The sequence below is a fragment of the Phocoena sinus genome, chromosome 11 (assembly GCF_008692025.1).
Source record: "Phocoena sinus isolate mPhoSin1 chromosome 11, mPhoSin1.pri, whole genome shotgun sequence".
In the NCBI taxonomy this organism is placed as follows: Eukaryota; Metazoa; Chordata; class Mammalia; order Artiodactyla; family Phocoenidae; genus Phocoena; species Phocoena sinus.
Window position 1 is genome coordinate 79365819 of NC_045773.1, and position 144179 is coordinate 79509997.

The window sequence follows — 144179 nt, forward strand, 5'->3', positions numbered from 1 at the left end:
TATGTTTTAAGATATATTTAACTTTGTAGAAAAGTGAAAAGTTTAATAAAAGTTATTAGGCAAATATCCATGGAAAACAGTATGGAGTTTCCTTAAAAAACTAAAAATAGAGTTGCCACATGATCCAGCAATCCCACTCCTGGGCATATATCCGGACAAAACTATAATTCAAAAAGATACACTCACCCCTATGTTCATAGCAGCGCTATTCACATAGCCAAGACATGGAAACAACCTAAATGTCTATTAACAGATGAATGGATAAAGAAGATGAGGTAAATATACAATGGAACATTACTCAGCCATAAAAAAGAATGAAATAATGCCATCTGCAGCAACATGGGTGGACTTAGAGATTATCATACTGAATGAAGTAAGTCAGACAAAGGCAAATATATGATATCACATATGTGGAATCTAAAATATGACACAAATGAACTTATTTACAAAACAGAAACAGACACAGAAAACAAACTTTACGGTTACCAAAGGGGATAGGGGGTGCAGGAGGGATAAAGTAGGAGTTTGGGATTAACAGATACAAACCACTATATATAAAATATATAAACGAGAAGGTCCTACTGTATAGCACAGGGAACTATATTCAATATGTTGTAATAACACCTATAATGGAAAAGAATGTGAAAAAGAATACATATATACATATATAATCATTTTGCTGTACACCAGAAACTAACACAACATTGTAAATCAACTATACGTCAATGAAAAACAAAAAAATAAATAAAAATAATTGCAAATAATAACACAGATGGTGCTCAGTAATGGAAAAAATTGGGAAGATCAGGTGTAAAAGACAGAGTAGAATTATGTCACTGCTGACCTAGTAAAAACTTGACTTAATTTTTTAAAATTTAACTTATTTATTTATTTATTTATAGAATTTTATATATATATATATATATATATATATATATATATAATTATTTATTTATTTATCTATTTATGGCTGTGTTGGGTCTTCGTTTCTGTGCGAGGGCTTTCTCCAGCTGTGGCAAGCGGGGGCCACTCTTCATCGCTGTGTGTGGGCCTCTCACTGTTGCGGCCTCTTGCTGTGGAGCACAGGCTCCAGACGCACAGGCTCAGTAACTGTGGCTCACGGGCCCAGCCGCTCCGCGCATGTGGCATCCTACAGGACCAGGGCTCGAACCCGTGTCCCCTGCATCGGCAGGCGGACTCTCAACCACTGCTCCACCAGGGAAGCCCTTACTTATTTTTTAATTTAATTAATTAATTAATTTATGGCTGTGTTGGGTCTTTGTTGCTGTGCGCGGGCTTTCTCTAGTTGTGCTGAGCGGGGGCTACTCTTCATTGCGGTGCACCGGCTTCTCAGCGTGGTGGCTTCTCTTGTTGTGAAGCAAGGGCTCTAGGGCGTATGGGCTTCAGTAGCTGTGGTGCGTGTGCTCAGTAGTTGTGGCTCGCGGGCTCTAGAGCGCAGGCTCAGTAGTTGTGGTGCATGGGCTTAGTTGTTCCATGGCCTGTGGGATCTTCCTGGACCAGGGTGCAAACCTGTGTCCCCTGCATTGGCAGGTGCATTTTTCACCACTGTGCCACCAGGGAAGTCCCTAAAATCAATTTTACATTATAAAATGTGTAACCAATTCAAAGAAAGCTTGGGAAATAAAGAAAGGAAAAAAAAAACCCAGCTATAAACCTTTCACTCACAAATATCATCTGTGATCCTATTCACACTTGGGTATTTACTGGGAAGGGTCTCTGGGATACAAGAGACATGGCAGGCGAGTCTGGCAGGATGAGAAGGGGATTACTAAACTCCAAGGTGACTGGCCAGGAGAGAGACTCCTGGAAAAGGTCAGTATTAAAAGATGGGAGGAGGGGCAGGGCATGGGGTAGGGAGGTTGTAACAAGAAGAAAAAAGATTGAAAAGGCAGACGGGAGGATGTCAGGGGCACCATTCCCTGGGTATGCTCAGCACAGCTTTGTCTGGGTGGCCAAGTAGAAATTATTTGAAGGAAAATCTATCACCTAATTGCCTAATCGCCAGATGTGACCTTCCATTTTCAAGGACTAGCGACACCTTCCGGAGAAGATGAGGAATAACTAAAATGCATAGGATCTATTGATATACTCAATATCTTGTAATAACCTATAGTGGAAAAGAATCTGAAAAAGAATACATATATGTAACTGAATCAGTTTGCTGTACACCAGAAACTAACAAAATATTGTAAAGCGACTCTAAAAAAAAATAATAAGGCTACACAGTGTGCATGGGTAGGTAAGCTTAGTGTTTCAAGGCACTGCCGTTCTCTTACACCTTCTCAGAATAGATATAATTAATTTCACAATTACAAGAAAAAACCTGGTTTAAAAATATAGGTGATTCTGAATATTATTCAGCCTTCAAAAAGGAGGAAGTTCTAACATGTGCTGCAAAATGGATGAAACTTGAGGACATTATGCTCAGTGAAATAAGCCAGACACAAAAAGACAAATACTGTATGAGTTCACTTACATGAAGTATCTATAGAGTATAGGTATAGGGACAGAAAATAAAGTGGGGGTTGGGGAGGTGGGGAAACGGGGAGTTGTTTAATAGGTAGAGTTTCAGTTTTGCAAGATTAAAAGCGTTCTGGAGATGGATGGTGGTGATGGTTACACAGCAATGTGAAGATATTTAACACCACTGAAATATACACTGAGAAATGGTTAAGATGGTAAACTTTCTGTGTGTATTTTCCACAGTTAAAAAAATTTTTTTAAATATATAGATACTCTGGAAAATTCATATACAGATGTGCTTAAATGGAACATGTTAGATTTTTCCTCCGTGGTGGAAAAGATAGGAAGTATGAGATTTCTAGGTGGTTAATGAGAAGTTTGTTACCCAAAAAGATGGATTTCAAAGACTCGGAGCATTATTTTATCTTTTTTCCTCCAATAGAACTATATCACATGAACTACATTATGTTGTTCTGACTTTCCCTAAGTGTGTTTTTCTATTTTCCTGGTAACAGTTTATCCTATTCTCTAAACAAACATTTTCCAAAAGCCGACGATGCATCGGCACTGCCCCAGGCAGCGGGTATGCAATGGTGAGTCTAACAGAGTCACCTCATTCCCTGCCCTCATTGGCCATAAGGTTCCTGATGAGGAAGACAGCTCATCACATAACTAACTTATGATAAATGTTATGAAACAGAAATTCAAGAGGCAAGGAGAGACCATAATAGAGTCTGAGGCTTCAACTGGAGTTCTGGAAAGGCTGCCCTCACTGTGGTAGATTAAAGGTCGCTGCAAATTCTTTTGCCCTTCCCCCACAGAGAGGCAGGTTTACCTACCCTCCCTCTGAATCTAGGCTGGTCTTGCGACGTGCAGCAGACGTGAGCCCATGTAACTTCTGAGTCAGGACACTAACTTCTGAGGCAGGGGATCTGCAGTTCCTGCCTTTGTTGCTTGGAATGTTTTCCCCTGGAAGCCAGCCATCATGGACTTAGGACTGACTACCCAAAGACCACTGTGTTGTAAGGAAGCTCATTAGGCATGTGGATAGAGAGAGGCCACTTGGAGGAGCACCCGGGCACCAGCCATGAGAGTGAAGACTTCTTGGACCTTCCAGCCCAGCAACCTGATGACCCCAGCTGACCCCACATAGAGGAGAAGTATTCCACTGAGCTGTCCTGAATTCCTGCCTCATGGAACCATACACATTGACATTGCTAATAAGTGACAGTGCTGGGAGCAAATAAAATCCATGTTGCTTTGAACCACTATGTTTTGGGTAGTTTGTTACACAGCTATAGCTAACCAAAACATTGAGGAGGTGGTCTTTGAAATGGAAGTGATGTTTGAGTTTTAACACATGAACAAATTTCCCAGTAATGTACCATGGCAGTGGTTTTCAAACTGTGCTTTATAGAACCATTTTTGGATCTGTAAGGAAGAGAAAGCGGTAGGGACCTGACAGTTTGCAGCAGGGCAGGGTTGAAAGACAGTAAATGAAGTAGTCATTCCTCAAGCAATGGAGACTTGTTTTCTCTGAGACTCACAGGTCCAATGTTGGTGGGATGAATTTGTAACATCTGAAATCAGAAAGATTTGAGAGTTGTTCATAAGGAACTAAATAAAGATCCCTAATGTTTTCTCTGATTTTGTGTCACCAGGCTATCTGTAAACTTGTAAGCTTCTCGGTGTTTCTGGTACCTCTCCTGGTCTCTGGCATCCGTCCCCTAATTGAATTTCCTGATGCTGCTATGTGCCCAGCCGCTAAAAGCCCAGCTGCATTAGGACACTCTGTTGTATACAAAGGGAAGAATTTCCTGGAAGGCCTGACATTTGCTTCTACTGAGCCACCAACCACAACACCTGCAAGGCCCTGGCCCCTCCAGAAGGTGGCACTGGCTGGCCAGGCCTTGCCTCTCCATCTGCCTCAGGAGCTCATGAGTGACAGTGTGGGGTGTGAACCCTATGCCGAAGGAAGGGCCTTACCCACATGTGCTGCACACCTGTCGGTAAGAAAAGCCTGTGTCCTTTGGGCAGCCTCTTTAGCCGTGTGGGAACATATTCTTTCAGATAAAGTCTTCCTTTAGCAAGTGGGAGGAAGATAAGGTAGTAGTTGAAATGCTGCTATCTTGGCACCAATGGCCTTTTCTGAAATGATAAATCTGTTAATGGAACTCACCCATGTATAAATAGCTTGTTTCGTATGTGGCGCTGTGATGGAGGTTTTGCTATGAGTCAGAAGACGTCAGTTCTACTTTCCATATGAGCTGGAACTCTGCGACATGCTGCTTTATTAGTCAGAGTTTTCAGACCTCAGTTTATGTCTCCTTCACTGGACTGAGAAGGATTTGAGGGCAGGGAATGTTCTGGTCTTCCTTGTATCTCTAGCATCACATACAGGGCTGAAATTGTTTGAGGGCAGGAAGGCATAGGAAGGAGGAGAAGAAAGAAGGAAGGGATCCACCTCATAGCACTAGCCACGGGGTCGGTCGGCCATAGGGAGTAAAACAATTCGCAGGGTTTGTGGAAAGGCGCAGGGTGGATCTGGGTGGCAAGCTTCTTAAGAGGAAGTGGGGCTGCAGCCGGGCCTCTTTTGCATAAAGGGCACTGAAAATAGAATGGAAGTGGACATACAATCGAATGCCTTGGCAACCCTCCCTTGCTCCTCCCAAAGCTACTGATGCTGCAGGATGACAGAGCAGTGGCCCATGAGGACGGCAGCTCTGTCAGTGGCAGCTCTGTCTGTCTGACTTCTTTTCAGTGACCTCTGTGGAGGGCAACGAGGATGGGGGAGGTCGAGGAGCCCCCGACACAAACGTGGAATTTTGACTTAGTTTTGTGCCAGACTCACCTGATGGCTGTTCTTCGATGCCCTCGATTCTTCTGATTTTGCAGAGTGAACTCTCATTTTACGAAGTGCCAGGATTTCACCTGGGAGCACCTGCTGCAGAGGGCAAAGGAGTCAAGCTAATAAGCTCTTCCATTCTGCTTCTTGCAAATGGCTTCAGTTTTGAAAGGGAGGGCACAATTTTTAGAATTCCTTCTTGCTTTCATCTGTACCCTGAATGATTAACTCCTAGTGTCTCCCTAACAGTAACCCATGTTTCCTCTCCAATTGTTTCTGGGGAGGCAAGAAGCGAGTGCACTTTCAACCCAGACAGACACCACATGTCCTTTTTTTTTTTTTTTTTTTATCCTTTTCAATCCGCCTCCTTCCCCGAACCCCAACTCTCCATCTTCTGCCCCCACCTCCACCCTTCCTATTAAAATCAGCTCCATTAGGTCTCCAGAACCATTAGGTTGGGAGAACCTTGTGAGATAAACCTCTAGTAATGTTTAAAATCCAGTCTAACTCGTCCTTTGTTTAGAAAAAGTGACATCATTGGATCTTCAAACAGATGATAGCATTACTTGACTTACGTCATTAAAATGCAGAGGCTGGGGTAAAGGGATAAAGGGATACACAGCTCAGCATTGGGGAGTTCATTTAAAACTTCCACGGTCTTTCATAGAGTAGGCAGGTGAAGTCACTGTTTACTTACAGATCTTAAAAATACTTTAAAAATCTAACTTCGTTCTGTGGTCCATTTTTGTTAAAACATTCTTTACTAATCTTAAAAAAAAAAATCTCAGAGGGAAAATTAGAATTTTCTTTCATGGAGTTCAAAATCTATGATCATCTTTCAGGTAAATTTTCTTAAGAGAAAACTACACACAAATAGTTACATTTGGGGAATGTTTGTGCCTACAACATAAAAACATGCTCTATGTGACTAGTGAATAGTTCCTAATATTGACTTATCTGATTAAATGTATTGTTTCTTTTTTCTTTTTTAAGATGTGACTGTGGTGACCAGTAAGAAAGCCAGAAATGGGGCTTCACTTGTGGCACAGTGGTTAAGAATCCACCTGCTAATGCAGGGGACATGGGTTCGAGCCCTGGTCTGGGAAGATCCCACATGTCACGGAGCAGCTAAGCCTGTGTGCCACAACTACTGAAGCCTGCGCACCTAAAGCCCATGCTCCGCAACAAGAGAAGCCACTGCAATGAGAAGCCCACGCACCGCAACGAAGAGTAGCCCCCGCTTGCTGCAACCAGAGAAAGCCCGCGTGCAACAATGAAGACCCAATGCAGCCAAAAATAAATAAATAAATGAAATAAATTTTTAAAAAAAGAAAGCCAAAAATGATGTTTGAGATTAAATGCAATGAAAAATGGATGCATTTGGTGACCCTGCCCAAATCAGCTGATGTGTTTTAAAGTTGTACTGAGTCTGGTTATGGTGGCTCTTGACATGTAATGATTAAAATTTTAAATAGACAGAATTTGTCTTTTAATGAACTAAAGCAGGGTTTAAATAAAGCCTGAAATCTGACATTCATTCTTTACAAAGCTCCAAGGAGTCAAGTCAAAAAAGCGATTTCTCAGTTCCTCTGGTATGGCTTCTGAAAATGAAAATTGGCACCTAAGATCTAAAGAACAGAGTGTTAGGCTCTGAAATACAAATGCTTTTAGGCAGAACCACAGATGGGTGGGGAGAAGGGGGACAAAGAGATTGTTTTCCCCATGAACATATTGTCCCCAAAAGGTGCCTTCTGTACAGTTTTTAAGGTCACTTCGACATGATGGTTGTTAAGACTTTGATAAAAAAAAGTTTGAGGAGGCCAGTGTGAAATGCTGGGATGAAACATCAGCGGTGAAACCACATTTGAGACAAATGAAGGTCACTGAACAGAGAAAGATAAATACTGTATGATTTCCCTTATATGTAGAATCTAACACATCAAAAGAACAAACATAACAAAACAGAAAGAGACTGAGATACAGAGAACAAACTAGTGGCTGCCGGAGGGGAGGTGGGGGGGGGAGGAGCAAACTAGGATAAAGAGGTACAAACCTCCATTTGGAAAATAAAGAAATAAGTCATGGGGATGTAATGTACAGCATGCGGAACATAGTAACGTTGCAATAACTTTGTGTGGTGACAGATGATTATTAAACTTATCCTGGTGACCAATTCCTAATGCATGTAGATGTCGAAAAACTATGTTGTACACCTGAAACTAATATAATATTGTATGTTGACTATACTTCAATTAAAAAAATAAAAAAGCAGGGCTTCCTTGGTGGCACAGTGGTTGAGAGTCCACCTGCCGATGCAGGAGACAAGGGTTCGTGTCCCGGTCCGGGAAGATCCCACATGCTGTGGAGTGGCTGGGTCCGTGAGCCATGGCCGCTGAGCCTGCGAGTCCGGAGCCTGTGCTCTGCAACGGAAGAGGCCCCAACAGTGAGAGGCCCGCGTACCACAAAAATAAATAAATAAATAATATAAAAGCAAAATGTGAAACCTCAAAATATAAAATAAAATGAAATTTAAAAAAAGAAGGTCATTGAAGCTTGGCATCACTTTTATTTTCTCTCTCTCCCAGCAAACAACGACTCTGCTCACATGTTAAAGAAGGAGATATTTGGTGAGAATACATTCATCCTCATGTGCTATGTGAATGAAGACAATGTTGGAATAGTGTATGACACGGTGTGTTGGTGCTTTCCATCTTAAGTACCTTGTATTGCATTTGTATTTACTAAACTTAAGAAGACTGTGCAAGGTTAATCTCTCTCTCACACACACACACACGCAAACATCAACCTCCCCACTCTGCCAGTAAACCCAAAATAAATCTTATCTGCTTGAAATGCTTTCTTCAATAGCTCCCACTTCTCTCAGGATTTAGTCTGGTCTGGCAAGGCAGGTGCAGCCCCGCAGGAGCCGGCCCTTGGACCCCTGCATCCATCCATCTCCTCCCTCCGTCCTGATGCCTCATACTGACTCTGAGGTCCTGGAACCTGCCCCACCCCTGTACCTCCAAACCTTTATTCTTCCTGCTCCCTTTACCTTCATGTCTGCCTAACACTGACCAGTCCCTCTACTTCTAGCTCAATGTCACCTCCCCCTGAGAACATTCCTGGACTATCTCCTTGCTCAAACCAGGATTGATACCTCACAGGTGTGTTCCCATGCACGCTCTACTACAGTGTGACACTGAATCAAGACTCTTCCTTTTCCTGTGTCTTTTATAGTAGCACAAGTTCCTGTCCCATAGCAAGTGTCCGCGTTTGATGAATGAATTGCTTAATCAGAGTTTGTTGTTCATCTTGTTTCTAGCCCACTTTAGCTTACCCGTGTGCCTAAATGGGTGAGGACAAATAAATCTTAAATAGTTTGCTTGACTAACATATATGTATATATGTGTGTGTGTATATATATATGTTTTTTGGTCCCACTGTGTGGCATGTGAGATCTTAGTTCCCTGACCAGGGATTGAACCCGTGCCCCCTGCAGTGGAAGTGCGGAGTCTTAACCTCTGGACTGCCAGGGAAGTCCTTAAAACTATTTTCCTGATAGTCATTTGGCAACCTGAAAATTAGTGGGGGAAGTAATGATAGCTACTGAACAGACTGCCTTTGTTTATCTTCTGTGGATCATTTATTTAACCTGTGAATTGAACGCTTTAAATTATTTTTCTTGGGATAATAATAACTTAAAATAATGAAGACCACATTTATTATGGGTATATGCTAAACATCCTTTTTCTTCCAAGGGCTACAATTGCAACTCCAAAATTTATCTTCTTCCCCCACCCTGTCCACCCCCAACACACCACACACACACACACACACACACACACACACACACACACAGAGTCCCCTAGAGCCACTTACCAGATTTCATCTTTATTAAATAGAGTCCCTTAAGACAGACGTTAGCACATTTCCAAAGTCGTAATGAATCTTGTAAAGGAAAGCGACAGAAAATGATGATAAAGATACCCATTCAGTTGGCATATGAAGCTCCACTTTGACCCCTTCAAACAAACCGAGAAACCAAGAATGAAAAATCCTCTAAGAAGCCAAAACTTGGAATATTCTTCCAGGACCACTAAGTCCATCGCACCCAGTCATGTGGATCTGAGTACAAAGTCAGTTCTGCAAGTCAGCTGTTAGAAGAGTTATTTTAGAAAGATAATCCCAGGAAGCTTATTTCTACTCTCTTTGAGGTAATGAGTCCAATGAACTCTTGAACTGGAGACTTGAAGTCCCTAATTGTTCCAGTCACTTGGAAAATTGAGAATTACTTTCAATAATTTTCTATGTAATTTATTGGAGAGCAACAAAAGCGGCTGACAATATTATTAGCTGGACTTTTGGTCTGTTTTGATAAATACCAGATAAAACGTTTTAAGGATGGAGCTTGAAAGCCTAATTAAACAACATTAAAAATAAATGTCTCAGGCTTCCCTGGTGGCACAGTGGTTGAGAGTCCACCTGCCAATGCAGGGGACACAGGTTCGTGCCCCGGTCTGGGAAGATCCCACATGCCATGGAGCGGCTGGGCCCGTGAGCCATGGCCACTGGGCCTGTACGTGTGGAGCCTGTGCTCCTCAATGGGAGAGGCCACAGCAGTGAGAGGCCCGCATACCGCAAAAAAACAAAAAAAAAAAACCCAAATAAAACAAACAAAAAAAACACCAAGCATGTATTATCTCTCAGTTTCTGTGGGCTGCAAATTGGTGATTGGCTTGGATGGGCAGCTCTGGCTTAGATTTCTTCCTCTCAGGAGACTGTAAACAGGTGTTGACCAGGGCTGCTGTTCATCTGAAGGTTCACCTGGGGCTGGAGGGAACCCTCAGCCCCTCTCACCTGGGCTACTTCCCGGGGCTGCCTGAGTGGCCTTGGTTTTAAATAAAGGTTTTATCATTACTTAGGTACGGCAAGGCCAACAGATCAGGAGATGACTGCCAATGAAAAGATAGCTTGTTATACTTACAGGTTCTGAGGAGGGGTACTTCCACTACATGGGAAAGCACTGGGTCAGTCAGGAGGCAGAGGTCATAAGGGAAACACGTGGGCAAGAGTCTTTATTGTGGTTTCCACAGGAAGGAACAGGCAGGCGGGGTGAGCAGGCTTACCTGTGTCATACTCTACACATCAGTCTTGATTCAGTGTGGGAGGAGACTACACAAAGGTGTGAACACCCAAGAGGAAAGGATCAGTGGGGACCGTCTTGGAGGCTGGTTACCACATGTTTCAGAAGTTGCTTAACCTCCAGGTCTTGGTTTCTTCATCTGAAAAAGATGGTAATGATATTGCGTTAGTCACACTTCTTGGTTGCAAGCAATAGAAAATGACTCTGGCTGACTTAGGCAAGAGGGGAACTTATTGGATGAATTTGGGGCAATTCACATAATAGAAAGGAGGGCCATATACTGAGGCTGATAAGGTGCGTAGGAATCAAGGGAGGCCTGGGAGCAAGAAAGGTCACGCAAGGTTGAAGCCTCAGGATGGGTTTGGTTGGGAAACTGGTATTGACATCACGTCCACTGGACACTGGATATTGTTGCCAGAGCTGAATTCTCAGCACCGCGCTGTCGCTCTGAGTAACTCTCAACTGCTTCTGTGCCCTGAAAGTTCCACAGCAGAGGGACCTCCTGTCCCCTCTGCTTCCAAGAATTCAACAAATGTCCACTACAAAGACCAGCCTCCTGGGACTCTCGTGGAACAAGAGTATAAGTCTTTGGAAAACTGAGAGTGATCAGTATTGCTGGTTGTTTAACTGAAGGAGGAAAGTAGGCACCTTGGGACAGCACAGAGTGGGTTTAGAGATCTCAAGTTGAAAGTGATCTCACTTAGACCCTGAAGCATCCTCATAACGTTTCCAGACACACTGATCATTTCCAATCACACACTCATCCCAACCCTGCTCTTAAATGCATATACACATTTTAGGGAATTCCCTGGCGGTCCAGTGGTTAAGACTCCATGCTTCCACTGCAGGGCGTGGGGGTTCCATCCTTGGTCGGGGAACTAGGATCCCGCATGCAGTGCAGTGTGGCCAAAAAAAAAAATTTTTTTTTTTTAAATTGCTGAGCTTTATGTAAATCCTATCTCTGCTCTGATCTGGTTGCAATCAGAGTTGGAGGCAAGAGAATAATCTGTAACCAAAGAAAAGTAGAGTGAATGGGGGAGGGATAAATTGGGAGATTGGGACTGACATATACACACTACTGTATATAAAATAGATAACTAATAAGAACCTACTGTATAGCACAGGGAACTCTACTCAGTGCTCTGTAATGACCTAAATGGGAAATGAATCTAAAAAAGAAAAAAAGAGTGGAGATATATATGTATAACTGCATCACTTTGCTGTACACCTGAAACTAACACAACATTGTAAATCAACTATACCCCAATAAAAATTTAAGAAAAATAAAAGTGAAGGTTTCCTGTCAAAATTGCAACCGTGGCCCCTTTGTACCCTGACATAAGCCACGATTAACGTTGCTGTCAAGTGGTGGTGCTTCTTTGTGTCGTTACCTTTACTTCTATCTCAGTTTGAGTTGTCAGGGCACGGCAGGACACCTCTTCCCAGAGAGCCTGTGATTTGTTAGCTGTTGGCATGGGTCTTACTGTTCAGACACAATTGTTTTGTTCAAAGTGTTTCCTGCCTTGGGTTTGAACTCACTGAAGGTAACATATTTAACTTGTCAGTGACTCTCAGACTTCAATGTACCTGAGAATCACCAAGATGGCTTGCTAAAACACAGATTGCTGGACTCCACCCCCAGAGTCTCAGATTCAGCAGATCTGGGGTGGGGCCTGAGAATGTGAATTTCTTTCTTTTCTTCTTTTTTAAAAAAATTATTTATTTATTTATTTGGCTGCACTGGGTCTTAGTTGTGGCACGCGGGATCTTCATTGCCGCGTGTGGGATATTTAGTTGCAATTTGCGGGCTCTAGTTGCGGTATGTGGGATCTAGTTCCCTGACCAAGGATTGAACCCGGGCCCCCTGCATTGGGAGCATGGAGTCCTAACCACTGGACCACCAGGGAAGTCCCAAGAATATGCATCTCTAGGAAGATGCCAAGTCGGGCTAATGCTGCTAGTCTGGGGCCAAACTTAGAGAACCACTGACTTGGGTGACTTGACGCTGGTGCTGGACTGCTCTGTAAGTGTCTTATACTCTCCCCAGTAATTGCCTTTCATAAAAAAAGCCAAGACTATACTCACAGAGCAAAATTCTATGAGACTCAGAAGTAAATATTGAACCATGATTCAGTTAGAAAGATGTTCGATGGCACGGAACAGAAACTTGACCACAGAAGCTTAACCCAATAGCAGTTTATTATTTTCTCACATTCTCCAGTAGACCAGAAGCTGCCCAAAGCTGTTGAGATGATTCCACACGACCAGGGGCTCAGGCTCTTGCTAGCTTTCTTCTCTGCCACCCTTGGTAAATGGCTATTGACCTCACAGTCACAGGATGGCTGCTGCACCTCCAGGTATTGCCTCTGTACTCTAGGCAGGAAGAAGATGAAAGATGAAGAGGATATGCATGTGGGAGCTTTTCTGGAAGTTCCTCTATAGACTTCTGTTCCCATCTCATTGGCCAGAACTATGTCTATGGCCACATATAACTTCGAAGGAGTCTGAGAGAAATCATAGTTTTAGCTCAACACTTGTTGACCCAAATAAAATGGGGTCCAGTTAATAAGGAAAAAAAGAAGAATGGGTGGTAACCAGCAGTCTGTCTCAGCATTCACCTCCTCAACTCCCAAAGATCCCACACTGTGTACTCAGGCCAAGTCCACATCCTGAACTAAACCAACTACACGATAGCTGAAGGGCCAAAGGAAGCACATGGAGAGACTTTCCACACCAGCATTTCTTGTTGAAGGTAAATGGGTATGATACGAAAAGGGTAAACTCTGGGTTAGAACTTGTTTATTTTATTTATTTATTTTTTTTGCAGTTCGCGGGTCTCTCACTGTTGTGGCCTCTCCCGTTGCGGAGCACAGGCTCCAGACGCGTAGGCCCAGCGGCCATGGCTCACGGGCCTAGCCACTCCGCGGCATGTGGGATCTTCCTGGGGCACGAACCTGCGTCCCCTGCATCGGCAGGCGGACTCTCAACCACTGCGCCACCAGGGAAGCCTCAGAACTTGTTTCTTTTTATGGGACTTCTGTGAAGTTTTATTATGCTTACGTATATAATGACTTTCCAAGACAAGCTTAAACATGCTGTGTTTCCCAAGTTATTTGACAGCAGAAGCTTTAAAACAATTTTCCTGGAGTATCTCCCTGAACTAATTTCCATGGGACTTTTGCCAGGAAACCCTGATCCATACATAGTCAGAAAAGGTAAGTATGCCCTTCTCGAATCAATGAGATAGTCCAATTTTTTTTCTATGGGGAAGGAAATGAAAATAGGAGGAGTTGGTGAGTCAGGACATGGGGTGTGGTTCTGGTCTGCTGTCTGATAACAGAGTGAACTTGACAAGGGCTTGCCCTCTCTGAAGTTCCTGCTCTCATTTGCAAAGTGAGATCTGTAGGCTATCACCAGGCTGCACCCCAACAAACTAAAAACCTGCAACTTCACAGCTCTTAGAAACATCAGGAAGGAATGTCTGGATAACTCTTTGCTAATGGGAGACAAGAAATAAAAAGGCTTAAGATAGAAAAGTCTTTTAGAAGTCAAGAATAGTTTTAAGAGGAAAGGAATACCTTAATGAATAAGAAGGATGGAAAATGTGGGATTGCCTTAGTTTCCTATGGCTGCCTAACAATTGCCACAAACTTGGTGGCTTAAAACAACAACAAATTGAGTCCTGGAGATCAGAGCTCCGACTTGGGTCTTACTGGGCTCAACCAAGTCAGCAAGGCTGTATCCTTTTCTGGAGGCCCTGGGAGAGAGTCCATTTCCATGCATCTTCCAATTTCTAAAGGGCTGCCCACACCCCTTGGCTCGTGGCTCCCCCCCACCCCCCCACCGGCCCATCTTCAAAACCAGCAACACTGCATCTCAGTGACCACCCTCCCCTGTCACATCTGCCTCTCTGATCACAGCTGGGAGAAGGGCTCCCTTTTTAAGGAAACATGTGATTGGGTTGGGCATTGGTTGGGCATAATCCAGGATTACCACCCCCCCAAGGTCCCTAACTTAACCACATCTGCTGCTTTGCCATGTAAGGTAACACATCACAAGTTCTGGGGATTAGGGTGTGGACATCTTTGGGAGTCGGGGTGGGCATTATTCTGCCTACCATATGGATGAAATCTGTTGTTTAAAGAAGTGCAGGGGTTGAGAAACTAAAGGATGTTACGAAAAATTGAAATCAGTCTTAATAATTTGCGGGGTACAAAGAGGTAGGGAGAGTTGATACAAAAAAAAAATCCAAGAAAGGAGATAAGTGACAACATGAACAAAAATAGGACAACACTAGTTAACTGTGTTAGAAGCACTGAGCAGAATGGAGGCTTAGCGTGGGATTGCTTTCTTCTGTTACGTATCATCCCTTCACAAAACAGAACTAAACATCTAAAACTCACATCATTTAAAAAGCAAGACTGTATTAGCATTAACTAAGTCAGTGCTGCAGGGCCTTGCTTGGCTTTCAGGGGTGGAAGGCTGTAGGGGGAGCCCCAAGCATGGTCTGAAATCATCACAGAGCCCCAGACAGCGTTTGGAAGAATTTACAGGAACCCGGTGAGGTGAGGGCAGCCTTGCCTTTGTTTAGTGGTTTCGGGCTGTGGAATGGAAAGGTACTTGGTATTTACATCCAAGGTGAGAGTGGGCTTGGGACCAAGGGTGGCCGAAGCATCAGTCCAAGGGTCAATAATGATGCCGAAAACGTGACCTCTATGCGCCAGTGCCGAATGGAACCTCAGAGACAGAGTTTTGGGTGAAGTAGAAAAGAATAGCTTTACTGCTTTTCCAGGCAAAGGGGGCCACAGCGGGCTCCTGTGGGAAGATTTGATGAGTTTTATAGCAATAGTTCAAGGGTGGGATTGCTGACAGGATTAGGGTGTGTGCAGGGCCTGCACTCCTCTAATCTGGTCACAGGTAATCTTCTTGGTGAGCTTCTCTGGTTCCTGGCCTCAGGTGGTTCCTGGCTGCTCTCCCCTTGATTAGCAACTGTTTGAATCGCCCTTTGGAGCTCAGGGAAGGTCGTGGAGGCTGGATTCTGTTCCCTACAAACAAGAAAATGGAGAACAGAAAGGCTTCCTCGCCCAGGAGGAACCTGCTCGGTTTCAGTAAGACAGGAAGAACCAAATTCCAGTAAACAGATCCAAGTGCAGGTATACACGGAGTCTCTCTCAGCCTCAGCACTGTTGGCGTTTGGGACCAGATAACTCTGTTATCCTGCGGCTGTCCTGTGTGTTGGAGGAAGATTAGCTGCAACCCTGCATTATACCCATCTGATGCTGGGAGCACCCTTCCTCAGGTTGTCACAACCAAAAATGTCCCCAGGCATTGCCAAATGTCCCTTGAGGGGAAACATCCCTAGTTGAGAACCACTGGTGTAGACTGGAAACCAGCGAGGAGAAGCAGCGAGCCAGAAGGTGAAGCCCGAGAACCTGCAGAGTTTCTCAGCCTGCCAGGACCCTCAGTGAGGGAGCCTTTGCCAGGTCCTTTGGCTGGAGCTTTCAGGCTATCAAGGAGCCAGGAGGAGAGTCCAGCTGGTTTGCATGTTGGTCTCTAACTTGGCCTCCAGGTCAGGAGAGCTCAGGATCATTTGTTCAGGGGTTACAAGCACAGGCTTTAAAAGGCAATTCGGGCTTCCCTGGTGGCGCAGTGGTTGAGAATCTGCCTGCCAGTGCAGGGGACACGGGTTCGAGCCCTGGTCTGGGAGGATCCCACGTGCCGCAGAGCGGCTGGGCCTGTGAGCCACAACTACTGAGCCTGCACGTCTGGAGCTTGTGCTCCGCAACAAGAGAGGCCACGACAGTGAGAGGCCCGCGCACCGCGATGAAGAGTGGCCCCCGCTCGCTGCAACTAGAGAAAGCCCTCGCACAGAAACGAAGACCCAACACAGCCAAAAATAAATTAATTAATTAATTTATTTAAAAAAAAAAAAAAAAAAAAAAAAAAAGGCAATTCACCTGGGCAGGTGACAGGCTTGTTTGCAGTATAAACAGCTTAGGATCTATTATCTTATTTCACTGCCAGCTCTTCTGACCCCTGGTTTGTAAAGGAGGGAGAAAAGGAGGACGGTGGAGATTCTGGGACCCAAGCAGGGCCACGTCAAGCCGACACAGTTTAGTTTGTTTAGATCGGAAAGAGTGCATCTTTGGTGGGTGAATTAGAATAGCAAGTCCCTCTGGGCGGGTCAGGAGCAGGGCTGGGAGAGCAGATGGCATGTGATCTGCAGCCCTGGGCCCACCCAGCAGGGAGCCCAGCAAGCAGCTGCCCAGCCCAGGGAGGCCAATCTCCACCTCCCACTCTGCATCCCACGTATTCCAGGAGACAGACGTTCACATGTGAAAACCTTGGGACTCAGATGCAGCACTGGGGAGTCCTTAACTATGAGAGATCCTAAACTTTCTTATTTTTAAAAAAATATTTATTTGACTGCACCAGGTCTTAGTTGAGGCACGCAGGACCTTCGTTGCTCTGTGAAAGATTTCGTTGCGGCATGTGGGATCCAGTTCCCTGACCAGGGATCAAACCCGGGCCCCCTGCATTGGAAGCGTGGAGTCTTAGCCACTGGACCACCAGGGGAGTCCCAAGAGAGCCTAAACTTTATACCAGCAGAATCAGCATTTCATACAACACATGGTCGAAAACAAAGGCAATGATTCTGTAGGAATGAGTGAAAGGTAGTTTAGAAATATTCTAAGTGAGGAAAGGAAAGAGTAAAATGGACAGTTAGAAGAGGTCGTCCCTAGCTGCCTCTGTGCATCTTGCTGGACGAGCCTGTTCATTTACAACTTTAGGACCTAGACGATGAGGGGGCCGCAGAGGTGAACAAAAGCTGTGCGCTTTTACAAGTGAGGGCGGACCTCTGAGGGCTCTCCTGAGTTTCAAGCACCAATGGCCCAAGGCTGCTAGTTTAGGAGATGCCGTTCCCCAAAGCTACCCATGGTCTGCTGCATGCATTTCTGTGAACTTCCTTCGAGGACCCTGGAAGACCAACAGTGCTAATCCTCTTCCTGGATGGGCAAGGTGTCATCCTGCCAAAGGGACAAAGAAAGACATTCTATAATTTTTTTTAAAAAAAATATTTGATTTATCTATTTGGTTGCGCTGGGTCTTAGCTGTGGCAGGCGGGCTCCTTAGTTGTGGCATGCAAACTCTTAGTTGTGGAATGCACGTGGGACCTAGTTTCCTGACCAGGGATTGAACCCAGGCTCCCTCCATTGTGAGCTCAGAGTCTTAACCACTGTGCCACCAGGGAGGTCCCAAGAAAGACATTCTAAATCAAGAAAACTCTCATTAAGCGCAGAGGTTTCCCTGTGTTATAGATGGAGACCCAGAAGCACAGTCAGGCAAGCTGCTGACACTTGCAGGGCCTGGGGTGAGAGAGGATAAGTGTCCTTATAAGACAAACAGAGGAGAGACAGAGGGAGGAGAAGGGGAGGCCATGTGACCAGGGGGCAGACGTTGGAGTGACGCAGCCCCAAGCCAAGGAATGCTGGCAGCCATCCGGAGCTGGAGGAGAAAGAAAGGAGTCTCCCCTGGAGCCTTCGGAGGCAGCACTGCCCTGCCAACATCTGATTTCAGACTTCTGGCCCCCAGAACTGTGAGAGAATAATTTCCATTGTCTTTAGTCACCACATTTGTGGTAATTTGTTATGGCAGCCCTAGGAAATTAGGACTCATTTCAATGATTACTAATATTTTGAGCATTTATTAGGCCTGATTATGTGCCAGGCACTCTGCTAAGCTCCCCCCACTTATTTTTTCCAGCATTATCTCATTTAAGCCTCACAACAGCCTCATAAGATATGTACTTTTATTATCCCCATATTACAGATGAGCAAAGTGAGGGTAAAACAGGCAAAGTAGCTTGCATGTCTTGTAAGCTGGGGTTGGACCCAGGTCTTCCTGACTACAAAGACCTCCTTTAAGCACTCATGGAAGCCTCCCTGCCTGATTCATCCAGGCGGGTGGCTTCTGGCTGAGTGTCACATGCTCTTTGTCCCCATACTTAAAAAGAGGCCCGGCGCAGAGGTTTCTGGGAGCCAAGAGTTATAACGGCGTCTGTATGATCTCCTGAGGCAACTGCATCGGAGCTCTGCCAAAGTGAGCGGCAGCAGGAAAGCAGACTCGTAGAAGATGACAACAGCAGCTAGGCCAACTTTTGAACCTGCAAGAGCGGGGAGAGGAAAAGGAGAAGGTGATTTGAGCCAACTCTCAAAGCAATATTCAAGCAGAGACCTACCCTCTCATGCAAAGATAAAATATAGACAGACCACTCAGGATGCCCCTGGAGAAGTTCGGAACCGTGATTTCAGGAGCGAGTTGGAAGAGAGAGAGAGCTGCTGCAAGAGAAAAAAACAGAGACCGGCCAACCCGAGAACATACAACCTCCTCTTCAGTGTCAAAGAAGCCTTGGTTGGTCCAGATTCCCGCTGCCAACCTCGATGCACACGACCCTCTAACAGGTGAGGAAGATGAAGATTTTGAAGAGGAGAGTGGCGATGATGATGATACCGCAGCTCTTCTTGCGGAGCTGGAAAAAATTAAAGAAGGCGGAGCTGAAGAGCAGGCCAGGAAGGAAGGAGAACAAAAGGCTGAAGAAGGAAGGATTCGTATGCAAAACATTCTGAGGGGAAACCCTCTCCTTGATCTCACTGGCCCATCCCAGCCTCAGGCCAACTTCAATGTTGTTTTCAAGAACTGTGCAAAAGGTGTAGATGATCAGAAGAAAGACGAAAGATTTGTAAATGATATGCTGTGATCTGAATTTCACAAAATGTTCATGGAGAAATATATTAAATAGTACAGTTTTATGTGCTTAATGAAAGGCTGTAAAATGTAAAAAAAAAAAAAGAGGCCCAATTCTTTTAGCACCCTCTCCCCCAACCTGCAGCTCCTTATCACCACCTCAGAACTGCCTATTCTTCTAACTCAGTGGATCATGGGAACACCCTTTCCTGCTATAAAGAAACATTTTAGGCACACACAGTCACACATAGTTCTTTGTACCTCTTTAGCCTCTAGGTCATTGGGGTTTATTTGCAGATGTTGCCAAGATGAATCAGAGATCTGGGGAAACTATCTGTCCTTGGAGAAAGAGAGCCGTCAGGATGTTTTTATGTTAGTTTCTTTTTGCTGATTTTGAATTTGTGTGAAGACTATCTCCCTGTCCCAGGAGAAATAGTTAGAAAAGTTTATTTTCTTAAGACTTAAACTATATTCTCCAAGCTCACTAAACTATCGGAACATCAACACTGGACTCTGCTGATGGCCTGATCTAGGAAGTAAGCATTTCTTTCCTTCTCTGCTTTTGTCCTATCTTTTGGGGACTAGATGGGATGTTTTTCTCTATCTGCTGATGACTCTAATAACCATGTGTGTATATGTGTATGTGTGTGTGAGTGTATATGTGAGTGTGAGTTTGTGTGTGTATATGTGTGAGTTTGTGTGTGAGTCTGTGAGTGTATCTGTGAGTGTGAGTTTGTGAGTGTGTGTATATGTGTATGTATATGTGAGTGTGAATTTCTGTGTGAGTGTGTATGTGTGAGTTTGTGTGTGTATATGTGTGTTTGTATATGTGTATTGTGTGAGTTTGTGTGTGTATATGTGTGAGTGTACATGTAAGTGTGAGTTTGTGTATATGTGTATGTGAGTGTGTTTTTGTGTGTGTGTGTATATGTGAGTTTGTGAGTGTGTATATGTGTGTGTATGTGTGAATTTCTGTGTGAGTGTGTGTGTGTGTGTGTGTGTGTTTGTGTGTGTGTATATGTGTATGTGTGTGTGTATGTGAGTGTGTGTATATGTGAGTGTATATGTGAGTGTGAGTTTGTGTGTGTGTGTATATGTGTGAGTTTGTGTGTGAGTGTGTGTATATGTGTGAGTGTACATGTGAGTGAGTTTGTGTATATGTGTATGTGAGTGTGAGTTTGCGTGTGTGTGAGTGTATATGTGAGTTTGTGAGTGTGTATATGTGTGTATGTGTGAATTTCTGTGTGAGTGTGTATGTGTGTGAGTGTGAGTTTGTGTGTGTATGTGTGTTTGTGTGAGTGTGTGTGTATATGTGAGTGTATATGTGAGTGTGTATGTGTGTGTGTGTGTCTATGTGTATGTGTATGTGTGTGAGTGTGTGTATATGTGTATGTATATGTGAGTGTGAATTTCTGTGTGAGTGTGTATGTGTGAGTTTGTGTGTGTATATGTGTGTGTATGTGTTTGCATATGTGTATTGTGTGTTTGTGTGTGTATATGTGTGAGTGTACATGTAAGTGTGAGTTTGTGTATATGTGTATGTGTGTGTTTGTGTGTGTGTGTGTTTGTGAGTGTGTATATATGTGTGAATTTCTGTGTGAGTGTGTATGTGTGTGAGTGTGTGTGTGTCTATGTGTATGTGTATGTGTGTGAGTGTGTGTATATGTGAGTGTGAGTTTGTGTGTGAGTGTGTGTGTATATGTGTGTGTGTTTGTGTGTGTGTGTGTGTGGTGGTGGTGGTTGGGGGAAGGGGGTCTGGATGAAGTGGTTACTCTTGTTGCCCTTTCTTTTCTTTCATACAAAGCTACCCCGTTTTACAGGTGGAAACGTTGAGTCCTGGTACACTGAAAGGGTTTTCTCCAAGATAACTCCACCAGACAGACTTAATTACAAATGCTGGCTTATCCTCCCAGGAAGCCTTCCGCTTAGTGACAATGGGAGCCGTTACACAATGAATTTTGAGGCTAATTTTAAAGTAAGTCACGTGCCCCTCCCGTCGCTCTGACCCAAATATGAAGCACGGATTCCAAGCTGCACACAAAGGAAACTACAATCAGTCTGGAGGCCCCACAGGAGCAGTTTGGTTGATTACAGGAATGCGAGCCTTGTGTCCCAGCCCCTGCAAGGCTCCATCCCTTGGGATTCACGTGGCGTCCAGTTAGGGCCCTGCCTTGGGGACAGGGCAGAGGGGACCCCAGTCCAGTGCCAGGCCCGGGAACTGACCCTGGGTCATTATCTCTGCCAGATACCCAGCCATAAAGAGATGCTCCTCTAACCTCTCCTGTGCCTACCAACAGCAGCTGATAGAGGTTTGAAACCAGTACCAAAATGTCCTCTTGACCCCTTTAGGGGGTTGATAGTGAAAGGGAAGGACAGAGCTGGGACTGCCCACAATCCTTAAGGCAGCCGGGAGCTGAGAAGCGTTAGTGCAGACAGAGGGCTCTGGTTTAATAAAATGAAAACTTACCCCTGATCTCACCTTTCTGAACCACTTTTTTCTGTTCGAGGCTCCTGTACACAATCGCCGGCTCCGGGAGCTTCCCTCCTCTTTCATTTCTCTAAACCAAAACCTGCTTCCAGGAAAGCATCTGATAAATTTATTTGCATCAAGAAGAATGGACAAATGTTATCTTCTGGGGTGCATTTGCATTGTGAAGACTTAAAGCAAAAGTGATTGGTCTCTGTGCAATGTCAGAGTCAAAGAAATTAGCTAAGAGGGGAGGGACCTGCTTAGGGGCAGGCAGTGCAGCAGGGGAAGGTGGGCAGGAAAATGAGTGGGAAAGCAGTACGTCATTTTCAGAAAGGAAGGCGAAGTCAGGAGAAGGGGTCTAGCAGCAGATAAAAGAGGTGATGGGAGCTGAGATGTGAGCATCAAACACCGTGAACTGAAAACTCATGTTGGAAGTTATCTGCTTTTCCCTTCAAATAAAACGTTCAAGACAAGCAAGTGTGTATGTAAAACTCAACTCATTTACTCTTTCATCCATTCACTCATCCAAATGCAATTGTATTTACTATGTTCCATGTATCTGAGGCAGCCAGAAACAAGATACTTGAGGTCTCTCTACACAAGGAACCATGGAACATTCTCTCTAACTAGTGGGTGAGGCTAACAATAAACATAATTTCATGTGGTTGTAAGTGCTTTGAAGAAAATAAAACAGGTAGGGAGATGCAAGGGTGTTGGAGCTGAAGGGCAGTTGCCTGGGGGAGGGGTATCTAGATGAGGGGTAAGGAGAGACTTCTATTTAGGGTGGCCGGATTTAGCAAATAAAAATACAAGACAGACAGCTAAGTCTGAGTTTCAGATAGATGATGAAAACTTTTCCAGGATAAGTATGCCCCATGCAATATTTGGAGGCATGCATGTACTACATGTACTAAAGTATTTGTCATTATTCTGAAATTCTGCTGTAACTGAGTATCCTGCATTTTATCCTGTAATACCTCTCCTCCTCTGGGATCCCCACGGAGGAGTGTTCCAGGATAGAAAACAAGGAGTGCAAAGATTCCCAAGCAGGAATGAGCTTGGCTTGCTCAGGAAGCCCTCCGTGGTCAGATTCAAGGGAGCAGGGAGGACGTGGTAGAGATGACCTCATGCAGGGGAGCAGGGGCCAGATCACGTGGGCCCCAGGCCAGTGTGAAATGTTTGCATTTTATTCTGATCTGTGGAAGTTTGAGGAGAGCTCTCAGCACTGCAATTATGCATTTTCACAAATACTCCAATTTAGTATTGTGTTTTCCAAAACAGGTGCCACTCACTTCACTCTAAGACCAGATTTTAGGACTGGAGAGTAGTTGAAACTGAGCAGGATTCTGCAGGGCCTTCTTGGGGACAGACCCCCATGTCCCCTGCCTCTTGTTTGTAGAAGAGCTTTAGCCTCCTTGTCCTTCCCTGAGTTCCAAAGAGCAAATTTAATCAGAGAAATGAGAAAACACAGAAACAAAAGAAAACGATGAAGCAGGACAAAATAAAAATAGTTGAGTCATAAAACAAAGTCAAGGACATTCAGCTCCTCCTCAAGGGTTATAGATAATATCTTGAGCCATATCCTTGAGTTGTTTTACAGATACTAAAACCCTCACCAGGTGGAAGAAATCAATTGCTGACCACCAGCATGTAGACCCCAGACCAGCTGGAACCAGAAGGTTGATAATGTTAACTCCTGAAATACCACCCTGTTACCTCACCACCAACCAGTCAGAAGGATGCCCACGAGCTGATCAGGGATCTGGCAACCTTCACCCCTAATATTACCTTTAAAAACTCTTCCCCAGGGAATTCCCTGGTAGTCCAGTGGTTAGGACTCCACACTTCTACTTCAGGGCACATGGGTTCAATCCCTGGTCAGGGAACTAAGATCCCACGTGCCTTGTGGTGTGGCCAAAAATAAAAAAAAAATTTTTAAAAACAACCAAAACAACCCTCCTCCAAAAGTCATGTGGGTGTTCAGGTCTTTCTAGCATGAGCTGCCAGTCCTCCTTTCTTGGTCCCACACTGGGTGCCTTGCAATAAACGCGGTACTTTCCTTCATCACAACCTGGTGTCAGTAGATTTGCTTTACTGCACATCAGGCAAGAGGACTTAAGTTGGGTTCAGTAACATAGGTGACCCTGGCCTGAGGGAAAGTGAGCAATATCTCTCCTAAATTCACTTGACCTCCCCCATCTCCTTCCACCCATTCACTACTGTCTTCAGTTTTCCTAGCACTGGATAGTCTTTTATTATACCATAAGAAATGAGCTTAACATGCTATTGGGAGAAGAGATTCGGGGATTCAAATTCTTACTAGTGTGTAAATGACTACTAGAAAGTGTTTTGAAAGTGAGGACAGAGAGCGCATGTAGGTCAAGGGAAGATGGGGAAAGAATAAAGAAGGGAAATTTGAGGGTGCTGATGTCAAGTGCCGGAGGCTTGACCAGTTCACCTAGCTGTGACCCTGAAGCTGAGTGTTGGCTGAGTAGAAATACAAAGCAATTCGCCCCCCATCTCTGTTGAGATGGCCAAGAATCTCTTGGAAGAACGAGGCTGGCTGTGAACTGCCAGATGGCAGAGCAGTCAAAATATTTACTGTGAAGCCCACACTGTTTGGGAAAAGGCTGAACTTGCATTCCTGCCGTAGACCTTGGTGGTCTCCTGCCTCCTCTGCCATTGGCCTCCGTGACTCACCGAGTGAATCATGTCTCATCTCCACAGGGATTTATCGATCTGAACCAGCCTCCCCTCTGGCCTTCCACTAAAAGTTGCCCGGTGTCGAAAGGAGTCCTGACAGCATTTCTGTGAGAATGGCCCTGCCTTACTTTCCATGTAATGTCGGGGTTTAGGACTCAAAAATATTCTTGTGAGGTGAACAGAAAAGCAAGCATACTCTACATTTATATGTGGGGAAACTGACTACAAACGGACCGTCTTGCCCCAGGTTTCAAGGGGATGAGCAGGAACTTGGACATTGGACTTGGGTCTTTTCTAACACAGTAGGAGCTGTCAATTCACCTGGAAATTATCTAACGACTCATGCAAGATCGCATAGCTTCTTGCTGCCTCTAAAACAAAATGTTTTTCTATTAAACCACGGTTTAGACATCAAGAGCAGTATCCTCAAGGGGAAAGAGGGTGTCTTCAATTTTTTGCAAAGCACTCATTTCAGATAGGTTGAATCTCTGGGTAATGGACTGACTGATTCTGTCAAAAAAATTTAATGACTCTCCCATTATACAAATAATAAGTATTTATTGCAGAAACTTTGGAAATTTTAGAAAAACACAAAGGAGAAAATAAAAATCACCTGTAATCTTCCCACTCAGATACAATCGCTGTTGACATTTTGATATGTATCCTTCTTGTCTTTTTACATACACATAGAACCATATTTTAACAAATTGGAAAAAATGTGGTATAAACTGATTAATAACTCACTTTTTCATTTACTATTTCCACGACCATTTTTCTCACATGATTCAAGTTTTTTAATAACTTTATTTATTTATTCATTTATTTAATTTTTGGCTGCTTTGGGTCTTCGCTGCTGCACGCAGGTTTTCTCTAGTTGCTGAGAGCGGGGCTACTCTTTGTTGTGGTGTGCGGGCTTCTCATTGCGGTGGCTTCTCTTGTCGCGGAGCACGGGCTCAAGAGCGCAGGCTCAGTAGTTGTGGCGCACAGGCTTTGTTGCTGTGCGGCATTGTGGGATCTTCCCGGACCAGAACTCGAACCCATGTCCCCTACATTGGCAGGCGGATTCTTAACCACTGTGCCACAAGGGAAGCCCTTCAAAGCATGTTTGATCCATTGCATACTATCCTATGAATGATGTACCTAATTTACTTAACCCATGCGGACTTTTAGGTTGTTACCTTTTTTTTTTTGGCCTCACTGCAAGGCATGTGGGATCTTAGTTTCCCAACCAAGGATTGAACCCTTGCCCCCTGCATTGGAAGGATGGATTCTTAACCACTGGACTGCCAGGGAAGCCCCACAATTTTTTTTTTTTTTTTTAAAACTATAAACACCACCACAATGGGCATCCTTGGTCTTATAAAAATTTACTGATGTAAAGTCACCCAGTGATCTTGTCTGGGCGTTGGCTTGCAAAAATTTAAAATGAGGGCAGACATAGAGATAGTTAATAGGGTATGATTTTTGTCAGTTGGAGAAGGGAGAAAAGTGAGGCCACAGGTTTCAGGTGTCTCCTCTATAAAGGTCCCCTCCTTCCCGTGCTCTCAGTTCTGCTCCTCTAACGTGGCTTTCACACTATGTATCATCTCGGCCTCCACTGCAGCTGCCACTGCTTTCAGCTGTCATCCTCTGCTCCCCTCCTGTCCCCACCTGTGGGTGTGCTCTCATCACAGACCCTCTGGTCGCCCTGGCTGTTGATAAATGTTTTCTGTGTCTCGACTCAGTGCCCAAAAAGTTATTTCTAAGGTCAGCGCGTCCTTGAGGGATCCTTGCCACAAGTCATGCCCACAAAGCTCTTTGGCAAATCACTGCACGGTTCTCCTGTGGTTGCAGCCCACAGCCAGCCAGAGCTGCCCTGGCAAGTGGCGGGAAGCTCAAGGGGTAACTAACAACGGGGCCACCTCTGGGTTTCTCTCGTTCCCTCACTGGGCCTAACATCCTTCCATTCTCTTCTCATCAGGCACCATGAGTTTGTTAGTTCTAATAACAAGTAGAACAATTGGGATGATCATTATTTCCAAGCTGTAATTCAAGAAAACAGATGAAGAGAGGTCATAAAATCAAACAAGGCCCAACTGAGGCGTCTTTAAATAAAATCTCGTTGGTTGCAGGCTTCTAAAAATAGTTCCCAGCCCCATCCCTCATCTTCACAATTATTTTCATCTTCACTTCTAAATCTGAAGGGCACAGAGCAGCAGAATTTATACATTAAGTTCATAAGAGAACAGACAGCACGTTAATTCTTCACATTGGTGGGATATGACTCTTCACCATCATATGCTCGATTCCGAAATATATCTGGGCCCGCTTTGCTGACATGACTAAGATATCTTATTGATAACCATGGTGCCCTTCTTTTTAAAAAAATTTTTATTGAAATATAGTTGATTTAAAATGTTGTGTTACTTTCAGGTATACAGTAAAGTGATTCAGTTATACATATACGTATCCATATAAATATATACATTCTTTTTTTACATTCTCTTCTACCAGGGTGCCCTTCTTACGAGAGACAAGGTCACAGCTCTCCACCCCCCCACCCCCCCTACCAGAGGGTGTGAGTGACCTCCACGATAATCATCTCCTGTCCATTCATTCACAAATTCATTTTTTCAAACATTTGAGGGCTTCCCTGGTGGCGCAGTGGTTGAGAGTCCGCCTGCCGATGCAGGGGACGCGGGTTCGTGCCCCGGTCCGGGAGGATCCCACGTGCCGCGGAGCGGCTGGGCCCGTGAGCCATGGCCGCTGAGCCTGCGCGTCCGGAGCCTGTGCTCCGCAACGGGAGAGGCCACAACAGTGAGAGCCCAGTGTACTGCAAAAAAAAACAAACAAAAATACCCAAACATTTGAGACTCTCCTATGTGCCAGGCAATAGAAAAAGCCCTTGAATTCTAGGCGGGGGACAAACAAATAAATACATAAGAGAATGAAACTCTTACACAGGAAAACAAAGCCAAGTAAGAGAGAAGAGTGTGTGAGGAGGGTGTAGGGAGGTATTTTAGACCTGCTACTTAGGGAGGCCTCTAAATTTAGGGAGGTGGCATTTAAGTGCAGAACAAGTCACGGAAATAACTTATCTGGGGAGGAGCCGCACGGACGAGGCCTCAAGATGGGCAGAGCTCGGCTACAGGGAACCAGCGAAGAGGATTGTGGCTGAAGCCAGGAGCCGGGGGTGGGCGGGAGGTCTGAGGGGCCGGGACAGCTCCGGAAGAGCCTGCAGGCCATGGAAAGATCTAGGATTTCATTTGCTGCTGAGCGACTGTCTGGAGGTGGCCCTGAGGTGAGGGAAGCTGGTGGCCCCGAGGGGACCTTGGGTCAGCTCTTCCATGCGCCATTCTAAATGCCAATTCACAGCTGACTCTCGAGTCCCTGAACGCAGGGGTTCCCACCTTGGGTCCCAACAAGCTGGGAACATTGAGGGAGTTTTTTGTTTTCAATTGAGGTAAAGTTGATTTACAATGTTGTGTTGGTTTCTGGTGTACAGCAAAGTGATCCAGTTATACATGTATGTCTCTATTCTTTTTCAGATTCTCTTCCATTATAGGTTATTACAAGGTATTGAATGTAGTTCCCTGTGCTGTACAGTAGGTCTTTGTGGGTTTTCTCCTTTATATATGGTAGTGTGTATCTGCTAATCCCAAACTCCTAATTTATCTTTCCCCTCCCCCCTTTCCCCCTGGTAACCATAAGTTCGTTTTCTAGGTCTATGAGTCTGTTTCTGTTTTGTAAAGAAGTTCATTTGTATCAGAGTCCCCCCTGCAGATCCTGTGATCTATGTGTGTCTTCTCTAATCCTGGACAGCCACACTGAGTTATAGGAGGTTGGGTAATTTGACAAGGTCACATTGTGTCTTAGTTCAGGCTGCCATAACAGTACCATAGACTAGGTGGCTTATAAACAAATGCATTTCTCACAGTTCTGGAAGCTGGAAGTCTGAGATTAGATGCCAGCATGGTCAGGTTCTGGTGAGACCCTCCTTCGGGCCGCTGACTGCCGACTTCTTCCATCCTCATATGATGGAGAGAGAGGAGCAAGCTCTCCTGCCACTCTTAGAAGGGTGCTAATCCCATTCACGAGGACTCCACCCTCATGACCTCATCTAATCCTAATCACCTCCCAAAGCCCACCTCCTAATACCATCACACTGAGGGGTAGGGTTTCGATATATGAATCTTGGGGGTGCACATTCAGTCCATGACACATGGTGAGATTTAAACTTGGATCTAATTGGCTGGAAAGCCTGTTTTTCTCACTGCACATGGTGTCGTCCAGCCCTTCCTGATTACTCCATTCATCCATCAAAACATTTACTGAACATCTGCTGGGTCCGGTTCTGTGCTGGGCACACACTAGGGATTAGACACAAATAAGAGACAGTTCCTGCCCTCAAGTGTCTTAGAATCGAATGGGCTGTTTATAATCCATACTGGCATCTTCCAGAATGGAGTGAGATTATAACACACAGCCTCCACCACCCACCCACCCACACAGCTTTAGTCTTTCTGAAATGGACATCTGTCTTATTCTTCTCATTAAAGGACCTTGGCAACTGCTAGGCAGGATGCGCCACTGCCAGGCATGAAAAGCAGTGGTTGACCCATTGTGTCCTCGGATGACATTGGTACTACCGTTCACAGTTGGATTTTGCTTATATTTGAATCCTTAATTGTTGCTTAAAAAAGTCTTCAAAGAGATCACCCTATGGTGCAGGGCTGAAATGACAAGATATCAGTGTACAAGCCTGCCCGTCACGTGGAGAGCAGCAGGAATCCCTGCTTGTGGGGAACTGTCACAGAACTGTCAGAGCCCAGCATGGGGCTCACTCGTGCTGGGTGAAGGGCCACCGTTCAGGTGGAGAACAGACAGGTCTATCAAGACCTTCCTGACAGCTTCCTAGAGAAGGCAGGAAACTTCCAGTGATATCTTATTCAGCTCAAGAAAATAAGTACCTATTTAAACACATACACAGACACTCCAATATCCTTCCATATGCCTCAAAACCATCTCAAGTATAACAGTGCCTGAGATTATTCTCAATGTCAGTGTTCTGCTTATGTCCTTCAGAACAGTTATCATAATTTGTAATTATTTGGTTTGCTTGTTCTTGTCTTTCTTCCAGGATGAGGTTATCTTTTCATTGCTGTTTCCCCAGCAACTGGCAAAATGCCCAGAACCTCAGCAGGAGTTGGGGGAAACAGCAAGTTTCCGAGACGCCAGATACTTACCAGTGACCAAAGCAATTTGGAACTGTCTTCAGTGTCTGAGAGAAACCGACTCAAATGTTTTACTGTAATGCAGATACAGTAAGTGCTATGTTGATATCTAAGTAAACACATGCTACTGTCAGTTCTTTAAAAACAGAATAATGAATGCAAAATGTGATTATTTTTCCGACCCTTTTTTTTTTTTTGGCTGCGTCACACGGCACATGGGATCTTAGTTCCCTGACGAGGGATCATACCTGCACCTCCTGCATTGGAAGGGCGGAGTCTTAACCACTGGACTACCAGGGAAGTCCCCTGACAAAGATTTTTATTAAATTTACAGATATGATTTGGCATTACCTTTTACGACTTGGCGGTTTCTTTTACTCAGTGGCATCACAGAAGGAAGAGATAGTACATAAGTGTAAAAGTCCTTTAAATATGACAAAGCATTAAATCAGATGGTTTAATATTTGGGGATCTCTGTACAATTCTCCCAGCATCTCTAATCCATTAACTGAAACCCCTCATTAGATAATGTGTACTTTCCAAATAATTTAAAATCACACTGATGTAAGCGTGGAGGTAAATTATCACCCTGGTTGGGAGGGAAGCAGCCAGCATGGGAATAATGGAGCTGTAATCCCGTGCTTTAGGAGCTGGCCTGAGGGGCTGCCTTCTGGGCGGCTCCCTGCAGGGTGAGCTCATCAGATTGGAACAGGTGGGCCCATTTGAACTCTGGTGTCACACTCACCTGGGCAGGTCTCGCATGCTCTCTGGGTCTCAGCTTCCTCATCTGTAAGGTGGAGACGATAGACGCTAATACCTGACGCGGAGAGGAAAGCGCTCAGTGGGCGCTCGGTACAAGGCACACGTCTCAGTCGGTTGGGGCTACTGTGATAGAACACGACAGACCAGGAGGCTTATAAACAACGAACATTTATTGCTCACAGTTCTGGAAGCTGGCAGGTCCAAAATCAAGGTGCAGATTTGGTGACTGGTGAGTCCCGGCTTCCTCACAGACGGTCATCTTCGCCCTATAAACTCACCTGGCAGAAGGGACTGGCTAGCTCTCTGGGGCCTCTTTCCTTTATTAAAGGCGCTAATCTCAATCACAAGGGCTTCGCCTTCATGACCTCATCACCTCCCAAAGGCCCCATCTCCAAATCCCATCGCCTTGGGCATTACGTATCAACAGATGAACTTAACAGGGACACAAACATGCAGACCACGGCACCGCTCCACACCTGACTCCCTTCTGGAACACCTGAACCAAGCTGAGTCCCTTTAGCGATTTGTAAGGCTGGTGAGGGCACCGCAGCTGTTCAGCTCAGATCGTAAGAGAAGCTGCTGCCAGATGTAAGCTATTATATGGAGAATGATAAACAACATCCTGCTGTATAGCACAGGGAACTATAATTCAATAGCCTATTCTAAACCATAATGGAAAAGAATACTTTAAAAATGTATAGAATTGTATAACTGAGTCACTTTGCTGTAGAGCAGAAACTAACACAACACTGTAGATCAACTAGACTCCAACAAAATAGAAAGGAGAAGAGAAGCCTCTAGAACAGCACTCCTTCTCTGGTGCTTTTATTCCATCAGTGTTCCTGTCTTCTTCCTTTTATCTGAACGTGGTACTTCCCTCTTTTCCTGCCTCTGCTTCTTCAGAAACTTCATCACAAATCCCACCTCAGGTCCTGGGACACAGGCCATGTGTGCTTGGATCTTGGGCCAGTGTGGACACTTGAGAGGTTCTTGAATCCCTTGACCTCCTTTCATAAAGGGCCTTATTTCAATCACCTCCCACCCATTCTTTTCTGTATTGAGATACATTTAAAACATACTGTAAAAAACATAAAGTTCTTTCTCAAATATACTCCCCAAACATTAGGGATGAATCTAAAACAGGCCAAATAAAATTATGCTATATTAAATCCAGACAAGAAGGTCTGAATTTCACACTGACTATTCCTCTTCAGGGCTGTATTTTCCAAGCAGCCCAGGGTCCCACAGAGCCGGAGAGGTTGACTGTGTGCAGGATTCTCTGCATTGTACACTGTGTGTTCAAAATCTCGCCTTAGAGATACATAGGAAGCATGTCAGTGCCCTGGAGAGGCAAGGGGCTCTGTCTGAGTTCTGTTGTGGAATCACAGAATGTTCCATGGAAAGGCCTAGAACACTCCTACAACCCTCTCATTTATAGATGAGACCCAGACACTTATGATGTGTCCTACCAGAATTAGATACAGTTAGTGCTATAAAGGATAATTTTTGTTTTTGAGTGACCACTTATTAGACAAATTCTCCTACTTAAAATCATCTGGTGAGACAACTAAATTTAAGACATCCAATTTACTTCTATTGAAATCTGATTTAAAAATACAGTAAATCAACTATACTTTGATTTAAAAAGTGGAAAAAAAGTGGAAAAAATACAACAAACTAGTGAATATAATGAAAAAAGAAGCAGATTCACAGATACAGAGAACTAGTGGTTCTCAGTCGGGGGGGGCAATATAGGAGTAGGGGGACTAAGAGGTACAAACTATTAGGTATATAAAACAAGCTACACCATGGGGAATATAGCCAGTATTCTGTAAAAACTGTAAATGGAAAGTTACTTTTAAAAATTGTATAAAAAAAAAAAAATCACAAAAAGAAATTTGAGTTCCCTTACCAAAAGCTAGTGTTAACTGAGCTTCAACCAAGGATAATCTAGTGGAAATAATTTGTGTTGAGCAACAGAATTTAAAATCTGACGAAAAACTGATGAACGCGCAACGTTTCCTCGTTTCCTTACCTATATGGTCTCTCATCCCTGATAGTAAGTAGGTGGTTATTACTGTAAAGCCCTGTGCCAAACGCTCCGGATCTCATCTCTGCCTTTAACCTCAGCCATCTGTCACACACCCACAGCGCTCTTCACAGTTGAGGAAACTGAGGTTCCGGAAAGTGAGGTGACTTGTTTGCGGTCCCACAGTCAACAGCAAAGCCTGTATTCTAACATGTACTCGGTGCTGGACCACTTCCAGCAGACAGGGGCACTGCTTGTGGCCTAAGACACTGTACCCGTACCCCATCACACCCAGTTCTAAAATAAGGATGGGATTCAGGACCTAGCTTGGGGTCATGACTTTCCTCTTCTGGAGTCCTGAGGAAAGCTAGACTTGGATCCCCTCTGCTCCCTTGTGTGGGCATGGCCCGACTTTGGGCCTTGGTCTTAAAATACATTTTACCAGGGGTGCTGGCTCTGCGTGAGCGGCACTGCAGGGTGAGCAGGCAGGCGGGATTTGGTCACCCCAAGTCACGTGGCCTTACAAAGGATGGACCACCTCGGCACTTCACGAGGGGACACAGGAGACACGAGGTTGCTGGAGCCTGGTGTTGATGGTTTGCTACAAATAGGCAGCTGTTTCACTGGGAAGATCGTCAAGGGGAAGGCACACAACTTGCTAAAAAGTGCTAGCTTGGTTGAAACATTGTGAAATTCAACCATCAAGGGAAATCCACATCTATACGCATTATCTGAATAAAGAATGCCAGTAGTAATATGTATTGATATAGTCACTTAAGAATTTTTTGTTTACACGCTAACATGGAATCCTACCCAGGATCCATACCCTTGGGTGCCCCAAGTTTGGTTCCGAGGAATTTTCAGAAGGGCTGAGGCCCCTTTGAGTCTGCCCCATCTGATAAATGACTCCCATCAGTTTATAACTAAGACACGAGTGCCAATTCTCGTTGCAGTCACCCTTGGAGAAGAGGAGGAGGTCATCTGGGCAGGAGGCATAGCTACAGATGATTCTTTCAAGGCTAATTACTAGGAAGGAAGGAAGGGAGGCAGGAGGGAGGGAGGGAGGGAGGGAGGGAGGGAGGCAGGGAGGAAGGACTTTCCACTTTACCTCTTAATTTAAAAATAAGCAGTTTCTCCCACACATCCAACAGTTCAGTGAAATGTGCTGTGTCGCACTGTCCCAGCCTTCTACTCGTTTGCTGCATTTGTTTTCTGAACTTGGAATGCTGTCTCCCCGGCAACCTTCAGCACCACCTATAGAAATCCAAGTCATCTTTGAAGGCTCAGATTGCAGGAACTCTCCTTCATCACCTTGCTAGAAGAATTCTCTCTCCCTGGACTCTTATGATTTGCGTCAATCTCATGCTCTCACCACAAACCACCCCGTGTGGGAGTCATCTGTGTGTATGTCTGATCCCAGTCTAACAAAGGCTCCTTTGGGGACTGAAGTCTTTTCTCATGGATCCCTGTTTGCCCAATACACCTAACTCAGTCCTCTGCACCAGGCGCTCAGTGAACCAGGTGGTCAACACAAAAAACACACACGGGCAACAGAGGGGATGGTGAGCACGCTTGAGGAGAGTCTGAATGATCTGAGAAAGGGGACAGCCGCTGACCACCATGATGGGCTCTCTGCCACCACTACATCACCAGTTACCGGGTCCTACTCTGCCTGTTCCTGCAACTTCTGCCCCGGAGCCCAAGCTGTCTTCCACAAGCTGGGTGCAAACTATAGCAAACGTCAGCCTGGGAACTTTCTCGCTTTGGGTGAGTGCCATAAATATGTTGGAAAGGAGAGAAAATGAAGCTTATAAAAATGTCAAGGGCGACAAAGATGAGTCTTAAATCTATGTCTGGAATGAGACTTAGTGGCTGGTGACGCAATGCTGTGGAAGCAGAACGCAAATAAGGCAACCACTCTTCTGCTGCCATCTTCCTTCTCCACCGAAGACAATATTCTCCAAGTTAATACTGAAGAGGAGAAGCTGCTTAGTATTGAAATCTCCGACTGACGTGGGGATAGTGGGAGACACCTGTTTAAAATCAGTTCACATGAAATACGCTGTGTCTGCGGATGCAATCGCAGAACTGCTGTCAGGGATCTGGAGGAATAATGCACCAGACCAGAGACTGATGAACCTGTCCTGTTTTCCCGAGAGGAAATAAAGCAGATTCCAGAAATTCTGAAACTCTGACAAAATCTGGAATAACATAGTCATACACGTTTTGACTCCCAACAATTGCTGGTTTCTTTTCAACTCATGCGTTCATTTATTTAGGCTGCGTTGGGTCTTCGTTGCTGCGTGAGGGCTTTCTCTAGTTGCAGCGAGCGGGGGCTTCTCATTGCGGTGGCTCCTCTTGTTGCGGAGCACAGGCTTCTAGGCACGTGGGCTTCAGTAGCTGTGGCATGTGGGCTCAGTAGTTGTGGCTCGCGGGCTTTACAGCGCAGGCTCTGTAGTTGTGGCGCACGGGCTCAGTTGCTCCGCGGCATGTGGGATCTTCCCAGACGAGGGCCTGAACCTGTGTCCCCTGCATTGGCAGGCGGATTCTTAACCACTGCGCCACCAGGGAAGCCCCTTCTTTTCAACTCTTGATTTAACCCAAGTAGCTTCCTCTCCTTTTTGATAGGATTGTTAGAGCAACTAATCAAGGAAGTAACAGTAAAACAACAGCTGCTCCTTTAAAGAGACCAGCTAGGCGGACTGAGGTAGCAGCTAACACTGAGTTCACTCTGTGCTGGATGCGGTTCCAAGAGCTTTGTATACATTAATCTATTCAACCCTCATAATGACCCTGTCATGTAGGTACTAACATTATTCCAAGTTGACAGATGGGAACGCTGAGGCGACGTTAAAGCAATGTGCCTAAAGACCATACAGATGGGATTCCAACCAGGCAATGTGGCCCCCGAGCTGCGCTTCCCACGTGAGGCTACACTGCCTCTCCTACGAATGGCAAGGCTGCTCAAGAGGGGAAGTGGGAATCCTCCCTTTTCCACACGGGTGTGTGAACTTGCCCTTCCACTTCCATACAGGAGAGAGCAAAGGGTGGGAACACGTCTGGCCTCGCTCAGCCCTCTTACCCACTCATTTCTCTGAGGGGAGGAGGGCGTCTTTTTGGTTGCCAGGATTGGGAGATACTACTGAGCAGGTAAGGTCGTCAGGGCAGAACCTGACACTGCAAGGGAGCTTGCAGTCGAAGGTGGATAAATTCCAGGACTGATCTTCAAAATATTTTAATAATCAGTTCATCACCAGACCAACAAACCGGGGGCAGCCACAAACCACTGGTGTGCCAGTGCCGACCGTGGTACGTCAACAGGGTCAGCAACCAGGGTATTCTCAGAGCCCTACCGTGGTCTTCGTATCACCAACCAGTCTTCTCAGTGACAGATGAGCTATTCTGATTTTTTGACGTCTGGTTTTTTGACGTCTTTTCAATTCGTTCTGGACCCAGAGGGGAAGGACAAGGATATAAATAATCTTCACCACCAAACCCCAAAGTCCTCTGCATTTTTCAGGTGATATCCCTAATACTAAATTCAGTTTCTGATGATATTTTTAAGGTGATATTGACAAACCAGAACACACTCAAAGCCAGGGTCATGCCTGCACTGGGGACTCTGTGGTATGAAGTGGAGGGAAGGAAGAGGGGCTGTCCGTGTCCTCATTTCCATCGTGGATGTGGACGGACCTGGTAAGTCAGAATGGGGGAGGCCTGGGGGGGCAGGGCCTGGGACGTGAAATGGTCTTTGGCAAAGAATGTGACACAGGCGGGCCCTCATTACTCTAGAGTAGGGGTCAGGGAACTATGGCCACAGGCCTTGAGTTTTGCAAATAAAGTTCTACTGGAACACAGCCACGCCCGCCCACTTACATATTACCTGTGACTGCTTTGGAGCTCTGTACGAAAAGCAGCTGAACAGTGCGGACAGAGACAGGGTGGGCTGCAAAGCCTAAAGCATGTACTATCTGGTTCTTTACAGAAAGAATGTGCAGACCTCTGGTCTAGATCTAGGAAAGTAACTCTAATAGCCTGGGGCAGGGAGGGAGGAAGGAAAAAGGAGTGGACTTCGAGCTGGGGCCTTTAGTGGGGAGACTGGGAAAGGCTTAGAGGAAGGAATTGGGGTGCAGCCACCACCATATGTCTTACGATGTGGGGATCGATCCCTCCTCCTGTGAGCTGAGCCACAATATAACCTTCCAAACTGAATTATTTACATCTATTGGGGTGAGTTCCTAGATGGTGAAGAAAGCGAATTTTTCTCCAGTCATTCAGAATTAGCAGCATATAAACGATGTAAAACTAAGCACAGGTAATCAAAAACATTTTAATGATTAATGTTTAGACATTATTTAACATTGTGGGTATATCCAGATGAGCTAAAGCACACACTCTGACAGCACACTATTGAATGTTATACTTTCTGTATTGAAATATGTAGACATTTGCAAACTAGTACCTAGGAAGACATACATTTACAAATATACACATTCTAGATTTGATAAGGTAAATGTAAACAGATGCTGTGACTCCTTCCAAACAGAAATCCCACAAGACTAATTAAGAGAACCATCTGGCTCCCTATAATACGAATGTGCAAAATTAAAGCATGATAAACTGATATCTACATAAATATCAAACCAACAATTCGTTCAGACATTGCCAATGACCTTCTCAGATGTGTCACGAGTGGTTCAGTGAATGTTTTTTTCCTCCAGACGGAGAAGGTTATTCCGAGGCTAAATTCCAACACTTTAAGATGACACACACAACAGTCCTTATCTGTTTGACCACTGCCTCTAGGGTATGAGACGTGATTTTATGATAAGCAGTCTTATTTTTAAACAAGTATTTCTAAACAAATCTTTAGATTTGAAGCACGATAAAAAAATTACAGGTGCTATTAGATTTACATTAAACAAACCATCTCTATCCGATCCCCCAGTTCTCTCATGCTGCAGCTTTCTGTTTAATTTTACCTTAAATTTTTCTAAGGTCCTTTCCCCACCTTTAATTCATTTTGGTAAGCTAGGCACATTTTCAAAGGAAGTTTGTGTCAAAACAAATAGTACAGAAATCAACCCAAATTTGGACCCTGGCAACCAGTTCCCCCACTGCTCATCTATGGGACTCTGTCAAATGGTAAACATTTAATCATCTCTCTTGAAAAGTATAAATCTTCTCTCACAAGTGGAAAGCAAAATGGGCTTTGTTTCCTGTATAAAAACACTTAAGCAATTCTGAAATTTAAAACGGCCTACTCATCCTACACACTTCCTAAAATCCTGAAGACAAAGAATATATATTTTAAGTTTCATCAAGACTGCTTTAGAACCCCCCCTCCCTTTTTACATTATTAATAGTGGCACTCAAAATAAAAAAATAAGATCTGTTAAAAAGTTAAACTGACTGTTCCACTAGATTTGAACCTGCCTGATTTAAAGCCGATATTACAAAACTGAAGGTGCCAAGTTCACACGTACAAGTCACTGGAAACTACGGTCACACGAGAGTTTCGTAAGTCATGGTCTTTGATTTTTCTGAACAGAGCTCTTAGAAATGAATAAAAACTTGAAACATACCCTAATTCAAACGAATACGCTTTGGGCCCTGTTTTTTAACTTTTAAGGCATGTGTGTTTCTCTACCGTAACACCATTATTATACAAATTTACAATCACATGCATGGTCTACAGTTAAAAAAAAAAAAGTGTGGATTACAGTGTTATTAAATTGTGAATCACAATTCAGCACCTATCATGTTATAACTAATAAGGCAACAGCAGTGTCGTGTACTACAACAACACGCCCTCCACAGTCTAGCGCGGGGGTCGGTGAGAGCCCAGAAATGTTAAAAATCTTATGCCTACTTGGGTAATCTGTCTACATTTCCTAGGGGTTTGGAACTGATGGAAGAGGTCCTACGTGAGTCACACTATGGTAGGCCGACTAGTTACAGCAGCTGTTAACGAGCATTGGGCACAATTCATTTGTGCTTACAATCAGACGACGGGGTTCAGAGGCTGTCAGCCCTTGGGCCTCAGTCCTTACGCTGCTTCCTCGGCTTCACACTGTTTTCCAGAGAAGAAAAGCTGCTGGTGTGGCCGTTCACGGCCGTCACGGAGCCGTTCTGGTGTTCTCTCCTCCGGGAGGCCCCCTTCTTGTTGTAGGTCTGCAAGGCATAAGGGCAGATGGCAACCACGGCGGGGGCCCAGCTGCATCCCCAACGTTAGAGCCTTTGGGGACCAGTGCTATCATATCAAGAAGCAACGTCTGTGGTCAAGCGACCAGGAAAATGGTTTTTTGCCACTGGTTTCAGTCACTCTTCCATTTTTTTGAGGCTCAGCCTGGGTAAGTTCAGGGATCCGCAGGCTCACTGTGTCAATGTTATCTGAGAGTTACACAGAAAACACAACCTACACTTCACTCAGCTCTGCCCTTCCACGCTCCCACTGCGGTGCCTTCTGCCACTCACGTCCTCTGCCTTCAAAACTGCCTCATGACTTCAGCAACTATTTCGGCCCTTTACGTACAAAGTGCTCTGCCACGAGGGCAGTCAAAACAGGTGTGGCTTCAGCTTCGTCGGGCCCTATCCTTTAACCTCCCTCATACCTGGTGACTGCCCCAAAGTGTAGCATGAACCACCAGCCCAGCAAGATGTGAATGCAACTCAAAGCCGCCACCCCAGGTGTGTCTGGGGAAAGGTGTCTGCCTGCATGGGGCGCAGGGAGGGGCAAACATGCTGCTCTGCCCCTCCGCGCCCCGGGCGGGGAGGGATGCTCAATGTGACCCGGCTTTACTCCCTCTTCCTTGCTCCTGACCACCCCCTACATGCCTGCCCAGAACCAGGCCCTGCCCATGGAGCACGAACACACGAGCCCCAGGGATGACGGGACACAGGGGAGTCAACTGTGGCTGCAAAAGGTCAGGCTCCCCTGTAGGTAACCTGCCCTAAACAGACCCGTCCACGAGCAAAAACCCACATCACATCATGCACATGGGAACGACCCACACCCCCAAACCTGAGCAGCGGGGAGAGAAAGTGTAAGAAAACCAGGACGAAAGGCTGATTTCTGTCTACGACTGGGGTCTGTGATGGAAATTTCTTCAGACATTTAATTAAACCCCAAAGTTCAGGGCAGTGGGGCTGAGGGACATGGCGTTGAGACTCACCTATGGCGGGTCTGCAGTGGCCACGAGGGAAGCGGTACGGGGCCCGCGGGACAGCTCTGCTTTCCCACAGGGACCCCGAGCCTCCCTCATCGAAGACCTGGAACTCCAGAGGCCTGGACAGACTTCAGTACCTCCTCCTACATTGGCAGTGACCCCCACCCCAGCCCCACCACGGCAGGGGCTCCCCATAAGGAACGAATGAGGGCCTTGGCTCCAAGGACCCCCAATCTCAACCGTCACAGAAGAGTGAGATTTACCTGAATATAGAAGTTTGTGAAGAGGGCAATCAGAGAAATCATGTATCCAATCTGGAAATACAACCAACCAAGAGGGAAGGCGCACGGCCAGATGACCCCGCAGCTGGTCTGGATGATGGTCAGCACAAACTGTACCTGTGGGGGAGGAGACACAGCTGAGCACACGGCCACGCCCAGGGTCAAGGCATCCGCCAGATGCGCGCTCTACCCCGCACCCCCAAGTTTGGGAAGGAACACTTATTAACCCTTCTGTAGGTACAGAGGTCATTTAAAAAACACGGTGCATGTGCTAAACGCACTCAAACTCGTTATACATCTGAATGGGTCCTATGTATACGCTCCTCCCCTTCCAACTACTGAAGCCATCTTCTCTAAACCTTGGGGAACAGCCGGCAACACTGCGTTGTACATTCGGCAGTTGCTGAGGGTAGATTTCACAACAGATACATGTATCAAGTCATTATGTTGTACATCCTAAACTTACACAATACTATATGTGAATTATATCTCAATGAAGCCGGAGGGAAAAATGGAAAACGTGTTTAAAAAACCTAATACACACACACACACACACTTCAGGAATACAGTATAGGAGATGCAAGAGTTTTGTTTTTTGTTTTCTTTGTAAAGGAAGGATGGCCGTGGGGTGTACGTTTAGAGGGACCAGGGACCTCACCGCAGGACGTGCAATCCCACGGGACACTTTCCCCATCCTTATCCGTGGACCTTCTGGTTTGGTGAAGGCTGAGGCTGGCAGACAGACTTATACTCTGACTGGCATATAATGCGAATTCCTTAGATTATTTCTGACAAGTCAATCTTGAGAAGCAAAGGAAGGGCCGAGGGAAATGGGGAGAAGGGGCTAAGATAAGGCGTGGCTGCTGCTTCCTTTAAGGAGTTAACAGCGGAGGGCAGGGCTCTGCCCACTGGATTTCGGGCCCACCTTTCAGTGCTTCCACGTAGGGAACTGTTTTTTGTTTTTGTTTGTTTCCTTTTTTAAGGTTAAGTATCCTAGACTGAGAAGAAACTGTAAGTGGTGTGTAGAATAAATCTAGGCGACCTGGGTGCCATCTTCCACCTCAAAGGGCAGAGCCTAATGGGAAACCAACTCTCCAGGCTGCTCTAAATTCTGCTTCTGCAGAGCCACGCTGCGTGGAGCAAATCGATCTCTGCATTGCTTCTCAAGCGTAACAGGGAGGCTGAAGAACAATTATCCTTCCTCACAGGTGGGTAAGGAGAAAATTAACAAGGACTGTCCAGCCGCTGGCAAAGAGATGATAACGAAACGCCAAACACATAAGCAGCTCAGAAGGTCTCCTCGGATTTTTTTTCCCAGAAGGTTATCTTTTAATATTGAAAAATTGCAGTTGGCTTGGAGGGATCTGAATCAGCTTGGTTTCCTTAGAAAAAAATGTACCAATAAGGCAAGGCCAGGGCCAAGAGTTTAATACCTAATATCGACAGGTTAGCTAGCTCTGGCCTATTGCTCCCATGTCCTCATCTATAAAACAGGGGTAATAACACGAAATCAGGCTACTGGGACAATCCGTGTAAAACTGCTTATTGACGTGAGAGCCTGGCACGTAGTAAACTCAACAAATGTCAGGATTTTAACGTGAGTAGTAATAGTGTTAATAATTAGTTTATGAAAGAAATCAGGAAGGGAGAGGAATAGGGTGTATAATATACTGACAGCTGAGGAAAGCTTTAAGAAGGACGGTGGGAAATAACCGCCAAGTGCGAACAGCTGCTGGGTGGCCCTGGCACGTGGGCCCAGGAAGGGGGCCGTCACCTGAGGCACAGCAGTGCCACCCTCGCCACCACACAGGCTGAGAGGTCGCCCGGCACCTGCATCCTTGCTGCCTGATAAGCTAGCGCCCTGGGCTCACGCTCCTCCCGGCAAATCCTGGAAACACACACACAGATTTCACCTTGGATTTGGGTTCTGATTAGAAAACATGTGCACAAACTCAGAACAAATGGCTGAACTTGAAGTCAGAGAGTTTGATTTAATCCTTGCTCCGCAATCCAACTAGCTGCACCCTCACAGGCACGGTCTCTCCATCGACTGAAATGAACACGATGCCCTGCTCTGCCCACTTCAAGGAGTTTAACTGGACCGAGAGAGAGAGGATGGGAAAGCCACATCTTAGGTGTTAGTAAACAACAATGAAGCCAGGAGGGCGGCAAGAGCGCCCCAGGAAGAGCTTGGCATTCCCCAGGTGGCAAGTCCTGGGGGAAAGAGGCCACGTCACTCACCAGCTGCCCCTGCGTGATGTACTTCTTCCACCAGAGGTACGGCCTCATGGAAGGGACGGACGACAGACCGTAGTACGAGTACATGAGGACGTGGATGAAGCTGTTAAGTGTGGCACCAAAATAAGCTGCAGGAACAGAGGGAATGGGGGAGGAGGATGCCTCAATGTTTTGTATGTAACAGGTCACAAATAAAATCCAAGATTCCTTTTAAATCAAAAAAAAACAACAAAGTGTTTTTGAACAGGGGCTAGCAGACACCGCGGCAGCAATCTGGCACTGCACGGGCATGCAATCAGAATTCAATTTCCACCCAGGGAAGGCAGTCGTCATGATGCTTTAAGCCCAGGGTCTGTTGCGCAGCTACCAGGTGGGCATCCAGCACAGGAGTCAGGAGACCACCTGCCCCACTCTGGCACCTAAAGGTTTTGCTGCCAGGCCCCCAGTGACTCCCAGAGGCAGCTGCCCAAGTGCCTCTGATTGCTGCGTTGAAGATGTGGGGAAGACAGCCGATGGGCGGTACGGTCAAAGCTGGCCGTCTCTACACATTTGCTGAGGTCTGGAGAGGTCTTTGAAATCACCTCCTAATTATTCCCCAGGACTGCAGTGCGGAGGCCATATATTCTTATCAATAATAGAGTCCAGAGCCTCGTTCCTTAGAGATGAGAGACCCATTATTTATGTCTTAATTTATAATTTCCAGTAGAACCAGCAGGTCTTTTTTCAGACTCTCGGCCCTCTGCCCCCACGGTAAGCTATCAAGCAAAGCTACCAGCTTTCCCCCTTGTGCGGTCAGACACACCAGGCTGGGCTACGACAGTAACTGGCCATGTGACCTTGGACAAGTCACGTCCATTCTCTGGTTGTTTCTCATCGGCCAGGTGGGGCTGGTGATGATCTGTCATCCTGTGGGATCTCTGACATTTAAAGTCCTCTTCTAATGTGGGGAGGTGCCGTTTCTATTAGAAAGTTAAGTCAGGTAACCCACGGCCATGAGGTGTGAGCTCTACCAACCCTTCTTTTGTCTCAGGGTTCTCCCAAACTAGAAGGAGCTGTACTTGGAAAGTCCTTTCTGGTTCTACACTCCTCTATGTGAATCCTGGTGGGCCAAGTTAATCAAGGGTGGTGCTACCCTGGGGAAAAACATATTGTGAATAGACTCAAGGGGTCCTGGTCAAAATCTGTTGGTGATGGATGACAGAAATTTTGACTGGGACATGTTAGAACTCCTGGGCTGAAACTGACGGGGACAACTTAAATCTCTAGAAATTATGGGACACTTCAGACCACAAGTGGTCCACATCCTTCTTAGAGAATTTACTTCAAATGTTGGTGCTTGTCACAGAAGCTGCTCAGCTAAACACGCTTCAGGAAGGCGAGGGTCACTATATCAGAGTACGTGCAGACTCCCTGAGGTACTACAGCTAAAGCTTGTTCTCCGGTGCCCACTCCATGGTGTGATTCCATCTTCCTGGTCTGTCCCTGTCAGTCAAACGTCTTCCAAATTATAGGGGAACAAGGATCAGGGACAATCTGGAATAGAGAATTCTGTCCTGATTTCTTCATGTGCCCCAGGCTGGGAATCTGGTCTTTCCCTCATCTTGCCAAATCAGCACAGGATGTGCACCAAACTAGAAAAAGGTTCTGTCAGCTTGCTGAGTGCACAGGCCACGCAGACTATCGTTAAAGGCAACCTGGACACTACGTTCAAAGGCTTGACCTAGATATCTACAGGAACAACACCTTTTCTCAAAGCCTTAGTTTCAACTCAGCCTTTCCGCTCACACCTGTCCCCAAAGATGCCCGACTCACAGTGGCCACAGGGGACCCAGTTCATCACGAACCACCAGATGTTGAGCATGGAGGCATGGTGGTACACATGCAGGACTGTGACCTGGTGGTTGTTCTTGCGCAGGATGAAGAAGAAGGTGTCCATGAACTCAATGAGCTTGGAGAAGTAGTACCACCAGAGCACGCGGATGATCTAGGAGGAAGGGGCCGTCAGCATCTTCCGGGTTCTGCGCTCAACCCCAGGATCCCACCGCCCCCGCTCCCCCCGACTGGCCCTGCCAAAGCGAGTCACTCTGCAGTGTCTTTAGCCAGAACACCGGGGGCTGGGTGGGGGGCTGGGGGGAGTGAAGGCAGGGAAAGCTCTCAAAGGTCCACCAACCCCTTTCAAGACTCTAACAGATCCCTGCCGGCCTCCTGTTCCCTCTGGAAGGAGCCTACAGAGCCATCGGAGGAAGAAAACCACACGAAAGGCACTTCTGCTTTCAGGGGCTGGCGTGGGGCAGGTGACAGACACGAGGCAGAGGAAGAAAGGAATCAGGGTATCCAGTGCCAGGTTCTGCCCAATTAAACGTGCCACACGGGGTCTCTAAGGAAATGACTGCCACGCTGAGGGTAGACTGCAGCGTTTTGTCAAAAACAAAACCCAAAAAACACGCCAGAGTGGAAGCTGGAACCGGCAGACCACACTCAGAGGCCACTTAGAGGAATGATTAAAACACTTAAGACATCCTTCCGATCCTGTTTATATAAACAGAGCACAAATACTGACAAACGCATGCACATTTTTTTCCCTAGAAGCTGTTAACAGGACTTACCTTTTGCAGAGAGAGAGAGATTTTAGTTTCCATTCTATACTTTTCATGCTGCTTAAGTTCTCATACCATGTGCACATACCGCTTTTAAAGTTCTTTAAAAAATGTCCACAGGGATTACCTGGATGGCCATCTTGTCTTTTGAACAATTTAGTTATTTAAAAAAAAAAAAAAAAAAGACAATACCTTCATGTCTGCTTCTCCTCCACTGCGTGTGCCCTGACAGAAGAAGTTGTACTGGCCTTCCCATACTCCCGTCACTAACTGGAAAAAAAAAAAAAGAAAAAGGGAAAAAGCTAATCACCAACAAAATAAGAACCAGGAGAAGCCCTATTCAATTAAAGTTCATTAATTTGAGAATCTGTGCAGACTGACCTCGGGCTGTGCTGAGGCAAGTCTGCTCCGGGCAAAAAACCATAATGACAAGGGAGTATGAACCAGGGGGGTTTAAATGACTAGGGACTCAATTTCACAAGGGGGCAGGCCCTGCTTTGCCAGGCTGCCTCTCTCCAGAACCCTCAGTTCCCCTGGGCCCGTCACAGGCACCTTGCCAATCCCGGGGCCCAAGTTTTCCAATCATGGGCTTGGGTCCTGCCCTGCCACGGCCTCAGGGGAAACCACAGGCTTTCTCAAACCTGTGTGTAGGACCAGAACCACCTCAAGGGCACAGTGAAAGGCAGATTGCTGGGGAGTGTTTCTGCTCTGGCAGGTCTGGGGTGGGGCCCAAGAATTCCTACTTCTAGCAGGTTCCCAGGTGATCCTGATGCCGGTCTGGAGCCCCCCTGCTGCAAGCCTGGGGCAACCGAGTCCAGCCTGAGCCTCTTCACTGTTTTCCGCTGCTGTGTCATCTCCGGATCCATGAATGAGACCTCTGCGAACTGAGGAACTGTGCCCACGCCTCGGAACTCGCCTGCGGCCGAGTAGGCACTGTGGTGGCACAGCGAGGACCCCGGACTTGGGGTGCAGAGCTGCAGGGTCGCCAGTTCTCCATGAGGGCCTCAGCTGCCTCACCCACACATGAGGGTGATGCCCGGCTAGGGGGAGACCTAAGGACCTGCTCCAACGGTCTAGAAGGTGGGTGTGATCTGACCACCCTGTGCGTGTCCACTATGTTCCAGCCAGCCAGACACCCACGAGATGCGCCTTTCTCCATGGAGACCGCAGCTCACCACCATCTCCTGAAGCCTTGGCATCCTCAACTGTTCCCGGTGGCTCTCCCTCTGGTGGTCAAGTGGGGCCACGGAAGGAGAAACCTCAGGTGGTCTGTCTTGTCATGCGTGAGCTCATCTGGGGAGCCAACAAGGGGAACCGGCCACTGGGCCCCCAAGTGTGGTTCTCAACGTGTTCCCTAGTCCAGCTGCACCAGCATCATGTGGGAACTCCAAAGACATGCAAATACCTGAGCCCTGCCTGGAGCTGCAGAGCCAAAACCCTAGAGAGTCCAATCCTGTGGTTTATAGAGTGTGGTCCCGATGCAGCAGCGCCATCACCCAGGAGTTAGCTAGAAACATAAAATCTGAGGCCTAACCCCAGACCCACTGAATCAGAAATTTCTGGGTGTGAAGCTCCGCGGTGTGAAAACAGGTTGTTTCACAGGTGACTTTTGATGCCACTGATGTTTGAGAACTGTTAAGCTGTGGTTCCCGTTCCAGCTTTAGGACAGGCTCACCGGGGGAGCTTTTAAAAATTGCTAATGGGGGCTTCCCTGGTGGCGCAGTGGTTGAGGGTCCGCCTGCCAATGCAGGGGACACGGGTTCGTGCCCCGGTCCGGGAGGATCCCACGTGCTGCAGAGCGGATGGGCCCGTGAGCCATGGCTGCTGAGCCTGTGCTCCGCAACGGGAGAGGCCACAACAGTGAGAGGCCCGCGTACCGCAAAAAAAAAAAAAAAAAAATGCTAATGCCTGGCTTCCCCCAGACCATTAAACCAGAAGCTTGCAAGGCAATTCCAGTGTGAAACTAGGAGTGGGAACCACTGGTTTCATGCAACCTGATTCACGTAAGAAATGGTTCACCTACCAGCGCTGCACGAAAGATGTCACCAAGACACAGGACTTTAGAACCTTGCACTGACCACCTGCCCCTACACTGTCCTCCAACAGAGTTTGGCTGGGGGGGAGGGCAGCGGCACACAGATACCCTCAGGGAACTTCAGCTGATCACAAAGGTCTGAAGACAAAGGGGTAAACTTCCACCCTCAGAGACAAAAGCCAGCACACGCAACACCCTGCTTCAATCTGGTTTTCCTTCTACTAACTCCTTTAAGAGCTAACACGGTTTTTGCGGCCAAAGACCAGCCCATCATTTTATGATGAAAAGAACCCAAGATTAGGGAGAAGTACCAGGGCTAGTGAGCAACCTGGGACACGCCAGCTAATTCCCTTGGACCTTGGTCATTCTTTACCGTAAGCAGATGAGGCTGTATTAAATTATTTCCAAAGGTTCTGTTTTAATTTTCTACAGTTACTAAGATTTTTTTGAAAACAGACCACACATAAACTACACTATACTATCTTTGAAAAACCAGACCCATAGGTAATTTACTGGAAGGTATATTATCTTTCTGGTCTTCCCCTTCCAGTCATGCCAGTTAAGCACACCGCATGCAGACCTACCAGAAGTCCCAACCATCAAGATACAAAGCCTGAGTCTAAAGTGGACTGCGTGTGTGTGTGTGCGCGCGCGCGTGTGTGTGCGTGTGTGCCCGCACTGGGGTGGAAACCTGAGGGAAGAGAGGTGTCATCTTGGCACAATGTTCTTTGCTGCCCTTCCTTCTACCCCATGAGGGCGCTGATAAATTTTCTTCTGTGGCTGGAGGGTACAGAGAAAGAACTGTTTGGAACTCCACTGGGTTAAAGGATGGAGATAAAGAAGCCTAGATCACAGGTGTGAGCCTCTCCCAGGTGAGATACATTCTCCAAGTGCAAAATCTGCTTCCCTTGTAGGAAGTCCCGCCCCTTGAGCCCAGCTGGCTGTCGCGTGCTTCCGTGTTTCTGGTCACAGGAGCAACTAGGAGAGACAGTGTGAAGACTTCAAAGCAAACGCGTCACCACTTCTGGGCATCCCCTCTGAGCACATCTGCTTTTGCCCCTTGGCAGTAAAAAAAAGGGGAAACAACTTTCAAAAGCACCAGAAGAGAATGTAAAATCTTTGTTCACAGAAGCCTTTCCTTAGAAACAGAAACTTGTAGTTCTTTTACATCACCAATGGGAGGGAGGGAGCACAAAAAATACTATGAAACAGCAAACTATGCCTGTTCCTTTATTTACAAAAACAGATGGCAGCTCTTTAGGCCTCATTTTCCTCACTCTTCAAACAGGATAAAAATAATACTCTGGCCTGTTCAGGCTGCCGTGAGACGTTAACAAGATGTGTGTAATGCTTATCTCACCCAACCTGGTATAGAGGATAAGCACAGCAACTGTTAGAAATGACCATTACTTTATCCTTTTCAACTGCAGTGCTCTCCGCACCCATGGACCCCCATCTCCAGCTCTCAAAATCTTATTCATCCTTCAAAGGTCAGCTAAAATTTTATTGTTTTTCATGATTGCTCCCTTGAGCACTCCAGCTGAAGCCAGTCTCCTGCCTCTGAGCCTAGGTGCCGTGACTTACACCTATGTGCTTACATGCTCCTTTAAGACCCGTCACTGGCTCTGTCTGAAGCTCCTCTGTAAGCTCTCAGAGGTTGTGTCTGCACATCTGCATCCACAGAATCCATCACGGGGGTGGGGGGAGATGGAACGGGGACTCGTACATAAGGGATGTTGAACAAATATTTGCTCGATAAAAACAAACAAAGTGTTCAAGGTGCTGCTTCTTGCCCCTTAAATCTAGGCCCAATGTTTTATTTGCAGGGGAAAATAAAAGTTTCCGTTCACAAGATGAAAACCAGTCCTCATTAAATGTCATACTGGTGACATGGAGTTTAATTCTTAAATATCCTTGGCTTCAAAAGGGATAGGATATTTTTTTTTTTTTTTTTTGGTGGTATGCGGGCCTCTCACTGTTGTGGCCTCTCCCGTTGCGGACCACAGGCTCTGGACGCGACGGCTCAGTGGCCATGGCTCACGGGCCCAGCCGCTCCACGGCATGTGGGATCTTCCTGGACCGGGGCACGAACCCGTGTCCCCTGCATCGGCAGGCGGACTCTCAACCACTGCGCCACCAGGGAAGCCCCGGGATAGGATATTTAACACATGAGGATCAAGCACCCGAGTTCAAGTTTATTCACCTAAGCTTCTCAGCCACCCTCCGTACAAGTGGCCAGTATCAGGGTCCTGCTCTCTCCATTCCCATCAGAAAAAAAAAAGGCATGTCTGAGTAACAGACCCTGGAGGCTCTCAGCCAAGGCCCGGCCTTCCCTCCAAGAGCTGCTCTGGGCAGCTCATCACACTGCAGCCCCAGGGAGGGCCCAGGAGGTGGGACCAAAGGGGAGGCACTGGAAGTGAGGGCAGGGCTCTACCTTGACTTCTGGAAGTCACCCCGACAGGGCAGGTCCGCGCTCCAGTGGAAAAGCAGGCCACAGCAAGCAGCTGGCCACCACCGCCCCAGCTCCGGATCTCACCGGCCACTCCAAGAACCACCGAGGGAGCACTAAGTACCCTACACCTGGCTTCTCCCCAGTAACCAAGACACACACAGCACCGCTGTGAACCACCACTCCTTCTCTGGAGTAAGGCAAACTTCAATTAGGCCATGGGCGTGTGCAGAGCTATAATTAAAGCCTAGCTAGAAGCTTTCTTCTCTCCTTAGGAGACAAATTCAATAACCAAAAGTGGTTTCATGCATCTTTTCACTTAAAGAAGAAGACTGAGGTGAATATCACAGCTGGGTCTGGATGGTACAGTTCACGGAGTGATTCATCTCTAGTTGATTGTCTAGGTGAGAGTTGACTTTTCTCAACTAACACCACAATTTAACCACAAATGTATACCCTATAGCATGATAACCACTTCCAAGGCACTTACTGTAATGCCACAAAAGCATCTCAAGAAACAAGATCATTTGAAACACTTTAAGCAGAAAAATGTCATCCTGTGTGGCCCTTATCAGTTCACTCACCCCAGCAACCCAAGACGTCAGAGCAGTAAGGTGACCCCTTTCCAAAAGGGGCTAATGGATTGAGTGATGAGGGTTTGATGAGCTGTGTGGTTATTTCCCCCTAAGCAGGAATGGAATGAAAGGTAACGGGAACAGACGCTATCCACGCTGAAATTCAACCATCCCAGGACCCGAGGGACTTTGCTAAAATAAGCACCACCACCAAAAGTGTGTGAGGTTGACATCTTCTCAGATTTGACTGTTCCTGTGGGCATCTACAAGTGTGTACTTTTTAGAACCGGTACAAGGTCATGTTTTTTATTAAGGAAACAGAGACGAGTAGTGATATGGCTGGTCCAAAGTCACACAGCTTCTCGGTGGCACTGCTGGGACCAGCACCTAGGAATCCTGACTCTTGGTCCAAATGCAATGTCTCTAACAGCACTTCCAAGCTCCTCTGACCTTCCTTGTCTGTTTTTGTGTCTTTAGTAAGAACACAATGGAGATACTCTATTCATGAAGAATTCTATGGAAAAGCAGACCTTTCGCTGCATCTTTATCGTCAGCAGATGTTTGGTTTCAAACATCAGCTACTCCCAAATTAAAAGCACCTCTTTCTCCAAGGTTTAGCTGGCCAATACTGGCAGTACCATTATGGAACGGGGTCAAGTCAAAGCATGTGGTTTTGAATTTCAAATCTTTCCTGTCCAGAGCAGAAGGATGCCCATTAAGATAATTTCATACCTGTGGCCTCCCACAGTGTTTTTTTCCACTGAGGCCCAGGAACCCCTTGGGTTACAGCTGACTGCAATACTCTTGGTTACATCATAAGGCCAGGCTCTGTACACTAGAGAAGGCTTCAGAACAAAGCACAAAGAAACAGCTTGTCCTCAGCCCAGCCTGACACAGGTATGTCTGGCATTCTTCCCTCAACCCTGGGCCCTGTCCACTTACGCTGGCAGTCCTTTTGTCTCACTATTCAGCCTCCTGAGAGGTGGTTTCTGGTACATTGCTTCCACATACCTCACAAGAAACACTCATTTTATATTTTATGGGACTGGCTGGGAGAGAAAACCCAAGCTGAGGCTCAGTGTTCTGAGGCAGTGACGCACAATGGCCTGAAGCACAGACTCGAATCCCAGGTCCACCCGGGGCTTTGCCTGTGCAGAAAGGGGACAGTGACAGTGTGATGAACAGTGAGTGAACCCAGTACCTGGCATAAGGCAGGCACTGTATATATAAGTCTTTGCTATGACTCTACACAAATGTCTGCTCTTTCTGCCCCAGTGCTTGAAGGCTCGTGACTAGGTCTGCACTGCTGCTGCTCCTACTGTATACAGAAGCCCCACCAGAGCATCCTCTGCGGAATTTAAAGAGAGACCTCCAGGGCTTCCCTGGTGGCGCAGTGGTTGAGAATCCGCCTGCCGATGCAGGGGACACGGGTTCGTGCCCCGGTCCGGGAAGATCCCACATGCCGCGGAGCGGCTGGGCCCGTGAGCCATGGCCGCTGAGCCTGCGCGTCCGGAGCCTGTGCTCCGCAACGGGAGAGGCCACAACAGTGAGAGGCCCGCGTACCGCAAAAACAAAAACAAAAACAAAGAGAGACCTCCAGCTTACCTACTGACTCCTGCTTTACAAACTGAGTCTGCTTTAGTTGAGGATTTGTAGACTGGTTCCTTTTTACACCAGCTGTAAGGCTCAGTTACCAAGGTCTGTAGGGTCAGTTTAGAGGAGTCAGGCCTGGCTCTGGACCAAAGCCAAAGCTTCCTCTCTACTGGAAGGCATCCCTTCCCTGTCCCCTGGGAGTGTGGCTGAGGGGAAGGCTGTCTGTCAGAAGGCTGAATCCTTCTCTCCATCTTCCCACTGCAGGCATTCCCTCAGGGCAGTGCCAGGTAACTGGACAGGCAGGTAACTGAGGTGCTGCTTCTCCCTGAGAGAAGCTTCTTTCTGAGCAAGGAGTTTCAGTGGTAAGGGAACTGTGAGTGAGAAGTGTTTTAGGCAATCGTTGGGCCTTTCCTATAAGTATTAATCTCACCAGAGTTTCAACCTCTGTTCAATGCGGAAAGGCAGAATAGTACTAAATGTCTTTTTCAGAGTATTTTGGGAAACAAAATCATTTCTAAATAAAATTCAGTAATTACTTGCCAGGTCCTTTAAGTGTTTTTCCACAATAACATATCTATTTTAAGAAAGCCTGAAGGGAAAGAAAAACAAGACAGTTTAGAATATAATGTCTCCAGAGCAACTGCTCTGCAGCTCTGTCGAGGACCTTCAAAGCCAGAGCCGGGGAGGCAGTGCTGTCAGGGGCCTGGGGAGACGTGCTGACAGCACCGACGCCACAATTACAGAGGGGGCGGAAAGCACAAGCAAAACACCCTTCCCGTCAAATGCTCAACTTCTGTCATCCTCCGTGTAAAGCAGCGTCGGAAATCTTCAAGAGAAGATTCAAAGAAGAAAACCACTGACGTCTGGTCCTGGCAACGCAGCAAACCGCGCGAAAGCTGAACCACCTCCCCACCGTTAACACAAGGCAGAAATGCTATATGAAACACCAGAGAAACGCCAACACCACCGATGCCTGACTGTAAGGTGAGGCTTCCCCTAAAAAGTAAGTCAGAAAAGAGGACGTGAGCTCACATTCAAGTTCTTTTAAAAATCCCTTTTGTTTGGGGCAGACACGTTTACCTGAGATGACCCCAGCAGTACTAGCTTGGGATGCTTACACGGGACACCCTACAAACTGTCCTGTTTTTGTTTTTGAAAAAGGTAAAGAAATTTAACATAGGGTCTTCCCTGGCGGTCCGGTGGTTAAGACTCTGCGCTTCCAACGCAGGGGGGGTGGGTTTGATCTCTGGTCGGGGAAACTAAGATCCCACATGCTGTGCAGTGTGGCCAAAAAAAAAAAAAAAAAAATTAACATTGATATAATAATTATTCCCAGAGGCATGACCTCACAGATATAGCTGGAAGAAAATTTTTTAAAGGATATTTTCAAATAGCAATACAGCAAATGGTTAAGTTTGAGATCACAGTTGTATCTAACTAGGAAAAAAAACCAATGTTTCTATGTTATGAGGTGAAAAAAAGAACAAGCAGTGAATTTTTATAAAGAAATAAAAATTGTACAGTGACTGAAACTAAAAATGGCTGAAAGAGCAGATTAGACACAACTGAAAATACGAGTGAATTAGAGGAATGCAGGAGAGACATAAAGATGCAAAAAACACGAGAGAGAATACGTAGGGGTGAGAATGTCCAACACACGTCTAATAGGAGCTCCAGCCAGAGCTGGTGAAGGAGGAGGAAGCATCGAGGATATGATGCCTGACGACTTTCCCAAATTCAGAAACACAGAAATTCTCAGCTTGGATGCACACAATCCTGAGTGAGATAAATAAAAGTGGATTACTATCTAGGCACACTCTGTTTCATTCTTAAACAATTTTAGAAATATCTGGAAAGAAAAAAGACTACCTACAAAATGAACAAAAATGGGAGTGCGGCAGACTTCTCTGATAAATCTGCAAAGTGCTGGGGGAAAATAACTGCTAATTTAGAATCCTACGCCCTAAAATACTATGCAAGCATAAAGTCACATAAATGATGCTCAAACAGAGACTGAGTTTACCCTTCCCAGAAAAGGAACTACTTCAGAAGAAAACTGAACCTCAAAGGAGAGAATGGATTTCACAAATGAACAGCGTGCAAAGAAAATCAGTAAGCACAGACTGTAATGATGACTGTTTAGGACCTCAGAAAGAGGTGGAATGAAACACCTGCCAACAATAACATGGAAGATGGGGGATCAGAGCCCAGATCTTCTACGGTCCTTGCATTGTTCAGGAGTAGAAACAGTAATTCATTTTAGACTTCATTAAGTTAAGGGTGCATGTTAAAAACTTATAGGTAATTACTAAATAATAGAATTAGAATAACTTTTAAATCAGTAAAATGAAAAAAAATGCAACAGAAAGCAGGAAAGGAATAAAAAAAGAGCAAAGAAAACATACAAACACATACACACAAAGGTGATAGAAATTATTCCAATATAATGATTATACTAAATGAAAATGGATTAAAATTTCCCCATTAAAAGACAAGAGAATGTCAAGATTCAGTCATTAACTCCTAACTGTATACCTGGCCTAAATAAATAAATAAATAAAATTTGCACACAGGGACATGTCCAATAACATTCAATGCAACATTGTTTCTGTTTGGGGAGGAAGGTTTCTGATCAAGAAAAAAACATACTTTTTAATTCCTTCTTAACTGCAAAAGCTTTTTACCTCAAGTGCCAGCATATACATTTATTTCTAGCTAGTAAAGCACATGAGAATTGCTGCTTTGGAGAATAATTATGAAAATAATACAATTTTGTTTCTGTAATACATTAAAAAATGCAAAATGCAAAACAAGAGTGAAGTTTCTGCAAAGGAGAAAGATAGTGTTGGGAGATAATTCTCCAAGGATCTCAATGCAAAATTGTTACATTGGAAATAACATACATGTCCATCCAAAGAAAAATGGATAAAATGGCATAATAAACTCTAACACTGAAATAATACAGAGAAGTTAAAACTAATGAAATGAAATCCGTAAGATTCAACATACATTCTCAAAATATAATGCTGACTGAAAAAAGCTATTTGATAAAGAGTATAAACTGTACACCATTTATGTAAGTTAAAAAAATTGTCTCAGAATATTCTGTAAGTTGTCACATACACATACACGTTTAGTAAAAGTATAAAAACATATCCAGGGGCTTCCCTGGTGGCGCAGTGGTTAAGAGTCCGCCTGCCGATGCAGGGGACGCGGGTTCATGCCCCGGTCCAGGAAGATCCCACATGCCGCGGAGCGGCTGGGCCCGTGAGCCATGGCCACTGGGCCTGGGCATCCGGAGCCTGTGCTCTGCATCGGGAGAGGACACAACAGTGAGAGGCCCGCGTACCACAAAAAAAAAAAAAACAAAAAACACCCCAAACATATCCAGAAAAGAAACGAACTTCAGAAGAAAGTCAAATCTGTGAAGGGGCTGTGCTTTAGATGCATTTTTGTCATTTCCTCTTTAAACAAAAAATTCAAACCAGTAATGTCAATATTTGTTAGGTACATAGATAAATATATTTCTATGATTTTATTATCCATATTCTGAAGTAGTTTTGGACTTACAATTTTAAGTAAAAATTGCAAAGGGAAAGAAAAAGTAAGTTTTGAATCTATGCCAACTCAGATCACCTATCGAGTTAGCTATCAATCATTCTCTAAAATTACATTTTAAATGTTCTGAATGTTTGAATCATTTCACTGAATTTTCTCACACTACTTCACAACACACAGTTCTAACTGCAAGGGAATAAACAATCAAAATAATCTTGTTTGTAATCTGTGATTTATCTTTATTAAATAAAGTAAAACGTCGTTCTGGCATTTGCTTTTTTATGTCTTAATGCCGAAGCCATGCTAACAAGGGGACGGAAAAGATGTGGAAGGAACATTGTAACTACAGCCAGTGAGGTGTGTGTGAGAGACGCAAGGCTGGAGGCACCGTGGGCACCCCTGGGGGCACCGTGATGGGACAGAAGGCGTCAGGCTCCTCGGGACCACGGGGAGGCAGGAGAGGCTGGGATCACTGCTCTAGAGCCAAGCCCTCTCAAGGTGTCACAGAGGAACTGACCTTGAGAAGGGTCCTCAGAAACGAGACGGGGACTGTCAAACCGAGGCAGGCTTAGGTCTGAAGGAAATGGAGTTTCTAGGTGGGACAGAGACCCAAAGAAAGGAAGAACCTGGTCTTGGGGGTTTGAGTGGATGGGGCACTGGGGCAGGCTGCTAAGGAGGGCAGCCAGCAGTTCTCTCCATTCAAGTTCAAGGTTGACGTGCTGTGCGTGCTGACCCTGCTTCCTGCTGCTACTGCTGAGCCCCGCGATCCCTGCACAGGGATGCTCCCCTCCGGACCGTGACAAACCAAGCAACTGGATCCTCCCTGCTTTGTTGACGAGAGGCCAGAGGCCAGGGGCAGGGCAGATATACCAAAAAAGTTCCAGGTCAGGACAGAGCAGCCCCCTGAGTGTCTGACATGTTAACTAAGGAGTTATACTACTGGGTGAGCCAGGGGAAACCTGAGTCCAGCCCAGGTACACCCTGCACAATGAGGGAAAAGTCACAATCTGGCATCTGGTGGGTGGGGATTCTCAATCTTGGGGACAAAGGGAAAGATGTGTGGATAGTCTGAAAACACAGTGGGGCTTCCATTCAGATGAAACATGCCCTGGAGCTGGGGGGGGGGGAAGGGGGGGGCTGGAGGAGTAGGGGTGTGGGTAGAACGGCACACAAGATGTTTATGTTTGCTATGAGGACACCGTTTTACAAAGCTGAGTGAGTAATGCAAACTAAGTTGTTTCTCTTCTATAGCTTAACATTTTATTTTCGAGGCTTTACCACTGACTGTGATCTTAGACAACACCTAATTTAATAAATGAAAAAATGCTTGCCGTGAAGTCCTCTACTCCTAATCTAAAACATACCACTTTCAAACATACTTCTATTCAGGGATTATGACCTCTTTCCCAGAAATAAACACCAAGTTCATGAGGCAATTAGAAGTAAAGCCCTGTCTCCCTTTTTAATTTTCTTTCTACCAAGTGCAGAAGCTATGACCAAGCTCTTTCTATACCTTAAACTCAGTTTCACAGTTACAAGACAGTCATTTGGTTACTTTTCTTCTTCCAGTCATTTTAAAACTTCCTGACTCCTCTCTCATTTCCTTTTTATCTCCCTCTTTCAAGATTTCTCTTCTCTCCTTGCAACAGTTAATTTTCTTTATATTAACCTAAAACTTTGCCAAGGCAGCTGAGAATTCATACCACAGGATTAAACAAACAGAAATATCAATGGCTACATATTTATTTTTAAGATTCTTTACAGACCCAAATATGTAGATAAGCAGGTGGGTAAATAAAGACTAATCGTTGTGACCATGCCAATGGTGTGAACACAGGCAATGGCTCCAACTCTTGGGATGTTTCCCTGAAATGAGGGGCCCAGCTGGGCTCCATGGTCCCCTCAGTTTGTTCTGCTGTAAAATGCCATGACTGCCCCGTGTTTCAGTACTCATTGGACTATAAATGCTAAGCAAAAAAAAGAGGAAAAACCAGTAGCTAAAATGAAATTTAAAACTTGACGAAAGATATGTTATAAGGTTATTCCTGAGGGGTTTATGTAAGTACAGGAAAAAAAATAAGTCAGACAAAATCAAAAAGAAATATCATCTAATGTGGGTACTAGGGTTTCTTTTTAACTCGGGAATATCTGATCTGAGCCTATTTTTATAAACTTGATTTAATTTAAAGATGATTGCCCCCTCATCCATTACTTCCCTATGTACTCTAAATTGTGGGTTAAACACGTTATTTTCCTCCTCTATTTCCTGAATCTCTCTATTCAGGGCTTAGATACTGCTCAACATCTTCCAATGTTTTCGCCAAGCTGTCTTGGAGGGAAATCTGTACTTCCTATTACAATGCTTTTAGAACCCCCCAAATTCAGCCACATGCACTTGGAGGCGATCTACCCAGCACTCTTCTTCCCCTCTTTACCAGGGAATTACCTGTTTGAGAGGTTAATTATGAAGTTGTAATTATATCTCTAGGGCTTGAGAAACGTATAAGACAGATAGATACTTAAGTTCTGTAAGATTTAATAGTCTTAAATACTTTTTCTCTAGAATATTGCTAGGCGTAATAATAAACTCTATAAGAGCCTTCTTAAGGAAATGGCTCTACCATCTATCAAGTAGGGGAAAGTAAACGGCTCGCTCTAAGACACCTGACAGCTTGCTGCGGCTTTGTCCCTGGAACACAGAGATGAGCACAGCGCTGGGCCCACTCCTGCGCACTGCCCTTGCCTCCAGGCCCGCAGTCTCCACCTCGGAGGCTAATTAAACTGCTTTCGCTCTAGAACAGGCCAGAAAGGAAGGAAAACAGGAGTTGTGAGCATTTCACAGACTGTCAGGCATAAAAGCAATGATAGTAGCATCTACCAGCCTAGTCATAAAACCTTTACCTTGGCTTATGAAACACACGTGGCGGGGGGGGGGACCAGACCCAAACCTCTCCCAGCGGCAGTGCCTCTGACGATCAGACACATGCTTCCCACCAGCTCCTGCATCACACGCACACCCCCGCACACACACGGGGAGACCCCCGTCACAGCCCGAGGCTGCTGGGGAATTCACTGCAAGATTCGTACTGATTTCTCCCCTTTTCTTCTCTTTTACTACTCCTTGGAGAACTGAAGCCAAAATGAAAGGTTAAAAATCCAAACAGGAGTACTTGCAAGTGTTTGTTTTACGTATGGCTTGAGTCTCAGCCCCAGAGATTTAGCAGTAGTTTTGTGCTATAAACCTGAACAGTGTAGTCCTGCCCCTAAAAATGCATACAAATCTTACTTATCACGGAGGGAGCTTTCCTCCCCTTCTAGCTTTAAAGGCTAAGGGACTATACTGTCAAAATAGGAGGCTTAAGTTTTGATTCCGATGTGTCTTTCACTCTTCCTTAAGCCTTCAAGATCATCAAATTTGGTTTTCAACATCACTGTTTTATAGAAAAAATAATCTGGCCTGAACTTAGACCGTTCCAACCCTAAACGCAGACCTCACTATCTACTCTTCTTAGCTTTGAAAAAAATAACCTCTCAAAGCTCCAAGCTGTCTACAGTGATCAGATCAGGATGGAGAGGGCTGACCGACCACAAACATACCAAACGCAGACTCCACCCACTTCCTTCCCCGGCTGCCTCCAAACAAGAACCAGGCATTTATTAAATGCTTCATAATAAAATGCTCACAGATCTGTTCTTTGCGTTCTGTTCATTTTCTCCTCTGTGTTCTGCTTGCGTAAGAGTATTTCTGAAAATATTAATTTTAATTCTGAGCATAATGCAGATTATAAATAACAAAAGAATCCATAGCAAAGCCGCCTATTTTAGATAGATGTGCCCAGAAGGCACATTTGTACAAATAACTCTGGCGTTTTGAAACATCGATTTTGTAACATCCTCGAAACACATTACTGTACCTGCCCTCCCTGTTCTCTCCCCCCACGCAGCTGCCTTTCTCCACTTAGGAGCACAATTCAGGACGGTGACACGAGTACATTTAAGTGAGAGGAAGCTGTGTTAACCTCTGACCTACCTCACAGAACATATAGAGAGACAGCAGCGTGAGTCCAAGGTTATACACCACTAAAATCCCCCGACAAGAGAACGGCGGCCTATTCTTCATGTATTTGGGTCCCAGCCACACAATTAGCAAGTATAGGATGGAGCAGAGCAAAGTAGGGATATAACTGTCCAGAAGAAACCATCCTTTTACTCTGGGATCTGGAAAATATTAAAAGAAACAACATTTAGTGATTAACAAAGTAGATACAAAACTAGTAACAATGTTTTTCAAACATTAAAACATTAATTAAAATTTCCCAAGCCAGCAAAGCAACTGGAAGAGGAACTGTGAGTCTTCAATATACAGCCTCAAGGTGAGGCTCACACTCATGTTCTGAATAACGACGTGCGTTATTATTCACAGGTTTTGCTAAATAATTAAAAAAAATCCTTTCCAAAGAATCTTAAAGAAACCAAGGAGAAAGCTCAATTTTCCATTAACTGGATTGATTAACCAGGCTTGCTGAATTATGCATGGGACAAGGAAACCCTAGACATGGCAGTCTTTGAGCTCCAAAGCCCTCCATCCCAGCCCAGTGTCAGCCAGTCTGCCCAGCATGCGCAGACTCAGAAGACGTGCCACTCAGCCAGCTCAGAGAGCGTCTGATTCAACAGGCAGCGTCTGCCACGAGTGCCATGGGCAACAGCAGCGGGAATGATACTTTAAAAAGTGAGGGTGAAGCAGCAATGACCAGGTAAGTGAAGAACAGAAGCTTGAGAGGGAAGACCTATACTGATTCAAGGAAATTACTGGCACAGGAGGGACCTCCCTGGCTCCCCTCCCCTCTCCTAGGCAGGAAGGAGGAGGAAAAGGAAAAATGCACTCCAAGTGGCTGCCCGCGGCAACCTGACAGCCCTCCCGTGGCTGGGAACAAACTCCCTGGCAGCCGGATCCCTTGGGTGTTATATGTCCCCTGCAAGACTCAACTCCATCCTCTGGCTGACTCCTAGGAAGCCACCTCTGCGGCACGTCCCCCTCTGCATCCTGCTGCAGTGAGCCCCCAAACCTGTAGCCTGCCCTTCGCTCTACATACCCTCCAAGGCCCCCCCACTGTGGAGCTCAGAGGCACATGCTGGTTTCACTTCCGTATCCTCTAAGCACAGCAGCTAAGTGGGGACGGTGTCTCAGCCCCTTCTTTGAGCTCGTGGCTGGACCATCTTGCTACTCTCTCCAATGCTCTCTCCCTTGACCTTGTAGGACAAGCACAGGTTAAGTGGAGCACACATCCGCTTGGGGAACCACTGTCGGTCTCCTTTCTTGCCGACACCCTAAATTCCCGCAGTGTTTCTTCTCTTGGCTTTAGAGGGAGATGCCCTCCACCCTCTCCCCACTAGTGATGCTAGGGTGGTGGCTGCCAGTTTCTGCCGAACTGTGCTTCTCAGAAGCCCTTCAGGGAAGCGGCCCCCCCAGCGAACTTAACAAGATGATTCTTAACCCCTTTTGTTCTCAGCTCTGGGCTGGAAGCGGTTGATTCTGAGAAAACAAGTTCCTCTGCAGCAACTAACATCAGACTGTTACAAATGTTGATGTGCATATAATCACAAACATAATAAATGCGCCCACAAAAACCTCCCATTTCCTTTTACTTAACGCTGTTTTGCACCATGCTTTTTAAATTTTATCACAGATCTTCATCCTTCTATGTGACCAAGTATCCAAGTACTTCCTGGGTGGCTGGCCCCAACCCCAGGCGGTAAATCCTTAGGGATCTGGTCAACTGTGGAGACCTAACCCACTCCCTGGGGGCTGGCTCAGACATAAGCATGTGGAGCAACTGTGGCCACTGAACTCTGAGGAGATGACAGTTTGTGAAGAGCTCTGGGGAAGAATTTACGTGTTCTTAAAACCGTGCAAATGATCGGACTTCTCCCTCCTCCTCTGGAGGTGTAGCCTAGAGCTGCAGCGGCCACCTTGCAACCACGGAAGCTGGGAGAACCTATCCTGAGGACAGAGCTGCTGACATACCGAGGATGCAAGGTAGGAAATGACAAGAACGGGGTTCTTGGGTATCATCATGGAGCCCCTGAAGTGACTCAGGTCACATCAAGTAAGCTAATAATTTTTATTATTGTTTCAGGCATTTAAAATTGGATTTTTGATCCAGCAACACTCAAAGAAGGCATCGTCCCAACACCAGCACACAGAGATACATCTGGCTTGTTCTTTTCCAAGGGCTGCACACTAACTTGACTTGTCCCCTATGGATGCGCTTCTAGATTATTTCCAGTTTTGACAAGCGATGCTGTTAAGGACCTTCCTTATACATACCTTTGCTGAGTCAAAGGACACGAGCATTTTAATTTCAACAGAAACCACAAGTGCCCTCCAGAGAGGTCACCCCAAGTTAGACTTTCTCTACACCCTCACTATTACCACAGATGGTATCAGCCTTAATTCATCTCTGCCTTACTAACAGATGAAGTTCCTTTTATTGTTTTCTTTTGTATTTTAAAAACCACAAGTGAAACAGAATCTTTTCATCTGTTTAAAAGCCTCTTGTAGTTTTCCTAAGAATCTTCCTGGGAACTCCCAAAGTTCCTTCTTTACAACTAAGACATTATAGATGACATTAGAAGAAGGTGTAATATGGAGCTGACCTACTTCCTAAAAGGTAATGAAAGATGAAGAGCAAAAGAGCTCAGGTGTATATATCTAGCCATTGACGTGACACAACACCAAAGGACATTAAAAAGCCCTTAGGGGCTTCCCTGGTGGCGCAGTGGTTGAGAGTCCGCCTGCCGATGCAGGGGACACGGGTTCGTGCCCCGGTCCGGGAAGATCCCACGTGCCGCGGAGCGGCTGGGCCCGTGAGCCATGGCCGCTGAGCCTGCGCGTCTGGAGCCTGTGCTCCTCAACGGGAGAGGCCACCAACAGTGAGAGGCCCGCGTACCGCAAAAAAAAAAAAAAAAAAAAGCCCTTAGAATTGTAAAAGGGGAAGAGTTTTAAACTCCTATCGCAGCAGTGCATTTTGGAAGTCAGTTTCAGCTGAAGACTCACAAGAACTGAGGAAACCATGTCACCAGTAGTGGTGAAATCTGTGGCATTCTCAGGCTGCAAGTTTGACGGCAAAGCTGAGCTCCAGCCAAAGTCAGCAGAGGGTCACAGCACCTGTGTCTCTGCCCCAGCAGCCAGGGGACCTCAGAGGACTCCAAGCCCCTGGTATCCAGGACAAAGCGTTACTCTAATCACTGGAAAATGCTCATGTTTTCTAGAATGTCTTCATGAAATATTTACATGTGCCTGTAACAAGGAGCTGGGGGGAAGGAGGGGGGAGCAAAACCCAAAACCACCTTACCTCGGGGGCCGAGCAATGCCTGGAAATAGGTACTAAGTGATGCATCAAAGTGTTCCATTTTAAAACCTATTAAGAAAAAGAGACACTGGTTAAATCTCTACTCAAAATGCTTTTTGTATTTTTTCATAAAACAACAAGAACAAATTCTTTTCAGGGAACATGCTCTGGACAAGGTTAAGTTCCTCATGTACAATTTCTTTTTAAACTCACAAAAGTAACTTATGGGCTAAGTTCTAATTTGAAAATCAAAAGAAAAGACACAATCCCGTGAATTCACTTTATAAATGAAGCGCCAGTTTTCTGTGCTTCTTTTCTCAGCTCTTTAAAAACTCTCTCCGTGAAGCTTAAATCTCAGTGAGGAGAAGGATGGAACTGGATAGAAAGGAGGCAGACAGGGAAGAGCCCATCGGGGCAAATAGGACCGCCACAGGGAGAAGACAGTTCCTCTGCTGGGTACTTTTATTAACTACTGTCTTAACGTACTCACGTCCATAGTAAAAAAAATTCAAACATTTAAAATGAAAAGAGGAGGTAAGAAAAATCTCATCACTTTGCTCCAACACAATCCCTCCACCCCACTGTTAGAAGGAGCCTACTGGTACCATTTCTTGGGTATACTTCCAGAGATTTCTCTCTTTTGAGCACAAAAGAAGTCACGCCAAATGGGAGTTTTTACAATTGTTCGTCACAACCCATTAATAGATGATCAAGTCAACTTCGCATTAGAAATAATAAACTGATCGTAATAATCACAGTGCTTTGCCCTTAGTGAGAATGAATACTGTCACGAATCTTCGGTGTTACTGTACCATACTTATGAGTATGATGTACTCAGCTGCGATGTGAAGTATATTCTTACTGCGGTAACTGCAAAAAAAAAAGGCTTGGAAAAATATTGCTGATTGTTTTCACTGACAACATCTTGGAGATGATCTCCTATCACTGGTTACAGACCTACCTCCAACTTTAAGACTTTAAAACTCCCTATTTTCCCCCCATTTAAGATTTACATTTATAGGGTAGCGAAGCATCTTTTCATCTGTGTATTGACTAGATTTTCTATATTAAAGTTCGGAGGCATACGTTTAACTGTCTTGGTCATTACTCTCATAGAAATAACCACAAATATTTTTGCTTCCAAGGGCAAAGGCAAAATTGGTTTCATCAACTAGGCAGTTAATCATTTGCCATCGATGACACCTTGAAAGCAGCAGCGACCAGGGTTCCGTTCCAGCATCTGTCCTGCCCTGGGGGGAGACTTGCAGGGTGCGGACTCCCTCAGCCAAGAAGCCACCAGCTCCCACACACCCAAGTGCCAACAATTAGATATGCCACCTTTGTCATTCAACAGCTACACAACTAGGTAGAAAAGCGTGACAGGCTGGCAGGTGATTAAGAGGCTCCACGTTGGGCTCCTTATCAGACAATTTGGGTTTGAAACCCATTTTTTCCACCTAATAGTAATATGGCCTTGGACAACTTATTTAGCCTCCTACCTGTAACATGTGGGAAATAATAATTGCCCCTCAGGCTGTTAAGAAGAGCAAATGATCTAATACACCAATACGCCTAAGGTCCTTAGAGCAGTGCCTGGCGCGCAGAAAGCCCTCCCATAAAGGTTTCCTGCTGTGTGTCTGCCGCAGGGTCCACTCCACAGTGGATACCGCCAGCGTCCGTGTGCCCTGCCCACTAAACTCCCACCAGTGAGCCCACAACATCCAATGCAAGTCCTAACACCCGCAGGGGGCAGCAATGGAAGGTGGGACAGTTGACAACATCTCCGGAGAGAGGCACCTGTCAGCGTGAAGCATTATCTGAGCTTGAAAGATGAGGCTGAAATGAACGTACTAAACCTACCTGTGTACAAAGGATTGTTGAATAGGGAAAAACACAAAGAGTTCGCCTGGAGGCCTGGAACAGACTAGATTTTCACGATGGGGGAGAAGGCACGCGCTGAACACCAAAACCAACCGAGTTTGCCAACACGCAGATGTTGGAAATGATGTACATACGCATTAACAGCAAGCTGTAAAAGTCCTAGCAAGTAACAGCATTCTGGGATCTAACGTCAGGAACACACCTGACGAAAACAGTAAGAACACGCTTCTCATTTTTAACTAAGAGCCCTTTCACGGGAGCCTGCAACCAGTTTTGGTTTCTATGTAGGGAGGATGTAGAAAAGCTGGAAACAGAAGTCAAGGAATGCTCAAAAATGACAGGAAACAGACCTGTGGGGTGGAGGTGGGGGGAGAACGTTCGTGGACTTAGGGAAAAAATGAGGCCCAGGAATGGGTATAAATGACCCATCGTTACAAAGATGACAATGCTGACATCACGGCAACAGAAAAGCAGCCTGGCTAAACACAAGGCAAAATTTCAGTCCAATCGCACTGAACCCAGCAGCAGGCCCCCAGACGAGACTACGGGATCTAGTATGTGGTGATACTGAAGGCTTCTGTTACGGGCCATCTGCCCTGAACGATCCGAATCTGAACCCGTCCTGAGCCCTGCAGGAGGTGGCAGCACAGGGGCTCATTCTAAGACGGAACATCTCCACACGCTTCTGCCAGTAAGAGCCCAGCTGTTCTTAGACCACATTTCCTCTCAGCTTGAGAATTCTCTCAGGCTTGCAGAACTTTTCACCATCCAACTTGGGAACACGTGAAAAAGCTAGCCAAACAATCACAACAGTAGTAATTTTCAGAGAGAGCTGCTCATAATTCCTGAAACGTCTATGTCGAGAAGGGGGAACATGAGGCCCTAACCAGCAGAGTCCCTGGCCGGGGAATCGGAGGCCTGGTTGTGGGCTGGATGCGGCCACGTTCATGGCTTCCCCCAGCCTCTCCCCGGGCCACGCCCACAACTGGACACGTCCCGTGACCTGCTCAGAAGGGGCTGTTTTTACACTGGTCACCAGGAGGCTTCTCCAGCAAAGGTTTGCTTTCATCATCTCAGCACAGTTCTGAGTTCCTGTCCAGCCGGCCACACGTCCAGGTCCCTTAATATCATGGATTCATTTCTCATTCATACCACATGCTTACCAAGCACCTGCCCCATGCCAGGAGCAGAGGCAGGACGGCCCTGACGGGTGCAGCAGGAAACAAAATTCCAGGCTGGGCAGGAACACACACGTAAAATATGGTACGTTAAGTGACCGTCAGCAAGAAAAAATAAAGCAGGGTAAAGGAGACGGGATCATGGAGCAAAAATTTACTTTGGAAAATGCAGTCGCCACTCGGAGATGGTGACCACAGAGAGGAGAAAAAGGGCACTCCAGTTTGAGGGCCAGCTGGGGGCAGGGGCCTGGGGCCATCTCCCCTCTGTCCTCCCCTCCCCGCCCACTGGGGTTCACAGAAATCAACCCCACGGCGCGGGGAGCTCGTGGCCACCGGCTGGCAGGGGAGGCGGCTCCTTAGCTGCACTCACACCGGTCCCCGCATCCCCTTCGCGGCTCCCTGGCTGGCCCGCCTGGCAGGAACAGGACAAAAGGTCCCAGCAAGTGAACTCCCGCCAGGCCGGCCCGCCCTGCTGGGCGAACTGTGCACTTGCTGAGCAGCCTGTGGGCTGAGCTGTACTCTTTTGTACTTTTCTAAAGGAACGGGAGAGGCACGGGGCCCTGCAAAGCCCTTGACACTCTGCCTGGCGATCTGGGATCACGGGAATGGCATGACCCACTTTGCACAAGGTGCCCAACTGCACGGCCAGGTCTGTGGCCTGCCTGACTGTGGCAGATCCCTATCTTCCAAGCTGCACGTGGGCTGGGAACGTCACTTCTTAACAACCAGGCAACCTACTGGCAGCCTGGGCGAGCTGGGCCACTCAGGCACACAGCTGCTCTGGACAATTGTACTAGCAGGGACCAAGCCCATGTGCTGGGCCCACGCAAGAGGAGCTCTGGTCCTGAGTGCAGCCAAAGAATAAGCCATTCTTTGATGTGACTGGTTCCCCACACTCAGACAGGAAAAAAGGGAGAGTCAGCACCTCCCAGGGGCCAGATCACGCTGACACCTAGCCAAGCATCGCCTCCTCACCCTCTTTAACCAGGAGTCTCTGGCACTCGCTCAACCTACGGGCCTCCCAGAATGACAGGTCACGACAGGGAGTAATCAGATACATTAAGGAAAATTCCAACCACAACAGCATCCAAAAGCTCTTCACGAGTTCAAGGGCCACACACAGAAAATGACAACAATGAAAACAGGATAAGGGTAGAGAACACGGGCAGGTAAATTAGAATAGATTTTAAAGAACTCCTCTGTACGCACATTTCCCAAAAGACACTCTTAGTTGAAAGCCACTTCCCACTATCAAATTCGGGACTGTTTCTGGTAACCATGCAGCTGTATTACAATTGCGCCTCCTTGTAAGTATCTCACTAAGAAATGATTAACTAGGGCCAGTAACTACCCTGTATTAAAAGAGGATGAGAGAGCATTCAGTACACCTTCATCTAAATCAAAGATTAGTTCTGTGACGCGGCAAGTTCCTGGCACGTGTACTACGTGAGCCTCAGGCCTAAATTCAAGAGAAACGTTCAAACGACCACAGCTCAGAATACACAAACCTGGAAATACTGATGAAAACAGGGCACAAAAGGGCAAAACCCGAATCCCCCAAAGAGAGCCGGGCTCCTGTGGAAGATCCATCTGTCCATGAGTTGGCTCTCCCCAGGAGCAGGCCCAGGTGAGTCATCTGCGTGAGGCCGAACAAGCATTCGTTTTCACTGTGATCTAGTATCACACAGAATTTGCTGGAGGCTTGAAACAAGACACAACAAGCTCTATGGCAAACCAGTGCCCCCCCCTTCCCACGCGGCCCCCAAGAGAGACAACAAACTGTGAGCCAATGGGGTGGTGGGGTGACCACAGGGAAGGTCGCTGGGGTTAAGGAAAGCTGCTCCCACCGCGATTCTCAAGATGAAGTTATTGGTCTTGGTAAGAACGCAAATGCTGAGCATCTTGGCCATTTATACCTGGAGCAGAAGAAAGTGAGAGAGGTGCTGAGCACGTGAAAAGTACTGAGATCTTAAGGCAAATTTGTTTTAAAGGATAGTAAGATTTAAAAAAAGTATAAAGGAAGTGAATTACCTAAAGGAAGTTAATTACCTAAACCCACAACCAGGCTGTTTGCTGACTCTCAAGCTTAGCAGTGACGATTGATTTTCAGGGTCAAGCCCTGGTTTTTTTTGCTGCCAAGGCCATGGTGGCAGGGAGAAGTCAGCTTGCTTTGAAAGCCCCCTTTCCTGTGAAATCAGTCAAGTCACATTGCTTTTGGTTTAAAGATGTGTTTACTGCAGACATTTAACTACTGTTAGCTTCCTCATCGTGTCCTGTTTTATTTATTTATTCACTTAGAATTGTCACAGTTCGTCTAAAAATGAGTCAGCTAAACTGAGCTTCCAGCTCCAAGGGGTCAGGAGGAAATCTCTCTCCACTTTGTATTCTCCAACCCATTCATCCCCTTAACAGTCAACTCCTGTTAAGCAGGCATGGGAACATTCCAAGTTGCTGCCAATAACACAAAACATTAAATGGTGCTTTAATTTGGTAGTCACAACACTGTTTCTTGAATTTAAAAAGGTTTTTCTTGGTTGGAGAAAATCAGCTTGGGAATAAGAGGAGGAAAATGACCACATCTGCTCAGAAATGTTAAAATATACAACTGTCATAGAGACCCTAAGGAGAAAAACATCTAAGCACTAACAAGCCTCCAGATATGAAAGCAAGTTGACAAGAGAATCCTTTTAGAGTGCTGGCACTTAAAAAGAAGATAACTCCGGGGTTTCCCTGGTGGCGCAGTGGTTGAGAGTCCGCCTGCCGATGCAGGGGACATGGGTTCGTGCCCCGGTCCAGGAAGATCCCACATGCCGTGGAGCGGCTGGGCCTGTGAGCTATGGCCGCTGGGCCTGCGCGTCCAGAGCCTGTCCTCCGCAACGGGAGAGGCCACAGCAGTGAGGGGCCCGCGTACCGCAAAAAAAAATAAAATAAAATAAAAAGATAACTCTGGATTAAATCTTGGCTCAGGAGAAATTATCTGCCACATCAATAGATAATTGGTGTGGTCCCCTCATTCCGACAATCCAGAAATCTGTGCTTACTCTCATTCCCCCAAAAGCTTCTCATACTTTCTTACCCTCATTCTAAGGGCACATCCAACTCTCGTTAATACTCTGATGGAGTCATTCTCTCCTACTGTACATACTGTACAGCAAGCACGTGAGAAAGGACACAGCTCTGGCTGGGCTTCAGGCCAGTCACTGCAAAGCTGGGGCACCGCCAGGCACCACCAAGTCCTGCTATAGGTCAGCGCTGCGGTTAAAGGCTGAGCCCCTCGTTCTGGTGTAATGGACAACTGGGGCGTGGGGGGGGGGGGCGGGGACTGTAAATGCTGCCACACTCAAGTTTTCCCTTATCCAAAAGTTAGATGAGACAGGTTGAAAGGGAAGCCCACGTCACCTCCAACTCCTTGGTTGCCACCAGTTAACTGAAAAGCACTATTCTAACCATTGCCGAAGGACATTCTATTCTTCTAAAGCGGTGGAGGGTCACACCCACTCTGTTCTTAAATGAATCATCTGTGGTCCTTCCTCCCTGTTCATTCTGTCTTCAACCTTTTCTCCAAGTCCCAGGTTAGGTGTCAAGTGACTCCCCCTTGGCCTCTAGTAGCTTCTAGGGGAATTCTTATTCAGAGCTAAGGAACAGAACATATCATCAAAGTTCTTCCCCAGTAAAGACCCCACACACCAACCCACTTACCCCACAAGCATCTGGAGAGGGGTTCACTGTAGAAAATTACTCTCGGGCGACTCAATTCTCATTGGAAATCAGAAGAATAAAACCAGTGACATTTGGCTTCGGTTGAAGCACACTGTCATTTGGAAGAAGACGAAGCGAATATAGACACAGAAAGCCCCTTGCCGCTGGATGAAGGCCAGACTGCTGTGGACGGATGGAGAGCTCTGCTCCCACGAAGAGCTTTGCTGACAGTAACTCATCAATCCACACGAGGCGGTGCGACAAGGTGAAAGACCCGAGTGCCGGGATCAGGTCTTCCCATGACTGGTTTTACTTCTGTGCTCCTGGTGATGCTGAGAGTGACTGCCCTTCATGCTACCAGTCGTCGGAAAGGCAGCTGAATATTTAACAAGCACCTACTATGTGCCAGGCAGTATACAGTACTGCTCGTTAGGAAAACGACTGACGGAGACAGACATCACTCTGCCCTCCTGAAACACAGTGGTTGGCAGTGTGCAAAGACCCTGTGGCGAGCACTGGGCAGGAGCCCGACAGCCAGGGTTCCAGCCCCTGCTCCACCATTTACTAGCTGTGTGACCTTGGGCCAGCTACTTAATTTCCTCACCTGTAAAAGAAGGGCCATTGAAAGTGCCTTCTCTATGGGATTAAATGAGTCAATAATATATGTAAAATATTTACAATCATGCATGCACACAATAGGTGCAAACATATCTGTGTTATCATCATCATTACAGAGACCTCTGGCATTGACCAATTTCACATTCAATGTTCATGAGAGTTTTTGCTAAGCCATAGACTGGGGTCCCCTGCAAGTCCATGGGCAATGAAACCTGCCCACATCCACACCTCACAGCTCTGGCATTCTCTACTTTGGATGGGATGACATAATATGTGCAAATCCAGGAGACTTTTAAGTCTCTAGATAAATTCTCTGGAATGTTAAGGGGACACTGGTCACTGACTTCCGAGTGGAAGAGAAGATCAGTGTTCATACCATCAGCACAGAGCAGAAGTCAGTCTGTACCTGACATGCCTTTTGTACTCCTAGCAACTAGCACATGGTAGATGCCCAATGAGTTCATTCATTTACTACAGGTGCAGAGGGGGCTGAGATGCCAAAGGTCACAGACTTTGGGTGGAGCCAAAGTTTGAAGCCAAGTCTCCCACCCCACAACCTACCTCTCTTAAAATACCCGGTATGGCCTTTCAAGGGGCACGTTCATAATATCATTGTAAAGAGGATGGTGACAATATGTATGAGTGGTTTTGAGTTCACACAGCTTTATCCATGAGAATAAATGCAGAATTAATTTAAAATAACACTATCAGGTTAAAAAACAAAAACAAAACCAGTTGTATTCACAGTGGGATATTACTCAGCCATAAAAAAAGAATGAAATATTGCATTTGCAGCAACATGGATGGATCCAGAGATTACCATACTAAGTGAAGTAAGTCCGACAGAGATAGACAAATATCAGATATCACTTATATGTGGAATCTAAAACATAACAGCAATTAATTTATATACAAAACAGAAACAGACTCACATAGAAAACAAACTTATGGTCACCAGAGGGGAAAGGGGGGGCTGAGGAGGGATAAATTAGGAGTACTACGGGATTAACGGATACAAATTACTATATGTAAAATAGATATGCAACAAGGATTTACTATATAGCACAGGAAACAATACTCAATATCTTATAATAACCTATAATGGCAAATAATCTGAAAATATATAACTGAATCACTTTGCTATACACCTGAAACTAATACAATATTGTAAATCAACTATACTTCAATTAAAATTTTAAAAGATCAGTTGTAGGGACTTCCCTGGTGGCGCAGTGGTTAAGAATCCGCCTGCCAATGCAGGGGACATGGGTTCGATCCCTGGCCTGGGAAGATCCCACATGCCGCAGAGCAACTGAGCCCGCGTGCCCTATAGCCCACGCGTTGCAACTACTGAAGCATGCTTACTTGAGGGCCTGAGTGCCACAACTACTGAGCCCGTGTGCTGCAACTAGTGAAGCCCACGTGCCTAGAGCCCACGCTCTGCAACAAGGGAAGCCACCGCGATGAGAAGCCCGCGCACCACAATGAAGAGTAGCCCCCACTTGCTGCAACTAGAGAAAGCCCTGCGCAGCAACGAAGACCCAATGCAGCCAAAAACAAACAAAATGAAAAAACACAAAAACCAAAAACAACCAGTTGTATTCACTCATGATGCTTGGTAAGAGAGACCTTAGGAATCTCCATATTAAGACCTATTTGGGAAGTCAGTGGGAAAAGGGTGGCAATCCTCCTTGGCCTCATTTTCATACGCCCATCATCACTTCCACCATCTCAATCAGTGATAAAATTATAGGCTTATGTTTAAAGTGCTGTGATTGTCAGTTATACTGTAATTATCTGCTCATTTGTTCATAAGCCCCATTAAGCTCCAAGCCTTCAAGGGCAGCACCTCTGATGTTCCCATCTGTGCCTTCAGAGCCTGGATCTGTGCCTGACAGACTGCCGATTACTGGCTGAAACTATGAATGAATGCGTTCACGTCTTTCAGTTTCACATCAATGGGTCTTCCAATCTGTCCGCATCTCACAATCACCTAGAAGCTTTAAAAAACAGATTTCTGGGACCTACTCCTAGAAATTGATTCAGTAGTCAAGAGGCTGAGAAATTTGTTTTTTTTTTTTTTTTTTTTGAAAAGTTCCTCAGGTAATTTTGATGGGCAGCCAGGCTTCTTTGGGAACTACTGCTGTGTACATAAGCTGGGCTTTGGGACTAATGAAATCTGTTGCAGACAGTATCCATGTATTGTATTACAATGACAAGAGTCTAGACTAGGACAGGGGTCAAGGACAAAATGTTTTTCATTCCTACAAATTAGGTTACAATTCCCTGTTTGCTCTAATTCCATCAGCCGGGGTGGGGGGGGGGGCGGGGAATCATCTCTTAAGCTGAAATAAACCTCATTAAGTCAGAGATCAGTTCTCCTACCTTTTAAACACAGTGTTACATAGCACATATAACATATAGCCAGCAGGCATTAAGTAGTGTAAGCCCTTCCTCCACTCTGGAATGTTGTTGTAAGGAATACAACATAATATAAGGAGGGACCCCTTACCCTCTGTCAGCACTTCCCAGGCTGACAGGTGTCAATGGAGGCCAGGCCTGTAAAGCGCAGCAAGGGAGGGTCTATCCTGCTCTGTGTCACCCCCAGCAGCTGTTCTCGGGACACAGGAGGGATTTAGTAACCGCAGGCTTGGTCATACCAAGCTGGGGACGTGTGAGGTGCCACCAAGTGGCTGCCAACGCCAGAACTCACAGCACATACCTGCCCACAGCCAACTGGACGTACTGCTTGGAAGGAGGCAAGGTGGACGACAGGAAGCATCCATCCGGGCACTGGCCAAGAGGTGGGCTCTGGCTCAGGCCCCGTTATTATCAGTCCTACACTGAGCCACTTCCTATCGGCTTCAGTCCCTGGATTAGAGGACAGAGGTGTCTTCATGTGAACTTAGCATCTGTGGAAGGCAGCCTCTAAGGTGGTCCCCAGGGATCCTCTCCTGCACTGGACCAGGGCTGTGTGTGGGGCCAGTAGAACACAGCAGAAGGGATGGTGTGTCACTTCTGGGATGAGGTTATAAAAGCCACTGTGACTTCTTCCATCATGGTCAGTATGCTTCTCACATGACTAGCTTCAGGGGACGCCAGCTGCCCTGTCGTGAGCCATCCTATGGGGGGGCCAAGGCAGAAAGAAACCAAGGCCTCTGCCAACACCCAAGTGAGTGAGGAAGTGGACTGCAGGCCCACCGGCACCTCAGCACAGACCCTGAGGCAGGACCACCCAGCTAAGCCTCTCTGGGTCTCCTGACCCTCAGGGACTGTGTGGGATAATACATGTCTGCTGTTTAAAGCTGCTGAATTTTGCAGTAATCTGTTACTTAGCAACAGACTAAATTAACAGGTTGGGGGCGGTTAGAGGGGGTTCTTCAAAGCCAACTCCCCTTTCCCCTGCTGGCTTTCCTGCTGGTTACTACACTCAACCAAGGCACCAATTAGAAGCACGGCCCTAAAAAATAAACACACACACACCGCCTTGATTTAATTGGAACGGGGAAGGAAATGAAAAGGCTTGTAATCGAAAATACAGAATTTGGTTATAAAAAGAATATAACTTTCATTGCTAGTCTGAAGCTTAAGACAAGGGAGCTAACATTTATTGAGCGTCTATTACATACCAGATTTTCAAAGACTCAGTAAGGAATTATCCCGATTTTCCGGATGAGGAAACTAAAGTTCAGAGACTTTAAGTAACCTGGCCAAACAACAAGCAGGTCCACTTCGTTATCTGCAGGTTTATATGTCTTAGGGTGGCCAAGTGTCCTGATTTATTGGAACTTGGTTTCCTGGGATTCAATATCAGGGAAAAAAAAAAAAGTCAGGAAAGTCCCAGGCACACTGGGAAGAGTTAGTTACCCTACTATGTACAAATCTTGTGCTCTCTGCAAACTACTACACAGAATTTTTTTTTAAGTACATTTTAAAGCTATCATTTTGGCAGCTTGTGATCTGCAATGACTTTTTTTTTTTTTTTTTTTGCTGTACGCGGGCCTCTCACTGTCGTGGCCTCTCCCGTTGCGGAGCACAGGCTCCGGACGCGCAGGCTCAGCGGCCATGGCTTCACGGGCCCAGCGGCTCCGTGACATGTGGGATCCTCCAGGACCGGGGCACGAACCCGCATCCCCTGCATCGGCAGGCGGACTCTCAACCACTGCACCACCAGGGAAGCCCTGCAATGACTTTTGAAATGTCACCTATGAAAATGGAAACCACAAGCCTTTCTAGCCTTTACCCACAGTATCCAAGAAAGGGTGTTTTTTTCCCCCCCTGAGAATGAGTAAAACAATTGCTGTTATGACAAAAGCTAGCAAGGAAATTTTTCAGCCTCAGAGTTTCTGCAATTGGGTCCCCAAAGGATGAGTAGGTAAACCCCCACTCCGCCCAGCTTCCTGGGCCCTCGCTGAACTGCATCCAAGTCAGGGGCTCTGGCATGAGGCACAGGCAGGGCTACAATCTCCTCTTCCTCTACAGAAGCCCAGAGACAGCCCACTGACACCACTGGGAAACTCCATATTAGCAGTGCCCGAGGGCTTTCCGTAGCTGGTAGGTCAGGTGGCCACCTATCAGCAAGGTAGTGCTACCCCAACAGCTCTGGCCCTTTCTCTTTTAGAAAGATCCATATGACACCCACTAGGAATGCTATCATCATAAAGAAAGACACAGTTGTTGGTGAGGATATGGAGAAATTGGAACACTCATACATCATTTGGGATTGTCAAATGGTACATCTGCTGTGGAAAATCGTTTGGTAGGTCCTAAAAAAGTGAAACGCAGAGCTATCATATGACCCAGCAATTCTACTCCTAGGTATATGCCCAGAAGAAATAAAAGCCTGTACCCAAGTATTCACAGCAGCATTATTTATATTAGCCAAAAAAAGGGGGGGGGGTAAAAACCCACATGTCCACCAACTGATGAATAAATAAAAGGTAGTACATCCACACAATGGAATGTTTTTCAGCCATAAAAAGGTATGAAGTACTGATACACGTTACAACATAGATGAACCTTGGAAACATTATGCTACGTTAAAGAAGTCAGACACAAAAGGTCACATATTACACGACTCTATTTTATAGGAAATGTCCAGAATAGGCAAATCCATACAGACACAAAGTACATTAGTGGTTTCCAGGGGCTGGGGGAGGGGAGGATGGGAAGTAATTGCTGAGGTGTATGGGGTTTTTGAGGTAATGAAAATGCTCTGGAATCAGATGCACTTAAATTAAAAATAAACATTAAAAAATGAGAGATACTTAAAAAAAAGCTTTTAAATTCTGCACACTCAAGCTCACTTGTAGAAATCCTTATACTAAGGAAATAAACGCAGATGTGCATTAAGATTTAATTATAAGATTGTCATCAGTGATATAAGCAGCAGAAAAATACCCATCTAAAAGTAACTTGCTAAACAAATTATGGTACAGGCATACAAACAGTATGCCATCATTAAAATAAAGTTACTGGGCATTTATTCCAGAGAAAAGAGTGACATGCACACAAAAACCTATACGTGAATATTCACAGCACCTTTATCTATTATAGCCCCAAACTGGAAACAACCAAGATACCCTTCAACAGGTGAATTATTAAACAAATAGTGGTACATCCACACCATGGAATACTTCTCCGCAACAAAAGGAACACATTTCTGATACATGTAACAACCTGGATGAGACTTAGTGGAAAAAAGCCAATCCCTTTATATAGCACTTTTGAAATGACAAAATTATAGAGATGGAGAAGAGATGAGCAGTTACCAGGGGTTAGAGATGTAGTGAAGGCAGGAGGGAAGCAGATGTGGCTATAAAAGGGCAACATGTGCTGATGGAAACGTCCTGTATCTTTTCTGTAACAATGTCAGCAACCTCATTGTGGTACCAAACTACAGCTCTGCACCATGTTACCAGGGAGGGGGAACTGGGTAAAGGGTACTTGGGATCTGGGACCTCTGTGTTATTTCTTAGTTATGAACCTGAAATTACCTCAAAATAACAAGTTACATTAAAAAAAAATCCACAGAAGTGGAAAACAAACCAATAAACAAGACTAAGCATTTGACTTTCTAAAAAATTCAATCTCCTCACGCCCCCCTTGCACCTCCCACTAACACACAGTTGTGACTTTTTGGCATCTGTTAATGAGTTCTGCTGGAAAGGAATAGTGTGAACTATAACCTCATTCATGAAAGCTTAACCCTTCACCTAAGTGCTAGAGTTTTCACTACTTTAATTTTCAGAGCTGTCTGATTTAGCCTCCCAGTAAACGCTTATTTACCCAGACTACTCAGGCGACAGGAATACTGTTTGACCAGCCTAATGTTCTGATTGACTTCAAGGGACCATACCTCTCACATAGGCCAGTTTTCAGAGAGTAAGAAAATCATTAAACGTATCAAATAAAATCTTCCCGAATAAAATCAAAGCTTTGATGATTCAGGGGCATTCTGTGATCTTGAAGTGTTCCAGAGTCTGAACCAACCCCATTTTACAGAACCATGGATGGAGCAGGCATAGATAATTGGGATAAATCTGTAAATCTATTCCGCCTCTCTGGTTTAAATAAGAAGTTCCTGCCATCCGTTATCTCCGTGCCGCTTTCTATTCTACACAGAACATAGAAAACTTTAGGCATCATCAATAGTTCTGAGTTGTCAGATTCTAGATTTTTTTTGATAAATGAAAAATATGAAGAAAAGCTTACTTCATTATGAAAAATAAAAACTGTTTTCTTCTACCTTTTGGGTCACTTTCTTGTCAACCCAATGAAAAACGGAAAGTGGCGAAGCAGCACTTTTATAAAGTGGAGGAGTCCTACCGTTCTGTGATTCCGGTTTCCTGGGTGTGTGCAGTGTGGGCACAAGTTGTGCCCTGCAGGGGGCCTTGCTGCCCTCAGGACGGGAAGGAGCCTTCCACGCCCACAGCTGCCCAGAGCACAGACACTGTCTAGCAAGGGCTGCGGGGACTTCTGTAACCCTCTCTCAAAATTCTCCAGTAAGATTAGCTCTCTTCCTAGCAAAGCTTTTCTCCTTTTCACCTAGTGCTACTTTCAACAACTGTGCCACTGTGTTTAAAACCCCCTTGACAACCATTAAAGGTGAAATAGCTGAGAATCAGGCCCTAAAGTGATTACATTTTAGTGGAACTCCAAGTAGTTTAGCAAGTCACATTAATGTAAATGAATATTCTGACTGGCTGATAACAAGAGTTTCCCTTCATTTCAATTCTCCCCAAGTACCAATATCCAACTCCAAGCTGTCATAAAAGCCATTTTGCCATAACAAAACGAAGAGAGGCAAGCCAGTGATCAAATTAGCATGAAAGTTAGGTGCCCACCTACAGCTGGATCACCGAGGGAGAGACACTAACAGATCTGAAAATGAAAATTAAGGACACAGTTAGGAGGAGCAAAAATATTTACGTACAGAACTTGTAAGGCACTGCAAAGTAAAGGAGCTGTTACCATGGAGGATTCCTGGACTGAATGTCAATATTATGACACAGTATGAGTGTGTTTCGTGTTTGGTAATTGCAATCGTTGCTTTTGTTGTGGACATCCATTTACAATGCTTGGTGTCAGTCTATTTATCTCTTGTAAAAATAAAATACAGTGTGCGTGTGTGAAAAAAAAAAGAACTTGTAAGGTATCTTTCCTGAAGAAGTCTATCAGGTGAAAATTTTAGGAAAAGAATTGAGGCATATAAACCGGCATATACTGTTTAACAACATGCCTTTAGTGAGCAGCAAATGTGTTTTAAGGCATCACGGTAGGTGGCAGAGATAGGGAATGTGGTCCTGCCCCCTAAACTCAGAAATCTATCACCCAGCTGGAACCCACGTTCTTAGCTCACTTAAAAACACAAATGTTCCGAAACTACGTATAAAATGGATAACCAATGAGAACCTACTGTATAGCACAGGGAACTCTACTTAATGCTCTGTGGTGACCTAAATGGGAAGGAAATCCTAAAAAGAGGGGAGATATGTATACAGATAGCTGATTCACTTTGCTATACAACAGAAACTAACAACACTGTAAAGCAATTATACTCCGATAAAAATAAATAACCCCCCCAAAGAAACCCCACAAATGTTCCAAGACAAGAACATTTAATTGGGGGGTGACAGATATAAAAGGATACATAATATCCTACTTTGATTTGGAAAAGCTATCACATATTCCTAGGCAGAACCAAATAAACACACTTAACTTGAAGAAAACTAACGGGACTACAGAAGCAGTGACATGTTTAAAATGTATTACGGTTTTCCCCAATACTTTTCTTCATATACATGAACAATTTCATATATGCCCTCAGGTTGGAGAAGGAAAGGAAGAGTGTCTTGGTCAGCTTGGGCTGCTGTAACAGAATACTATAGACAGGTGGTTTAAACAACAGACATTTATTTCTCACAGTTCTGGGGGCTGGCAAGACCAAGGTCAGGGTTCATCTAACCCTTCCCAAAGGCCTCACCTCCAAACATCATCACACAGAGAGTTAAGGCTTCAGCATATGAAATGGGGGGTGAGGGCACACAAATGTTCAGTGTATAACAGAAGGGTGGTTTTGAGAGGGAAAGGGAATGACCGTAATTGCTACTTTTAGAAAACCTAGTCTCTAAGGTGAATCATTTTCATTCATTTACTCCCTCAAGTTATCAAAACATATAATCTCTACTTTACAAAAGGGTTGTGTTCCAGATGTTACTTTGTAAACTAGTCATCTGGCCTTTGGAAAATTCTATTTTCCATAGAAATAATGTGAAATTAGCAGTTCTGGACCTTTTGGGGATCCCACTCCAATTGTAAAAATATGATTAAAGCAAAGGTTAAAAAGAAAAAAGTGAAGATGACCCTCTTTCTATCCCCAGATGACAGAGAATTTGGATAAAATTGACAAACTCCCCCAAATCCTAGGGACCCTCAATCCCCAAATTAAGAACCCTAGCTATAAGTAGTTGACAGATCTCCAGATGGGCCCTAAACTACTTAACTCATAATGAAGTGCTGCCTATGAGTATAGATTCTCACTATTTCTACACGAAAATAATTTCATGTAATATGTATAATGTGAGCTACTACCCTCTGGGCTCTGACACTTAACACTGTAATATGATCTTTGGTAAGCTGTACAGACCCTGGTTCCCTGGACTTTAAACACGTGTGTAATGATGCCTACACCCCACGGGGTTGTTGTGAGATGGTATGACACGCTTGGGGCAATGCAGGGGCACTTCAATTCGCGGCAGCTGCTTTTATGATCCTGGAGCACAGTCACCGCACCGTGGGAGGCACTGGGACACAGAGCCACAGGACACACACCTGCCTCCGGAGAAGTCAGTCTCACTAGGGAGAAATGATAACTAGCAAGCTGAGGGAGATGCCTCGACAAAGGACGTACCGATTCTGCGTAGGGACCGGTGGGTCACAGTCACGTGTAAGGCTTGCCAGTGGGGGACGGGACGAAGCGGGGGGGAGAGAAAAGTGAAAACCCATGTTGGAGAAGCAGCTAAGGGCTCTACTGATTGATTTTAGATTGGGGGTGGGGGGTGAGAGTGAGGGTGGGCGGGAGGCTGGAAAGAGAGTGATATCAAGGTCAAGTCAGAAGACTGCCACAATAGTCCACACAGGAGATGGAGGACACCGTGAGGCCACGGCAGGGGAGGGAACCAGGGGCCACAGGAGGGGTGGCAGGAAGGCAAGGGGAGCGAGAGGAGGAAGCCCCAATTCTGGTTCTGACTCTGCACCCTGCACGCAGTGCTATCCTATGAGTCACGGAGCACAGGGACAAGTAGGAGGGAAGAAGGGAATAGGGAAGGTTCTGACCATCTAGAAATGTGCCGCCTGGCCACCGATTCTGTCCATCATAGACGCATCGTGCCTGCTGAGTCAACAGGCAGGCCATGTGCTGTGAATTACTGGAGTGCAAATTAGTGAACATTCACTGTAGTGATGTGTTCCCTTCTAGGGAAAAATCTGCAAGATGAACTGTGCACTGAGTGAGTAATGTTAAGTATAAGAAGTTCAAGCTTAAGCTAGGACCTGAGCCACGCATTTGTTTAGGGATTTATGCTCTTCTTGTCCTAAGAAAACACTAAGCCAGCTACACTCCAACATGAATTACACACTTCAGGGGGTTGAATTATTCAGCAAATTGCTATTTCCCTTCACTAAATGGTCTGCTAATGACTGCCACGAAAAAGCTTTCCAAAGTCACTCTCCCATCACAACATCTCTCTGCGAGAATCTGAAAACCACTTAGGACAGCGCAGGCCACCGTTTCAAATGGTTTTTCTTATTTTCAAGTCCTTTTCTTTGAAGAGCATCACGATGATAGCAAGAGCAACTAACACTCAGTCCTCACTACGCGCCAGTCTTTCTGCTGTGAATATACGAGGATGATCTCACTTGACCCTCACACCAGCCCTTTCACACGTCCCCTTTTCACAGGTGAGCACACTGAGGCAGACAGCAGCTAAGTCCTTTATCCAAGGTCACGCCAATAGCAGGCAGAGCCACTCCACAGCCTGCTCTTTTAACCGCTGCATTCTAGTTCCTATGTTACACTGAAAATAAAAAGGGATGTTTATTGCAGGAACTTGAAAAAATAGAAGAGGTGTTTTTTTTTTTTGGTTTCATTTTAAGGTAAAAAACAAAAAGCCTCTGAGAGTGTGGCAGAATCCATGTCCCTCCTCCTGCCATTTACAAGCAGTGTGATCTTGGGCAAGTTAACCTCTGAAAGCCTCAGTTGCCTCACCTGAAATATTCCCTTCAAATGGGAGTAAAAATAATACCTATATACTCAGATGAAGTGGTTCGTGTACAGCATTTAGCACAGAGCTATGCTAGTATATAATAAATATATAAATAAAATATATTCCACTATTCTATATGCTTTTAAAAAGCATATACTTGTATAATCTTGCATTTCAACACTGCAGCAATTACTATCTTCATGAACCTAATCTGAGTTTTGGAGCATTTATATAAATGCTTTAATTATTCCCCCATTATTAGTCATTTAGTCTGTTTCCAAGTTTTTACTATTCTTTTTAATAAATTTATTTATTTATTTTTGGCCACGCTGGGGCTTCGTTGTTGCACACTGGCTTTCTCTAGCTGCGGCGAGAGGGGGCTACTCTTTGTTGCGGTGCGCGGGCTTCTCACTGTGGTGGCTTCTCTTGTTGCGGAGCGGGCTCTAGGTGTGCGGGCTTCAGTAGTTGCAGCACACAGGCTCAGTAGTTGTGGCTTGCGGGTTCTAGAGCGCAGGTTTAGTAGTTGTGGCACTCGGGCTTAGTTGCTCTGTGGCATGTGGGATCTTCCCAGACCAGGGCTTGAACCTGTGTCACCTGCACTGGCAGGTGGATTGTTAACCACTGCGCCACCAGGGACGTCCAAGTTTTTACTACTCTTAAATAATATTGTGATGGCCATCTCTGCACATAAAACTTTAGCTGTATATTAAATTACTTCCTTGAATGACATTCCCAGAAATTGGCCAATCATGTCTAAGGGTCTTCATATAATATATATGGCAAAATTTCTTTCCAAAACATTTTCACTGATTAACATTCCTACCAGCAGGGACTATGTGAACAGCCTATATAAACTGCACCCTGGCCAGGACTGGGTAACGTCATGAAGGAAAAAGAGATTTTATTTTTTAGTCTAATACAAAATGCTCTATGTATATATTAGAAATATAAATCATACAGAAAGCCCAACAGCTGAATAAACATTGAATAAATGTATAAAGAGTCATTTCTGGCTAATGGTCATAAAAGAAAAATGAATAATAAATTCTGTGTATCCTCTACTTAAGAATTGACTTGTGAATATAAGCCGCAATTTAATTGGTCACTTATGTTAAGAGTTTTTCCTCCTCTCAGGTTATTAGTAAATGGAATTGTCTGCATTCCACAAATATCCCCCCTCAAACCCAGGAACTCGGTCTAGTTACCAATTTTTGAACCTCTAAGAGAAGCATTCGTCTTACATACACAATAGTGATCCTTGAGGACAGCATGCATTTAAAAAGCACAGTCCAAGCATTTTTTTTTTTTTTTTTTTTTTGCGGTACGCGGGCCTCTCACCGTTGTGGCCTCTCCCGTTGTGCAGCACAGGCTCGGGACGCGCAGGCTCAGCGGCCATGGCTCACGGGCCCAGCCGCTCCGCGGCATGTGGGATCTTCCTGGACCGGGGCACGAACCCGTGTGCCCTGCATCGGCAGGCGGACTCTCAACCACTGCGCCACCAGGGAAGCCCATGGACTATTTTTAAAAAAGTGGACTCTACAAACCCAACCACAAAGGAAGGAGCCCTGCAAAGCAACAGTAAATCCGGTTCTAGTAACAGAGGCTCATAAAACTAGCTTTTAAAAGCCAAACGTTTTCTGTATTTAAGAACTTGAATTAAGATGATGCTTCCAGGTGGTTTTTAACTGTGTACGTAACATTCTGCAGAAGACAGGGCACTGCTTGCTCAGCAGCAGCCACGTCGGCCAAATCCAGTTTACGTCATTAGTATTACTATCAATAAAGCATCATAAAACAGCTTGGTTTTTCCAATCCCCTGTGGAGGCACTGAGTGAGCAGTTAGAAAAATATTTTGACTTGTTCACAGAGAAAGTTCATATGCATTTCACAAGATACAAATGAGAAACCCCAAGGTGTCCTCTCGCCTGCACTTTTCAGCTCAGTCACCTGCATCCAGAACAAAAAAGGCTGAACCCAAAGCTTCAATTTAGAATCAACCAACTGCTACTTGGATCATAAAAATCCTCATAACGACAAGTGGCCCACCATCGGGGGAAAGGAAATTTTGATCAGCAAAATGTCAGGCAGGCAATGAGATAAGCTATACAAAGTCCAACAGGATGAAATGGCATTAACTCTGGCCCAATTTATCCCAGCATCAAACAAATCTCAGATCATTACAGACTGTAATGCCTCGTTAATGAGTTAAGAAGACTTCGTTATGAAATCATAATATTCTTCCTTTAGAGAATCCCTGGCTTCAGGGTGGTAAGATCATTAAAAACCGAAAACACAATGATGATTATCTGAATAGTAACTAACACTGAACGCTCAGTGTGTGCTAAGTATCACTCCAGGCACCCTCACTGCACCACTTAATTCAATCTTCTCAGTAACCTTGTAAAGGGTCTTTTCCCTACTTTACAGAGAAGGAAATGGAGGCTCGCGTACTAGAAGGTACTGCACACGATGACAGAACCTGTACTTGGTTCAGGGGGTTCAAACAAACTAAGCTCTTAGCTGCCTCTCATGCTAAAACCTGACTAAGTTTAACTCTGCTAGGAAAAATGAAAGTACATCCAACTGGCCACCTACAAATACCTATAACACACTACTGGGTTCTAAGTAACAAACAACCTAAGGTTTTGTAAGGAACGATTTACACCCAAGGCATCCTAACACCAAGACAATGGTGTACAAAACAGAATGTCACTGGACCCATGGTTACTACTGGCTACAATGTTTATGGAACATACACTTGATTTGGTTTTTCTTCCCCATTCAAATGAGTCAGAAAGAAGGTTGGTGTCCTGCTCACAGCATCGATGAAGTCATATTAAATCTCAGGTGGCAAGCCTGCTTAGAAATGACAGAAAAGCAAATAATGGTGATAATGTAATTTCAGTGAGGCTATAAGCTGAAAAGAATCTCAAGTGGAAACTTCTGGTTTAAGTGCCCTGGAGGATAACATGATACAGAACGAGAAATGTGTCCACCAAGTAGAGCACTGGTCAGTTTCTAGAGCCAGGATGAGTAATGAAATGAGCTCCCAAATCCCTTTAAAATATGGATATGCAGCATATAATTAAATCAGTATGGATCTATCTCTATCTCTAGATATTACATCAACTGATGTGATTAAAAATACACAATTTTTTTTTAGAACATGGATATATAGTTAAAAGATTAAAAAAATAAAGAGACCCATGGCAATGAGTTTGGGATAACGATCTAGTCTTAAACCAAGACAGAAAGTTACGGAATGGGCTATCATAAAATCAGAATGTCTCCAACTCCAAAGAGTATCAAGAAGGAGAAGCATTAGCTTGAGGTTTGACATAGAACTTTCAGAGAGTACAAACACCAGAGAGGGCCTGTGGGGATATTGCATAAATAAGCACCTCCCCTCACCCAACAGCTGGGAGTACAGATTAACCTGAGGCCAAGGACCTTTTTTGGACGCTGATAACCCCATTCCCACACAGCCTGAAAAAGGTAGAAAGGCACTGTGCCAAAGGTCGCTGGGTCTCCTGACTCTGCCCCGCCCCTAGGCCCAGTTCCAAGGTGAGGATCCCATCCTGGGGTTAAGTTCCATCAGGAAGGTCAGTGCTCAGCTCATCCTCCAAAATGCCATTTGCTTCGCACTCTATTTATCACCGACCAGATGTCCTGTCCAAGAACAAAACAATGTATGGAAAGCTACAGCAGAGGAGAATCATGTGGGTATTTACTCTTCAATCCAAAACAAATTCTAGGTTAAGATACCCATTACTGTGTCATAAACCAGCATATGTTACTTACATCCAAGTGTCACATCTATCCATTTCAGTACCCGTATCTTATCCATCACTTACAGGAATTTAGGGTGGTTATGAGCCCGCTACGGATACGTACGTGTGCCAACTATGCACAAGCACTCTTCTTGATGGAGTGGACAGGAAACAGTCCACAACTGTCTAACTTATCTGGAATCACACACATATAGAAAGTTAATGCCACAAGAGCACCCAGTAAAAGAGAAGAAGCAGCAAAGCACTGAGCACTGTGGGGAGGAGGGAGAGATCTGGGGCTGGGATGGCCAGAGAGACTCCCCAGAGGAGTGGGGCTTGGACCAACCCTTAAAAGAGCAGTAGGTATGGGTAGGCCAAGGGATTTGGGAAGGGTATTCCAAATGAAGGACAGCATCCAAGGAGCAGAGGGAGAAGGGGGTCGCCACACTTTGGGAAGAATGAAGCGGTCACATGCCTGACTGGCATGTGATATGATTCCGCCTTCACCAGAAAAGTGTCGGCAATGATTTAAAACACATTAAAACATGTGAATGCTCCATAAATGTTAAACGAATTTATTCCGAGCAGTGGATCAGGGCAGACTTCACACAAGTGGCGTGGGGCCAGGTTATTAAGGGTTTTTACCAGGTGGAAGGCCTAGGAGGCAGAATGCTGATGGGTGTTTCAAGCTGAAGCACAGCATGAAAGGAGGCGTGGAAGCGTGGAAGGATCCGGCAGGTAGGGGGCAGCGCACCTGGGCAGCAACGTCATCTCTGAGCACGTGGATGCTCTCCCCTAGTACCTTACATACATCCACCTCTCCCATCCGCACCACTAGCCCAGGCCGTGTTCTTCCATGTGGACTCCCAGCTGGTGAGTCCCGAGCATCCAGCCCTGTCCCCTCCCATCCATCCCCACACACTGCACCAGAGCCACCCAAATCTGCAGGCCCGCTCCTGCCTGAAGACTTTCAACAATGGTGTCCCTTGTTCTCTGGATACGACCTACAATCCCTCATTTGCTTAGAGCCCCTCCATCACTGGCTCACACCTGCTTCCAGCCCAAGACTACCCTCCCCTCGTGCCCACTGCCCCGACCACACCCACCTCCCTCCACCTTCTCCTTTCTGCAGGCACGTCCTGTGCAGGGAAAGCTCCCTCAGCCTCCTGCATAAAGGTCCCTCTGACCTCACCTCTGCATAAAGGTCCTTCACTCAGACAAACCCTCCCTGACTCCTCTTCCCCAAAGCCCCAGGTTTGGTGAGGTCCCTCTGTTTACACTCTAATCACAGCCCAGATATGAACGAACACTGAGGACCTAAGTCCTCGAGGACAAGGGCTGTGTGTGTCTGCTTCACATGGACCATCAGCTCGGTGCTGGGCACACGGGGGTGCCCACTGCATATCTGGGGGATGAGTGCTGCAGGGGCAAGAGGCTGGAGAGCAGAATGGGGACAAGATGGGGAAGACCTTGAAAGTCCTCTGACCTTTATTCCACAAGCAGTGGGTGAAAACAGCCGGGGCCCCAGGCAGCCTTGCCAGCAACGCTGCTGCCTCCATCACTGCTCCCGGCACCAACCAGGGGGGCTGACTCCCTTTATGACCTTCATCAAAGGAAGCAGCAAGAAAGGCTGGGGCTGCTTCCCACGCCCCACCCCACACCGCCCCCCGCTTCTGAGGAAGTCCCCAGCGCAGCAGGGCTGCCTCGCCACCCAGCGGGGCAGGAGGACACGGCTTCCACCTCACCTGCCTCGGACGTGCGGTTGGTCGGTTCATGCAGCAGGTGGCACGGTGCCCCCTGATCTGCAGGCAGAAGGGGCTCCCTCCGCTGCAGATAGGCTCTAACTCAGGGCCCCAAATTTACCCCACTCGGAAATAGGACATTCCTCCCCCTCTTAAAGGAGGGTCCTCCCCCGCCTGCCCCCACTGGCAGCCAATTCGCTGTGGCGATTACCATCACCTGATCTAGAACTTCGATGTCCATCCCCCCCAGCGCTGGCTCCTGGGGTGTGTTTCCCCTCAGCCTGGACCTCAGTCGGTCATCCCACAAATACTCTTTATGCCACATCTGCCCCTGTGGAGCCTTAATCCTCGGTAAATCCAACTGGCCGAACTGACTCGTTTTGCTGAGATTCAGGCTGTCAATATGAATTCCCGGAAACTCCCTCGCCCTCAAATGTCAAGGCGCTTGTTACATGCTACAAGTGGATGAAACTCCAAACATTATGCCAAGAAGCCAGACACAAAGGGCGAGATACTGTATGATTCTGTTTATATGAAATATGCAGAATAAACAAAGATAGAAAGATTAGTGCTGCCCAGAGGCTGCAGGGAAAGGGCGGGCAGAGAACGGCTGATGGGCACAGGGTCTCCTGTGGGGGATGAAAATGTTTCATTATTAGACACAGGTGGCTGGAGCACCACACTGTGGGTGAACTACATGCACTGAACTGTCCACTTCAAAATGGTTAATTTCAGGGACTTCCCTGATGGTCCAGCTTCTACTGCAGCAGGCATGGGTTTGATCCCTGGTTGGGGAACTAAGATGCCGCGTGCTGCACGGCCACAAAAAAAAAAAAAAAGAAAAAAAAGGTTGATTTCGTAGACTTTTGCTTGGAAAAAAAAAAATCAAATACTTAAAAAAAACCCCCCAAAACAACCTACTCTTTCCCCTCCCAATTCATAAAGGGAGGCTTAGCATCGCCTACTTTCCTACCTCCTTCAAGAACTGACTGTTCAACTCCACTTCCCCCTTTACCTTCAATTTCCTCTCTGTAGGATCCTTTTATCAGCTGACAAATCTGTTCAAGTCTCCCCAACCTAAAATCTTTCCCCTTAACCCTATTTACCCTTGAATCTCACCTAGAACCACCTCAAGATCTCATAAAAAGCAGCCAACATCAAACAGCCTTCACTTTTTTAGCTCCAATATTCCCTCTAGTTGTTTCCGGCAGTAACGCAGTCTACAGATGCTGAAACCTATGTGCTACTTTTAAAATTGACAGATAAAATATACACAAAACTTATAAAAATGAATAGACGAACCTGCAAGAGACTCTGAGGTCAAGACTAAGCCGGGCATGAGTCAGTAAAAGGAAGCTGTCAGACACCCTGGGAGCTGCATGGTCTAGAGAGACCTGAGCCACACATGGCTATTTAAATGTAAATTAAGTAAAAGTAAATGAAAAACCTCAGTTCCTCACTTGCATTAGCCACACTGCAAGTGCTCTGTGACTGGTGACTACTATACTGGACAGTGCAAAATATATCCCAGATAAACACCTCAGCATCTGGAAGCGAGCAGCTCAGTGTGCACGGGCACCTCATTCAGACATCACAGAACCTGAGGTTATAAACATCCTGAAAGAAGTCCCTAGAGTAAAGGAAAGGGGAGGCAGATGCCGGGTTGACGAGTCCCCAGAGCAGAACTCTATATGATCAGACATACAAAAAATGCCACAAGAACCTTTGTGTAACACAAGAATGTAAAGGTTAAATGGTTAAAGAGAACAAGGTGATGTGGGGACGCGATGCAGCAAATTTTTATTAAAGCAAAAGCACTGTCCAAAATCAGCAGTAACTAAAAAGAAAGTTAAGTAGTATCTATCAAACAGGCATGAACAAAAAGGAAATTAGCTATTTTTAAAACTGTTCCAAAAGACAGCCAATCTGAAGGCCCAAATACAATAATGTATAGATGGCAAAGAGAATGGCGGGGCGGGGGGCGGGGGGGAAGAAATGAACATCTCGAACATCTAAAAAGGTATTTACGGGACTTCCCTGGCGGTCCAGTGGTTAAGACTCCATGTTCTACTGCAGGGGGCGCAGGTTCGATCCCTGGTCGGGGAACTAAGATCCCTGTATGCCGCGCCATGTGGCACGCATGCATTCATACATACATGCATGCATACATAAATAAATAAAAATTTTGAAAAAGGTGTTTACGCCACACTGAGACCTTACTCTTGATTAACTCCTTTCTGCTCTAGATTTTTACTTTACAAACTGACCACTAGGGCTTCCCTGGTGGCACAGTGGTTAAGAATCCACCTGCCAATGCAGGGGATGGGGGTTCGAGCCCTGGTCTGGGAAGATCCCGCATGCCGCGGAGCAACTAAGCCCGCGAACCACAACTACTGAGCCTGCGCTCTAGAGCCCGCGAGCCACAACTACGGAAGCCCTCATGCCACTGCAGTGAGAAGCTCACTCACCACAAGGAAGAGCAGCCCCCGCTCGCCCCAACTAGAGAAAGCCCGCGTGCAGCAACAAAGACCCAACACAGCCCAAATAAATAAAATAAATTAAAAAAAAAAAACAACAAAAAACCCCTGAACACTACAGTCCTCCAGTAGGGCACCTATGCAAGCAACCAGCATATTCAGACGACATAAATTTACTTTTAAATATTATCCTACCGAAGTATGGTACTTACAGACCTACAGATACATTTATTTGATAAAATGACCAAAACCAGTCCACCTGATGAAGTTCACATACAAAGGTGACATTCAGAGATCCTCCTGTGACATAAATCAAGAAATTTATTCAGGCAGAAGGACTCAGGAGGCAATAGCTGATGAAATAAGACACCACCACCCACCCCCATGAAGGATGTTTTCATAGCCAAGTAGAAGGTTGGTCCTTATTTAAAAATACAATAGGCTCTAGTTAGAAGAGGGGTTCTCAAAGTGTAGGCCAGACACCTGAAGGTCCTTGGGTCCTTTTCAGGGGTTCTATAAGATCAAAACTATTTTTGTAATGTTGCTAAGAGATTACTTTTTCAATCTCATCTCTCTCTTCACTGTTAAGTGACCCAGAGGCTACATAATGTGTGATATCTCAAAAGATTGAATGCAGAAGCAGAGAAGAGGATCCAGCTGTCTTTCATTAAGCCAGATACCAAAGTGATGGGCAAAAACAGTCAAATGTCTGGTTTCACTCATTTCTTTTTGTTTGGAAAAGAATATTCTTCATAAAAATATAGACAATGTTATCATATAATGGGCTAATTATTACTTTTAGATGTATTACTATTTAAAATTATTTAAAAATAATTTAAAATCAATTTCTAATAGAATAAATACCAATAGATATAACCCACATAAACAAAAGCTCTGAGGTTCTCAGTAATTTTTAGAAGTGCAGGTCCTAAGACCAAAAAGTCTGAGAGTTGCTGTATTAAAAACTGCATACAGAATTTTTTCCCCTCTGTAAGGTTTTATCTCTAAAAAGACGTTAATTTAGCTTCTCAACTTAAAGGCAAAATTCCCAAATATACCTCAAAAAGAGCCAGCTAGCAGTAATGAATAAAACGTACAATGAATATATTTTAATTTAAAGCACTCTGTGAAATAATTACATTCTTACCGCTTTCCCAGTAACTCAAATTATATGCAGCAGGATGAGCTGAATTCCACATTAGTATGTGGGCTAAAACCTCTGAACGTTTCTTTAGCATGATACTTCCCTTTCAAATGAAGATCCTCCTCGTGGAAACTCTTATTCACCAAAACCTAAAACTTTAAGTCATAAGTAATAAGACCTAAGTACCCTGTGGCTAAGTCACATTAGGTAGTACTGCAGCTAAAATGTTATTAACTCACCAGCCAGTACACAGATGCTGAAGTGCTTATGTACATATATATATATACATACATACACGTACACGTGAGAGAAAGAGAGAGAGAGAGCTCAGAATCAGTCAAAAATTCATTTTCCGGCCACCACAAAACATCTTTTAAAACACCACACTTTCCATTTAACTATCGCCTCAGTTGTCCAATTGTCACTGGGTCCTCCGTTCTCTGAGTCCAACAGAGCGTCAGGCAGGAGGTTTCCCCAAACTTAAAATGCAGCCTGCTCAGGGGAGCACATCTGCCCGGTCAGGGGCTCACCTCCTTCTCCCTCTAAATGGGGTGTCAGTGGCAGGTATGTCCCTGACATGACAAAGAAATATAATTACCAACAGGAAAGCAGAGTCCCCACTGGAGGAAGAAAAGCAGGTCAGCAGGGACAGACAGAATGAATATGAATAAGAGGGAGAAAATTACAGGACACTCCCTTCTCCAAAATAGGAATCTGAAGGTGACATTTCAGAGCTCCAAGCATGACCCCCCCATCATTTATTCCTTTGACAGAGAGCAGTGTCAACGGGAGAACAAATCCTGTGCGAAGCTTAACACTCACTTGCTATAAAGGTGTATTATGTCCTCCCATCCGTTGTGAAGAAACCAAGTGCTTTCAAACAAGAGCTCAGGGTGTTCACCTTAGGTCACGGCCACAGTGCAGTTATCTGCAGGCTTCTCTCTACAACATGTTTTCTCTATTTGCTTTCTTAGTTTGGAAAACATTACAGAGAAATGCCTGTAGGCCAAGCGGACTGTCTCATTAGCGGAAACAACTTGATTTCAAGAAAGAAAAAAATCATGACTGTTTCCTGGGGACAGCACAGTTGAAATGTCAATAATGGGCACTGGGGTCCAGACCAACACCTCCTCCCCCACCTCCTGCTCAACACGGCTTAACCCTGCTGCACTTGGTTGCCGGATACTGTGGGGCCTTTGTCTTACAGGGATACCAATTGATGCGAAAGACAACTCACCAGGTAGCACCCACAAATCTTATTTAATCAAATCAAAGAGCAAAGGGAAGGGAGAACAGAAAGTTTAGTTGGTTAACTTAGAACGAATGACATCTCGTGTTAATCTTATTTTTTTCTGAGAATGAAATGTAAGTAACTCACTGAAATTAAACTGATTTTCATGTGTGGTTTATGGACATCATTATTAGTCATAACTCATCTTCAAAGGCTTTTTTTTTTACTTATATTCAGTACAACTTCACTGAAAACTTTTAAACTTATATTACTCGATACACTGCCACCAAGTAGAAGGACAGTGATCAGAGTGCTAAGACGGCAGCAACAGACAGGTAGGAAGGCAACGTGGTGCCAAAGTAAAACACCTCTAATGTCAATACACTCTACACAGCTCCTCGGAAATGGTCCCTCTCCCATTTCTCAGGAGACAGGTTGTAACTTCAGTCATTACAACCAAGTTCATTATGAAGAACAAAGGAATTCAAAAACCAAGAACTTTCAGGACTTTCAGTAACCAAGTCTAAAATAAGTACATATATAGTTCAGTGGCAAATTGATATTTTTAAAAAACAGACGTGGAAATGTTCTAGCAAGTACCATCCATTTCCCTTTTTCCAACACAAGCCAAGTTTTGTTTAGGGCTCTATCCTCCCCAGTTCAGTGGGTGAGATCTGATAGGGCCAGGACCCGGGGGCAGGTTGGGGGTGGGTAGGTAAGCGTGTGACCCTGATGACCAGCTGGGTGATAGACCAACCGGAGCCAGAGAGGCTTCTGGGAAGATGACCTGCAGCACAGGGTGAAATATGCAAGGAAGGGTCATGGATGATGTTATTTTTAGTTTTTTAAAACAATTATTTAGTATTAACTTATTTTTATTTAGTAAAAAATTTTTTAAAGATTCACAGAATTGGACTTCCCTGGTGGTGCAGTGGTTAAGAATCCTCCTGCCAATGCAGGGGACACGATTCGAGCCCTGGTCTGGGAAGATCCCACATGCTGCAGAGTAACTAAGCCCGTGAGCCGCAACTACTGAGCCTGCGCTCTGGAGCCCGTGCTCCGCAACAAGAGAAGCCACCTCAACGAGAAGCCCACAATGAAGAGTAGCCGCCACTCGCAGCAACTAGGGAAAGCCCACACACAGCAACAAAGACCCAACGCAGTCATAAGTGAATGAATGAATAAATAAATAAATGGGAGGGGGGGAGAAAAGAGTCACAGAATTCAAATGGCCGCAAAAAAATTTAGGCAAAAAACACTAAGAAAAACTTCTTAATTTTAAGGAATGTGACATACTGGATTCTTCAAAAGGGCTGCTGAGTCTCTTCACCAGAAAAATTTAAAGAAAGGGTACAGATAAATCATGACCAATGACACCCAATCATGTATCCCCAACTCCACGCTCAAGGGCCAGTTTCCATCTGCTCTCTCCACCTACATACATGAGGTGCTTCTGAACCTTAAACCCAACAAGCCAAGCCAAGCCTCCCTTCCTCCTGACTCACTCCAGGTGATTTCCTGCCTTCCCAGGAACCCAGCCCTGAAAGCACACTCCACCCCGCCACCAAGAGTGGATCCCAGGCCAGCCAGGGCTTCAGGCTTGTTAACAGGCCCTGCAATTCCAGTCACCCACTCCCCCACCGCGGCCTGCCTCAGCCTCGTCACCTCTTTGCCAGAACCATCTTCTATGAACTCCCTGGCCTCCAGAACTTCCCCTCATCCAGTCCATCTAATGCATGAATCTGTCACATTGATCTCTTAAAGCACAACTCATTCACTCAGCTCAGCAAACAAGTACTGACCGCTGTATCAGATAACCAAGGACCACAAACTTAGTGGCTTGAAACACCACAAATGCATCTTAGGGGTCAGAAGTCCAAAACGGGTCTCAATGGACTAAAACCAAGGTGTGGGCAGGGCCGGGTTCCTTTTTGGAGGCTCTATGGGAGAATCCTTTTCTTCGCCTTTTCCGGCTTCTAGGGACTGCCTGTATCACTCCATTCACAGTCCCCTCCTCCATCTCAAGGCCAGCAACACTGGGCCAAGTCTCCTCACACCCCACCCTTCTACTTCTCTCCCGCCTCCCTGTTCCATACTTAAGGACCCTGGGGGTTACCCTGAGCCCACCTGGATAACCTAGGACCCTCCCTGCTTCAGTCAGCTGATTAGCAACCTTAATTCCGTCTGCAACCTTAATGCTGCTCTGCCTATAACCCCACATATTCATGGGTGCTGGGGATTAGGACACGGACATCTCTGGGGGCCCTTATTCTGCTGACCATAAGCGCCTGATACAAGGCACCGGGAGGGGCAAAGGTTAAACACAGACTTGGCTGTCAAGCTTGTGTTAGTCCTTTGATACCAACTGTTAACTGGCTCCTGCTGCTTAAAGAATTGAGCCTAGGGCTTCCCTGGTGGCGCAGTGGTTGACAGTCCGCCTGCCGATGCAGGGGACACGGGTTCGAGCCCCGGTCCGGGAGGATCCCACATGCTGCGGAGCGGCTAGGCCCGTGAGCCATGGCTGCTGAGCCAGCGCGTCCAGAGCCTGTGCTCAGCAACGGGAGAGGCCACAAAACGCCCGCATGCCGCGAAAAAAAAAAAAAGAATTGAGCCTAAACCACTTAATTTGCTATTAAAGCCTTCCATGATTTCGAAACACTCCTGCAGGATTATCTCACACTACTTCCCTGAAGTACCCTAGCGCTGTCCTCAACCTGCAGAACCGGGAGCACCCAACACACCGGCTTCTGCTCCACAGCCACACGCACACCGCACTCCAGTTCACACGCCACCTGCCCTCTCTCTGCCTTCTCTGAATGCCCACAAAGCCCTGTTGCGCCAGTTGGCCATTCAGCAGTGACACAAAGGGTTCAGGCAGAGGGACGACCCTGAGCCAGCTGTGCGGCCCGGGCATGCCACTTGACAGCCTTGCTTTCATCATCTGTCAAGTGAAAAGCAGCCCAAATTAGTCTAAATCCGTTCCCAGTTCTACGAACTGGGGGGGTTTGTATCCATTTCTCTCAACCCCCAAAGTCACTGTCCAATCAAGGTCACCATCAGGTCAACTGGATTAGTGCACTCCCTCCCGATAGAGGGTCCCTGACTCCAGCCTTGCGTTGCTCCCCACTCCCCAAAAAGCATCTTTCTAGGTTACTCACCTCAAAACCAGTTAAAGGCTCTTAGGAAAATGTCCAAACTCCTCAGGGTGGCCCCGGACCCCTGCTTCCTCCTTCGATTTTCCTATCAGTTCGTCATGTGCTACCTGCTTCCTCACCTCAGTGCCTTTGCCTGAATGCCTACTTCCTCTTTCCTGACCAGGCAGATGTCTGCTTGTTCTCCAGGCACCCTTCCCCGGCCCTCCCGGTCTGATTTACGGGTCCTTCCTGTCTGTGCCCATAGCACCCCACACTACGCTCTCCGTTCTCATCACCGTGGTAGTAGTATCTGTTCCCCGTCAGGATCCTCCAGACTGCAACTTCCACACGGGCAGCACCGTCAGTCAACCTCATCCACCACCCTAGGTACAGACTGGGGGTGGTCACCCAAATTCTGGATAGAGCAGAAGGACCTGCTCACAGCCACCCAGAATCAAGATGAGATTTCCCGGTCTGTCTTGCAGCGTCATGTGGCTGCAAGTTTAAGGTTCTGGCCAAGCAGACATAAGCAAAATTGTCTAGGGGCAGTTTCTGGGAACTTCCCTAAGAGAAAGCACGAATGAATCCTCTGTCCTTTCTGCCTCTGTCTCTTCCTCCATCCTGCTGCCTCTAAGCCTTACACACAATGAGCTAGGAGCCTACAGTTGGGTCATACCTGTACCTTTCTCCAGCCCTTTATGGGAAATACAATACCTTGTTCTGAGATGCCATTATTGGAACCATTATTATTTTGGAATCCCTGTTGCCTGCACTCAAATTTAATTGCAACACACACGGCCATATCCACAGCACCAGTAATTATCTGTTGCATCAAGTACACACCTGACCTCTTCTACTGGATTATAATCTATTTGTCAGTAGGTGTACTGTCATGTGTCTCTGCGGGATCCATGCACCCGAGCAGAGGGCAGCACACAGAACTCCTCTACGGTGAATAAGTGTGGATGGTCAATGAACTGATGACCACGTGGTTACTGATGCAGACAGACTCAGTCCACGCTACATGGGGCTACCTTAACCTTGGCTCGCTGCTGCAGCCAACCAAAATAAAGTTAAAAAAAGAGTGTCTGCACCACTATGTATAAAATAGATAACTAATGAGGACCTCTTGTATAGCACAGGGAACTCTACTCCAAGCTCTGTGGTGACCTAAATGGAAAGGAAATCCAAGAAAGAGGGGATATACGTATACGTATGGCTGATTCACTTTGCTGTACAGCAGAAACTGACACAGCAGTGTAAGCAACTGTACCCCGATTAAAAAGAAAAAAAAAAAGTGTCAGTTTCTACCATTACTTCATCAGGGAATAGTTCAGAGCCTAGACACCAGAGTTCATCCTCCTCCTTCCTCGGGCACAGGGTGACCAGTGTACTCTATCACTGGCTTACTCCACCTAAAAGCTCTACAAGGAAATATGCAAATAAGCAAGGTCCTTTAACACAGACATTAAAAAAACACCCTCTGCTCCTGGGCAGGTGGGATGTCTAGCAATTTGCTCTACTCCCTCAGCCTGGCTGGGGGAACAGCAACCCTAAGCAGGGAAACCAGTGCCCCAGAGCCCGCTTCCCCAGGTGGGCCCCTCCTCGGTGCAGTGTTACGAAGCCCCAGGCCTCTCAGGCTACTGAGGCATCTTCACCTTCACACAGCCATAAGCACAGGTTACAGAACTGATCGTACTTGAAAGGTACATATTTAGAGACATTCGTGCAAATTGGCAGATACCTACTACATGCCAGACAGGACACAGGTACCAAGGATACGCGGGGAGCGTGCCAGACGCTGAGCAGAGACAGAAGGAAAGCACTCGTCAGCCTCACCTGACAAATGAGGAGACTGAGGTACACAGAGGTTAGCTGGTCATGTATAACCAAGGTTACACAAGCCGGAAGGGGCGGGAACATCTAATCGAGTCAAAAGCATCAAAGGTTCTAGGCTGTATGAGTTTGACTTACAAAGAACAGGGCCTTTTCTGTTACTTAGTTTGCTTTGCTTTTGTGTTTCTGTTGGTGCGGAGCAATTGAGGAAGCATCCAAATACAGCCTACAAGGCACATCTGGGGAGATGTGAGTCTGTGGTGTGTGCAGAGTGAAAAGTGCCGGCAGGAAACGACGCTGGATCAAGGATGGCCCTAACAGGGAGTAAACGAAGGTGTTAGGGTGGAGCGCATGATCCCATTAACCTGTCACAAGACCTCTGTGACAGCACAGTTGGGAGCAGAACACAGGGAGGCAGGAAGGAGGAGGGGGAAACCAGGCACCTAGGAAGGACTGGTGGGCTGCGGACAGGGCAGAGCCCGAATGGACACCTGGTGACTTGACGGTTGGAGGGAGCGGGGGAAGGATGCAGTTGAGAGGAGAAGGACCCAGGCAGTGCTGCCAGCCTGACGGCCTGGGCACACAGGCGATGGCGGTGCTCCTGGCCATGCTGGCCAACAGGAGACAGGTTTGGAGGGCAACCAGGTGAATCAGCGGATGAGAAGTTCTGAACCTGGAGCTCAAAAGAAAGAAGTGGATTAGAAATAAAAGTCTGGGGTGGGGAGTATGACTCCGCGTGAGGGGGGAGCACGGCTGGGGGGAGGCACGAGGGCCTCACCCGCCCGGGCCCTGCGTGGCTGACAGCTTGCAGCACATGGTGCTTTGCAGCATCCTGCCGGGGCCGGGCTGGGGCGGCCGCCGGGGCCCCCACGTGAGGGGGAGACCCGGGACTCTCAGAAGCCATGGCTGGCGCTCAGGGCCCTGCCTGCGGCCAGCGGGAGCAGCAACTGCAGCCTGGGTTGGTCAGCGGCCCTTGGAGCCTGGCCGGTGTGAGGCAGCCAAGGCCTGGGCCTGGTTACCTGGGCGGAGGGCGGGGAAAGTGGGGACCCGCCATCCCCGGGGACCAGTGGGAAGGTCCATGGAAGCTGGACCTGGTCGGCCTGTTTTCAGAGGGAGGCCCGGGTTAGAGGACCCTTTAGCCACTGTGGAGGAAGTTAGATCAGGGTGCAACTCTACAGACCCTTCTGGGTGTCGGGGGAGGGCCCAGTTCCATTCGCTCTCAGCCAGGTTGGGCCTGGGCCGTGCAGCGCCCTCACGTCACTCTGGCTGCAGATCGTTCTCCTCCCAGGTCACTGTAAGAAAGTCTTCCTACCCTCCTCCTTTGTTGGGATGCCCTTGTTAACATTGTCGGCTCACCTGCATCTTTCTGCCTGGGTGGGCTTTTAAGGCTTCTAGGCGTTTGTACACTTTTGGTTTAAAACCATGGGGGGAGGTATGGAGCCCACTGCTGGCAGGTCTTTTACTTGCTGATTGTGTATTTCTGGGGCTAGATTTTAAAGCAGCCCTTTTGGTTGTTACTAGGAAGACATGTTAGGGAAAGAAAAAAAAAAAAGAGTGACTTTTGTCGAAAGCTAAATGTTTGAAAAATTGACCCAATTAATACAAGTTTTAGGTGAAGTTCTTTGAGACATGAAGGGAGGTAGGATGTGTTCTTGGAAAGGTCTTTTCAGATTCTGAAAGGCTTTTCAAAGTGCAAGCGTTGGGGTATCCCTGGTGGCGCAGTGGTTAAGAATCTGCCTGCCAGTGCAGGGGACACGGGTTCGAGCCCTGGTCCGGGAGATCCCACATGCCGCAGAGCAACTAAGCCCGTGTGCCACAATTACTGAGCCTGCACCCTAGAGCCCGTGAGCCACAACTACTGAGCCCACATGCCACAACTACTGAAGCCCATGCACCTAGAGCCTGTGCTCCACAACAAGAGAAGCCACTGCAACAAAGAAAAGCCCCTGCTCACCACAACTAGAGAAAGCCCGCGTGCAGCAACGAAGACCCAACGCAGCCAAAGATAAATAAATAAATTTACTTTTTTTTTTTTTTTTTTTTGCGGTACTCAGGCCTCTCACTGTTGTGGCCTCTCCCGTTGCGGAGCACAGGCCCCAGACGCGCAGGCTCAGCGGCCATGGCTCACGGGCCCAGCCGCTCTGCAGCATGTGGGATCTTCCCAGACCGGGGCACGAACCCATGTCCCCTGTATCGGGAGGCGGACTCTCAACCACTGCGCCACCAGGGAAGCCCTAAATAAATAAATTTAAAAACCAATAAATAAATAAAGTGCAAGCGTGGAAAAAGCTTGTGGCGAAGGGGGGCAAGAAAAAGCAGGTCCAGAAGTTTACTCTTGACTGTACCCGTCCTGTAAAAGATGGAATCATGGATGCTGCCAATTTTGAGCAGTTCCTTCCGGAAAGAATGAAAGTGCATGGAAAAGCTGGGAATCTCAGAGGAGGTGTTATAACAATCGAAAGAAGCAAAAGCAAAATCACTGTAACTTCCGAGGTGCCTTTTTCCAAAAAGTATTTGAAATATCTCACGAAAAAATATTTGAAGAATAATCATCTACGTGATCAGTTATGCATAGCTGCTAACAGGAAAGAAAGTTATGAGTTAACGTTACTTCTAGATTAATCAAGATGAATAAGAGGAGGAAGATGAGGACTGAAACTCAGCTATCTGGAGTATTTTATATGAATTCTTAAAATTTAGGAAAAAAAAAAAGAAATGTCTGAGATGGACAATGGGTTGGGTGGGTGGGTGAATACTTGAATCCATGGGTTAAGTAAATCACCCACTGAGATTGGTTTTCCAACAGTACTTTGCAACTATTCACCTACATCTTGAATTTCGGGAAGCACTTTAAAATATGCCAGTCCCATTTCCTAAAAGATGGTAAACTCAAGCATGGAGCTCTGTACCAGGGCTCAATGTAGAGCACCCACCTCACTCTGCACTCGCAGTCACCTTCCTCTGGGTCGCTGAGCCTCTTCCAAACCTACCGCGCCTTGCAAAGAAAACAAGAAGGATCTGCCATAACAAGCCCAGCACATATAGCATTCTCCTGGGTTCACGAAGTCCTGGAACACTGTCTTTAAGGGGGTATTTGAAGAAGCTCCGACCTGTTTCACAGGACAACCGCCTTCTTGGCTGAAACAAACTTGCAGACAATGGAAGGCCGCACAGATCTGGATATGAGATCCTCTGCAAGCCTCTAACTGGTCCCTTAAAGACCCAGCTTAAAGAGGCCGAGCTCTACTTCCACCCCATTTCTAACATACAAATCAGACTGCAATTGCAGATAGCTGGGAGACAAACATTCAAGCGGCTTTTAAGCAACATTTAAAAGCAGCTATTTATAATTCTAAATCTGACCGCAGCCTGATATGATTACTTGATTAACTGACGTGATTACTTGAATATTCAAAATAAATTGTCATGTTCTCCAAGCTAATTCATACAAAATATACCAAGGCAGCCTTACAGCCTTGGTTGAAATTAAAAGAGGGTGGAGAAATATAATTAACAAAGATAAGTTATGTACCCCCCTGGAGAGAAAATGTCTTAGATTTTAATTCAAATCTGTGTAACATAAATAAGGGTGTGACACGAAAACACATTTCTTCTTAAAAACTCAATCTAAACCTCCATATTTTATAACTGTGGTTCAGGTGTGTGTGGGGGGGTGGGAATGGGAGGAACAGGCAGGGTTAAAATGTGTTTCCAAAAGAAAAAAGCCTGGTACGATCTGGCATTTTTAAAAGCAAACACAACCCAGCAATCAATCTATCATGTCCTCTACAGAGTGTCTAAAGCCAACAGTTATTTTATCACCTGGTAACATTCCATGTTAATATATAAACAATTCTGTGAATTTTGTGATCCTCATATTTTAGGAATTATGGTACTTAACAGCCATCATAATGTTGTCAGACCTAGTGACCCACACCCAGAAAGAAAACGAGGAAGTCCTAAAACAGTAAGAATCCCAAGAGGACTGAAGGGCTGGGGAAGATGTTATTCTGAACAGCCCGAACAAGCAGCCTTTAACCAGCCCTGTGTCAGAATGACCCAGATGTTCTCAAAACACACAGGATGTACACCTCAAATCAAGGGAGACCAGACAATCCGCAGATGGAGGCTGCCTGGAGGATGTGGGTGCCCTTCCCTCCCAACCCACAGCCCTCAGGTCTTATACACCTTGTATGTAGATCAAACCCAGGCTGCGCTGGGGTCAGACAAGGAAACCGACGCTGGATGCCCTCAACCAGTCTGGGTTTGAACCCGGCCTCTGTCACCTGCTAGCTGGGAGGCCTTGAACAAGTCACTTAACCTTTCTGTGCATTAGTTTCTTATCTGTAAAACTGGGGTACCTACCTCATGGGGAGTTTGGTGAGGCCAAAATGAATTGACAGATGTAGAGCACGTTAGAAAGGCACCTGGCATGTAGCGTATTTAGCACCCAGAGAACAGCCTCGTTCTCTTGATAAGTTGCAAACATTGCCCAACCGCAGTGTCATTGATTCTTCTGAAGAACATTATAACAGAAGATTCAGTCAGCTGAGTAAACAATGCTTCAGTGAACATCCTATCCAATAGAGGGATTATTTTTTAACTACGCTCATCAAATTAAGTCAGTCCCCTACTTAACTTTTATGTATAATACCGATAGTCTGGACACCCTCCAAAGGAGGCACAGGTATTATCACCTGCAAGTTCTACACAGAAGTCTCAGAGGTGCAGTGACTGGCCTGCCGGAGCCTGCCCAGCCTTGTGGGGCAGAGCTGGGTCCCTATCCTGTGTAGCTGCTAACCTGAAAGGCCTCTTCACCAATCCCCTTCCTATAGCTTTGCTAACTTTAAAAAAAAGCACAGTAGATGCTCTTAATAGATGCACCTCAGATCCACAGTAAAGCTAAACATTCGGAAGTTTTGTAAGAAGCAAGCTCAAATTTTCACAGAGGTACATATCAGCTCACAAACAGGGCAGAGAGAGGTGTCAACAACTCCTGTAGATATTAAGGTAATGTATTTCTTCTGCCAAAACCTGAAGCAGAGGTACCCTGAACGCTACCCTCAAGGGACATACAGCGCACGGCCAAACTTCCCAGGGAAGCAAATGAATAATCACTGAATTCGGTGTCGTAAGAACTCTTCTTTGGGGAAGGAGAAATTCACAATTACTCTGTAGGAGTGTGTGCTATCCCAAGACAGAAGGAACAGGTACTCTGGGGTTCAGAACAACTCAGATAAAATAAGGACCAGAGTGGCCAATACTCCAGTGTGGCTTTAATTAGGTCTGTTTAGTATACACTTCTCAGAGATTAGCTCTGACACAGTAAAACTGTTGACAATGGGGAAAGAAAAGGGCAGAGGGCGTGTGCTAGCAGGAGGGCGTGAACCTAGTGTCAGGACTGTCCTTTGAAACTGCAGGTGTTTCAAGAAGATGGTTATTCTAGGGGCTTCCCTGGTGGCGCAGTGGACGGGTTCGTGCCCTGGTCGGGGAAGATCCCACATGCCGTGGAGCGGCTAGGCCCGTGAGCCATGGCCACTGAGCCTGCGCGGCCGGAGCCTGTGCTCCGCAACGGGAGAGGCCACAACAGTGAGAGGCCCGCATACCGCAAATAAAAAAAAAAAAAAAAAAGAAAAGAAAATGGTTATTCTAACTGCAGAAAGCATGAGAGTCCCAGCACTAAAAACCTTAAGTGAAAAACTATTTCCTAAATCCCAGTCAGCAAGAAAACATTCATCAAACAAAAGGTACCAAAGTCTAACTTAAGATACAAGGAATACTGAGACATCGCATACAACTGTGCTTTAAATAGGAAGCATAAGGATTCAGTCTTCCTAAAAACTCACCAAGTATGAATATTTTCAATCCAGGGACCACACAATTCCAAAAGCAAATGCATAAGTCAAATAAAAGTGTCCCCGTAGAGGAAACATGCCAGTGGGAATCAAAGAGCTTGGTGATGATAACATTTATGGGTTGAAATCGGGATCAGGTGGGAGGAGGGATTCTATGACAGAAACTCAAAATGAGGTCAGTCTACCTTCCTGAACAACTCACTCTGCTAGGCCGGAACATCTCCAGCGGTTACGATTAACCTCTTAAGGAGAAAACTGTAATTTCCATCACTGATTCTGACATCTACCTTACTGAGGCCTAAATGACTTCAACTTTCATTCTCTATCCCTGGTCAAACAGAAACAAAAGATTTGCTCTCGGCAAAAGTGAAAATAAAAAATTTTCGTTCTGAGACAGACTTGAAAATCACCTTGGTGTAACTGTTTATTTTATTTATTTTTTTTTTTGCGATACGTGGGCCTCTCACTGCTGTGGCCTCTCCCATTGTGGAGCACAGGCTCCGGACGCGCAGGCTCAGCGGCCACGGCTCACGGGCCCAGCCGCTGCCACGGCATGTGGGATCTTCCCGGACCGGGGCACGAACCCATGTCCCCTGCATCGGCAGGCGGACTCTCAACCACTGCGCCACCAAGGAAGCCCTAACTGTTTATTTTTAAAGAAAGGGATCAATGCCCAGAGTTGATTTTCTTAAGGCTGATGGCAAGTTTAGGATAGGGAACCAGGGCAGCCGGGCTCTATACAAGGATGAGGCACTCTACCTGAACCACTGTGCCTTCCAAACCTCTCAGATTACTTCCGTTTTAATAACAAAGAAATATGTGTGTGCTTTACCATAATCCTGTATTAGGAGGCAATGTTTATTTTAGTATCTCTTACGTGAGCTGAGGTAACTCAGTGGGTGAGAGGAACCCAGAGGCCTTGGTTCTCACTCCTGGCTCTGCCAGCAACTGGCTCCATGAGCTTCAGCAATACTGAGACTTTACTTTTCTCACCAACAATACGTCATTAAAAGCTGGGAAGCATCCTGATTTCAGTAATATTAAAATGCGAAAGACGGCTTGTGTGATTTTACCATGCCACTGACTGTAAGCTGCATCTCTACCCAGATATGTGAAAATGTGAAAAACTGCCTGAAAACGGATGAAATGTGGTGGAAACACACACCTGTAAAGTGGCGGACAAACACCAGATGCAAAGAGGACCGCGGGCCCGACAGGGGGAGAAAGGGCCTGTCTGGATGGAACGTGGGCCCTTAAGATGTTTCCACCTGAGGACAAAGCCTCCTCCCTCTTCCCCCACGACACCGCATTTCTTCTAACTCCCAGGCCTGAGAGCGCCCTTCCTCTTGCTGGCCCTCAATCCAGCTGGTCTCCAAGTTGCGTAGATCTTGTCCTAGAAACAACCTCATGTGATTAGCTCGCTGCAGTCTGTGCTCATGGCTGTGGTTCCAGGTGAGGCCTCACCACTGCCCTGGCCTCCAACAGCCTCCCAGTCCACCCCCACACAGCCCCGGTGTCCGTCCTCGCCAATCCCCACCACGTACTCTGACCACACTCATATTCTTGGAACACAGGATTCACAACGCACTCCTTCTGGTTCAAAAGCTTCAGCGGTCCTGTTACCCAACATCTCAGGAAAGAGAGCAGGCTACTGGGTCAAGTCCACCCAGGCTGGAATGATTTGTGACCTTGGGCAAGTCTAAAACTTCTGAGCCTCCATTTCCTCATCTGTTAAGTGGGAACGCTCACAGTACCAATTAACAGTACTTGAGATAAACCCACATAAAAGGGCTCAATGCAGAGTTTGATATGTATTAAGTTTAATAAAAGTTAGCCCCCCCCCTTTTTTTTTTTTGCGGTACACGGGCCTCTCACTGTTGTGGCCTCTCCCATTGCAGAGCGCAGGCTTAGCGGCCATGGCTCACAGGCCCAGCCGCTCCGCGGCATGTGGGATCTTCCCGGACCGGGGCAGGAACGCGTGTCCCCTGCATCGGCAGGCGGACTCTCAACCACTGCGCCAACTTGCCTTTCTAACCTTTCTTTCCACTTCTGCCCTATTAGCTTCAGGCAACTGGGCTACTTGCTTTAATGCCCAATGATTCACTTGTTTGCTCTCCAAACTCCCTCTCCTAGAATGCCCACCCTCTGACCTCTGTGCACCCATAACATTCCTCTATGACGGGTAAAGTGAAATTCAAATATTGATTCAGTTCTGTTTCATTTAATCCAATCATCTCTTTGATGGGGCCTGACATCCTTGGAGGCCCTTATAGCCGACACACCCCCATGTCCACAGAGGCCCTTCCTGAAAGTGTAGTTAGCAGCCAGGTAAGTGAGATGAGATTTAAATCCACTTCCTCAGTTTGGGATGGACCCCAGGTTATCAGATTTCATTGTTTTAGTTATTACTTCAAGTAAGCAAAGCCAAAATCAATCACCTCAAGGCCAAGGACCCTCTTTGGAAGGTGGTGGGAAGGGAAGTTCCCACATGAGAATATGGTAATAAGGGGTCCAGACTAGCTGGCAGTCATCTTGCAAAATCAGCCTATGGACATAACCAACATCTGAGGAGACTTCAGAGAAACAGAGCAAAAGTTCTGCCTATGGGACTTTTCAGGTCAGATGGTCATTTAAGCCCATCTGCATTGGGTTTTCTGTCTCTTGCACGAAAAACAGGCCCATCAGTGCTAGGCACTGATACATCTAACATGGTGAGCTCTGCCATAAAGCTTTCCCAGAAACAGTGAGACAAGCCCCCTGGAAATCTGCTTCTGATACCCTTCTAGTAGAAGGTGCAGATTAAGTATGGGTATAAAAGGATTAAAGTGTAAACTCATTCAGGAAGCCCTTTGGAGTCAGAAACTGTCGTTCAGCTTTGTATACAACCTCTTCCCCCAAGACACACACACACACACACACACACACACACACACACACACGGTACACACTCAGTAACTGACAAGTCAATTAATTAATAAAGAGTAAATCAAATGTGGGCTAAAAGGAAAGAATAGACTTGACACAGATTTAAAAATGGCAAATTGTTAATCTTGGACGGCTCGAAGATGGACCTTTAATCATGAGGTTAGAGTTTTAAGTTACAGAGTAACAGAGTTACATAAAGGGCAGAGCCCACTGACCAAATCCTCCCAGCAGCAAGGACAGAGGAAGGAGCATGTATGTTACAGAAGACAGAGCTATGTGATTTGGACAAGTCACTTGGCATCTCTAGGCCTTAGTTCTCAATTCTTTATAAAAGAGGTAGGGGATAGCACTTCTCACAGGGAGGCTGTAAGAATTATGTACGGAAAGCAACTATTAATAGGAAGGTGCTCACATCAGTAATACCTGAAACTGAACGCATGCAAAGACAGACCTATTTTGGGAACTAACTAGTGGAAAGATTACCCCATCAGTAAAAGAGTTGGTAGGCATAAAAGAGGTATTAGACTTAATTACAAATTTTCTTAGGGGAAGGATGTGGCCCCGAGTAAGAAAGAAATAAAACCATCACTCACACTCTCTACTCTCTACTTAGGCATCAAAGTCACCCTAAAGGAAAGTAAACAGTTTTGCCTTGATTTGTATAATTCAAGTTGGAAATAAGACACCCAAGTACCGATACTCACTCCTACAAACAGGAGGGCAATCAACTGTTATGCTAAGAGGAAAAGAGGGGGCAGTGGAAAAAAGATCCTTGCAGACATCCAAAAATTAAGAATTCTGACACCCCTCCCGCACAAAGCTCAGTCGATCCCAGGGAAGGAGATAACTCACCTCATTTTCAAAAGTGACTTTGCAGGAATGCTGGCATTAGTGTCTGTGAAAACCTAGTTTTGAATATTTTCCCAGTTACTTGAGATTCTCCAGCTGTATCCTTGGCCACATCCCCTAAACCTCACTTCCCCTTCCCCAAGAAGAAAAATAAGTGAAGAAGAAACATTTATCAAACCACTATTTGGCAAGCCCCATGCTGGGCACTTTCAACTGTGTCATCTCTTGGAATCCCTAACAATTCTGCAACGTGAAACCTGTGGACAGACGAGGAAATTGAGTCAAGAGGGTGACGACAGTGTCTGAAGTTATGATGTACTTTTCTTGAAAAAAATCTGGCCATCAAATCTATACACTTTTTACTTTCACTTTTCAGCCCAGTTCTGTTCTATATTCTGTAAAAATAACCATCTGTAACCATCAATAACACTCTCCCTTTTGTCTTCAGTTAGAAACAGAAAAGAAATACAAAAAAGAGGAACTGTACAGAAAAAATTCCTGGCAATGAGAAGTTATAATCTGGGGTAAGAATCTAAAAGGGACATGAGTGACATTTCTCTTTCAAGTACGGAGCTTTCCTTGGAGAATCCCAGGCAGCTTCCGAACGAACTAAAAAAGTGATCCGCTTGTCCCTAACTGCAGATGGAAAGTTAAAGTGTTCGTCCACAGATAGGCTGTGTCCCTATCTGAGATTATGCACCGAACGCTGTTGGCTGAGAGGTGGTGCAAGCAAAACAAGTGCACACCAACAGGTTATCTACGGAATGGTTAGGCGAACAAGTTACAAAACCTAACAAGCAACGTTAGCTCTTCCGTCCTACCCTATAAAGAAAGCACTTCCTGCCACGGGGCCCGCTATTAAAGAATTAAGGCTGCTCTCTCCCCACTATTCTCCCGCCGCATGCCTAGGTTCCGCAGCCCAGCTCACAAGTCATGCACTGGATTCTTCCATACGGGACTCCTCACCCCTCACCCCAAAGTGGGCCAAATGCATTATCCAATTTGCAATCAAGAAGCCAGGAGCTGAGCTGAACTACAATCGTGAGCAGGGGAAACCATCAACCTAAAAGTGCAAGGGCACGGAACGGTTGCAAGACACAGTTTAAAAGAATAAGCCTTGCTCCAGGCACGACTCCCTCCACCCCGAGGCGGGCGTGCAGACAGCGGGGATGGGGTGGGGGCCGAGTCTTATTGCGTGTACACTGTAAAAGAGCCTTTTCCTTGCCACTCGCAGCACACGCGACCCCAGGGCTTCCCCGGCCGCCCCCGCGCTCAGACTCCAGCTAGGGTCTCCCAGGTGGCTCTCCAGTCCCCTCCCCCGCGCTTCCCCACCGGCCTCCCCGAGAATCCGCGGGCTACAGTTATCTGGTTTTAATAAAAACCGAAGCGTTCCCGGGCTAGCGGGCTCCCACTCCGAGGGGCAGAGGCGGGAGGGTAAGAGAGAAAAGGAAAGGCCGGAGGCGCCGCGCACCGACCCGCGCATTGCGACCCCGTGGCAGCTCTCCCAGCTCCCTCGGGTTTTGTTCTCCCCTGAGGAAGCGCGATCGCTCTCGGGGCTCTTCCCCGACCTCCGGCCGCGCCTTCATCCCGCCCGGGCGGGCAGACCCGAGAGCAAGAGCCCACCCGCCCTACTTCCCGTCGGCGCGCCGGGTGCGTTCCCGCCGCGCCCGTCAGCGTGCACACCGCCCGCCGACTGCTTCCACCGCCGAACAGGTGAGACAGCACCGCGCGTAAACTCCTGAGACGCCCGCACAGCTCTCACCCCGCCCGCCATCGCGCCCGGGAGCGGGCCAGCGCCCCCGGAGCTGCCGAACTCCTCTGCCACGCGGGCGCAGCGCGGGCCGAGCCGGCAAGTCGCTCGTGCGCACCGGGCTCAGGACCCAATGGTGGGTCGCAACCCTCGGTCCCGGCCGCGCGCCGGCGCGGGTGTCATGGCCGAGCGGCGGCCGGGCGAAGTTTCCTGGAGCCGCCCGCTTACCTCTTAGGCCAAGGGTGGCTGCGGCTCCAAGAAGCGGCGAGGCGGCGGCGGCAGCGCCCGGGGCCAGCCGAGCCAGGAGGAGGCGGGAGGGAGTGCCGGGCCAGCAGCAGCCGCCGGGATGGGAAGAGGAAGGCTCCGGGTATCTACAATCTGAACGTGGGCTGACCGTGACGTCACAATGGCGCGGCCAGCCAATCGCCGCCGGGAGGCCGAATCAAGCGCTATGATGTCATGCGGCTCCGGAGCCAATCGCGAGACAATAGAACTTTCGTGATTGTAAATTCCAGAATCCGACGCAGTGGGGAACCGTGGTCTGGGTTGGTCCCCTCCGGTTCACGTGTCTCTGGGCAATTTTATCCCCTTTCTTCCTAATAAGCCTGCGTGGAACGCAGAGCCTGCGCAATAGCACCAGTGAAGTTCCCGATGCCCTGAACTCTGATTCTCTTAGTGCCAGGCGTGGCGAGGTTGTGTGGCCGCGTTTGGACAGCAGAAGCCCACTCTGGTGCAGTCTCCTCGCGGGTTCTGGAAGGGAGCCAGTTCTTCTTGGTTTTGGATGATAGGGTTAAATGCCTGCGGAGATCACCGGCGCGAACAAGATAAGGCAACAACAAAAAAGCGCTCAAAACTGATGCTATAGCTTAACTCCTGGTGGGTAGATTTACTGTGATTTTTCTTAGGGATTCTGATTTTCCCTTAGTGATCACTACCAACTCCATCTCTCCTCAAGACTTTTTGTAGAAGGAGAAAATGTGGTGGAGTAAGTGACATCTTTTCAGCTAGACAGGTTTAAGCATATAAGACAAAGTGCTTTGTGCTCAGGGCACAAGTGGAAGATCCTTGCTGTTTTTCATTGATATTTGGATAACTTAAGGCCTTCATCATCCTAGTATTCGATGCTTTCCCCATATCCAGCCCCAGAAATTAAGCCTTTCTCCCAGTGCCCTCTGGCTGTATTTCTATTACCCCATGCCCCGGACCCAACATGGTCAACTGTTTAATGTAGGCAAGTTTATTCATTTACGTATTTACAGTGTTTATCATGTGCCAGCCATTCCAGGACCTCGGCCATTGCCCATTGCCTTAAGAATACAGGTGTACAAACTATATACAAATGAGATAGTGTAAACATAAACACATAATAAGATTTTTAACAGTCGATTGCCATTCAACTCCACAAACACTGACTTCAGTTTGACAGATACTATGCTAGGTGTTAGAAATAAAAAACTGCAAGGATCCCCTCCCCCTGTGAAATGATATAGTCAGGAAACAACTACCATGCAGAATGGTAAACACTACGATGGAAACCAAGATAAGGAGATTAATGAAGAACTGTCTGTCAAGGGGCGGGTGAAAAGCATATGCCAGAAGCATAGAAGAGCTGGGCAAATGTATCTCCTTTATTCTTCACTTTTCTGCCCGCAGTTCAAGACCAGAGCTGGTTCAGCTCTTCATCACCCTAACAAGTTCTATCCTTCCAGGTTTTAAAAGTTTCAAATTTAACTTGATATTCCAAAAATCTCCAGTTTTACGCAGACACAATTGTTTTAGCTGTGTTCACCTATCAAAACGTTTCGGCCATACTACCAAAATATCTGTATTTATTTTAAATTATGGACTTATATAACTGTCAAGTCATACATTAAATATTAAATAATTTTTCGTATTTTAAGAGAAAAGTAAACACAAATTTCTATTATTTTATTCCTAGCCTTCAAAGGACGCCTTTTGGGCTTCCCTGGTGGCGCAGTGGTTGAGAGTCCACCTGCCGATGCAGGGGACACGGGTTCGTGCCCTGGTCCGGGAAGATCCCACATGCCGCTGAGCCTGCGCGTCCGGAGCCTGTGCTCTGCAACGGGAGAGGCCACAACAGTGAGGGGCCCACGTACCGCAAAAAACAAAAACAAAAACAAAGGACGCCTTTTCATATGCCCTTGACAGATATGCCTTAGTTATTGTCTGTGTATCTTGGTTTCCATTAGAGCATTTTTCACTCTGCATTGTAGTTTCCTGACTGTCCCATCTTGTTCAATCCATGGGGTGCTTGTACCTTCACTTTAAAGAGCCCTGCGTTAGATTGTAAACTCCATTGGAGGGAGAACCATGTTGAATTTTGCTCATTATTTATCCCCAGATCTTACTACGGTCCCTGATATATAATAAGAGCTTAGTAAATATGTTTTGAATAAGTGTGTGAGCTCTTACTCCCCCTCACCATCGTCACACTGGTGCTTCCATTTTCTGCTCCAGAACTCCAACCCTCTGTCAGATAATTATGTCCCAGGACTATTGACTCCTCTCAAACCTAAGTTAGTAAGGTCATGTTCTCATTCTTTACCCATCCAGAGACTTAGGGTTCCCAATACATATATGATTTAGGGAGAAATTTTTGTCCCCCAGACAACTCATCTTAACCCTGCAGTGTAAACTGACTACCATGACTTCAGTATGAGTTACTCCATATGGCAACACCATCGCATTCATGGGTAAAGTTGCAAGAAATGACTCTTCAACTTAACTGTGGGTATTTTTTTTCAAAATAGATCAAGAGAATGCCTAGGATTCCATGCCAGGGTTCAAGGAAACTGTGTTACTGAGTGTCAGAATCAAATTCCTGGCCAGTTGGGTTCTAGACCCTGTGCTGGAACCATCCCAATCCTTACAACCAGCCTGTCAAAAATGAACCCAAGGGGCTTCCCTGGTGGCGCAGTGGTTGAGAGTCTGCCTGCCGATGCAGGGGACACGGGTTCGTGCCCCGGTCTGGGAAGATCCCACATGCCGTTGAGTGGCTGGGCCCATGAGCCATGGCCACTGAGCCTGCGCTCAGCAATGGGAGAGGCCACAACAGTGAGAGGCCTGCGTACCGCAAAAAAAAAAAAAAAAAAAAGAACCCAAGTAGGCACAGTACACAGCCCTGTAACTCTTGCTTGTTTCCCTATAGCAGTGGTCCCCAGCTTTTTGGCACCAGGGACCAGTTTCATGGAAGACAATTTTTCCACAGACCAGGGTAGGGGGTGGGGGCATGATGGTTTCGGGATGATTCAAGCACGTTACATCTATTGTGCTCTCTATTTCTATTATTATTACATTGTAATATATAATGATACAACTCACCATGATGCAGAATCAGTGGGAGCCCTGAGCTTGTTTTCACTTGCCACTCGCTGATAGGGTTTTGCTATGAGTCTGCAAGCAATTGATTTATTGTGGTCTCTGTGCAGTGAAACCTCTCTGCTAATGATGATCTGTATTTGCAGCCGCTCCCCAGTGCTGGCATCTCCACCTCAGCTCCACGTCAGATCATCAGGCGTTAGATTCTCATAAGGAGCGCGCAGCCTAGATCCCTCGCATGTGTAGTTCACAGCAGGGTTCGCGCTCCTGTGAGAACCTAATGCCACCGCTGATCTGACAGGAGGCGGAGCTCAGGCGGTAAGGCGAGCGATGGGGAGTGGCTGTAAATGCAGATGAAGCTTCTCTCGCTCACCCACTGCTCACCTCCTTCTGTGTGGCCCAGTTCCTAACAGGCCACAGACTGGTACCAGTCTGTGGCCTGGGGGTTGGGGACCCCTGCTCTATAGCATCCATGGTAGTCCCCTGAGAAGTGATTGTTGAAGTATCTTTACATAATAGTTAACTATTTCATTTCTTCTCCTCTCCCTCCTCCTGCTTTTCTTTCTTTCTTTTTAAATTCTGGCAGCATTCTCCCTTCTGTGATCCCAGGTCTCCTCCAACCATACACTTACAACTGTATCAGAAGGTTGCTTCAGTATTAAGAAATATTGGGAGATTTGTTCTATTGTTGTAGCATCTGAAGTTGAATTAAGAAATATGATTGAAAGTTTCATTAGAATGCTGTTCTGATGAGTGCTGTTTGATTTAAAGATGAAATACTACATGTGTTTAGGAGGTATTTGCACAACCCAATGAAACCTCTCTTTTGAGATAAAACACAAGCCTATGTTTGCCTCTGGACATTTGAATGTTGATTAAAATACAAACCAAGTATAAGCTAGTTTATGCTAAGGGTAACACTATTCAGTCTCTGCCTTTTGTTTTTCCTCCCCTTGATCTTACTTTTTTCTTCTTCTCTAATTTGTGTTTTCTGTTATCTTGTTGCCAGGGGCTCCCATTGGCCTGGCTTGTCTTGGTGGAGAGAGAGAGAGATTAAAAGGCAGTTTTCTTTCCTCCTCAGACCTTGGGGTTTTTTCCATGCTTCCTTTGTTACCTTGCTGCTACTCCTCCTTGTTGCTGGTCACCACGTAACCAGGTTTATCTCTATTCCTGTCCTTGAGTGTTCATCCTAATGGATGTGAGCTACTGAAAGGCACTACCCATGCCTGTCTACCATGTTGTTTTCCCAATGGCTAGCAGAACCTCTGGTAAATAGCGGATGCTCATAAATATCTACTGAATGAGTGAGCAATTTGACCTGTTTCTGGATTCTCTGGTCTTTTCTTCTCCACTTCCTTTTATAGTCTTTAGTACTCTATCTGGGAGCAACTGGGCAATGAAAGGCATCTGTGTCCTCACTTCCCTCTATCTATATTACTTCCTAGGTGTATTATCATCCCCCTTTTATGGCTTTGGATTCCATCTACAATCTGCTGACTCCCAAATGTATTTCTCCAGCCCAAACCTTTCCCCTGAATTCCAGACTTATATACTTAACTGCCTATTAATGACTCCTCCTCTTGGGTGTCTATCTAAAAGGCATCTCAAACTGAGAATAAAAAGTGAACTCTTGATTTTTTCCCCAGACCTGCTCCCTCTGTGGTGTTCTCAAGGCAAACACCTTAGAGTTATGTTTAACTCCTCTTTCTTTCACATCCTATTTTCATGCATCAGCAAAATCCTGCCTAGTCCATCGTCAGAACATATCTAGAATCTGTTTACTTTTCACCCTCCTTATGACAGCCACTGGTTTAAGTCACTATCAGCTGTTTCCCAGAATTTTGCAATAGTCTCCAACTTGACCTCTACTTCTGTGTTTTCCTCCTACGGTCTATTCACAATCCTCTTAGAACCAATGCCAGATTAAGTCACTTAAAACAATCCATCAAACTCTTAACTCAGTAAAAGTCAAAACGCTTAAAACAACATATAAGACCTTTGTCATTTCTTGGACCTTCTAAAGCTACTCTGTCTTCCACCTGCAATGGCCTCCTTCTAATTCCTTGAGCACACTAAGCACTAGAATTGCCTCAGGGCCTTTGCACTTACTCTTCCCCATGCCTAGAATAATCTAACCCAGAAATCTCCAAGGCTTATACCCTTGTTTCACTCTGATCTCTATAAATGTCATCCTTTAGAGAGTTCTTGCTCACTCTCTAAATTTGTAACATCTCCCTCCTTGCCTTCCTTTTACTCTGCTTTATTTTTCTCCTTAGCACTTATCACTGTCGGACATACTAGAGATTCACTTTAAAATTATTTATTTATTTATTTGGCTGTTCTGGGTCTTAGTTGTGGCACGTGGGATCTTTGTTGCCGCGTGCGGGATCTTTAGTTGGGGCATGAGGGCTCTTAGTTGCGGCATGCATGCGGGATATAGTTCCCCGACCAGGGATCAAACCCAGGCCCCCTGCTTTGGGAGCATGAAGTCTTAACCACTGTACCACCAGGGAAGTCCCTATAGGCTCACTTTTAATATTTGTTTATTCTCATCCCCCTGTTAACTCACTGAGGGCACAGACTGTTCTGTTCACCACTACTTGAAACCCCAGCACCTGGAACATTGCCTGGCACCTGGTAGGAGCTCAGTCAGTACTTATTAAATGGATAAATTAATGAACAAATGAATGGAAAATTGAAATGCAGATCAGTAAGATATGCTTTTACTAGGAACCCCTTGGCCAAAAATTAAGTCTAAGAGAAAGAAAATAACAACTATAATAATTTAAAAAATTACTATCGATGGGTAATATTTTTCTGTTCCCCATTAATGATAGTTTTTCCTGCCACCTTTCTGAAACGTTAAAATCTGAAAAGTTAACACACTCCAAGAGAATACTTCACCTTTATAAAGTGCTATAAAAGAAGAAAGACTATAACTATGGTTACGATGAAAAAGACATACCGTTGTCTTAAATTGGTATGAATACGGGATGTCTTACTCTTCTATAAATGCATCAGTTACCTTTTTTAAAAAATTAATTAATTTGTTTTTGGCTGTGTTGGGTCTTCGTTGCTGCGTGCGGGCTTTCTCTAGTTGAGTGGGTGCTACTCTTCATTGTGGTTCTCGGGCTTCTCATTGCAGTGGCTTCTCTTGTTGCAGAGCTCGGGTTCTAGGTGCGCGGGCTTCAGTAGTTGTGGCAGGGGGGCTCAGTAGTTGTGGCTTGCGGGCTCTAGAGCACAGGCTCAGTAGTTGTGGTGCACGGCCTTAGTTGCTCCGCGGCATGTGGGGTCTTCCCGGACCAGGGCTCGAACCCATGTCCCCTGCACTGGCAGGTGGATTCTTAACCACTGCGCCACCTGGGAAGTCCTGCATCAGTTATCTTGACTATCAAGCACTTTCTCTTGAAATAGAGACTTACATTTATTTAGATGATAAGTCAAATTTGGCACCAGTTCTTTTTCTTTTTACTACTTATAAATTTCTAAAGCCTTTCCCAATACACTCTCCTTTTATCCTTTCAACACCATAATGAGATGAGAAAATTGAGCCACAGAAGGGTTAAGTGACATCGCAAGGCTGCAAAGCCAGTAAGTGAAGAATTAAGATTGAATTCAGGTCTCAGTCCTCAACCTCTTTACAGGCTGAGCTTTGTCAAAGATAAGATCTTAAATCAGGAGAGCTTCTCAGTGTGTCTTTTACTTTGCTGGTTATCGAAAGAGAAATTTCTCAATTGATATATTTCATTCTATAACATACGAAGGAGCTAAAGAATTCTAGGAAGTAGACAAAAGCAGCTGATAACCAAAATTCTGGCTAAAAGCTATGCGCAACTGGCAAAGAGTAGTGACATGGTTCTGTTGTTAAGAACATGCTTGTGTGGACTACGTCCTGGTCGAGCAGTGTGTTCTATAAGTGCTCTGGATGATTTTGGAGTTGGTGATATAGCACAGAATATGCTTTGCCCTAATGCTGTTATTTATGAAACAAGTTTTCCAAATATTAGCCATAATTGGTTTAATTATTCTAGGTTATGTGACGTATTAGTTATATGCATAACGTGTCATAAAACGCCTTGTTTTTGTACACCTGCAATTTATTTTATTTTATTTATGTTTGGCTGTGTTGGGTCTTCATTGCTGTGCGCAGGCTTTCTCCAGTCGAGGCGAGCGGTGGCTTCTCTTGTTGCAGTGCGCAGGCCTCTCATTGTGGTGGCTTCTCTTGTTGTGGATTGCGGGCTTGAGGTGCACGGGCTTCGGTACTTGTGGCTCATGGGCTCTAGAGCAGAGGCTCAGTAGTTGTGGTGCACGGGCTTAGTTGCTCCACGGCACGTGGGATCTTCCCAGACTAGGGCTCGAACCCGTGTCCCTTGCATTGGCAGGAGGATTCTTAACCACTGAACCACCAGGGAAGCCCTGTACACCTGCAATATTAGACATTCTATATTACATGTCAAAAACTGGCAGTGCCATTTCTTTTCACAATCTCAAATTCCCTTTTTGCTGAGAGTAAATGTGGCATCTTAAGTGTCAAGTGAAATCTACAAGTGTATGTTGCAGTTCTATTATTTCTGCAAACTATTGCTTGGCATGTGTTGGTGAAGCACATTTATTTTTTTTGAAATTCATATATTCCCTGATATCAGGTTCGCTCAGTCAATTCTCTTTCAGGTTTAATAGCTTTATAGTATTGTCTCCTAATCTGAATGATTAAATAATGCACTGCCCTCCATCAGATGTATTTCAACAGAATGGACGCAGGTATACAACTTAAAAAGCTGTCAGATATCCCACGCTTCCACTGCAGGGGGCAGGGGTTCGATCCCTGGTCCAGGAACTAGGATCCCACATGCTGCACGTGCGGCCAGAAAAACAAAAGAAACAAAAAACAAAAACTGGGGCTTCCCTGGTGGCGCAGTGGTTAAGAATCTGCCTGCCAATGCAGGGGACACGGGTTCGAGCCCTGGTCCGGGAATATCCCACATGCCGCGGAGCAACTAAGCCCGTGTGCCACAACTACTAAGCCTGCGCTCTAGAGCCCGCGTGCCACAACTACTGAAGCCCACGCACCTGGAGCCTGTGCTCCGCAACAAGAGAGGCCACGACAGTGAGAGGCCCGCGCATAGCAATGAAGAGTGGCCCCCGCTCACCGCAACTGGAGAAAGCCCTTGCACAGAAACGAAGACCCAACACAGCCAAAAATAAATATAAGTAAATAAATTAATTAAAAAAAAAACTGTCAGATACCCTATACACATAAAATTGTTTAAAGTCTAGCAAGTTAAATAATATGTTATTACTTGTGCATTTTGCTAATCAGGAAGATTAACTTCTGCATAGTCTTTTGTTGTTGTTGTTTTTTGTTTGTTTTTTGCGGTACGCGGGCCTCTCACTGTTGTGGCCTCTTACGTTGCGGAGCACAGGCTCCTGACGCGCAGACTCAGCGGCCACGGCTCACGGGCCCAGCCGCTCCGCGGCATGTGGGATCTTCCCGGACCGGGGCACGAACCCACGTCCCCTGCATCGGCAGGTGGACTCTCAACCACTGCGCCACCAGGGAAGCCCCCAGTCTTTTTTTGTTTTTTTAGAAGATGTTGGGGGTAGGAGTTTATTAATTAATTTATTTATTTTTGCTGTGTCGCATCTTTGTTTCTGGGCGAGGGCTTTAGTTGTGGCAAGCGGGGGCCACTCTTCATCATGGTGCGTGGGCCTCTATCGCGGCCTCTCTTGTTGCGGAGCACAGGCTCCAGACACGCAGGCTTAGGAGTTGTGGCTCACGGGCCTATTTGCTCTGCGGCGTGTCGGATCCTCCTAGACCAGGGCTCGAACCCATGTCCCCTGCATTAGCAGGCAGATTCTCAACCACTGCGCCACCAGGGAAGCCCTCTACATCATCTTAATTTATATGTTGTCTTTTCATTTTTCTCTCCACCTCCTCCCACCCTTTTTACTTTCTGAATGTAACCTAGAATAGAATGTTTCTTTCCTATTCTCCCTGTAACCAGAGCACTCTGTACAGGCCTTTGTTTTATCACTTATGATATTAATATTGTAATTATTTGCTTTTACTTCTCTTCCCCAACTCAAGGCTGGAAGATGTGTCATTTATCTTTGTTCCTCTAGCATTATGCTATACCAGATACATAGTAGGCATTCAATGAATGTTTATTGAATCAAATTTTCAAAGACCATTTACTTTCTTCATGATAAGGACGGCAAATAAAACATAGTAGGCTGTTTCAGGATATGCATGAAAGACTTTTGGAGCCCCAAGTTTATTTCAACAGTTTAATGTTCTTTAATAATGCAGTAGGCAGCTTCTGAAAGTGCCACCAATGATATCTGGCACCTGATATTCATGTCCATGGATTAGACCTAGTAACTTGCTCCTAATAGATAGAAAGAACATGGCAAAAATGATGGGAAAAAAATGATGGAATGACATTTACAAGATTAGGTAGAAAAGAAATGACTTCTATCTTATTGGCTCTCTCCATATAGCTTCTTGACTTGCATGCTTTGATGAAGCAAGGTGCCATGTTGGAGGTGCTCACATAACAAGAAACTAAGGGTGGCTTCTAGCCAATAGACTGCTAGGAACTGAGGTCCTCAATATGACAGCCTACAAGGAACGGAATCCTGCCAACAGAGTGGATCCTTACCCAGTGCAGCCTTGAAATGACTACAGGCCCAGCGGGCATCTTGACTGTAGTCCATGAGAAACCCTGGAGCAGAGAACCCACCTAAGTAAGTGATGCCCTGATTCCTCACCTACAGAAGCTTTGAGTTAAAAATGTTGTGGCGGACTTCCCTGGTGGCGCAGTGGTTAAGAATCTGCCTGCCAATGCAGGGGACACGGGTTCGAGCCCTGGTCCAGGAAGATCCCACATGCCGCGGAGCAACTAAGCCCGTGTGCCACAACTACTAAGCCTGCGCTCTAGAGCCCGCGTGCCACAACTACTGAAGCCCACGCACCTGGAGCCCGTGCTCCGCAACAAGAGAAGCCACCACAATGAGAAGCCCACGCACTGCAAGGAAGAGTGGCCCCTGCTCTCTGCAACCAGAGAAAAACCCATGCACAGCAGCGAAGGCCCAATGCAGCCAAAAAATAAAATAAATTTATATAAGAAAAGGGGTCTTCCCTGGTGGCACAGTGGTTAAGAATCTGCCTGCCAATGCAGGAGACACAGGTTTGAGCCCTGGTCCAGGAAGATCCCACATGCCGCGGAGCAACTAAGCCCGTGCGCCACAACTACTGAGCCTGTGCTCTAGAGCCTGTGCTCCAAAACAAGAGAAGCCACCGCAATGAGAAGCCCGTGCACCGCAATGAAGAGTAGCTCCCACTAGCCGCAACTAGAGAAAAACCCCGCGCACAGCAACGAAGACCCAACGCAGCCAAAAATAAATAATTTTAAAAAAGAAGTCATTAAGCTCTGAAAGTGTGAAAACCTGGGAAGTTGTGTTCTGGTTAAATAAATTAAGAAAAATTCCCAAAGACTAGGGATAAAGGGTGCTACAGTGAGTGTATAGGAGAAGCACAAAAAAGACAAAATGAATATTCAGGAAACATTCATGAATAGTCTATTCACTTCTTAAATTTACCTGGGCACCTAGCCCGGTATCTGCAAGTCAGTTAATGCTACGTTGATATTTACTGAATGTTCTTTGGGGACCTGGTGTGTGCCAGGAATTGAGATAATAAAACTACAATACTTGGTAAAAAAAGTGATGTACCTTAAGAAGTGCAGAAAAAGGTGCCCCAGGAATTCAGGTATTGGAGAGGATGAGAAAAGGGTTTTGAGGCAGCAGGGCCTTTGCAAAGGCTATACCCTCCACTTAAAACTGCCCACCTCCCCTTTTCCAGGTCTCAACTTAAAAGTCACCTTTTCAGATAGGTCTCCCCTATTACCCCGGCTAAAATCAGTTCCTCACCTCCTTTCCCTCAGCCACTATTTACGCTCAATTCACAGCACTTGACACAGTCTGCGACTGTTTTGCTTGCTATTTTTATCCCTACCTTCCCAATTAGGCTTTAGACTTCGTGATGGCAGAAACAAGTCCGCCTTGTTCACTGGGGTGTGCCAGGCATAAAGTATGCGCTCAACAGATATTTGCTGGATGACCCAATGTAAAACGCGAAGTCAAAAAAGGGTGCTGGTCGAGGGATGGAAAAAAGCTGCGTGTCCGGACATGGATTCCTGTCATAGCTCGTCCTCCGAAGAGCTCCGGGCCATCTTTGCACCAACAGGCTCCGAGAGCCCAGGAGGGATCCTCATGTGGTGGGGACGCCTTTTGCGCCGGCCGGAGGGGCGGGCGCGGCTTTTCCTCCCCCACTCCAACCTCCCGCGCCCGAGTCTGGACCTCAACACCTCCGGGGCCCCCATCACTTCCGGGCCCTACAGCCACGCCGGGCCCTGGGACCACAGCCCGCCCCCCGGACCCCTCCTCCACTCTCAGGGCGTGGGGACCGTTAACCGCCTGCGGCGCAGGGCGGTGCCACTCCGGCCCCGCGCCCTGCCGCGCTCCGCCACCCGGCGCCCTCCGCGGCCCCGCCCCGCTGCCCCGCTGCGGTCACCCCATTCATCCAGCGGCCGTGCCCGCCAATCACCGCGCACCCACAGCTCCGCATCTGGCGATGGGGCGGGGCCGCGCCGGGCACACGCTCATCCCTTCCCGGCCCCGGGCTCCGGCCCGGCCTGGGTCAGTCCCGGGCAGTGACCTGCCTCGGCCTCGCGCTGACCCGGCGGGCACTTGGGTGAGGGTGGGGAGACGCCGGGCGGGGGGTCGGAGAGCTGTGCGGGCCGGACGGCGGAGTCCTGGGATCTGAGGGTGGTCGGGAAGAATGGAAAGTGGTCTTGACTGCAGTGGTCCCACTCCCCTCGGACCTAGAGCCCAGAGCATCCAGATTGGCGCGTAGGAAGCTCCCGGTCCCGAGCCGCGCCCTGGGTGGAACTGGGTGGGGCAGGAGAAAAGGGGAAGATGAAGCAGCAGGAAAATGTGGCTCTGGACAGCTCAGCCCAGGTGCGATGCTAGGGAAGGGCTGTGGAGAGAAGCCTGAAGTCCTTACTCATCTCTCGCAGTCATCTTTTATAACCCGGGAATTACCCCGCAGTTGTAGACTTTGTTAATGCTTGTCTAGGCTGCCGAGGGTGGGGATAAAACAAAAGGCTGCTTCTATAGAGGTAAAATTATATTTACTCTTTGTATCTTCAAAAATTGTGTGATATTGAAAATATCTGTCCTACTATGTTTCATAAATGGGCTTTTGTTTTTTCTTCTGAACTATCTACCATAATGTCTTATTCATCAGGAAGGATTAAGAGGAAACCTAGTGGCTTTTCTGTTGGTGGCAGAGGTCACTCCCTTCTTCCTCCCCCTCCCTTCTGCCCCCTCCCCAAACCGTAAGGCACAGAAAACAGTTTGACCGCAAACTGCTGCTAGATATTTTCACTTCTCACCTAGTCCCCCGAACCAGTCTGTAGTAATAGGTATTATCACCTGTTTTAGATGTCAAAACAGGTTCAGAGATTAATCTGGCCAAGATCACAGTTTGTGTATTGCAGAGTTTGGGCCCTTTCCACACTTCTTACCCCCGGATCATGGAATCCACAATAAATGGAAGGTAGAAAGGAATCTAATGCTTTTGGCACCCTTAGCTAAGGACGGTGCATCTAGCCCAGTGTGCAAGCACTTCTTGGAGATGGGTTTGTATTTCTTGAGAACTCTGTCAAGTACATAGTTTTCATGCCAGAACTTTGAAGGGTAGAAGGAGAGTTCCTTGAAGCTCTGAAATGCTAGGTCACATATGGGCTGATGTCTTTTGTAACCCTAGCCTGACCTGAAACAAAACCCCTTTTTGTAATTAAGTATTGCCTGCCGGGATGCTGGAGGGCTGCCCAGGTCTTGTTCAGGGACTTCATTCTTTGTGGCAAGCAGAGTACAGAAAAGTTGGATCAAAGAGTTAATTAGGTCACAGAATGCTTTTTGGAGGGAGAAAGTAGCAAACTATGATTAGACTTTGACCTCAATCCAATTTAACAGATTGACTGTGTCTGTCTGCTCCATACTCCAGGCTGTGGACACACAAAGATGGGTGAGAAGCTTTTCCACCTGCTGGAAAAGATTACAGTTAGGGTGAGGTGCATTAGTGACCTGAGTGTATGAATAACAGTAAAGGAAGGCAGTACGTACAATGACAGTAGATAAATACGAGCTAAGAATTATGGTTCAGCTTTGACCAAGCAGCGTAGGTCAAAAGGCTGAAGAAGGAAAGAAGGGCCCTTTTAAGAGCCAAGCTGCAGAGTCAGGACTTTTCTTCACCAGTCAAAGTGGCCTTTAAAAGAAATGCCAGCCCAACATTCTTAAATGTTCTTTAATAGCTTTCCCGTTGCATTTGGTACAAAATCCCAAGTCCTTACTATGATATAAAAACCTGCATAAGCTGGGTCCTGCTTACCTGCCCAAGCCTCCCCGCTGTCTACACTGAGTCCTGCTTATGTACCCATTTGGGGCCCTGCTGTCTACACTTGCACCACTCTACTCATCTCTGTTTCTCAGAGACGAAACTTGTTCTCACCCCAGGCCTTTCACACGTGCTGACTCTCTGCCTGTCACTTTACTACCCTGCCCCTCTTCTGTACCCCGTTCCCCAGCTCATCCGTCCTTCCTTCTCAGCTTCAAGTTGCTTCCTCTGAGAAGCTTCTCTTCTACATAAAGCCCACTATTATAACTCCCATCAGATCTGTTTTTTCTCCAGGTACTTATCAAAAATTTTAAGATATTGTTATTCATGCGATTCTGTTTGACATCTGCTTGTCCTGTCATCACACCCTTTTTTTCCATAAGGTTTATAACTATAAATATGTGTGTGTGTGTGTATATATATGTATATGTATTTATGCAATTACTTGTTTCTAATGTCTGCTGGCCCCACCTGGTTTGGGGCTCCATGCATAGATTTGTTTCCCGTTATATCCAGTGGTTAGCACATTGTCAGTGCTCAATAAATATTTCTCGAGTTAATGATCAGGATCAGTTGTTGGGAAATAGTGGGAGGCAGGTGAGTAAGGTAGGATGGAGTGGATTGTATAGCACCAAAAAGAGGCGTTTCTACTCGGTTAGACCTGCACTCTTCAGTATGGGAGCCACTGGCCACACGTGGGTATTTAGCACTTGAAATGTGACGAAGGAACTGAATTTTAAATTCTATTTAATTTTAATTAATTTACATATTCTAAAGTATACTTGGAACAATGTGGGCATGTGAATCTACTTTTTCAAATATATATTTTATGAAATCTAAACAGATCAATTTTTTGTTGAAAATTTATCATCTGAATTGAGAAGAAATACGCTGGATTTTGAAAACCCCATACAAAAAAATAATGTAAAAATAATGTAAAGTATCTCATTTTTTCCTACTGATTACATGTTGAAATTGTAATATTTTCGATATATTAGTTTAAGTAAAATATATTTTTAGAATTAGTTTCACTAATTCTGGGATATGCCCAAAGAACTGAAAATGGAGACTCAGACAGATACTTGTATACCAGTGTTCATAGCAGCATTATTCATAATAGCCCAAAGATGGTCACACCCAAATTTCCATCAACAGAGGAATCAATAACCAAAACGCGATATATATAATGAAGTATTATTCCGCCTGAAAGAGGAATGAAATTCTGACACACACTACTACAGAGATGAACCTTGGAAACATTATGTTAAGTGAAACAAGCCAGCCACAAAAGGACAAATATACGATTCCACTTATATGAATAGTCAAATTGATAGAGACAGAAAGTATAATAGAGATTACCGGGGCGCTAGGGGAAGTGGGGGTGGAGAGTTAGTGTTTAATGAATACAGAGTTTCTGTTTGGGCTGACGCAAAAGTTCTGGAAATGGATAGTGCTGACGGTTGCACAAGAACTTTAATGCCACTGAATTGTACAGTTAAAAATGGTTAAAATGGTGAATTTTTACCACAATACACTTTTAAAAATTGATTTCACTTATTCCTTTTCACTTTTAAAAAATGTGGCTTCCAGCACTTCCCTGGTGGCACAGTGCTTAAGAATCTGCCTGCCAATGCAGGGGACATGGGTTTGATCCCTGGTCCCGGAAGATCCCACATGCCGCGGAGCATCTAAGCCCATGAGCCACAACTACTGAGCCCGCGCGCCCGCATGCCTAAGCCCGTGCTCTGCAGCAAAGAGGAGCCACCACGACAAGGAGCCCACGCACTGCAACGAAGAGTAGCCCCCGCTCGCAGCAACTAGAGAAAGCCTGTGCACAGCAACGAAGACCCAGCGCAGCCAAAAAATAAATAGAATTTTAAAAAAATGTGGCTACTAGAAAATTTTAAATTGCATAAGTGGCTTTCTCATTATGTTCTATTGGATGGCACTGGGTTAAACAATTGGGAACCCTGGGGGTGGATGAGCAAATTTCTGAGATGAAGCTTTCACTAATGTCCCTGGCACCAGGAAGTCTGCTTTACAAGGAGGGTAAGAGGGTAGCAGATAATGATGAACCCAAGAATTTAGGATTTGGTGGGATACGCTCTGTATAAAAAGGCATATGGGGAAAAGCCTGGGGGGTGCGGAGGGACGCACAGTAGGGTTTAACCTGGGAAGGGCTTTCTTTGTGGCTGAAGTGAGAACCTTCTAGAGATAGTGTTATCTCTACTGTAATGGGATAAGTTGGCAGTGAGCCCAGCATGCTGTTCCTTAATTGTTGTGGGATCACGTGAGTACTGTGTGTGAAGACTTTCTAATCTGAGGCTAGAGGCGCAGGTGGGGTGAGAGGCACAGGTGAGGCGCAGGTAAAGTTAATCACAGGTATGAGATTTTTCCTATTGTGATCAGGGTGATGCTTTCCATCTGCTCTGGCTTCTGCAGAGATGCTCGAGCTTTGGGGCTATTTCTACGAGTGCCGCATATTTGATGAGAACATGAGAAACTGTGAGAAGTTTCATTTGTTATGACTCCCTGATACCTCAAGTATAGAAACCCACTCTTCCAAAATTGCACTGTCACCAGTTGAAGAATGTTGTTCTTGGAGAATGGTTGTCTTCATGTGTCCAACACTGTCCTACTTATGAGGTTTTCAACCACCCAGAAGACAGGCAAGTACTGACCCAAACTTAGAATGTGCACTGGGCCCAAGGATAAAAGGTATGGGAGAAGGTGGCAAGACAGCGGTCGGAGACAAATTCAACTGTTCCACGTTTTCTGACGCTCAGAGAAGCCAGTGGGAGATACAAGATCCAGAATGCAGGGCTGATCTTGTGGATTCTCAGGGATTTGAGCCTGGCCCCAACACATCCTTACAGCCTTCCACTCAGTTTAGGAAACAGCCCAGCTCTTTGGGCTTGCCGCAGATTAAGAATGGCCATCACCGAGGTTGGACAGGAGTTCCAGCCCGGTAGGCATCTCCAGAAGTAAAATTTCACCTGGGTTGGGCTGAAGCTGACTCTGACCCTGGGAATATAAGGGGGGAAAACCCAAGCTCACTGGGGAAAAAAATCTATACACCTAGAATATGAATTCAGTACTTTATAAAACAATGTAGGGTCAGTCTCTGCCCAAATGAAATGAAGCATAATAGAACTGCTAAAAAGTTTGTACCAGCTAAGTGTTTAACCTATGTTTGTACCAGCTAAGTGTTTAACCTATGTATCTATTTATATTTATTCTATGTATATATTTATATTTATTTATATTTATTGCTGTTTTTCGATTAGTGTAGTTTAGTTCTTTAGTTTTAGTTCTTTTTAAAGATCTCCGTGAGACCTAAGATTATATCCTGGTCTGACCATTCCAATAGTTATCAAAAGTCAGTCCCTGGACCATCTGTCTCCAGCATTGTTGCTGGTATGGGGTGAAGGAGTATATTTTTAATACCATCCAAATTCACCTGTCCTAACCCCAGTGAAAATAGTGTCTTTGATGGACTTTACCCTTAACTCCAAAGTCTCCTTTGATGGACTTTACCCTTAACTCCTATTCATTCAAGTCTCCTAGGACTTCGCATTATGTTTTTAGATATCATAAGTAATTGAGTTTCTAGTGTGAATTATTCCTTTTTGTCAGTTCTGAAAAGAAAGCTCTATTTCTGTCCTCCACTATATTTAAGACATTCCATGGCTATGTTTGCTCTTCACCAAGTAAGAATTAGAGGTAATTATCTGAAAATAGAGGAGGATCTGCTTTGGCCTTAATCTCTTAAGTGACAATTGGTTTAACTTGGTAATGATTATAGCATCCATCAATTCCACTTCAATGGGAAATGTGATCATAATACAGGTTCCCAGGGAAATGGAAAGGCATGGGGAAGAAGTACTCATCTATTAAATGCTTCGATTGTCTGAGATTAACTATACAGATATGGCTCCAAACAGGAGACTATGAAAAATCACTATTTTATAAATTAGCAAGTTTCTTGACTCATTTCTTCTTATCTGTAATGCCAGAGAATGCATTTCAGCTACAGATGCTAAGGGATTAAGAGATAATCTAAACCTTTTATTCTAGCAGTAACTGTGTCATATACATGTCTCGGTTCTTTAATCTTTTGGATGGTTCTGAGAAAGCCCCAGTGGTATTGTAATGTGATTATAGTGTCTGCATGCTAAGTCGTCCTGGTGTGGACATTTCTGGGTTCTAAATTTGTGGTAGAAGTTACTGTAGTTGTTGATTTTTATGAGAGAGGTTAATGGTTATGGTTCTGTGTGTTTCTTGTGCCTTTGTTGACAAGTCTAAGCTGTCTTCCTAAAGTCATGTAAGTATTTACATACTAACATTAATTAGAACGTGAATGGGAAAGGCAGAAGGCATCGTTTTTGGCTGTTTCTGTTTTCTAAAGTGTTCATAAATTCCCAAATCCACATATTGGTTTTAATGAGTACAGATTTTAAAATCAGCTAAGCAACAGCCCTCAGAATAAAAGGAAGACAATAATTAACTCTCAGTTATTCTAGATTAACAAATTAAATTGTTCTTTATAATTGATCTTGTACCTCGTCAACTTGAACATACAACTTTTACACAGTTGTGCAATTTTGGTTCTGCTTTTGCTTTTTTTAATATTTATTTATTTAGGCTGCACCAGGGCTTAGTTGCGGCATGCGGACTCTTAGTTGCAGCACATGGACTCTTAGTTGCAGCATGCATGCGGGATGTAGTTCCCCGACCAAGAATCGAACCCGGGTCCTCTGCATTGGGAGCGTGGAGTCTTACCCACTGCACCACCAGAGAAGTCCCTGATTTTGCTTTTCCTTAACCTCCTAGTTAATTATAATGTTTTTCTATTGCTACATTATCTTTTATAAAATGTCCATTAAATGACGGTACCACAGCCATTGCCTACACCATTGGTGCTCAATGCAAATTTCTAGGCATTGAACCAAACCTACTGAATTCAAAATACAGTTGACCCTTGAACAATGGGCATGTTAGGGGCACTGATACCCCGTAGTCCAAAATCCGAGTGTAACTTTACAGTGGGCCCTCTGTATCCGAGCTTCCTCTTCATCCTCGGATTCAACCAACCTCGGATGGGTAGTACTATAGTATTTACTATTGAAAAAAATCTGCATATAAGTGGACCCGTGCAGTTCAAACCTGTGTTGTTTGAGGGTCAACTGCACTGGGGGGTGAGCTCAAGAACCTCATTAGACAGTTTGCTTTACCAAAAGCAGTCATCCTGAGGTTAGAGGACAGCAGGGCCTTTAGAGCTCTGCTACAGCTGGAGAGGAAAGTCATTCTTTTCCACTGTTGTAAATTAATGTTGCAATAAATATCTTTGTGAACATATCTTTTTCCTTCTTTGAATAATTCTCTTATTTTTGGTATATCATATTGAACCAAAAGTATGCATACTTTTTTAAAATCTCTCCTGACTTTCTTATATTCTTTCCCCACATTAATTAATCAATAAACATTTCCAACAGTGGTAAACCCGATTTTAGCTACCTGTTGAATTCTAAATGTGAGACAGCCAATAGTTTAAATCTAAGGAGGTTAGTGGATGTAAGACAAAATTCTTCCATACTCTACCTGGTTGACTAACTAGTTTAGGGAAGGAGGCAGCCACACACGGGGAACTGATCAGTGCTAATAGTATTAACTAATGTGCGTGAACATTCTCATACTTAGAGAGCAAGTTCACATCCATCATCTGATTGGTTTCTCTCAACCCTGTGAAGTAGGTTGATTATTCTCATCATTTTTGAGGAGGTCAAGACAAAGTTGCTAAGCAACTTCCCCAAAGAAGCTATTCATTTTCTGAATGTGCAAAGTTTTCTGCCTTTTCTGTTCTGTGCTGCCTCACATCATACGCTGCGATCTGTTTATTGGTGACATCCTATTTTTTTGTGTGTGTGTGTGATGATTTTTTTTTTTTTTTTTTTTTTGCGGTATGCGGCCTTCTCACTGTTGTGGCCTCTCCCGTTGCGGAGGACAGGCTCCGGACGCGCAGGCTCAGCGGCCATGGCTCACGGGCCCAGCCGCTCCGCGGCATGTGGGATCTTCCCGGACCGGGGCACGAACCCGCGTCCCCGGCATCGGCAGGCGGACTCTCAACCACTGCGCCATCAGGGAAGCCCAGTGTGTGATGATTTTTTAAAAAATTTTTATTGGCGTATAGTTGATTTACAATGTTGTGTTAGTTTCAGGTTTTCAGCAAAGTGAATCAGTTATACATACACATATATCCACTCTTTTTTAGATTCTTTTCCCATATAGGCCATTACAGAGTATCGAGTAGAGTTCTCCCTGTGCTATACAGTAGGTCCTTATTAGTTATCTATTTTATATATAGTAGTGTGTATATGTCAATACCGATCTCCCAATTTACATATTTTTACTATAATGTGCAGAGAGGTTTTCTTCTTTATCTCTAATTTTATTTCTGTTTTTAAAATTAGACAATTGCAATCAGTTCAATTAAAAAAAGATATTAAGCAACAATTAGTTGCAAGGAATGGTACTGGCTTCTGCAAGGAATACAAAGGTGAGAGGGCACAGCCCCGCGCCTCTTGGAACTTTCATGTAGGAAATGTCAACGGCATATTTCAGACAAGAAGGGCCCAGGGACTGCAGAGGGTTTAGTCAACTTTTTTCTCTGATGGTTGGGGAGACCACGGTCAAACATTAAAACTCCCCACCTGAGTTATTCCGAATAGTCCCCTTGTGCTGGTTGCCTTCTCTGGGCTATAAGCTCTTCATGGGCAGGGCCTGGCTTCCTTTGCCCATTTCCATCCCCATTGTCCGTGCACTGCCAGGTACAGACTGGGCACACACGAAATGCCTCTTTGTCCTCAATTTTTTCCATACTGAATATGCCTCCTGATATATTTCCTCATTCAACAGGTATTTATTTAGTTTCTACTATGTGGTAGGCACTGCTTGAGGCTCTTGGGAGATCAGGGAACAAAACAGACAAAAAGCCCTTCCCTTCCAGAGTCAAAATGTATCATCACCTTTTTGCTTTCCAGGAGTTTGACACCCATATGGTATATGTTGCAGGGATGATGTTGAGTGTCTCTGCTTATAGCTTCAGTTCGTCTGTCCTCTTATTGCAAAAGAAATGCGTGACCTCTGATAGACAGATAGATAGCTAAAGAAGTTTCAGGTACCTCCCTTTTACCTGTTTCTGTTAAACTTGAGTCTGCATAAATCTGAGCTTCAGAAGAATTTTTGAAATTTTAGGGAAATAATTAGGCAATAGAGAGTGAAGAAAGTGTGTAAAATTTTGGGAGCAGGTCACTGACCCATGTGGCCAGAGTGTGGGCCTTGTGGCGCTGAAAGCTGGAAATTTAGGCCTGGCTTGAGATCAGAGTAGAGGGCGTCGGGAGAAGCCATTTAGGTTTTGGGTACCTGAGAGTGTTTTGAGGTTTTTGAGGGAGAAAAATAAGATTTTACCTGGGTTAGGAAGGTTACCTTGGCAGTGGTGAGAAGGATTTGCAAGATGGGAATAAGAGAAATCAGGAGCGGCTTACACAGAGACTGTTATGAAATAATGGACCTATAGTCAGACAGAGAAGAGAGGGGAGAGACTGCAAAAGGAGAGAATTCATGAGGTGACGGGCATCTGGGACATGGTTGGTGACATTCATTATCTGAAATTCAGGGCAATAAGCAGGCTTTTGAGTGATGGATTTGAGTGATATAATGAATGCAATTTTGGATATTTTGTACCAGTTATCTAGGACAGTACAACTCCTATCATTTATGCCAAGTAATTACATTTAATTCAGCTCAACACGTATTTCCAGAGTTCCTACCACTTGTTAAGTGTTAGAGATCATACAAAGACAAATAAGACAAATCTTGCCTTAAATGGCTTTCACCCAGATGAAGGAAATAACTACAAACAATAATAAAAGGTAAAATACAATATTTCATAAGAGGGGTACAGAAGCCATCAAAACCTGAAGAAGGAAAAGCCTATAATCCTTTAGGGGCAAGCTCTAATGGCTAGAATAGGATAGACTAGGAAAATACGCTTTTAATTTAAAGACATTTGTTGGGACTTCCCTGGTGGTGCAGTGGTTAAGAATCTGCAGGGGGTCTTCTCTGGTGGCGCAGTGGTTGGGAGTCCGCCTGCCGATGCAGGGGACACGGGTTCGTGCCCCAGTCCGGGAGGATCCCACATGCTGTGGAGCGGCTGGGCCCGTGAGCCATGGCCGCTGAGCCTGCGCGGCCGGACCCTGTGCTCCGCAACGGGAGAGGCCACAACAGTGAGAGGCCCGCATACCGCAAAAAAGAAAAAAAAGAATCTGCAGGGGACACGGGTTTGAGCCCTGGTCCGGGAAGATCCCACATGCCATGGAGCAACTAAGCCCGTGCGCCACAACTACTGAGCCCGCGTGCTGCAACTACTGGAGCCCGTGCACCCAGAGCCTGTGCCTTGCAACGAGAGAAGCCACTGCAATGAGAAGCCCACGCACCGCAACGAAGAGTAGCCCCCGCTCGCCGCAACTAGAGAAAGCCCACGCGCAGCAACGAAGACTCAGCACAGCCAAAAAAAAAAAAATTATATAAAAAAAAGACATTTATTTCTTAAATGCTAAAAATATGTATCGAAATCATCAAGCGCAGAGACACCTAATAAATGTTGACTCAGTGTGTACCCGAGTATAATGAATATAGAACGAAAATCTTAGTGAATTCCTTCCAAGGGAGCTCTGTGGGTGAAAATTCATGCCTAAAAACAGCTAAGAAAAAGAGATCGGCAAAGACAATTTGGGATATTTTGACATACTGTAGACGATACTTATAGACTGGAGATGTACACACTTTGGTGATCTCTTGTTTCTGCTCCCGGAAGATTTGGCTGAAATACCAAGTCAGTAGGCTTTCTCTGGGGTGGTCAGTTCCCAGGCAACTTGGCTGTTGAGGGCAGCTTCCTTAAGTACTACAGTGGACACTATGAGTGCTTGGACAAACCTCTTTTGCAACTCTTAGATTTTTCAGTACTATTTTTCTGAGTTTATTGATAAAAACGAATATGCCTTTTCTTCCCAACTGTCAGTGGTAAGTTCTCTGGTAAGCAGTAAGTGAGAGCCAGGCTATGCTGCAGACTGGCCAGTGTCCATCTTCCTTCCACATGCAAATATTCCTTCCTTCGTTGGTACATTACAAATATGAAAAACTGCGTTTTTCATATTTCCTTAAAATATCTAACCATTGCCTCAGAGGAGGCAAATGCTTCCCTGAATGTCAAGTATTACACCAGTTCCTGCTCTTTCTGACCACGAATATAAGTTTTCATCCCTGTGCCGCCTTCTCTCATCCTTTTTTTGCAGTTTCCCCTTTTCTTTGCATAGTAACAGGCTGCTTCCTGTCTTCCAGCTGGGCAGTATTTTTTCATATCTCTAGTATCAGAAGAGTTAGGAGTATGGTCCATGATTCTATCAGCTCTTTTTCTTTGTTGTAGATGATAAACTTTGTTTTGTTTTCAGCATCTTTGCTTTATTTAATAATTGTGAGGCTGGCTTCTAATGGCACATCATCATTAATTGCAGAATGAGACAGCTCAGGAGGTGTGACTCTGTGTTCTTTCAATAGAGCTGACATATCATCGCTTTCAACTTGAGTGTTCTCTGACCACCAAACAGGAACAGCTGTATTCTCCTGTTTTTTGTCCCAGGACTAGGAGGGTGACTGGAACCACCAGCTACAGCAGACTTCCCAGCATCTCTCAGCCAAAGCCTCTGCCCTATCCCAGACAGGATGCAGAGATGGCTGAGGATCAGGGTCAGATCTGCTCAGCAGGGAGTGTTAATTTTAAGTCTGCTTTTATTTTAAAATTTTATTTATTTAAAACAATTTTTATTGCAGTAACATTGGTTTATAACATTACATAAGTTTCACGTGTACAACATTGTATTTCCACTTCTGTATACCCTCTGGCAGGCTTACCACCAAAAATTTAGTTTTCATCTGTCACCATACCACTGGTCAACTTTACCCACTTGGCCCTCGCCCTCCTCCCCACTGTACCCCTTCCCATCTTGTAACCGCTACTCTATTCCTGTATCTACGTGTTTGTTTTTGTTTGGTTTGTTCATTTGCTTTTTTTTTGTTTGTTTATATTCCACATATCGGTGAAATCATACAGTATTTGTCTTTCTCTGTCTGACTTGTTTCACTTAGCATAACGCCCTGTAGTTTCATCCATGTTGTGTGCAAATGGCAAGATTTCATCTTTTTAATGTCTGAGTAATATTCCATTACACATATATACCACAGCTTCTTTATCCATTCATCTGTCAATGACACTAAGGTTGTTTCCCTATCTTAGCTATTGTAAATAAAGCTGCTATGAATATAGGGGTGCATATATCTTTTCAAATTAGTGTTTTTGTATTCTTTGGATAAATACCCAGAAGTGGGATTGCTGGATCATATGGTAGTTCTATTTTTGATTTTTTGAGGAAGCTCCAGACCGCCTTCCATAGTGGCTGCACCAATTTACATTCCCACAAACAGTGTATAAGAGTTTCCTTTTAAATATATGCTGGTTCCAGCTGTTTGCATTACAAATCTAAGTTTAAAAAAATTCCTACTTTCTCTTTGTATATGTTTCTGTTTATAAAAGTAATACAGATTCCTTGTAGAAAACTTGAATTGTAGAATGCCAAAGTTTGAAGAACATAACCCAAACTACTCATCATATCACAATTCACTATTAATGTTTTATTTTATTGCCTTCCTGTCTTTTCTCTTTTGTTTATAAAAGCACCATTTATACAAATATACTTTTGTGTATATATATATATATATATATATATACATATATATAGCATACTTAACTTTTCACTGTAATTTTCCTTAGAAAATTTTGTGCTTTTTTATGTTTAAACAAGAAATCCTTTGTACTTTGGAGCTGTCTTTGTTTCCCTCTGTTACACATTTACTTGATACAAGAACCCTTGTGTCTGGTCAGCATGGGACCTTTGGCCACATTCTGAGCGCAGCAGATGAATATAAGGAGGGAGATTTTGCCACTTCACCAATTCTGTTTAGGGTATCCTAGTGCGTATGCATTCGATTCAGTAGCTTAGTGTATAATTCGATTATTCTAATGCAAGACAGGATAGAAATGAGCAGTCCTAAGTTGTGCCAGGAGCTGTTTCATAAAAGACTTGGATTGACCTGGGGCCATCCCATTAAACATACCTAATGCAATGGTCTATGCGGGCCTTAAAAAATATTTTCAGGGCTCCTCTGGTGGCGCAGTGGTTGGGAGTCCGCCTGCCGATGCAGGGGACACAGGTTCGTGCCCCGGTCCGGGAAGGTCCCACATGCCGCGGAGCGGCTGGGCCCGTGAGCCGTGGCCGCTGAGCCTGCGCGTCCGGAGCCTGTGCTCCGCAACGGGAGAGGCCACAACGGTGAGAGGCCTGCGTACCGCAAAAAAAAAAAAAAAAAATTATTTTCAGAGAATTTATCATCATTTGGTCAGATGCTCAGAATCCCCAGTTGCTGCAGCTATATTTATATAAACCTGATGGTCTCTAGGGTTCAAGACTGGCTGCAGCTACAGGTAGAGACTAGTGCATTCAGGGAGTAGGAAGTTAAGAGTGCGAATCACCACCCCCCCATCTCCTCCACCTCCTTTCTTTTTTGAAACCTTGCTGGTGGCCACTTCAGTGGAGCCCAGACCTAGAACTTCGATTGTGTTTCTAGAAAATCACATGTAAGTGGCCACTCTGATAGGTTCTTTTCAGGGTCAGCTAGGAAGAGAGAAGTAACATTTCTAAGCTTTACTGACATCTGTAGAATTCACTAAGCAAGGTGGGTCAGTGATTAAAGACAAGTATCTGAAAATTCAGAAAGGACTCCATTTTTGTTTTAGTCCCTTGAAGAACAGCCCGATTAGCTGAAACTGACTATGATGTCAGCTACGACGATTGCCAAATCCATACCCCATGTCAACTCAATTGCCAGTTGTAGGCATGAAGTACTCTCATAGTTAATTTAGGCAGAAAAGCTGTGTGTGTGTTTCAAACATTTCTTGATTTAATCACCTTGTCTTTCTGTGTAGTGTTGTGTCAAAAGCGCTTCAATTTCTGACAGAGAAAGATGTTATAGTAGCAAAGGACAATATTCTATAAATTTCTATAAATTTATTTATAGAATAAATATTCTATAAATATTTTAAAATTCTAAATATTCTAAATACAGTATTCTAAAATTCTATAAATTTGGAAACTTTCTGAGTCAGAATGCCTTAGTACTGAATTTGTGACCTGCTCCTTGAGATACGGTTAACCAAGGTGGGTCAGAGGATGAGGGCATAAGTGTTTCGGTGTGAGGGTACCTATAGCATGTGGATTTCAGAACTCTTTAAACTTACTTTAGATGATTATGTAGAAGAATAGCAATAACCATTTATTAATCATTATTTATAGCTAAATCAATCAAGCATATCAACACACCGAGTGCTGTGTTAACCACTGTATGTGCTTTACCGTATTTCATCTTCATCACAGCCCTATAAAGCGGCTGGAGGGATAGTTCCCATTTTGGGGAACAAGAAACGTTAAGGGCTTTTCCAAGGTCACAGAGCCTGAAATGACAAAGTCAGGACTTGAAGCCAGGTCTGGTTGACTACAAACATAAGCTGTCAAGCTTTACGCTGTGTGCATTACTTCTTGGTGATTAGCCCTTACATCTTGGCAAATCAAAGGCGAGGCTATTATACCGGCTTCAGGTTCATGGATAATCTCATAGAGCAACACCAAGCCAAGACTTCAGGTAGAGGGTGTGAGCCTTCTCCTGCTGTTCTTGTTTCCTTCTCCAATCGGGATTCTGCAGACACAAGAATACGAAACTGTTGTGTTTTTTACTCTCAGGGAGTGCATGCTTTTCTTATCATTTAAATCATTTTAAAAACTACAGACAGATCTCGCTTATGCGAAGATCCTGCACAAAATATTAGCACATAGAATAAATTACTACATTAAAATTACAACGGGACTTGAAATATTGGCAAGTAGAATCTAGCAGCACATTTCAACAGAGAAGAAATGCAAAAATAGTTGTAAAATGGGATTAATATTATATAATCAGCCGTACTAGTTGGTTAAGAAACGTATTGTGATCATTGTAATAAATGCTAAAAAGGGATTTGACAAAATTCAACATGTATTTTTAATAAACATTCTCATAATAGATAGGTATATATTAATATATCCTCCACTTGATAAAAATATGTATATTTCAAAGCAAATAACATTTCACATTTAATAGTGAAGCACAAAAACACTACTTATTCTATGAAAATTAAATGAAAAAGACCAGAAAGCGTATTATTGCATGCTATAGTGAACACAGTTCTGAAAATAGTATCCAAACACTTTAGATTCATAGCCTAGCCCAGCACTGGGCATACAATAGAAACTCCATTATTTGTTGAATTAATTAATTAATGACTGATAAAATAAGGTTCTGTTTTGGAATAGAGGAGGCAAAATTATCATTATTAGTAGATAATATAGCTTTATTCCAAGAGAATCAACTGAAACATTTCTAGAAGCAATAGGAACATTCAAAATAGTAGCTGGTTTCCAAATTAATATGTAAAAATAGAAAATATTTAGAAAGTGTAAAGGAAGGAATGATCCCTTGTAGTCTAACAGAACTAACTACCATAACAAAAAATACCTATCCTATATGAAGACAACCTTACAATTCTACTGAAGATATTAAAAATGTACATACTCCGCTCTTAGATAGCAATTATCACAGCATCAATCCTAAATTAATCTACACAGTAATAAAAACCTAATAAAAATGCCAGTAGGAATTGTCAAAACCACCCAACTGATTAAAATTTTGATAAGACTCAATATAGGCAAGGGATTTGGAGAAAGAGTAATCCCCTATGGTGAAGAGCTAATTATGTGAAAACTTTTCTTTTTTAAGATTTTTTAAAATATTTATTTTATTATCATTTATTTTTGGCTGCGTTGGGTCTTTGTTGCTGCACGCAGGCTTTCTCTAGTTGTGGCGAGTGGGGGCTACTCTTGCGGTGTGCAGGCTTCTCATTGTGGTGGCTTCTCTTGTTGTGGAGCACGGGCTCTAGGCGTGTGGGCTTCAGAAGTTGCAGCGCGTGGGCTCAGTAGTTATGGCTCGTGGGCTCTAGAGTGCAGGCTCAGTAGTTGTGGTGCACAGGCTTCGTTGCTCTGAGGCATGTGGGATCTTCCCGGACCAAGGCTCGAACCCGTGTCCCCTGCATTGGCAGGTGGATTCTTAACCACTGTACCACCAGGGAAGCCCTAATTATGTAAAAATTTTAAAGAGCAATTTAATAACACCTATCACAATAAAAAAATGCATATATCTCTTGACCCAATATTTTCACTTTTAGAAATTTATCCTCTGGGTAATTCACAACATGCGGCAAATTAAATATGTAATAACACATATGTCTGCATAAGAAAAGATATGTATGTAATAACACATATGTCTGCATAAGAAAAGATATGTATGTTTGTACAAGGATTTTTTTTGCAGCCTTGATTCTTTTATTGCTTAAACAGTGATGACCAGAATTTATTACTTTTTAATGAAAAAGAGGTATTAAAATTTGTCTTACACTCATGTGTGTGCATGGGCACACACATGTGTGCACACACAAACACACACACACACACACACACACACACACGGGACCTTATCTATTTCTGAGAATTCTTCCTAAAACCACCTTATAGGGCAGTGGTTTTATTTAAAAAAAAAAAAAAAAAAAGGCTTGTTTTTCCTTTTAATGTATATCTTAGCCTATGTCCTCTAGAAAGCAGCCTCAGGCAAAAAATAAAGTGCTGACACTTTATTTGGCAGGTCCCAGGACTTGTGGGTGAGGAATAAAGAGAAAGCAAGGCCAGGAAAATTGTGAAGCAGCACAGTGGTTCCTCACTGGCTGCTGTTTCCCAACAAAGTACAAAGGGACTCAGCTGGTGGCTGGCTGGGTGGGCAATTCAGGCAGGACATCTCAGGAGGAGCTGAGGGAAGAACTGGGCCTCCTAGTTGTCTGCAGAAGAGACAAAAGTTGGGGGAGGGTTTTTTCCCATCTACTCATCTCTCTTTTCTTACCGCTTAAGGTTCACCCCATCGGGACTCCCCATGCATCTGCGTTGGGTGATCTGGCTCCTCAATGGCTGCCCGAAAAGCCAGACCCCGAACCCCAGAGTGTGGGTCTTCGAGTCTGAAAGTGAAGGCCAACTTGGTGGGTGGTTTCAGCCTAAAGATGGGAAGAAAGGAGGCAATCAGGGGACTCAGAGAAGACAGGGCCTGTGCCCAGGGCAAACCAGGAGAGAGTACTGCCAGGGGTGTGTGTGTGTGTGTGTGTGTGTGTGTGTGTGTGTGTGTGTGTGTGTGTGTGTGTGTGTGTTGCTCCTGATGGCAGCAGACCCTCCAGCCCATCTCAGAAATGACTCTAGAGCTGAAGGGCTCTGAGAAATAATCTCTTAACCTAGAAATGAGTGCAGAAGACACTTCAGCCTCCGCGAAGCCAGGTCAGCGGGCCACTCCTGAGCTGGCCTGTCTTCGGATGCCCCGAACATCAGATAATCCTGCTGGCTGGAGACATCCTTGAACCGCAGGCAGTTGCTGTCTGCAGCTCTATTTGCAATAGCAAAGCATTGGCAACAATCCATTTGGGTAAAATATAGGACACCAAAAGAAAGAATTCTACCCAGTAGTTGAAAAAAGAATGAGGCATCTCTTTATGTTCTGACATAGGAATGTATTTAAGTCTTTTTAAATCAATAACAAAAGAATAGCTTATATAATGGTATATATATTATAATTCCAGTTGTGGGGGGAAAAGAATATATGTATATGTTTGGACCTGCATAAAATATTTTCTAAGGCTACGGAAAAGGCTGTTGAAAGATACTGTTAGCGCGAAAGCTCTGAGGAGAGAAACCAGTGGGTAAGGGCAGGGGAGATGTTTAGTTTTTACCTTCTGCGCATCTCTGCTATTTTAATTTCTTTTGGTTTATTTGAAGTATTTTTAATGCACACATATCATTTTAAAAGTGAAAATTAAAATGAAACATTGTGCCTATAGTTAACAATATTGCATTGTACCCTTATTTGTTAAAATATTATATCTCAAGCATCTTAGCACAAGTTAAAAAAAAAAGTAAAATGAAAAAGTGTAAGTGAGACATGCTTGAGGTAGAAACAGTTAAAAATATTAAAAAGTATAAGGAGGAAAATAAAATCCACCTGTAATTCTACCAGCTAGAGGCACTATTACTATTTTGTGATTGTAAAAGAAGTATACTTTCTGTGCACACACGTACGTAATTATAACTTTAATTCAGATGAGATCATACCTATGTATAGTTTGTTGCTCATATTTTATTGAGTCAGAGATTCTCCAAGTTTAAAAAACATCTTCAAACCACCATTTTTTTTTTTTTTTTTTTTTTTGCGGTACGCGGGCCTCTCACTGTTGTGGCCTCTCCCGCTGTGGAGCACAGGAGCACAGGCTCAGCGGCCATGGCTCACGGGCCCAGCCGCTCCGCGGCATGTGGGATCTTCCCGGACCGGGGCACGAACCCGTGTCCCCTGCGTCGGCAGGCGGACTCTCAACCACTGCACCACCAGGGAAGCCCCAAACCACCATTTATGATGATAGATAAAATAAGAGGTTCTATTTTGGAACAGACGATGACTATACCATTTGTTTACTCACTTATGTGTTTCTCCACTGACCTTCTTAAGTGTTTTCCCTTTATCAGGTAAACAATCCCGTCTGCCCCATTCTTGGCAAAGCTCTGGGCTGTAACCATACTGTAGTGTCTTCCTCCTAAGACAGCTGTGAGGACAGTCTTGGGGACCCACAGCAGTGTTTCCTGCACATGTTAGCAGCCCCTTTGAGAGGCTTCTCTGATTGTCATTCCTAAATATCACTGCCTTTCACCACTCTGTAGCTCCTCACCAGCTTTATATCATCGTTGCTGTTGTTAGCAGTGGGAGTGTGGTATTTTTGTTCATAGAATCGTTGCCACTTGACGGTACCATGTACGTCTTTGTTTTCTGTCTCCCCACCTGGATTGCAAGCTCCACGGACGGCAAGGCCTTTGTGTGGTTTTATTTCGTTTTCTGCTGTATCCCCGGTATCTAGATTAGTGTCGGGCACGTAGTAAGTCATCAATAACCAGGAGCATGCGGGAGGAGGATCCTCATTGATTCTATGCCTCTTTCCTACTTAAAAAAGGTAATTACTATTCAATTCCTAAGTATAAATACCACTTAAGCAGCCCTTGTATAATCAGTATGATGTATTTCTTGGGTTCCTCCTGTTTGCTCTCAGAATTACCAAATGTTACATCAATATACAACCCAGTAGGTGATCTAATCTATCCTTTTACAGATAAAAGGATAAATTAGGTTCACAAGAGTAAGGGTTGGAAAAGTGAAGGAGGAAGAGAAGGATTTAACTCCTCAAGAAGTTTACAATCTAAGATGGAAGGAGAAGACATGAGAAAAAGGGAAACAGTTTGAGGCAGTACGTCATTATGTGTCAAATTATGTGTGTAACTTCATTTCTACCTTTGAGGATTTTATAATCTCATAAAAGACTATTTAAGCAAATGATATTTTTACAGTGTTCAGTAAAGACCAAAGCAATGAGAATTTACAGTAGGGGGATTGGGTTTGGGGAGCAGTCTGGAGGGAAGGATTCATTTTGCCTGAAAAAGTTGCTGTGGTTCCCAGAGGAAGGGACAGTTAAGCTGGAGTTGAAGGTATATAGAGAGTCCTGGTCAGACATGGGGGTATAAGGATGAAGGCATTAGAGCAGAGGCAACCATACAAACAAAGCCATGGAGAAACGAAAATGCTGGGCACCATTGAAAAATGGCAACTCTCTGGTATCTCAAAGCCAGGAGAGGGATTCTGGCCAGAGAGGGAAGGAGGCAGATCTTGGGACATACTGTGCCTCTGTACTGAGGGTTTGCACTTTATCAGTTAAGAAATGGGGAGACCCTGAGGGTTTTTCAGCGGGGCTGTGATAAGATCAGATGTGTCTTAGGTGATTCTGATAAGAGGTCCATGACACATTGGATTGAGCTGGAGAGGAGAGCTAGAAACAACGAAGAAACTTCTGCAGTTGGTGATTACAGTGAGAGCTGTCGGAGATTTGAATTAGGAAACCTCTAGAAATGAAGTAACCCTCTTAATGCGTTTAGAGATACTTCAGAAGTAAATTGATTGGAAGGGCTCGGGGACTTACGAAAGTGCTTGGAGGAGTGTTTATAGATAAGTGTAGACCGTGCTATCACGTCTGGGAGAAACTCAAGGTTTTCAGGCTGTGGCCTTAGCCAGACAAATTAGGAGAGGAGCAAACAACAACAAAACCCCGAATCCAAAACAAAGAAAACAAAGCCCCTGAAAGCTAAAAGAAGACAAAGTGAATCTCTGCCTCCACCCCAATCCTCAAAGTGACTCAGGTCCTTTGTGTTCCAAGGGTCTCAGCACAGAGGCTGCACATGGATGAGCCCCGTTATGCTAATTCAGTATTTTTAAGCTCCTCCCTTCCTCTCACTCCGTGTAAGAGTCTCTGCCTGAGGCAGCAAAGCCTTTTCTGGTTTGCACACAGTCACCCTGCTGTGCTGGAGAGAGCCTTTGTTCGGGCAAGTCGGAGAAGAGGCCATTGCAGCTAAAGATGGCGACCACTGTGATATGCTCTGTGACAACCCAAAGCAGGTGTTTCCCTGGGTTACAGACTCTCTAATCATCTAGATTACTCCCGATGCTCCCTTGTTCCTTTGTGATCCTCACCCCTCCACTCTCACTACACTTGTCCCTCAAACAATGTCCACGCCCACTGCTGATTTCCAACACTAACAAGACTACATCAGGCGGATGTGACCTTTGGCTCTTTTCTGAACTGTAAATACCCTTTCATTGCTTTCTCAAAATTTCTCCTTTCCAAAAGACTTCCTTAAAAAATACTATCATTCTGCTGCAAATCTCTGACCTCCTTTTTTGTCACTCTAGAAGCTGTGTTTGTATTGGTTGTATGTGGGCCCTGTCTGTTATTTGATTGTCGGCCCCTTGTAGGCTCTTCTCTGCTCAACCCGTTTTTGGTGACAGCTAATAGACAAAGCTGGACACTAGCTAAAGTGGTCAGGGCAGATTTTAGTTAGGAATCTACTATTACAATAGGGAAAAGGGTCTAGTGTCAACTGAACTCAACTTTGACTTAAACAGAGGTGACTGGGCATTTTAAAGAGAGAATGAGAGGATACAGGGGAGGGTGACTGGGGGCTCCGTAGAATCAGGCAGGTGAAAACTTATAAAAATACGAGGGGGGAAAAGGGTTGGTCCATGTGAAACCCATCTGGGTTTGCTAACTGGCTCCTAGTGAAACCAAGCAGGACCCTGTGGGGCTCCCGGGCACGGAAGCCTGTCTGTGTCCCCCGTTTCTTGTTTGTAGGGAATAGGCTTTAGCCCCCACGAACTTCTCTGAGCTCCAAAGGGCAGGTTCAAACAGTGGCTAATCAGGGAAGCAGGGGGTGATGCAGAGACAAGGAGGGAGGGAGCCGAGAAACAAGAGTGCAGCCTTGGGGCAGGACCTTAGTTCCGCCTCAAGGGATACACATAACAGTATCATTGAGCTCTTCTGCAGAACTAAAACTCCCAACAAACGGAAGATGTTAACTACTTGATGAAGCATTCTTCAGAGAATATCAGGAGACCATCTGAGGCCAGATTAAAGGAATGCAGGCCCTGCACACACCCTGATCCTTATCAGCAATCCTGCCCTTGAACCATTGCTATAAAACTCCTCATCAAATTTCCCCCAGGTTGGGATACAGTTTGTGAAGGGCACAAGCCCGCTGTGGCCCCCTTTGCCTGGCAAAGCAATAAAGCTATTCTTTTCTACACGCTGTCTCCGAGATTCGACTCTGCACCGGTGCACAGAGGTCGAGTTTTCAGCATCACCCCCCCTCCAATAGCGACTGGGAGACAGGGGCTGAAACACATAGCAAATTCTTTTGACAGCCTTGAGTTTTCTCAGGCAGGCCTTTTAAGGGGGAATGGGTCTTCCTAGGGATTCGGCCTTGAGCTTTTAGAAGCTATGTCGATGTTTGTTCCAGTCTTTATAGGGCAAGGTTGGGGCCTAGTGGAGAAGAGGCTCAGAGGAGCTGGGCTGGAGAGTGGTCAAGGAGAGACCCTTTGTCAGTACAGGTGTACTGGCTTTGTGTTTTTTACAAATTGAAGGTTTATGGCAACCCTGTGTCAAGCAGGTCTATTGGAGCCATTTTTCCAACAGCATTTGCTCACTTAGTGTCTCTGTGTTGCATTTTGGTAATTCTCACAATATTTCAAAATTTTTCATTATTATTATATTTGTTGTGGTGGTCTGTGATCGGTGATCTTTGATGTTACTACCACGACTTGTGAAGGCTCAGATGATGGTTAGCATTTTTAGCAATATTTTAAAATTAAGGTATGTACATTTTTTTTTTGGACACAATGCTATTTCACACTTACTAGAATACAGTATTGTGTAAACATAACTTTTAAAGGCACTGGGAAACCAGAAAAATTCGTGCAACTCATGTTATTGAGATAATTGCTTTATTGCTGTGGTCTGGAACTAAACCTGCAATATCTATAAGGTATGCCTGTAGGTCAAGAAAAATCAAGAACAGGTGGGAAAATGTCCACTTTGATCTCAATGGAAGGTTTTGAGACAAGGAGAAGAATATTACAGGGCAATGAGGTAAGGGATCATTTTATACACTGCCCACTGAAAAGACTGCTGAATTCCAACCACCAAAAACTAGATATATTGTCCATATAATGTGCTCCTAAAGTCCAAACAAAGAACTATTTACTTCATCTATATCTGGTCTATTAGGATAAACAAAAATTAATATTATGAGTTGGATTTTAGTTTAAATATCTTGGACATTATTAACTACTTCCTAATGAAGATAGAAATAGCAATGCAGATTGCCTTGTTATTTAACACATTGCTCTCTTGGAAATAAAGGAATGTGACTCTTTCGAATATCTAGCATTATCACTTGAAAATGGTTAAATATTACCCTTTATTATGTACCTTTTGTAAATGTAAAATGTTCCCTTTTTACTTTATGCCTGTTTCTATTTGAAACTGGTGCTGTGACTTATTTTACTTGGTATTCTGGTCTGCTGCAGTTGATGACTGTGACATAGTGACCCCTATTTTCCTGTATGATATTTATGATAACTGCCTCCATCACAGTTCACAAGGCTAAGAGATGAGGCAAACATGTGTGGAAATAGACTCCAAATCTTAATGTGCTCTTTATCGAAAGTGGATAAAAGGGCTAGAGATGCACCATGCAGTTGTTTGCAGGAAATAAGTTGTTTTTAAATTTAGATGTAATTCACATGCAGTGAAATACACAGATCTAAGTGTACAGTTGAGTCAGTTTTAACAGAGGCATGTACCCTTATAATTCACATACTCTATCAAGACACTTGAGATATACGTAGACTGTATTGCCATCAACCAGAATGTTCCTTCACACCCTTTCCCAGTCAATCCCCACCACTTCTAGAAGTAACCACTATTCTGATTTCATCATAATTTTTTTTTCTGCTACAGAGCATCACATATCTGGAATTACACACTATATACTCTTGGGTCTGACTTTTTCACTCAATATAAAGTTTCTGAGATTCATTCAAGTTGCTGTATGTGTCAGTAGTTTGTCACTTTTTTTTTTTTTTTTTTGCCGTACACGGGCCTCTCACTGTTGTGGCCTCTCCCCTTGCGGAGCACAGGCTCTGGACGCGCAGGCCCAGCGGCCATGGCTCATGGGCCTAGCCGCTCCGCGGCACGTGGGATCTTCCCGGACCGGGGCACGAACCCACGTCCCCTGCTTTGGCAGGCGGACTCTCAACCACTGCGCCACCAGGGAAGCCCGGTTTGTCACTTTATTTACTGAACAGTATTATTCCTTTGTATGAATATACCAGTTTGTTTAGTCCACTGATGGACACATGTGCTGTTTCCAGTTTTTGGCTGTTGTGAATAAAGCTGCTATGAACATTCTCGTACAAGGCTTTGGTGGACATGTGTTTTCATTTCTGTTTGTTTTTTAGGGAGTTCTGAAATTTTATTTTATAAAAATTTATTTTCATATTTACTTTAATTAATTTAATTTATTTTTTTATTGAAGTGTAATTGACTTACAATATTATATTAGTTTAGGTGTGCAACACAGTGACTTGATATTTTTATACATTACAAAATGATCACCATGATAAGTCTACTTACCATCTGTCACCATATGAAGTTATTACAATATTATCGACTATATTCCCTATGCAGTACATTACATCCCCATGACTTACTGTATTTATTTTGTAACTGGAAGTTTGTATCTCTTAATCTTCCTCAACTATTTCACTCATCCCCCCATGCCCCTCCGTCTGACAACTACCTGTTTGTTCTCTAAGAGTCTGTTTCTATTTTGTTTTGTTTCATTTGCTTGTTTTGTTCTTTAGATTCTATATATAAGTGAAATCATACAGTATTTGTCCTTCTCTGACTTATTTCAGTTAGCATAGCACTCTCAAGGTTCATCCATGTTGCCACAAATGGCAAGATTTAATTCTTTTTTTATCGCAGAGTAATATTCCATTGTGTGTGTGTGTGTGTGTGTGTGTGTGTGTGTGTGTGTGTGTGTGTATACCATGTCTTTCTTATCCATTCATCTATTGATGGACACTTAGGTTGTTTCCATATCTTGGTTATTGTAAATAGTGCTGCAGTGAGCATAGGGGTACACATATCTTTCTGAATTAATGTTTTTGATTTCTTTGGATAAATACCCAGAAGTGGAATTGTTGGATCATATAGTTGTTAACAACTTGTTATTTGTTGTTTTTTTTGATAATGGCCATTCTGACAGGTGTGAAGGGATATCTCATTGTGGGTTTTTATTTGCATTTTGCTGATGATTGGTGATATTGAGCGTCTTTTCACGTGTCCGTTGATCATCTGTATGTCTTCTTTGGAAAAATGTCTACTCAGGTCCTCTTCCTATTTTTTTTTTTTAAAAGAACAGATTTATTTATTTATTTATTTATTTTTGCTGTGTTGGGTCTTCGTTTCTGTGCAAGGGCTTTCTCCAGTTGCGGCGAGCGGGGACCACTCTTCATCGCGGTGCGCGGGCCTCTCACTATCGCGGCCTCTCTTGTTGAGGAGC

At 45.3% G+C, this 144179-nt stretch overlaps 2 protein-coding genes and 1 pseudogene across 3 annotated transcripts; 2 read left to right on the forward strand and 1 right to left on the reverse strand.

Annotated features, from left to right (window-relative positions):
- The first annotated feature begins 18381 nt into the window (after window positions 1-18381).
- LOC116762570 lies at window positions 18382-19272 on the forward strand (annotated as a pseudogene).
- A 17432-nt stretch (window positions 19273-36704) lies between these two features.
- ELOVL5 (ELOVL fatty acid elongase 5) lies at window positions 36705-107471 on the reverse strand. 2 transcript variants are annotated; one of them, XM_032648815.1, is made up of 8 exons: window positions 107325-107471; window positions 62245-62310; window positions 58920-59107; window positions 44872-44949; window positions 43895-44066; window positions 42086-42210; window positions 39827-39961; window positions 36705-38568 (listed from the first exon to the last, which is right to left on the reverse strand). In XM_032648815.1, exons 2-8 carry the CDS (start codon window positions 62300-62302, stop codon window positions 38437-38439), a joined length of 888 nt encoding a protein of 295 aa, XP_032504706.1. In that variant the 5' UTR covers window positions 62303-62310; window positions 107325-107471; the 3' UTR covers window positions 36705-38436. The 2 variants fall into 2 exon arrangements, with proteins under 2 accessions (XP_032504706.1, XP_032504707.1); XM_032648816.1 differs by lacking the exon at window positions 107325-107471 and adding an exon at window positions 105350-107171.
- LOC116762174 (60S ribosomal protein L22-like) lies at window positions 96307-98471 on the forward strand. Its single transcript, XM_032648924.1, is given in 4 exon segments — window positions 96307-96345; window positions 96546-96675; window positions 97990-98321; window positions 98323-98471. Coding segments are annotated over 4 exon segments (552 nt in total). The 3' UTR covers window positions 98374-98471.
- Window positions 107472-144179: the final 36708 nt, after the last annotated feature.

Coding starts and splice junctions, on each gene's coding strand:
- ELOVL5 (XM_032648815.1), bottom strand. CDS start 62,302: ATGGAACACTTTGATGCATCACTTAGTACCTATTTCCAGGCATTGCTC. Junction 59,108..62,244: donor GGCATTGCTCGGCCCCCGAG/GTAAGGTGGTTT, acceptor AATATTTTCCAG/ATCCCAGAGTAAAAGGATGG. Junction 42,211..43,894: donor CTGGGTCCCCTGTGGCCACT/GTGAGTCGGGCA, acceptor CTGTTCCTGCAG/CTTATTTTGGTGCCACACTT.